This window comes from Eubalaena glacialis, chromosome 9 (assembly GCF_028564815.1).
Source record: "Eubalaena glacialis isolate mEubGla1 chromosome 9, mEubGla1.1.hap2.+ XY, whole genome shotgun sequence".
In the NCBI taxonomy this organism is placed as follows: Eukaryota; Metazoa; Chordata; class Mammalia; order Artiodactyla; family Balaenidae; genus Eubalaena; species Eubalaena glacialis.
This window is the reverse complement of record NC_083724.1, coordinates 37,478,391-37,601,018: the sequence shown is the minus strand read 5'-3', so window position 1 is coordinate 37,601,018 and position 122,628 is coordinate 37,478,391. Positions and strand designations below refer to the sequence as shown.

Below are 122,628 nucleotides of genomic sequence, written 5' to 3'. Positions count from 1 at the left end.
GCGGGCGCTCTAGAGCCCGTGCCGCAATGGAGAGTAGCCCCTGCTCACCGCAACTAGAGAAAGACCACGTGCAGCAACGAAGACCCAATGCAGCCAAAAATAAATAAGTAAATAAAGTTAATTGTTAAAAAAAAAAGAATAATTGAACAATACAAGGATCTTTTGAAAGTAATGATGTTAGAGTCTTCCTGCCAGATTTGAACTTATTACAAAGTAACAATTACTGAACGATACACCACTGGCTATTTTTGAAAGTTTTGTAAAATCAGTGGTTATCAGAGATACCAGAAAATTAATTCCAACTATAAGAATTTAATACATATATGTCAGGTCAAAATTAATAGCATGAAGAAGGAACCACTTTTTAATAAATAGTGGGACAGCAGCAACATTCAATTGAATGAAGGTTTGCCTTTGATCCATACATCACACGACACGCTACCATAAACTTAGGATGGATTAGAATTAAACATAAGACACCATCATGATTACACAAAACAAAAAGAGAACAGAATGACATATTTATTCCAGCTGGGGAAGAGGGCATGATTCACTATTCTGGAAGAGAAAGAGGGTTATCAGAATTAAAATAGACATATTCAAACATACATCGCACAAAACTCTTGAATAATATGGTCTGATCAAACAAGAATCAAACTTCTCCCAAATGGAGGTTTGTTGGGTTCTGCAAGTATTTGATTTGAGTTTCTTTTATATATATGTATATATATTCTAAATGACTTTTAATATGTAGTAAGACCATGGACACATGCAAACTTACGTTTTGATTTTTGGCACATAAGAGGCCACTACCACAATAGCATGTGTATTGTTGAGTTGACTCCTTTGCGTAGACCTCAGAATAAATCTTTTCCTGCCATCTCTTCATATTTATTTTATCTTCTTTAAATGTGTCCTTGATTAGAAAAAGTGTAATTCTGCACTGATCTTTTCCCTAATCCAAGCCTACGCTCAACTGCTCATTTATAATTGTACCAGGGAGTACAAATGTGCACTGTTCCCAATTAAGTGTCGGGCAAGGCTCAGAAGCATCTGCTTGGTACATGTTCTCATCATGGTGTCATAGCCAATTGCACAATAACAAGGGAACATGTAACTGGTCACACAGTCATAATGTCACATTATAAATAGTGTTGGGATTAACCATACATTTGGGGTGTTACTTCTCTGACTACATTTATGATAAGGAATTTGAGCAGTTATCCAAACTTATTAGTAAATCAATATTTTTTCTTATTTTTAACGTCTAACGGGCATTTAAAAAATCAATACAGTTTGTTTTTTAGAGCAGTTTTAGGTTCACAGCAAAACTGAGCAGGAAGTACAGAGAGTTCCCATATACCCAGTCCCCACACACACACAACCTCTCCGACTATCAACATCCAGCAGCAGAATGGTATCTTTGTTACAATCAGTGAATCTACATTGACACATCATCACCCAGAGTTCATAGTTTACAGTTCACTCTTAGTGTACATTCTGTGGATTTGGACAAATGTGTAATGACATGTATCCAGCATTATAGTTTTGTACAGAATGCTTTAACTGCTCTGAAAATCCTCTGTGCTCTGCCTCTTCATCCCTCCCTCCCCCTCTAACCCCCGGCAACCCCTAATCTTTTTACTGTCTCCATAATTTTGCCTTTTCCAGAATGTCACAGAGTTGGAATCATTTAGTATGTAGCCTTTTCAGATTGGCTTCTTTTACTTAGTAACATGCTTTTAAGCTTCCTCCATGTCTTTTTGTGGCTTGATAGCTCATTTCTTTTTATTGCTGAATAATCTTCCATTGTATGGATGTACCACAGTTTATTTAACCACTTACCTATTAAAGGACATCTTGGTTGCTTCCAAGTTTTGGCAGTTATGAACAAAGCTGCTATAAATATCCGTGTGCAGGTTTTGGTATGGACATGAGTGTTCATGAGTCAATATTGAAATTAAAATCTCTCAGTACTTCTTTTTCAAGGTACCATCTTAATTTGAACAAAGAGTAGTCTGAGATTGCAAGGTGGGCTAGTTCAAAAAACATGACCCTTTGCAAACTACTCATCTGTATCAATCAGGATTTTCTCTTACAGCAGGCAACCAAAACAAAATACAGAAATGGAAGCCAAAACTGATGTGACTGCAATTATCATACATAATTCCAGATTTCAAGTTTTTGTGTTCATCAAAGTCTCATTTATTATCTTTGAATTCTCATTTATTATCTTTGAACCAGTTAATTATTATTAATTATTATAAATTTAAACTTAGAAAATAAATGTAGCACTAAAACACAGCTCTTTTCTATTTTGTATGGCAGGACTCTGTCAGATTTTGTTGGAAAAAGGATTCCACTGCTAAAAAATAAAAATAGTATTTTTTAAGTTTGAAAATTACTGAAATAAGCAGGCAAGGAAAGTAGAGAATGGGGACAATTTCATACTCACAAGCTCATATCTTTAGAGGGCTCACTGGAGGCTGGCAGGATATTGTACCAGTATCACAGACTAAGGTCACAATGCTAAATTTTATAACGTGTTGGTGTTGGATGCCTTGGCATTAGGGCTTCTCTCCCTCCTGTGAGATCTCAATATAGGGGCCAACAGGGCTTTCAGATACACCGATTCTGCTCCAAGTCATGGGATCCTTTGTTTTCCAAGGCCATATTCACAGTTAGTAAATTAACAGAGAACATGATAGCACTTAGAAAATGTTTGCTCTGGCTGGTCAGTTGCTTCCAAGCGACAATTTCTAGAAGGGCTGCACAAATCTTTGATGGACAGCTACTTGTCTCTGCAAGTCCCCTTCCTGCTGAATGACTGAAACTTAATCTCAGTCAATTCAGTAGGATCTCAGCTTAGTCAAGGCCTCTCCCCAACCCCCTCCCGAGTTTTGAGAGGAAAACACAGAGTCAAACCCACCAGCTGGGACTGAGGAAGAAGGCAGGACATCTGGTCCTCAGTTGTCATCATCAATCCCTGTTGACACCTGCATTCTCACCAGGTGTCCAGTGTATAGACCATGCAAATGCCAGCTACAGCCTCCTCATTCTGATCTTGAGGCCTCTTCAGGCTCTCAGCTCTCTCAGCTCCTGCCTTGCCCCTCTCAAAGGGCATAGAAAACACTCAGCTCCTCTTCTGTGTCACTTTAGGTGGGGAGCGAGGAACAGTACATACCTGCAGCCATTTCTCCTCTACACTCCCATCATGCTCAGTGCAGGGGAACTTCATGAGGTGTGTCACTTCCCTGAGCTCCATGGGAAACGAGGCTCAGATCCCCTCTTATCTCATATTCTCAAGCCTTTCTGGGGTTCTGTGTCCCAGCCCACAGTAGCCTCTCTTCTCCAGTGGCTCTCCTCCTCCCCCATCACAGGGAGTCAAGTTGTTGGGGACTGATGGGGGTGGAGGGACTGTATTGACTGACCACGGTATTCTTACAAGTCCATTGTTCAGACAAATACTTTACGCCTTCAGCCTTTTGGGCTAGGTTCTGATATCTCAAAAGCTTTTACTCTTAAAACCACTGTCTCTGGGAATTTCAGATGTCTTGTTTTTAAAACCAAAAAGCTAGGAATTATCTTCTTTGTCTACTTTTCTACTCTAATAATCATCCCTGAGGAAATGAATGCCTTGCTCTCACGTCTAGTTTTAGTAAGGAAATTACTGGGAATATACTTAAAATATATTAATATTTCAAAAAATTGGCCCACCATATATATATATGTGTGTGTGTGTGTATACATATATATGTGTGTGTATACATATATATGTGTGTGTGTATATATATATATATATATATATATATATATATAAGACTTTATATATAAAGTCTGAAAGAATTCAAAATGGACCTATCCCTTATCAAGATAGGTCAATTTGTGATAAGAAAATGTGTTTAGGCTAAATAAACCCAGAAAAATTATTTCCATTAAAGATTAACTTCAGGAATTTACTATGCATAAATTCCAAAAACCAATGTATGGGGTCCTAGTTAATTAAAATCAGCAAAACTTGCCATGTTCTTAATAAAAATGTTTCTCTTCCTCTAGATACTAGAGAGAAATTTGGAGCTACATAAAGGAATGAAGAGCATTAGAAATGCTTAACATGTGGGTAAATATAAAACACATTGTCGGGACTTCCCTGGTGGTGCAGTGGTTAAGAATCCACCTGCCAATGCAGGGGACACGGGTTTGAGCCCCGGTCTGGGAAGATCCCACATGCCGCGGAGCAACTAAGCCCAAGAGCCATAACTTCTGAGCCCGCATGCTGCAACTACTGAAACCCGCGCACCTAGAGCCTGTGCTCCGCAACGAGAAGCCACTGCAATGAGAAGCCTATGCACCACAACGAAGAGTAGCCCCCGCTCGCCACAACTAGAGAGAGCTCGCGCACAGCAACAAAGACCCAACGCAGCCAATAAATAAATAAATTTAAAACACATTGTTTCTCATTTTATAATCTCTTATTTAAATAACTGACTATTTAAAGCAAAATAATAACAGTGTGTGGAAGCAAAATGTATGATAACATTAGCACAAAAGATGGGAGGGGAAAATGGAAGTATACTGGTGTCACGTTCTTACATTTGACATGAAGTGATTATTATTTGAAGGTGGAGTGTAATAAGTTAATCTGTATACTATAAACCCCAGCGCACCTACTGAAAAATAAAGCAAAGAAGTAGAGCTGATAAGCCAATAGAGGAGATAAAATGAAATTATAAAAACAACACTCCAAACACTTTATTATTCTAAAAGAAGGTAGGAAAAGTGGAAAAAAGGAAAAAAGAACAAATGGAGAAAATAGAAAACAAATTGCAAGATAGATTTAAACTCACCCATATCAATAGTTGTATTAAATCAAAAGGATCTAAACATTCCAATTAAAAGACAAATTGTCAGATTAAATTAAAAAGAAAAAAAGCAATCAACTATATGATTTCTACAGGAAACTTACTTTAAATATAAAGAAACAAAAGTAAAATGATGGGGAAATTATACTACACAAAGATGAATCAACAGATATGATGGGGTTTATTTATCTAAAATACAGAAAGATGTTTTTGAGCTCAGGACAAAATCATTGGTCAGAAACATTTTTTAAAGTACCATTTTAAAGATGACCTCTAAGCATTAACCTTTGTTTAGAATGAAAGATAATTACACCAGCACTGTACAATAGAACTATGTAAACGCCAGAGTGAACCACATGTGTAATTTTAAGTTTTCTAAAAGGCACATTATTTTTTCTATTCCTAGTTTTTTTGAGAATTTCTGATCATGAATGAGTGGAATTTTGTTGAATTTTTCTTCAGTTATGGAGATCATAATGATGTTCTCCTTTTTCTCTATTAATATGGTAAATTGTACTGATTTTTTGAATGTTGAACCAACCTTGCATTTTTGGAATAAATCCACTTGGTCCTGAAAAAATAAATAAAAGGCACATTAAAAAAGTAAAAAGAATAATGGTGGCTACATGTTGTTATACGTATGTCCAAACCCACAGAATGTGTTACCACCAAGAATGAACCCTAAGGTAAACTATGGACTTTGGGTGATAATGATGTGTCAATGCAGGTTGATCAGTTGCAACAAACGTACCACTGTGGTGTGGGATGTTGATAGTGGAGGAGTCTGTGCGTATGTTGTTATGTTGAGAAAGGGAGTATATGGGAAATCTCTGTACCTTCTGCTTACTTTTTCTGTGAACCTAAAACTGCTCTAAAAAATAAAGCCTATGTAAAACAAAAACAAGTTTTAAAAAGTGAAATTAATGTTAGTAACATTTTACATTCTTGTTTTCATACTAAGTCTTCCAAATCTGGTTCCAGCACATGTCAACTTGGACTTGCCACATCTCAAGTACTCAACAGCCACATATGGCTAGTGGCTACCATATTAGTGCAACTCTAGGATTTTTGACTCTTCTCTCCTGGGGAGGAGTGGGGAGTAAGGTGGGATGAAGTGGTAAAGGTGACTGGGTCTAAATGCTGAGAACCTCTGACACCACGTCGAATAACTGTACATCATTCTATCTTATAAGTAAAGAGGCAGCCTCTCAGAGAAGCAAGAGAATTGTTGCCACAGCAAATGTTTTAGAAAGATTATTGTAACTTATTATGTTTTCCTTTTGTAAACCTAAAAGAGAGGGAATAGAGAGAGACCTAAAAGACATACAAACCAACTTCAGTATATGGACATTGGTTGGAACTTGAAAAACTGTAAAAGGAAATTATGAGACAATAACGAAAATGTAAACTTACTGGATATTTAACATTAGGTATTTTAAAATGTAACTGTGGTTATGTTTTTTTAAAAAGGAAGGGGAACGGAAAAAGTTATTGACATAACTCACGAACGGAAAAGAGAGGGAGAGGAGGAGGGAGAGAGGGACGGGGGTGGAAAACGCTTTGATAGCAAGTGAATCCTCTCAAACATACCCCACAGGAGCTGTGGGGATAAGGGGTGGAGTGGGGACCCACCTCCAAATTGTCTCTTAAAAGTCTAAACCCAACCTGACATTCAAGGCTCTTCATATTTAGATACACAAGCATTCCTCTCCCCACATTTTCCTGATAGGAATAGGTACCTAGAACATCAAAGACACATTGAGGCTACAGGTGCCAAAGAGCTTTGGTGGCGAATTCGTGCCTCGGGCCCTTGTCAGGGGACCGTGTCCGCGGCAGATTCCCTCCAATTTCAGGAGTTGTCCCGGGTGGCACGCCTTCTTTGGGTGTGAGGCAGCGTCTGGCAGAAAGGATATTAAGACCATTGAAGGTACGTGAAAGGGACAAGTCCCTTTGGTTCAGCCTTGGCTTATGCCCCAGTTCTCAGGCGAACTTGCAGTGTGACCTGGAGCAGATGGTCTCTTCTCTGAGCCTCAGTGACCACATCTGCAAACCTCGGGAGGTCCAGGCGTTCCAAGGGCGGTTCCAGCTCTGACATCCTCCGACTCCACTCTTGGAGAACGCTGGCTGCGGTACTCCACGGCAGAAGCCGACACACAGCTGGGCCTTAACAAAGAGCCCGGGTCTGGGGCAGGTTCCCGCCCCCAGCAGGTTTTGGAAAGTCTGTGCGGCCGAGGGGCGGGGCTTCAGCGCGCCGCAGCCAATCACCAAGGGCCCAGGCCGCCGGGGCGGGGCCTCCGCGAGCTGCGGCGGCGGGCAGGCTGGGTCCGAGCATCCCGCGGCTCCGGACCCCCCGGCCCGGACATGGCGACCGTCCGGGCCTCCCCGCGAGGCGCGCTACTGCTTCTCTTGGCCGTGGCGGGGGTCGCGGAGGTGGCAGGGGGCCTGGACCCGGGCAGTGCGGGTGAGTAACTGCTGGAGCAGCGGTTCGGGGCGGTCCGGAGCGGCCGCCTCAGCGCTCCAAGATGGCGCGGGGCAGGGGGCGGGGGTGCCGGCGACCCCCAGACCCGGCCCAAGTCCGGTGACCCAGGGTCCGGAGGTCCCAGCAGGCTGCAGGAGGAGCTGAGGCGGGACGAGCAGGACCCCTCTCCACGCTCGCTCTCCCCGCCCCGATCTGCTGAACTGGGAGCGGTGACCCGGGTTCGAGGCCTTATTCTGTCACCCACCGAGCAGGGGCCCCCAGCTCAGCCCTTATCCCCTCACCCGGCTCGGGTCTCTCTCCGAAGAGGGTGAAATGCCTTTGCCCAGGATCGTCGCGAGGGTTGGATGGGATTTCTGAGGTGCCGCCGCCTTACCCCCGCCCCGGCCAGTTATTGTTGCTTGTTCCTTGACCCGCGGTTCAGAAAGGCCGACCTCGGGCAGCGAGCATTGATGGGCCCTGCAGCCTGCCTGACTTCTGAAGTCTCAGAAGAGAATAGAGCCAAGCCTCCTAAATCCGATTCTGCTGCCGTTTGCTGTGGGTATGCTGTGTGTCCAAGACAGCGCTGGGCTCTGGCAGGAGACAGATTAAAAATCAGTAAACTGTCTCTTTGGGGGCTGACTGGCTTGAGGAAAGTTTTGTTCTTGCTCTGGAGGAATTAGACCACGAGTGGATAGCAAGCTGTTCAGTGCTTATTGAGTGTCTCTCACGTGCTGGGCTTTTAGGAGTTGTTGCCATCTCCTGCTTTCCAGCAGCTCTGGCTAGGAGGTGGGGTGCAACAAGACATGAGCAGCTCGAATTCAAGGCAGAAGGGTCCAGAGGAGATGAAGGGCTGTGAGTGCACAGAGGGAGAGAGATGATGGATGATGTCCGCCTAGGGTAGGAAGAAAATTGAGTGATGCCCCAACTGCACTAGATATTAAAAGATGGCTGGGATTTATACATGCAAAAGTGGTGGAGAAGTGCATTGCTTACAGGGAGACACACCTAGAAAGAGCAAAATCAGTCTGAAGGTTATAAGGTAGCTTACAATGTTAAAGGATTTTTTGTTTTTTTTTTCAGTCAAGAGTATTTAAAGAAGGGAGAGGATTGTCAGGAACCTGGGGTTAGATAGTTAATTCTAATTGGATTCTAACAAGCTGTCAATTAGACAAATCAAAGGAGAGAGAGAGAATGCTGTGTATTCGTGGCTAAATCAGCTTACCTTTCTGGGTCCCATTTTTCTCATTAAGTTAAAGAAATTGAACTAAAGCACTTTCAAAGTTATGGTTCATTCGAAAATTAGTCCATTCTTATTCTACAACTAGTCAATTCTGTGGGAGATAGTAGTGTAGAATATAGTTAAGAATATTTGAACAAATTAGTTAGCTTTAGTCTCTTTGTGCTTTAATATCCACATTTATTGTATACAGAAATTCTCATAGATTTTATTGTGAGAATTGAGGTAATACATGTATAGCATTTAGAATAGCATATAGTAAGCACTGAAATGTTAGCTCTTAAGGTTGGGAAACACTGTACACTGTACCCCTCTCTTATAAATTCACAAACACGTTAGATTCATAATAATTCGCAAGGATTCCTGTAGTAAAGAAACTTGTTGCTGGGAGAATAGAGAAATGGGGAACTGACTGCTGATGGGTATGGGGTTTCTTTTAGGGTGACGAAAATGTTCAGAATTGGAAAGTGGTGAGCACAGTTCTGTAAATGTACTAAAAACAACTGAATTGTGCCTTCAAAAGGATGAATTTTGTGGTATATGATTGTTAAAAGATAAACTGAGGCATATTAAAATGTTAAGAGTTTATTTGAGCAAAAATTGATTTGAATTGGGCAGTGCCAAATGGGAAGTAACAGGAGCTAGGGGGAGGACTTTTATGGAAGAGGTGGAAACAAAGCAAGGAAATATTCGATTGGTTATAGCTTGAGCAGGTGCCTTATTTGGGAAAGTCCAGGTGGCTGTTTGTGATTGATTGTCCTTAGGGTTCTGATTTCTTAACCTTGGGGCACTATAGGCTTAGGTTTTGGTTTGCTTAGGTAGGCTACTGAGGCATTGAAGCCGCCTCAGTCTAATGGCCTCCTTGTTTTATTAATTTAACATGATTTATATCTCAATAAAATTATTATGCAAAGAAAGAAAGAAACTTGTTTGCTTAAAGAACTGTTTTTTTCTTCATAATACCTAAAGCACACTTTAGAAAATTATGGGCTAGATGATTTCTAAAGGCCCTACCAGTTCCAATAGTCCATGACAATATAGAGTTTGCATTGTTTGGTAAGAAGAAAAATTCCAAGTTTGATGTAAAAGTGAGATTTGTCCCTTGTACTAAATTCTTAGGCATATATTGCCTGGTTCCTTACATAAAATACATTGAGTAATACAATGGACAAAGGCTTCCACTGTGGATTTGTATAAACTGTGGAAAACGTTCTTCAATCCTAAACAAAAATTAAGAACACAATATTCAATTGTATTTCATTGAAGGCCTGACTTGTATTCCTGCTCAGACAGTCTTCTTTCCCATCTCCTTACCCCATCCAAAGTTGGGTACTCCTGTCTCCTCTGGTATAAAGCGTTTCACAAGTCTCATCCGTTCTGACTTGGAGATTTTTGTTCCTGTTGGGGGAGAGGGGGTGAGGGAAGGAATCATTTGACTTGCTCAATTATTATTATCTCCTGTGAAGTTTGGCCACACCCTCCTCATTGGAGTAATGCCACACTTCCTATCCTGTGTACTTTCTGGTCTCCTCAACACCCCCAGCTCTCCTCCCCAGCACCTCTAGTGTTCCTTTTGGAGGATGGGATGGAGCCCTATGCTGCAGTCTCAGGATCTGTGTGTCATGGCACCTGATATTAGCTCTGTTTCTATTTAAGATATTTTCTAATAGTACAAAAGAGAGAAAGATGTAACATTAAGGGCTAGATTTCAATAAGTTGACATTTAAGAAATTATGTAATAGTCAGCCTAGAATCCTGAAAAGAATGTAATGAATTTTAAGTTAGAAAAAGCAACCGCCTATCTGGAGGAATGTAATAAGAAGCAGATTCTCTTCCCTAAGAACTATCTTGGCCCACACTGTACAAAGAGCTAGAACTGGTGATAGACCAGATATGACAGTTTATTCTGGTGTGCTACTAAAAGTTCCTATCTTATATCCATAGATTTAAACAGTCTTTCATTAATCATACTTTTCACCATATGCCACTTCTGGAAGAAAGTAGGACAACATCAAGGAGGTGGTTTTTATATATTATAAATGTCTTTTTTTAAAAGAGCAAAACAGACACTACAGGGGTTTGTTTATTCAAAAAATATTTGCATGCTTACTATATGTCAGACACTGTTCTAGGTGTAGGGTTGCTGCTCTCAAGGGGCTTACATTCTAGCAGAGGGGAGACAGACAATAAACAGTTAAATAAAATGATTTCTGGTAGGGATAAATATGCTGTGAAGGAAACACATAGATGGCAGCGTAGAGCAACAGTCCCCAGCCTTTTCGGCACCAGGGACCGGTTTCGTGGAAGACAGTTTTTCCACGGGGTGGGGGGAGGGGGGAGGGGGATGGTTCGGGCGGTAATGCTAGCAGTGGGGAGCAGCAGTTGAAGCTTCACTCGCTCGCGCTCCACTCACCTCCTGCTGTGCAGCCCGGTTCCTAACAGGGCCGTTCCTAACAGGCCACGGGCCACCAGTCCATGGCCAGGGGTTGGGGACCCCTGGCGTAGAGGGGAGTGGTTCTTAACATAGTGATGACAAGAATGGCGTCTTTGAGAAGGTAAGGTTCTGAACTGAAATCTGAAGACCGAAGGTGCTGTCCTTAGAAAAGGCCGGGGTGGAGACCAGGAAGTACATAGGCCCTAAGGCAAGAAAGAACAGAAGGTCAGTATGGTTGCAACATAGTGGGCAGGAGAGTAAACCAGGGCTAGATGGCGCTGGGCCTTGCAAAAAGCCACGTAAGGACTGTGGATTTTATTCTATATACAAATAAAAACCAATCGACTTTTAAGTAAGAGATAAGTGCTTTGATTTCTATTTTAGATCACGCGGGCTGCTGAATGAAAAAAAGTGATCGTAATAAGGTAGGAGTAAAAGCAGAGCTACTAGAAGCCCATTTAGTAGTCGAAGCAGGAGATAATGTCTTACAGTAGAGTGGTAGTGGAGATAGAAGAGGAGAGATTCAAGATATATTGCTGTTGGATTGGATGTGGGAAGTGAGGGAAGGAGACAGTAAAGATTATTTATAGATTTTTACCTTGAGCAACTTAGTGAAATATAATGCTATTTACTGAGGTTGAGAAGATGGGGAGGAGCAAGTTGGAGGGTTGGCAGGTGAGTCAGGAAGAGAATCAAAATTTCCGTTTTTGTATGTGTTTAAGATGGCTATTAGGAATAACTCCCCTTGGTCCATTGCTTTCTAAACTTAATTTCATGCCTGTAAGTATTCCATTCAGCAAATATTTGTTAAGGGGTTAATAGTACCAGACACTGTGATAGGCACTAGGTATATAATGTGGTAAGCAAAAACAGACATGGTCTCTGCTTCCATGGGGTTTAAGGTTTAGTGAGAACATCAGGCATTAAATATCACCAAAAAGTGTATAATATCTACACTGCTAATATTTATGTGGTTATATTAGTACATATCCATTTATATTCTAAATCTGAATATATTTGAGGAAAAGCGTGATTTAGTCAAGTAATGGATGCTGTAGAGCACATAGATTACTTGAAGAAGACTTCAAGAAAAGTATAAGTATTAAGAGAAACATTTTGACCATGGACTATACCATTGGGAGCCAGACATTAATACTTTCAGATCCCTTGTTTTACACATGGGTGTCCTATGGCATAGAATGAGGAAGGGAATTATCTGAGAGTACTGGCTATTAGCATCTGCAGGGAGGATCTGAGGAGTCATTTGCTTTAGTTGTTTCATAATGATGAATGATAATGTGTTAAGCCTCTTTTGACCCCCAAAAGAACAGAAACCAAGGTTGCTCAAGGATTAGGGAGCTAGTTATATAGCATGTAACAGGGAACACATGGAAATCCAAGCATAGGAAATTGAGCACAGCACAACCTCAGGGACTGCTGTGGGAACTGGAAAGCTGCCAGCAACCAAGACTACTTTTAGAGACAGTCCCTCTCTACCTCTCTCTACCTCTCATCTCTTGCATTTCCCACTCTCCACCAACCAGCTTCCTCCTTTTACTCATGGTTTCTTCACACCATAAAACTTCCTCAGCCCCAGCTCATCTTGACCTTATAGTTGCAGAGCCCACCACCCACTGGCTGTATACCTCTGTGCCTGTGCATATGATTGGGTCCAGCTTATCTTTTGACCTGGGTCAAAAACTCATATGATGTTTGCTAAATCATGGCTTGGTCACCGTGTGAAATATGGTATGGCAGTGGTATAGTGGGAGAAATAAACTTTTTGTACTTTTCTTTCTGATTAAAAAGGCATTGTATAAATAGGAAATTATTACTTATTAACCAATGAATAAATTAAATTTTTCGAGCTGAGCACTGTGCTAAATGGGTACAAGAAGTTTCCGTTCAATCTGGAGATACCATTAGTACACACATGAAATTATTAGAGTTAAGTGTTAAAGCTTCCAGTTCTGACTGGAATAGTAGGACATTAAATAACCAAAAAACCAACATGGCCTGGAGTTTTTGGAGAAGAAAGGCTTACTAAGAGTTGAGATGGGATTTCAGCCTTGAAAGATGTTTAGGATTTATGTCAGCAGGAAAGAGGGCACTAAGCATTTCAGGCAGAAGGCTGTGTTCATGGTAAATGTAGGCTTTCCTTGTTAAAAAGTAATAGAAGATCAGGGAAGGGGAGGTAAGAAGACGACTTGGAAAATTTAGAACTGGAATAGCAGGAAGCCATTGTAGGCCCTTAGATTAGAAGAGTGACATCATGAAAGGTCTATTTAAAAAATTAATCTGGCACTCATTGATAATAGAAGAGAATGAGCATAATTGGCTGTTGTAGCAGTGCAGTATGAGGCGAGCAATGGAGAAGGATATCCATCTGTCTAGATAAATAAAGCGGTATGACAAGATGTTAGCAGTGTTGAATCCAGGTGGTGGGTATATAAATAATCATTTTATTGTTTGGCTCTTCCTTGGCTGATGATATATTTTATGTATATACACAAATATATATATATATCATTAAAGGGATAAATGTGACAATTGTAAGAATGCATTTATAAGTTAAAGTTGCAGTTGTCATTTAAATGTTTTTAAAGTGATTGTCAATTTCCAGGCTGTTTTAGAAATAAAAATTTGATTAAAAGTAAGATGAGATTTTTAAAATTAACGTATCTTTTTTATTTGAAATGACTGTTTTCCGCTATCAGCTTGGATTTAGTTTTTTCCCCTTCAGTAGTGCAGGATATATATATTCTGTTCTAGTAATTCTCTAGGAATACATTAATTAGAAGGAATCTTTATTTCCTTTAGGAAAGAAAACAAGACTGGCTTTTCATTAACCAAATTGAATTACAGCTTTTGGGAGGCTTCTGTGGCAAAATCTCTTTTAACTTCAAAAATCCTATAATTCTGTGAATATTTTAGCTTTAGATTAGGGTGTGTATTTGTTTTTTTTAAATGCTGGTTGGTCTTAGAAGTTGCATTTTTCCCTTGTGGCTGGAGCATGTGCTTCCTGCTTACTTGCCTATCTTTAGTAGACATGTGGTCCAAACCAGCAGACAAACCTTGATGTTTCTAATTATTGGATGATTCTACTCACATATTTCTAGGTTACATTAATACCTTCTTAAACCCAATATACATGGCCTTTAGTAATCAGTTTTTGGTTTTTATTAATTTTATAATTACAGACTTTTGGAATAAGAATGCAAAATATGATGCTCTTCCTTATGTCTCTAATAAGGATAACACCTGTGCTATTTATTTTCATCCTGTCAATATCAAGTGTTATTTTGAACTAATTTACCTTTATCTGTTCAGTTCCATTTTATGAAAATAACCAGAGTTTTAAACTATTCTTGAAGAACTAGAAATTAGGTTAGAATCAAATTATAAAAACAAAACATTTCTAGAATTCACTGTCTTCTCTTGTATAAAACATTAGGCTTTGGAGAGTTTTTTTGCACTCTAATAGTTCAATGACCCAATTAATCCATTTTAAAAGCTCTAAAAAAGACAAAGACCTTTAATTGCCACATTAATTGCGTTTGAATCCTTTGCCCTCATTCTTAATGAAGGCATATGACTAGATGTCTATTTGTAGATATTTATTTCCTAAAATATATGCAGCGTTTAAGATTCTAGTAAGTTTTTGTTGTTTCAAAGAAAGAAAAATGTGTACTAATATAACGATGACTAAGGTTAAAAATAAAGTGTGGAAAATGTGATGGAGTGTAGGTCCCCTAGCCTGTTCTAGGAGGGTGGCAGTCCTCTCAAGGGAGGAAATGTACTATTACAGAGGAATGCTTGGCTGGGAGGGGGAAGGGCATTATTACCAGAAGACTTCAGGCTGCTCTCTTTAATCCCATTTTGTCAGAAATTTCAGAAGGCTTTTGGAAAGACTAGAAGGGAATATGTCAAAATGTCAACACACGTTCTGGCAGGACAGTGGGAATATTAGGTCATTTTTCTTCTTATTTTCCAAATTTTGGGGTTTCTTAATGAAAAAATGAACTATTTTAAAATTTTAACTTTGGTGGTCACTCCACTATAAATTTGACCTTCACCATTAAATAGGAAAAAAACAGGCCTTTATATTTTTAATAAAACCCTTCATTGTTATTGGAGTTTTAATTATGACATGTTTTATGTTTCTGTTCTAAATAGACCTTTGCTCCAAGAAACTTTTTTCCAAAAATCCTTAGGCCCAAGTCAGACTCTTGTCTGCCTGACTGTTTACTTTTTGCTAAGCCTGTGCTTATTGGGACCATATGTTATCCTGAGCTATCTTTGCTCTTGATCAGCTGGATTTTCTGCCCTCGTGTGACCTTTGTGTTGGAGGATAGTAGAAAGTGGCAACAACTTGAGCACTTCAAAAGAGCATGTATCACACAGGAGACTCTCCCCCCTTTTTTTCCTGCCTGTCCTCTCCATTCTAATGAGGCTGGGGACATAACAGAATCTTAGACGAGGGGGTCGGCATGGTGTGGCATGGCAGGGGAGAACGGGTGTTGTGAGAAAGTCTCATGAGTGATTGGGCCCTCCCTCGAATTAGTAGCTTCTAAGAAAGTAACTACAGCCTATAAACAAGGAATTTTTTAAATTTCTGAAGCTTAATGGAATTTCTATATGTTTTTCAGAATTTTAAAGTCAAATGTTTAGAACTTTAAGACGGCTTTTCCCACATAGTATTAGAAAGCCAGCCCCACAGTAGTCTTTTATGAAACTAAACTATAGTGATATAATATCACTATAATATCACTATATATCACAGTAATATCATACATCCTGTCATTGTTTTACGGATTGACAGTGATCGGTTTTGAACTTAAAGGTTTGTTGGTAAGAGCTAAAGAGGACCTTTTTTATTCATTCATTTCTCCCCAATGCTAATCCTACCTTCAATCAAAAAAGCTCTGCTTTCACATATACTGAAATTATATAGATTTCATTTAAAGAGATTATGTTGCATATATATATATATATATATATATATATATATATATATATATAAAACCATTGTGTTTGATCTAGCTGCCTGAAATATAATATTTTTATGTCCTTGTCTCTTTTGACTTAGCAGTCTAAACAGGCACTGATCAATGTAGTTGTATCTTTTTTTTCCAGTCAACATCACTCTAGAATAGTAACATGCCCCTGCTGATTATCTCTATCACCAATTTATTAATTTCTCTGGGCCCATAATGCTGCTTGGCAAATTTTTCCTTTTCTCTGATATTTCTCAAATTGGCATTCTGAAATGTTAATACGTGGCATGAAAAAAAGTATTCTGTGCTCTGAGAAATCTGTCTACTTAGATCCCTTTTTAGGAGATTAATGATGCATATTAACATATTAAAACCTTCATAAAATCCTACAGAGAAGAATTCTCTTTAATTTTTTAATCCTTTGTTTCCCAATTTATTTGAACATGAAACATTTTCTCTTGAGGGATAGATACTAACAATTCATGAAACAGTGTTTCATAGAACAGAAGTTTGAGAAACATTTATAGTTGCCTCCTTTATTCTCTACAATGGCTGTTCCAGACCTCTACAACCTCACCTCAAACCCAACACCATCTCAATCCTTTTTGTTTTCAGACCTAATCTCTACTTCACTGAGATAATGGAGGCTTACATGTAACATGTCCAAAACAAAATTCACTATCTTTTTATCATTTAACCTTACATTATAGGTATAATAATAGAATATAGTCCATAGGGTAATTGTGAGGGTTGAATGAGATAATACATAAAGCAAGCAGTAAAATTCTGGCATGTAGAAAGTACACAGTACCTAGTAGTTATTATTATTAAATGACAGTCTCCCCTATTAGATTGTAAGCTTCTTGAAGGCAAAAACCATGTTCTCCAACACAGCACCGTCCTTGACTTGAAATAGGTACTCAGCAAAGGTTTGTTGAGTTAAAATGGATAGTAATAGTAATAATTGTTGAATAAATGGTTTGTGTAACCATCTGGCTTAGCTTAATCATCATGTTTATTTAACAATAGGCAACATCAGGTGTTTCTTTTTTCTCCCTAGGTGCACTGTGTTGTAATCATTCAAAGGATAACCAAATGTGCCGTGATGTATGTGAGCAGGTAAGCTTAGATAATAATTGTAGAAGATATTATTTAGTATAATTGTTTTGGAGAAATCTGCTGGGCAGCACTTAAAACAAGTGTTCAGAGTTCACATCACCAATAATGGAACAAATTAACGTGTGTCTGCTGACATGATGGAGCACAGTATCTTAAGTAGGATTCTTGCCCAAAATACATAACCTGAATCATGAGGAAACAATAGGGCAAACCCAGATTGAGGGATATTCCTCAAAACAACTGCCTGTACCCTTCAGAGGTATCAGTGTTATAAAAACAAAGGCTAAGAAGCTTCTAGATTAAAGGAAACTAAAGAGACATGACAACTAAATGCTAGTGCATAATCCTGGATTGGGTCCTGGAATAAAAAAAAAAGATTGCTATAGAGGACATGATTGAGATAAATTGGTGAAATTTAAATATGAACTGTAGGGACTTCCCTGGTGGCGCAGTGGTTAAGAATCCACCTGCCAATGCAGGGGACACGGGTTAAAGCCCTGGTCCGGGAAGATCCCACATGCCATGGAGCAGCTAAGCCCATGCGCCACAACTACTGAGCCTGCGCTCTAGAGCCCGTGAGCCACAACTGCTGAGCCTGTGCGCCACAACTACTGAAGCCTGCGCGCCTAGAGCTCGTGCTCCGCAACAAAGGGAAGCCACTGCAACAAGAAGCCCACGCACCGCAATGAAGAGTAGGCCCTGCTCGCCGCAACTAGAGAAAGCCCGCACGCAGCAATGAAGACCCAACACAGCCATAAATACATACATACATACATACATACATACATACGTACATACATAGATACTGTAATAATATTGTACCAGTGCTGTGATCTGAATTTGATGATTATATTGTGGTTAGCTAGGACGGTGTCCTTGTTCTTAAGAGATATGTGCTGGGATTTAGGAATGATCATGTGTGTAATGAATTCTAAATGTTTCATCAAAGTAATAGTAATAATGTGTATATGTAGAGAAAGTTAAAGCAAATGTTGCAAATGTTAGTAATGGGTGAATCTAGATTAAGACTATGTTGGTGTTCATTGTACTATTTTGGAAACTTTTCTGTGGTTTTGAATATTTCTGCTTGAGCCTTTTTAGGCAGGTTCCACTGAGACAGTAGCTGTTTGTGTCTTACCTTTCTTTCATCATCTTGATTGTGTAGTTCTAGCCTTACCACTTGAGAATTAACAACCTCAGTCATCTTTTGAGGAGTTTTCAAGTAATAACCTGGATTTTGTTATTTCTTAAAAATGAGAGCACTACCTAACTGGGATTAAAACTTCTCTCAAACAGTATTATGAATTTAGAAAGATTTTGCAAGATACTCTAAGTATAAAACAAGACAGCTCATCTAAATAGCTGCTAGAGAATTCATGTCAAAACACTATAACAGATTAGGTTTTCTACAAGTTTACTGCCAGAACAATAGCTTTTGAAAGCAAAAATGGCCTCTTGATGGTGTCACCGTAAGGGAGCTTTTAAAGTAGCTCTTCTACTTTTGGAAGCACTGCTTTCCTAACTTTTGCTTTGTTTCCTCTTGTTTTTTCCACTAAGGTTCCATAGGGTAAATGATTTTTATGAGGCACCTGCAACAGGCAAGGTCTAATTTCTTAAAATATGAAGTGCTAGAAATTCTATAATTTAGCCTATTAAGTGAGTACTGTAGTCATCCTAATAAAAAAAAAATTCTTCCCTGACCAAGTTCTTAACTAATTGAGAAATAAGGCAAAGGAGTAAGGCAGGTAAAACCCCAAATATTACTTTTATTACTAGTTACACAGATGCTGAATGTAGCATTTATCTCCAGGTACACACTAAATTACAGAATTAGACTTACTCCCAGAGGAGGAGAGGTAAGGGTTGGGTTATATATGTTCACTTTCCCCTGCCAAACTCAAAAGTCAGATGAGTCAGTCATCGCAATCACGGGAGAAGTGAGAGAGGCCAGGGTGCTAAAATTGGTAGAGCTCACTGAAAATGAAAGGAATTACCAGGGGTGAGGAATCATTGTTTCTTCAACCAGTAGGAAATGAAGAAAGGGTGGCGTTCTGCTGATATTTAGGTTTTGAGTTGGAGTGAATACTAGTGCCCTTGATGGCTGTGGAAAGTTAGGAAAAAGATGGTGGGGGGATGAGTTGCTGAATTATCAGTGAAAACCACTGTGTGAAGACAGTTGGAGATTTGGAGTTAAAACGTTTAGAATTTGAATTTAGATAAGAAGTCAGGACTGATGTTTTATAATAGTCAGCACAATAAGGTGTCAGATGCCATATAATTCAAGAAATTTGAGATCTGAGAAAAGTCCCTCAGTTTTAAAAAGAAGACTTTTAGAGGAGATATTCTAGAACAGGGACTTTTGTTTGCTTTGTTTGTGCTGAATTCCCCACTGCTTAGAATAGTGCCTAACTCAAAACTCTGCCTCTTCCAATTCCACTACAAATGTGATGTGCTTCCTCCTTCTCGCCTTCTCTCCCTCCCTCCCTCCCTTCTTTCCTTTCTTCCTGACTTTTTTTAATTCTTTCTTGCCTTTCGTTGTTGTCTTTTCCCCTTTCTTTTTCTTTTCCTTTTCCTTCTTCTTTTTAATCCTTTTATGATGGGAATTTTCAAATGTATACAAAAGTAAAGAGAAATACAATAAACTCCCATATTCAGCTTTCTCATTGTTAAGTCGAGGCCAGTTGTGTTTCATTTACACTCCCATCTACTCCTCCCCCCCACGCATTATATTGAGGCAAATTTATATTGAAGCAAATTTATATTGAAACAAATCCCAGTTGTCATATGATTTGCTCCATAAATTTTCAGTCTGTATCTATAAATTATAAGTATTCGTTTAAAAAATAACCATATTACCATTACCACTTCTTTAAAAATGTAATACTCAAATATCTAGTTATTTTTCAAATTTATTAACTGTTTAATAAGTTTCATTTTATAAGTTTGAATCAGGATCCAAGTGAGATATAGGCATTGCAATTGTTTTTTAAAGATCTTTTAATATGGGTTTCTCCTTGCAGTTTATTTAATGGGTAAATCTAGTCATTTATCCTGTGGAGTTTCCCACAGTCTGAATCATGCTGTTTGTAGCCCTATGGTATCATTTAATGTGTTCCTCTTTCCTCTGTATTTCTGTAATTGATAGGTAGATTTAAGAACAGAGCTGTCCAATAGAATTTTCTTCAGTGATCAAAGTATTTTATATCTGTATGATCCAATAGGGAAACTGCTAGCTCTGTGTGCACAGTAAACACTTGAAATATGCTTCAAGAGATTGAGGAACTGAATTTTAAATTTTATTTCATTTTCATTGATTTAAGTTTAAATTTAAATAGCCACGCATGGCTGGCAGCTACCTTATGGGGTAGATCCAGAGGCTTGATCAGATTCAGGTTAGGTTTTGTTTTTGTTTTGTTTGGCAAGTCTTACTCATAAATAGTATGGTGTCTGGCTGTCTCTTTGTAATGTTAGCAGTCATTGTTAATAATTGCCTCAATGCATTAATTCACTAGGAGTTGCAAAATGGTGATATAATAGCTCTCTTCATTTATTAATTATAGTTTGTGGTTTGGGAGAAAAATGGCTGTTAAAACTAACTGGAGATAAATCCTTTTTCATTGTCGTTAGCATTCATAGTCTTTACAATCTTGTCTATTTGCAGGTAATAATATATGTAATGATTTAAGTTTACAGAGACATTAAATTATAATTGCATTAATTAAAGTTGTATTTGGAAGTGAGCCAACTAGCCTGATGAGTGAACTTGTCAACCCCTCAGCAGCTTTTTTTAAAAGATGGCTTTGTCTCTATTTTATGGAATTCTGTGGAGAAGTTTTTGCTACAGTGCTATTCACAAAGTTGTTCTTCACCAATATAAAGGGTATGGCATAGTCTATTTTTCATTGTGGTCAGTTGACTGAAAGCAGTTTGTAGGACAGTTTAGAATAAATTTATTGTTTTTTCTTCCTTTTCTGTTTTTTTTTTTTCTCCCCTATACCCTAACAGGTTAACAGCCTGGTTTTCTCCATTTTTGATCATTAGACTTGCTGTATTTAGATTTTGTTGATTATTTGCCAAGCTAACCAACCTTTCAAGAAATATTACCTCAACTTAATTTAGATCTTTCCAAAGGTTTTCCATTTATAAAGGGAAATTGGAAAATATTCTGGACAATTCATAAATCTAGAGGATAATAAGTTTACCTCTTCTATTTTCTTGTTGAAAAAATGCCACAAAACTTTTTTTTTTTTTGTCAAATAGATATTCTCCTCAAAAAGTGAATCCCGACTAAAACATCTGTTGCAGCGAGCCCCAGATTATTGCCCTGAAACAATGGTAGGTCTTATTTAACTTAACTATGGAAGCTTTTGTCTAATGAAGCACTCTAATGAGTTACTTTAGATTTAGCAAATTTTTCAGTGTGATTGGGGTTTGTGGTCAAAGTAAAATATTAGATTTAACTAGGTACTTTAAAAAGGTCTTCACACAAATTGCTAGATAGAATATTGTTTTTCACCTTTCATTGTTTATTTTATACCTATGATGTAGGTATATGATATATTCCAGTCTTTAAATTTCATTATAATATTTTATCTAGAATTGGGAATTTTACTTATTATCATATTTTGACAATTTTATGAAAACCATAATAACTAAGTCTTACATATATTTTGATTTTTAAAAAGTTGGATTTGGGGTAAGGGAAAATGTGTGACTTCTCATTACTTCTGTCTTCCCATTTTCTGGTATATTATAGATACATTGCATGCCTGTCTGAATCATGTAACTTAAAATGCCTCTAATGCGTGGGCCATCCTCAGCGTTTGGGTTACTCATGAGCCAGGCTAAGAAAGTCTGAGCTGGCATGAGGGAGCCTCCTTAGATAAGGTAGCTTGGGTTAAATGGGGGGAAGGGTGATGATCAAACAGTTCTGACTGACATATTTTCCTTTAGTCACTCAACAGGCACTTTTATCTCTGTGCTTGGAAACAGTTATCCCAGTAAGCATCCTGAGTAACCATATTTGTCCTTAGTACTCTCAGATGGGAAGATGGGAAAACAGCAAGCAGTATTTTTACATCTCAGTTCTATTTTTTCTTCCCTGAATAGCTGGTTGATACTCATATAGTTCTAGATCATTGATTGTATAGACACGAACATAATCAAATTAGCTATACATAATTTCTGTAGAAATTTTCGTATTTAGGAACTGGTTATCTACATAAAAGTCTTTTGGTGATTACAATTTTAGGTTGAAATTTGGAGTTGTATGAATTCATCTTTGCCAGGTAAGCAATAGAAGTGCAACATTTAGCACTTTATTTTTTAAAACTTACTTTGTGATTGTAAAATCTGTGTCATAGTCCTGTAACCTAATGTTTACCCTTGAATTTCTATCCTCTCCTTCCTGTAGCCACCTAAATTTTCAAATGTATAATTAATTCTCATTCACTCAGTCCTTAATAGTACTCTTGTCTCCACTTCTACCATTCTATTGAAACTGGTCTTTGAAAGATCACCAGGATCTCTTGGTTCCTAGATCTTATGGCTTTTTCTCAGTATTTATTCTCTTTGACTTCCCTGTGACACTTGATATGATTGACCACTCCCTCCTGTGACTTCACCTTGGCCTTGTGACTTTGCCCTCTCTTATCCCCACCTCCCCCACACACCGTCCCCCTCATAACTATCACAGTTATTTCTGTGTGTGGTCCTCTTCCCTTCTCTCTCCACATTCACCCTGGTAACCACATTCCTTCCCAGAACTGTTATCTAATCAGCTCTGGGAAGATAACTTTCAAATCCAAGTCATTGTTCATGACTTCTAGATGTCTTTATGACATCTTGATGACTCTAGACCTCTAGATGACCTCTAGATGTCTTTACCTGGATCTGTGCATCCAGGTGGCATCTGAAGTGCCAATTCAAAACCAAACTCATCTTATAACTGCTTTCTCTTGTGAATGACACTCTAGACTGGAAGCCCTCAAGTCATTATCTCTGATTGCTTTTTCTTTTTAGCTCATTGACTCTCTTCTTGTAAAATCTTGTGTCTATCCTCACTATTCCTAGTTCAAGCCTTTATGATTACACCTTTGGGGTAGATTATTGCAATAACCTTGTAACTGGTGTTTCAATACACCATAGCTGTCCTCCCCACCCCCTTCAAAAAAAATCCCTCCGGGGATATCCACTTCCATCGGAGTAAAGGCCAAACTCCCTAGCCTGGCATTCATGGTCTCCTAGGATTAAAGCTCATTTTCCAGTCCTGGTTAAAGCCAGTGCCTTGAAAAAAAGGGAGTATATCTTATGTTTCTCTGAATTCTAAAGGCTCTCACACTGTTTGAAGTTTTCATTTCAAACAAATTGGACTATTTGCTTCCTAGAATTGCCCACGTCCTTGCTTGTTCTCCCAGTTATCCCTCTCCCTAGTGTCTGCAATTATATATATGTGTGTATTGTTCCTACCGAACTGTAATCTCTGTAAAGGGTTAAATCATATATTTTATCTATCTCATAGCCCACAAAATACCTGATAGAGTGCCTTGTACATAATAGGGGTTCAGTGAATGTAAATGCTTGTTGAATAATTTAATATTTTCTAAGAGGCACTGGATATGTGAAAACAGCAGTAAAATGCATTATAGTATAAAAGTTCACAGAGTTTATGACCTACATTGATTCCATTCAAAATTCTTTCTAGAATATGAGTGATTCTGAATAGCAAGCAGCAAAGATTGAGAGGAAACTATACTAGGCAATGGGACTAGATGGGAGTCTGTTGCCCTTTATACCATTAAAACATGTAGGGTTACAGAAGCTTATGATATGCAGGATTTTTAGCCAGTTTTAACAATTGGGATGGTTTATGATTATATTTTGAGAGCTTTGTCTGTCCATGGGCCATTTGTTTGCTTTTGTTTGGTTTGTTTTTCAGCAGAATACTTCTATTTGTTACATTAGGTCTTAGTTTCGTGTAGAGAACTATGTTACATATTGCCTTGAATCCCTGACATTTTTAAAAAATGGAAATAATAATCTAATTTAATGTACGTGTGGATTTGCAGATCTATGTATTATATGGAAGCAGCATAATGCATTTCTTAAAAGAGATAAGAAGGAATTTGCAGCATTCCTACAAATGAATCTTTTCTTTTTTCATAATTATTACTTATATCTCCTAATTTTATCCTAGGAGTTATTCATTGACATTTATGATTGCAAAAAGGGATCTGAAAATTGCATTAGAACACTTTGTAATTTTATCACCTTTTGGTATCACTGTATTTTGGTTGGAGAAATAGAGCTATGCATAAATTGAACCAGAATAGTCATTTTGCCCCACAATAAAGTGTACCCATCAAAGTCAGTCATGGCTCACAGGAGATGTTCCTGTCTGTTTGCTAAGTATCAGTTTTTAAACAGCATCATGTGTTTTATGCTATTCTAGGTATTTAATATTTTGAATGTTGGAATACAATAATACTCATGCCCTTTTTTGTTTGTTGGCTTATTAAGTTAAATTGGAATCCTTTCCTCTTCTGGTTCATAGTCCAAAGGTGAAGAAAGCCTCTCATTGCTTTCCTTAGCCTGTATGTCCTCTAGAGATTCTGTTTACCTAAGAGTGAGAATGAGCTAAAGAGAGTTTAGGGTGGGCAGGGAGAAGAGGGAAGAAAACAAAGGACCTGGTAATTATGCTGTGAGGGACCCTGAGAAGACTGATAGCATTGAGAGTAAGGGTGGGAGGAGGGGCTTCATACTTTTGAGACCCTGCTATCTAAGCTAGCTTTCTTATGGACACCTGCTTTGACTTGTAGTGGTATCCATGAACCAGTTTGGCACTCTATTTGTGTTTGTCACTACTTATGACCAAAACATTTGAACATTTTGTTTTTAAGGTGTGTTTAAGAAGTCTGATGGCTGGGTTGGCTTAGGCTGCTGTGAACTGGCTATTACCTTGGAGTGTCGACAGGCATGCAAGCAGGTAACACTTGGCAATCAGGCTCTTAAGCAGCGTGGAGTAGAGTTTCAGTTTTGGCTGTGTCTTGGACCTAGCCTACCTCATATCTTTGGAGAGGTGACCCATAAAAGCTGCAAATTTAGCATTTCTTACATGGACCATTTCCTTTTAGACATGCTGCTTTTTCAGTGATGGCTGCTGCATGTAAGACCCTCAGCCTTCTGTTATTCTTTCTTAACTTCTCTCTGCTACACAAAGAAAGAATATTATAGGAATCAAGGCCTTTTGTATTCTGCCTATGGTCATGCTTAGTCAATGCTGAATGACTCCAAATGGTCGTGTAAATTTCAGGCATGCTTGGATGAGAGCAGTTGACACAGTTGGCTTATTTTGCTTTCATCTTCCCTCTGTCTTTCATCATGGGTTTACTCTGAGTATGTTCTTTTATACCTTCTCTGCTCCTAAGGTGAGCATGACTCCTACAGTGAACTATGACTTCTCTTTGATTTGATATATCTCAGGTCAATTCAAGTTAGGCCCCTGAACTCTTCCTCACTGTGTATATTTTCATAGTGGTTCCTCAGAGTGCTGTGGAAGAACTGGTCTCCTGGCTCCTCATACTCCAAATGGTGGGAGTATGGAAAACTGGGAAATTTACGTGTCCCTAAAACTAAACTGGAAAGCCTTCTCTTATTTTCTCCTTCTAGTGACTGGTCTCTAGACAGGAGTATATGAGACATGGTGATGCCTTTGCTTTCATACAGACCACTGAGCCACACTCTTTGGGCAGCACATAGCCTAGCTATCTGCTCTTTTCCTCCAGGCATTGAGATGAAACTGAGTTGTAGAGGATTTGAGCTATAGTACATCTAGTGGGCCACAGAATAGTTGCCAGTCCATTCTGCTTCTTGCTTTCCCTGTCCTCATCAGCTGGTCTATTCAGAATTGCATGAGCCTAGGTAATAGAACAGGAGGAAATAGAACAAGGAACCAGAGTCCATGGCTCTGGAACTACATCTCTAAATGAGGATTATCATCATGTGGAAGAACAGCCACCCCTCAGCAGATTTGTTTTGGCTTGTTTTTTATAGAAAGTGTATACTTAAATGCAGTAAATAACTTTCTGTTGTTCTGTGTGTCAGTTTCCTCATCTGTAGAAGGAATAATATCTTCTACATAAACTTGTTAAGAAAATTACATAAAAATAACTTATTAATTGCCTGGCATTGCCTTTCCCTCTTTAGTTGTCTCCTCTGTTATATATAGATCTTGGCTCATATGGGAACTTAAAACATGAAGGGTTAAAGAAAAAGCAAACTATAAATGCCCTAGCAAAGCTTCATAAGAAAATTCACTGCAGCAGAGCTTCAGAGCTTCACAAGAAAATTTGCTACAGAATGGAATTCAGCTTAAAAAAAAAGTCCTCTGATTTACATTTCCTTCAAAGTTATCTAGTTTCTGAAATAACAAAAGGACTGTGTCATTATGTGAGATTAAAGCCATAAAAGTTAGAGTGAAATTCTAGCATATCTGGAGCTAATGTTTGTTTAATGTGGATTAAATAAATTAATGCAGAAATTTGTTATTTTTTAGGCATCTTCAAAAAATGATATTTCCAGAGTTTGCAGAAAAGAATATGAGGTATGCATTTTATTTAACAAATTTGGATAGATTAATTAGATGTTATCAGAATTGATAAAGTCACTCAAATTTTAAAAATGAGTTCATTGTTAAATAAATTGCCTTTTACTTTACAGAAAATATGGCCTTGAGAAAAATGTCATTTACCTTTTTTAGAAATGTTATAACTTTAATTAACTTGTTGAAATTAAACGTTAATTTGAAATAAATGCCTGAATCACATATACAGAGGATTTAACCTATAATGTTTTCATAATAAAGCAACTGGTTGTATCCAAGGTTGTAAAATAGTTTTTCTTAGGTTCCATATCCTCTTTTGCCCCTTTTCCTATACCTTGATCCATCCAGGTTTCCACCTTTATCAACTACCTCTAATTGGAAGAAACAAAATCACATTGCTAGTGTGAGTAGCTTCAGACTTTCCTAGCATCTTACATTTGTGGGGGAAAGGTACATAACCAAATTACAAAGGCTGTATTAAATCTGAAGGACTCTTGTCTCCCAATGGTGGTGTTTCAAGCACTGTGGTATCTAGATTGGGCATGGGGGGGACACAGGTTGAGGAGGGGCAGAGGTAGAGGAGGTATTTCACACCAGGCAAATATGTACAAAAGATTGTTCCTAATGTGATAAAGCTCCTCACTGGGACTACTTCGTTCAGTTCCTAGAACTTCATTGTTAAGTATGACAATATTATTATTTTTTATAGTGTAAGACCGTGTAATTAAGCATACTTAAGCACATATGCCTCATTCATCATTTGTATGTATAAACATTGGGATTCCTATTGCTTTTAATAGTCTGTATTCTCTTGGAGAAGAAAGATAGAACAACTCTCTTAACTGCTTCTAGATTATAGTTCTGATTTTTTTTTTCTTTTCTCAAAGCCGTAATTATATCTCTCGATTAATATTTTGGAATTGGAAAAATCTTATTTATCTTTTGTTCCTTTGTACTATTGCTAAGTTATATCTGTTTCTCTGAAGACAGATTTCCAAATTAACTGCAACTCTTCTCTGTTCTTATTGAAAAGAGCCTTTCTACAAAGAAGTGAAAGATCTTTCTTTTTTTTCTTATCTCTCTACCTTTGAAATAACTAGTTTTAGTTTCTCTTGAACAAAGTGGCTAACTGTGATAATTCCTTCTTTTCTCCCACATGATGTCTGACACTGTCCATCTCCTGTAGCCTGTCCTCCATTATTTTAGTGTGCTTCCTTCTCTTGTCTGGATTTCTGCATTGCCCTAGGAAGTCTGCCAGTATGTGTTGATGAAGGACGGGACAGGAAAGGTAAGAGAGATAAACACTGTCCTATGAGAGAAATACTAAGAGTAGTTTACCTTTTCCAGTCTATCCTCCCCTATTTGGCCTAGAATTAAGCAACTATCTTCCAAAAATATACATGCCAAGAAGGTTCTTTCGCATATATATAAATGTAAAATACATATATGTAATATATATATGTAAAGTATACATGTGTTTTATATATATATGTGTTTTATATATATATAAAACTGACTGTACAAATTATTCAAGATAATTCAAGATTCAATTTGATTTTTTATATGTTATTTAGAAGTAAAAAGAGAGGCAAGAGCACTTTAACACAGAAAGAAGTTTCTGCATTATAAGCCCCAAATAACAGTCACTCTCACTGAATTGTTAGTCTAGTCTAGACATAATGGCTATTTGTTATAAAGTGAATTGGGTAACATTGGTGTAGTGCAACCTATTTTAACTGGATTAGTTGCTTATCAACATTAGAATAATTTATAAAACTAGGCTTTTGGTACCTTTTCCTTAACACTGGAGTGGTCCCTGGAAGTGAACTTCCAGATGTGTAAGCTATTCCTTTAGGCTTACAACTTTAGGGGTTAACATTTACCCTGAAGGATGGTGTTGTGTAGTTTGACTAGAGATTCAGAGAATGAGCGGTTATATTTGAAGGAGCTAATGTTCATCTTTACTGATAAGCTGCTGCAGAATCCCCTTTGAGGGGATTTCCTGAGAAATTTACTTACATGAATAAAGTTTAAAATTTTTATGCCATTTAAGATTGTTTTGTTCCAACCAAGCTAAGATAAACTAGTAAAATGTAAAGCATTTTTATGTCTGATTTTATAGTATCTGGTTTCTTTTTTATGCAAATCAACAAATATTTATTGAATAGTGAGAGGCGGTTTTATTATATTAGAAAGAAAACAAACTTTCGAGAATTCCCTGGCGGTCCAGTGGTTAGGACTCCATGCTTCCACTGCAGGGGGCATGGGTTCGTTTCCTGGTTGGGGAGCTAAGATCCCTCATAGCTGTGCAGCGTGGCCAAAAATAAATAAATAAAATAAAATTATCTTAAAAAAAGAAAGAAAACAAACTTTGGAGTCAGACCTAGGTTAGAATTATGGTTAAGCTACATATAGCTCAACTTCAAATACTAAAGAATTATACCTGAGTCAAGATAGTTAAAATATGTACTGAACGTGCAAGAACTCAAGGAAATTGGAAAGCAGACTGAGCATGTTGGGAGTTAACAGGGAAAACTTTGCAAAAGAGAGGCCTGAAAGGATTGGTATAATTTGGGTTAGAAGACTGGATCAACAGCATGTTAGCAAAAATGCACATGACTGAGGTGGGGGGTAAAAAAGAAGATAGGCCTATTTTGGGCTGAGAATCTGCTTGGATAGGCAAAGTGGGACCAGATCCTGGAAAAACGATATTTTGGGACTCAGCCCATTATTAAGTAGAGGGAGATGATAAAGATTCTGTGATAGGAGACCAACATAACAAATAAAAGTCCAATATTTTAGAAAGCTTCAAGTCTTAGGTATGTGCAGGCTAAGTTTTAGATCCCCCAAATTCCTCTAACTTAGCTAAAAACAAATAAGGCCCACAACTAGGATGATAGCAATAGAATCGAGTATTTGGAAATAAATCAGAGATTTGAAGGTAGAGTCCATCATTCAGGATTTGTTATAAAGGATTGAATATAGGAGATGATGTTCAGGGAAATATAAAAAACAATTAGTGAATTGGGAGATAGGACTAAAGAAGTTATATGGAAAAGCAGCGCAGGATAGGCTGAAAGAGAGTTTAAGGGACATGGAGGATAGAGGAAGTATTCTAATTGGAATACTCAAAGAAGAAGAAAGAATATGGGACAGAGGCAGTGTTTAAAGAAGCCCAAGAAATCCCCAGCAGGATTTTTTTTTAAAGCCATACGTTACAGACATACCTCATAGCCACAGGTCTTAAAAGCAGTCAGGAAAAAAGACATTGTCTTCGAAGGAGGTCAACAGCTGATTTTTCAGTAGCAACAGAGGAAGCCAGGAACAGTGGAATGATACCTAAACTGTTCTGAGAGAAAATAACTATCATATCCAGCGAAAATATTTTTCAAGAAGGAAGGCAAAATTAAGGTATTTCCAGACGACAAAAACAGAGAATTGCCAGTACTGGACCCTTGCTAGAAATCCTTCTTTAAAGGAAGTTCTAAAATATCTATAATTATTTGAGATGCAAAGGAAAATGAGAACAATAAAAATACAAAGTGACTAAGTTAAAACACACATAGGTTGTATAAAACAGTAATAATTTATTATTGAGTTTAAAAAAAGAGAGAAAATACACAGCAAAGATAGCATATACATTGGGAAAGGATTTTAAAGAAACTGAAGTATATTGTTAGGTCTTTTTAAGTGTAAAAACCCATATCTCAGAGGTAGTTAGGAATACCAGACTAAAGATGAGGAGAGATCATGCCCAAAGTCAACCATGAAGTAACCCTTGAACGTTGAGCGTGAAAGAAAGCTCTATGAAAGAAAAAATATAGAAAAAAATAGAAAGCTGATTTTGAAAATCGTTTTTAGGGAACAGAAAGAGAAGGAGCCATATACTGATCTGACATTCAATGAGAATATTAGATTGATATATTCCAAGAAAAAGAGAAATTCTTGTTAGTGAAAGTGTTCAAAGCAAAGATTTACTGGATAAATAACATTGTGGAGGGGATTTCTGCAATGGACAGGAGATTTGGCTATTCTCCCATCTTTGCAGTTCTCTTATTCTGACTCACACCTATGAAAGAGTACTTCCTTCAGAAATTGAGAATACTTCTTTCAGAATCACACACATTTGGTTAGAGCTATCAAAATCAACCAGTGGCTTGATAACTCCATCACAGACGTGTTCAAGTGTCACGGGCATGCTTGGTTCTAGGTTAGCCATGCATTTTCACAGGCTTGGTCTTGGCCCATCTAGAAGTATTTATCAGGCCACATGTGCTCATGGATGTATGATACTAGACCAGGGATGATATTTAAAATATTAAACAACTGGAATGACAGGCACCAACAATCAGAACAAATGCTGGTTATAAACTAGAGCCATACTAGTTTAGCCATACTAGGGCAAATAGGCTGATTAAACTAAAGTAAAAACTTAATCATGTTTTCCATGAGGTGTGAGACATCTAGTGTAATACTTTTTGCATAGTCTTTGTCTACAGCTGGCTGAAAACATTTTCTTCTAGCCACCAAGATGGTGGTTAAAAACAAAAATTGGTTGTTGATAGTGATTTTCTTGAATGTCAGAATAAACATCAAGATGATATGCGGCTGGTGTATTTCCAGAGACCTGGCAGTGTCTGTAACATGATGAGACAAATTTTAGTTTCAGGTTCATAAACCCATTTCATACCTTTATGTCACACCTTACCTGCCATTCTCTAACATAATGGCCATAAATATATATACCTTTCCATTTGCTGCATGAGCCACTGAAATACAGTGTTGCAAATTTGTCATCAGACTTTTGTGCTTTTACTTTTTTGTTCCTTCTTTCACAGATCCTTCTCTACGCTTTTCTTTATATTGTTTTCAGAAATGTGATTTTCAATTCTCTCCTTTCTTCCTAGCTTTCTCAGTCCAGTTATTTGATGTTATTTCATTAAGGAAGTTGAGAAACTATGAAGGAAAGTCAGTAGGAGATATTTTTGTGAGAATTTGCTTTTTTTTTTTTTTTTAAGCTTAAGCCATTTAAGTTTTAAACTGAACTGTTGCTAAAGAAAACTAAAATAATGTTCTGTCCTGGGGCTCTGGTTCTCTGAGAATGCTGAGATAAAATTAAGACTCTGAGGATATTAAAAAGAGGCTCTAAGAGCCACAAAAACAAAGATGGTCAGCCTTGTGAGTGCCAGGCTCAGTTCTGTCAGCACTATCCTATCAACACACAGCTAAATGCATAAAAGAGTGCAGGTATGTGTTAAATTTTATTTTTTGAATATTCACATGTTCAAAATTCAAAACAGTATACAATAAAAAGTCTCTTTCCTACCTCTTATACCACAGCCACCCAGTTACTAAGGTCACCAGAGATATTTTATGCACATAAAAGTAAATATGTATATGTAGTCCTCTTCTACCCTTCTGTACACAAATGGTAGCTTACCACACACTTTGTGGTACCCGTGGATGCCAGTGTTTGGTGCATATTTATGTATGTCTATATGGGCTGTCCAGTGTATCCTCAGGAAATGTCACAATAAAATGTTCTGTTTTAAAGATTTCTATGTTTTAATTTTATTTTGTACCTTTTCTCTCAAATTAACCTTGATTCTAGATTTACTACCAGAAGCATAAAGGAAAAGGGATGAAAAAATAGCCCTAAAAATTTAGACCTAGGAGGGCAGGGATGTAGGACCAGCAGGATTCTCTGGAGAGCTAGAGGCCTTCTGTGCCTCGGTATGATTGGATCTGTGCCGCAGTAGTTCCAGGAATAGAGTAGACCTTCTTACATGGCAGATGACAGCCTAGGCTCTGGACAGTTGGCTTGGGGATTTTAGCAAAAAGAATCATGTGGTACTTTGCCTCAGCAGAGCCTTCAGCACCTAAATGTAAAGCTTCTTTTAGTTAGTACCAAGGAAACTCTGAGAATTGTCAGAATATGGTAAGTAGAAGACTGTGAATGGGAGGCTTTGTAAATGGTAAAATGCTATACAGGTATGCTGTATCAGACTAGATTTGAGCCGTTACCTGCAGCTGATGAGCTCCAAAAAGAGCGAAACCTATTAGGTCCTGCAGTACTGGCTTAAGATAGTATAAAACCTTGATTATGTTCCATTTGTATGTTGTTTTGTTTTGCCATATTTTGTACTGGGGAAGGGAATAGCTCCCATTTAGTCTCCTTGAGCTAGTGTATTTCCTCTGCAGTCCATTCTTCTTATAAATCACCTGAATTAGATCATCCCAAAAGGGAAATCTGATCAAGTCTGATTAGATTGTGACCTGGTCTAATCCAAATGGCCAGGTTTTTCTCCCTAGGCAATCTCATCTACTCCCATAGCTTTAATTGCCCCAATACGAAGACAACTCCAGAATCTTCTTTGCTAACCTCTTTTTCTCCTGAATCACTGCTGGATATGTGTTCTTTTGATGCTCAACTGACATTTCAAATCAGCCAAACTGACTGTTAACCTTCCCTACGTCTCCTTCCCTCCACCCTACTGCTACACAACACCACACGTACACACATCCCCAAACAAAAACTTATCATTTTTCTTGCATTTCTTGCTTGGTTGTTTAAGTACGGTCCTCCCAGACACATAAACTAAAAGCCTAAGAGGTATTGTCTACTCTTTCTTCTTTCTCACCACCTCCCACAAAACAAAACAAAACAAAAAATAAAACAAAAAAACTGGCTGTCAAGCTCTAAAGATTTGCCTCTGAAGTATGTCTTAAATTGGTCCCCTTTCCAGATCCTCAGTTACTGCCTACCTCAGGCCTTTATACCACTTTGGGGGACAACTACAATAGCTGCCCAACTAGCTTTCCTGTCTCTAATTTCTCCTCTTATTTACTATCTCCACTTCTCCTAGGGTGACCTCTTTAAAGACCAAATACGGTCGTATCACTCCCTTCCTTGAAACTCTTCAGTGGCTCACCTGTAAGATACAGTTCATGTTCCTCAGCCTGGTGTACTTAAGCTTTTCTCGATCTAGCCCCTGACTCTTCCCTCCTTGACGCTTCAGCAGCTTACTGCTTATAACTTCCCAGATTGACCATGTGTTGTATTTGTTAGTTGTAGTTGTACCACCTGTTGCCCTCCTGGAATTCCTGTTCCCTGAATCCGTCCTATCATCCCCATCCATTAGTAGGCTGGAGCCAGCTCCTACCAGCTAGGGAGAACTGGTTGTTAAATATTCAGGAATTTGGCAAGCCAGTTTTTAACTTGAAAAGCAGCTGTGATGGGGGTATTTATACCACACATATCAGCAAATACTACAAATCAGAACTCCCCTTCACCCCCACCCCACCCCAGCATGCCACAACCCCTACTGAAATTCTGGCTTAGATGGTTCCTCTTTAAAACCTTTCCTGCTCAACCCTCTACCCTCACACACACAAAATTAGTTGCTATTTATAAACACTTGACATGCTTTATTATAGCATTGGTCACCGTATAGTGTAACTCTTTGTTTTCAAGTCACTTTTTAATGCTAAAGTCTTGAGTTCCTAGGACAGAGTCCATGTCTCAATTGTCTTTGCATGTCATTCATTCATTCCTTCAACATTCATTGAGTTGATACACTTAATATGTATCAGGCACTGTTCTCAGAGTACAAAGATGGAAGGATTTAGCCACTGTCTGTAAGAAGTTCATAGCCTAGTCCATGGGAAGAGAGAAATTCAAATAGTCCATTACAATACAGTGAGACAAGTACGTTGCTAGAAGTCTGTGCAAGACACGTTGAAGCCTGGAGGAAAAAACCCTTTCCAGGGTAATGGGGAAGTCTTCACAGAGCAGGTAAGACTTAAAGGATGAACAAAAATTTGTTGCCTGTAAATAAGTGCTACAGTTAGTATTTTTATAGATAGAATTTTTTAATAGAAAATTTTCCCACTCTGGACAGTACACAAGGTTCTTTGTTTCAGAGTAAATAGCAGTTTTATGTGAAAACCCTGTGTAAATGTCTATGAATCAGGCATTCTTTGAATGAGCAGAGAAAGCACTGAATATTGTATCTATAATCACAATATTGTGTAGCAAACCATCCCAAAACTCCATAGCCTAGAATTATTATTATTTAATAATAATTTATTATTTCTCATGCATTTAGCAGGCCTAGCTGCTTCTGGCTGGGCTCACTTGTGCATCTGCAGTCAGCTGGCAAGTCAGCCAGGGTCTGGCTGGTTTAGGATGCCCTTGGCTAAGTCAGCTCAGCTCTCCTCCATGTGTCTCTCCCGGCCTTCTAGCAGGCTAGCTCAGGCAGGTTCCCATGGTGGTGGCAGGGACCCAAGAAAAGAAGTGGAAACATGCAAGTATATGTGCAGGTCTCTACTTACCTCATGCTTGCTACTGTCCACTTAACTAAAGCAAATCACATGACTAAGTCCAGAGTTAGTGTGAGAGAAATAGATACAGGGAAATGTAAAAAATTGGGGCCATTGCTGCAGTCAATCTGCCACAAACACATACTCTGTGTAAGCTGTGTTCTAGACCTTATGTTACTCTGCAGGTGTTACTTGCCAGTGAATTTGCTTCCAGCTGGTTGGATGCTCTGGGTGATAATGAGCAAACTTCTCTGAGCAGTCTGGACCTATTAATCTTATCTCAGTTTTGGGTTTCATTTTTATCCCACTATTGAAATGACATTTATTATTTGGGAGGCTGAAGAGTCATTTGTTTAGTGATATCCATGTCCTATTAAACTCCTTTACATATTCTAGTCACTTAGATTTTTTTTACTAAAAAGCCATGGTGTCCACAACAAGGAGAAAATATCTTGTGGAGGTTTAAAAAACATGTTTTTAAAGGTCAGTTATTGGGGAATTCCCTGGTGGTCCAGTGGTTAGGACTCGGTGCTTTCACTGCCATGACCTGGGTTCAATCCCTGGTCGGGGAACTAAGATCCTGCAAGCTGCACGGCGTGGCCAAAAAAAGAAAAAAAAAAAAGGTCAATTATTTAATCTCTCCAACTTAGCATTTAATAAGCTAGATTCTTCATGCAAAACTTCAAACTGGGAGAACTCTCAGTCCATCTGTGAAAAGCAAACAGATTTTATTTATTGAGACCTTAGGAACAAAGCAGCCCCTTTACTTTTAACTAGTAGCCTTGGGAATAGGAAACATTAATAACAGTTCATAGAATGTACTCTTTTGGGTCTTTGTCCAGAAGTGACTAAAATATCCAAGATTCAAACCTGGTTTTGTTTGTTTTTAATAAGATTCATGTGAAATGTTTGTTTCATTTTCATCATCCTCATCATTGGTGAGAAAGGGAAGCTGGAGGGACCAGTAGTAGTAGAAGGGCAGTGGACAGAGAAAGTATTGAGACAAGTGGACAAATGGAGAAATGCTAGAAGGGGTCACTGAAGTGGAAAAGTGAGTGGCCAGGTCAGAAAATAAATCTGCAGAGCCAACTTCTGAGCAAGAGGTTAGAGCCGCAGTCTACCTCACAGATGGACCCCAATGGCTCTTCTCCCCAGAAGGAAGGTCAATGTGGCATAAAGGATCACATAGGGTTCCCTTGACTTTGATTTCACTCTGTATCTGAGTTTTTCTGCTAGGTGTGCCCACAGGTGGGAGGGCTTATTGCCGTTCTCAAAAACCATTTTAGGCAGGGCAGGGAACTGGCTAATGAAAGCAGCTGCCTGAGGAAAGATTTCATGATCCAAATTTTTTAAGGGAAATAATAATACTTCAAGAAAATGATTTTTTTTCACAATTTAAGATGTTGATTTTAAAAATAGGTTACTCTATGGACATAAATTCAACCTTGCATTGGCTGCATTCAGAATAATAATCCAAAGTCTTCTCACAGGATAGTGTCATGGGAGAGCACTGGCAGAGCAATCTGGGTTCTAGCCCCGCCTTTGCCCTTTGCTTACTGTGTACATGTCTCTATCCAGCTGTATAGTGAAGGCTTTGGGACTTGAAGATCTCTTGCTGTCAACGCTCACATACTGACTTGTTCTTTGGGTCTCTGAGGTTTTCGTAGATCCTAACCTCAGTTACACTGTAATTTTGATCTCTTCTAGAGTAAGATGAGTGGGGTGAGGGAGCTGCTATATGGAGTCACATTGAGTATAATATTGGTGGCAGAAGGTCAAAAGAGGCTCGGTATAAACCCAACTGAGTATAAACCCTCAGTTACTGCCCACTTTTGCCACTAGATGGCGATTAGACATTTGAAAGACTTAAGAATTGACTAGCTAAGACCCTGATGGACCATCTTAAGAAATGAAGAAACTGTCGGCCAGGGCTGTAATTCATGTGTGTCTTAAGCCCTGTCAAACTAGTCAGCAGTAGTTTTAGCAGTGAAAAGGTAGAGTTACCTATAGTTTATACCTTAGGTAGAGTTACCTAAGGTTAAGAATCTTTTATCAAAGAGGGGGATATGATAAAGTCATGATGCATGTAAAGTAAGCAACAGAGAAATGATGAATTCATCAAATACCAGTATACTTGAGTGAAGGATCATTCTTTTTTAAATTTCATTTCATTTCATTTTTTACTGAAGTATAGTTGAATTACAATGTTGTGTTACTGCTGTACAGCAAAGTGACTCAGTTATACATATATATACATTCTTTTTCATATTCTTTTCCATTATGGTTTATCACAGGATATTGAATATAGTTCCCTGTGCTATACAGTAGAACCTTGTTGTTTATCAATTCTGTATATACCAGTTTTCATGGTATATATACCATGCAACCCCAAACTCCCAATCCAACCCTCTCCCACCTACCTCCCCTTTGGCAACTGCCAGTCTATTCTCTATAAGGACCATACTTTGAAACCTTAAAACTGGTAAAGATGAAGAAAGAGATGTAAAAATGGTATTAACACTAGAGGTGCTGCCATGTGGAAATATAAAAGTTTTTAGTTCAACAAGTTAGAGTAACTCTATGCATGAAAGGTCTATCAGTGAACATTAAGGGAAACGAGAAATCCTTAGGGAACATCTCTGAACTCTGGATGTGACATAAAGAGAGACAGCTGAGCCCTTCTATATCAGCGGTTAGCAAACTTCTTCTGTGAAAGGTCAGAAAGCAAATATTTTAGGCTTACCGGCCAGTTTAGGCTTACTGTCCACTCAACTCTACCATTATAGTGTGAGGTAACCATATACAATATGTAAATGAATGGGTGTGACTGTGTTCCAATAAAACTTTACTTACAAAAACAGGCAGCGGGCAAGATTTGGCCTGGGTGCCATAGTTTGCCAACCCATTTGTGGGTGAAAGCTAGGGTCCATAAGTAGTTCTCCTTTCTAGGCCTCAGACTCTGGCTTCTGTCAAATGAGTTGGATTAGCTGATCTCTGTCCGACATTTTTCAGATTTTGTGTCCTTTAGTACCTCTCTCTGAAGCTAAGTGATCCACAAGGCTGACTCAGAGTAATATTTCTTTTATTTTTAAGATCAAATTAAAAAAAAAAATCAAGCTTGGACAAATTTGTAAGTTTCTAGAGCAGAATTTCTCAACCTTGACACTATTGACATTTGGGGCCGGATAATCCTTTGTTGTAGGGGAGCTGTCTTATGCATTGTAGGATGTTTAACAGCATCTCTAGACTCCTCTACCTACTAGATGTCAGTTCAGTAGAACACCCCAGCCCCCCCGTGTTATGACAACCAAGAATGTCTCCAGACATTGCCAGATGCCCCCTGGGAAGCAAGATTACCTCCACTTGAAAACCACAGCTCTAGAAACTTTAAGAGTAACTGGAAGAATAACAAAAATGGAAATCAGGTCATGTAACCCAGGACGGCCACCAAGATAATAAACATACTTCTTTAGGAACAAGGCCAAAAAAGCCAAAACCAAGAGGAACCAAGAGGAACAAGAGGAACAACCAGCATATTAGAAAGAGAATGGCAGGGAATTCCCTGGCGGTCCAGTGGTTAAGACTCCGTGCTTTCACTGCTGAGGGCCCGGGTTCCACCAGGGAGCTAGGATCCCACAAGCCTCTCAGCTCAGCCAAAAAAAGCAAAGCAAACAAAAAAAAAGAAAAGAGAAGGGCAATGAGAATTTTATTCACCCAGTTAAGAGGGGCTGGAAAGTTGGTAGCAGATGACTTTTTTTTTTTTTTTTTTTGGCTGCACCAGGTCTTAGTTGCCACGTGTGGGATCTTTAGTTGCTTGCAGCATGAGGGCTCTTTTAGTTGCGTCATGTGGGATCTAGTTCCCTGACCAGTGATCGAACCTGGACCCCCTGCATTGGGAGCTTGGAGTCTTAATCATTGGACCACCAAGGAAGTCCTGGTAGCAGATGACTTTTTAATATTGATTTAGATCATTTTATTGAAAGTGTTCCTGAAACCATTGAACCAAAATAGAGGGCTACCTATAATGGGTAGCTGAAAAGTCAAACTGAAACAAAGAAACATGGATGAAGAGAAATATAAAAAAGACCACTATTAAAGAATACCAAGAATATTTACTTTTCACTATTTTATATTATTTAATGAGATCTCTAACAGAAAGAATTCATACTGGGTGAATTCATTAGCCCTTATCTATGGGTCCTGGGTATTTTGTTTTGCTTTGGATAAATCAAGTGTGGTTTATTCCTACAGTAGAATATTATTTAGTAGAGAAAATGCAGTACAGCTTCACACAACTACATAGATGGATCCTTGAAGCTAGGTTTTAAATGTCAGTAAAGCTGATCCTTTAATAAGTCTAGATCACGTAGCCAGCTTGGAAGTTAGTTGCAAATAAAAGCCAAAATCATCTCTATTCATTAATAAGGGTGTACTTGTTTTCCATCTACCTTTTATTTATGCCCATATTCTTTTAAGAATTTATTCTCTTCCAAGTGTGATATTAATCATAGTCTACAAGCCCTGATTATTCCAAATAGCTTTGTACAAGGAATGTTTTGTTTGTCTTGTTTTGTTTATTTTCCTTACAATGACTTTAACACAGTGTGATATTTTCCGAACAGTGATCTAAGAGATCTAAAAACATTAATTCTAGTCTCAGATTCTACTTTTAACTTGCTCTGTGACCTGGGGCAGTCTCTCCCCTGCTAAGGAAATGGTTTCTTTATCTGTAATATGGTAGAGAGATTCCCCAACTCTGGCCCCAGGATGGCTACATAAGAATCATCTTTGAGGCCTTGTTTAAAATTTAGATTTCTGTGCTTCATTCCCAAATTCCAATTCTGTAGTCTAGGGTAAGGCCTAGGAAGCCCAGGTGTTCTAGTGCATGGCCAGGTTTGAGAACAATTAGAGGTGATCTCTAAGGTCCTTTCAACTCTAAAATGCAGTGGTTATATGAAATATGTATTTCCCTAAATAACCTTTATTATATTATTTTCTGAAAGCTTTTTTATGTTCTACAAGAAATAATTGAGATTACTACATTGTACTTTCCCCACATATGCACACTGGTACAGCTTTACATAAGCTTGGTTTGCTATAATGTGGTCAGCTTATGGCTTGGGTGATAATCTCGATCCCCAAAATGTATTAGAAGATGGTTTTTCTTTTCACCAGAATGCTATATCATAGTTTCTTTGTTTTTAATCTTGGATTTAGAGAAGGATTAAATAGTTTGATATCCTGATTTCCGTATAACTATAAAAGTGGAATAAAATTAGAAATTCTATGTGGTTGTTAATTTCTGTTTGTTTTCCTTTAATTTACAGAATGCTCTTTTCAGTTGCATTAGCAGAAATGAAAGTAAGTATATTGTTGATGGTTATACAAGCAATCCAAAGAGCAAAACACAGTTTACAGAATATGATTTAGCTGTTATAAATATTGCCAAAACTCTGACATTATAACTTAGGCTGTTACTAAACTGTCTGAAGGAATGTGCACAGCAGGATTCTGATAGGCTCTTTCCTCTGGAGTGTTTGGGCCATTCATGAATTCTAACAATTTTCATGTCCTAATTACAGATTTACAAAGCAGATATCAGTGCTGGGTGTTTTAGAGGAAGATCGTGCCCCACTTGGATAAACAGGAAGTTGAGCACTCCCATGTGATATAAACAGAAGTTGAACACTCCCACGTAATATAATGTAATATAATTACAGCACTTGCTGAGGGCTGCCTCTCAGTTCATTCAGCAGATATTCACTGACTACTTGCTCTGTGCAGGGCAGATGCACACCTGTGGGGGACACAACCTGTACACAAAGAACTCTGGGACACGGTGGGTATGGGATAGAGTTACTGATAAAGTGCTGCGGGAGTTCAGAGGAAGGAGGGATCACATCTTGCAGGGGCGCTTAGAGGTGACTTCATGGAGTTGGTAGCTGAACTGGGCCTTGAAGGATGGACATGATGTGAGCAGTAGAGATTGGAGGAAGGGCATTCCAGCTGAAGGGAACAGCGAGAGCAGTTGGAGATGGGGAAACACGTGTAAGGAGTAAAGAGTTGTTAGGTGAGCTTGGCAGTGGGGTGTATTAAAGTATAAGAAACATTAGCTGTCTGTACTTTATCTTCTACTCTTTCTAACTGGGGTTTAGTTCAAGATTTTCGAGATAGTCTTTAGCACATAATCCTATATCCTCCCACACTGTGAGGAAGCCAGCCTAATTGGGGCATCAGAAGACAGGCATCTTTGTCCTATTCTCACTTGTCTCCTCTGTCCTCAGCATCCCTCACCCCTGCCCCCAGTTTTAGCTTTACTGAGGTTGACAATGATAAATGTAGCCATTAATGATTGTTCTTTGTGATTAAAATGAACAATTCAGCAATGAACAATGTAAGTTTGTTAGTAATTTCAAATCAAAAACTTAGCTGGCACAATAGGTATGAAACACTTTCCTTGTCCAGGAAAGAGGCTTGTCTTGCTATCAGTTTAGTCCTACTTTAGTTCATTTGTGTATGATTTTATCATTATCATTATTTCTGGAAGTCGCCTGAGTTCCCTGCTCATTCCTTGGTCTGTGGAATCCACCAGAAACCTGATTCTGGTTCCTCTATAACCATCCCTAATTATCATCAGAGGTTTCCTACCTGCCATTTTCTTAACCTTTTCCGGCCGTACCTCTACCCTTTTGGCTCCCTTCAGCCTCCCACAGACCCCTTAGCCTGTCCTATGAGGACCTCTTGCTCTTCATTATAAATCCCACATCTGCACCCCCAACCACTCATCCTGCTCTTCCCAGATACCTTATATAGTCCACCTTGATTTTTAAAAATACATACATCCAGAATCATTTATTCCAAATGTGGGTTTTACTTTTCAGTGTTGAAGCAAGTCCTATCAGTTATGAGGTGAGGACTTTCAATTTAGGCATAGTCTTGGAGATTTTCAAACAGTATAGAACTTTTGGGATTTTGTTTCAAGATAGACAGTTATATAATTTGCAAATTTATGAAGTGGTCCTGATATCTCTTAGTTTTTACTGGTCCTATTTTATAAATGTGAGGTATTTGGGGTTTTGTTTTATTTTGATTTGTTTTGCTTTGGTTTGCTTTGTTTATGAATCTCCACAGATCTAATGTGGAAAGAAGCTGTTCCAGTGGTTCTCAACATGGGTGCTATTAGCATTTTGGGAAACAGTTTCGATTGTATGAGACTTTCCTGTACATTGCACAGCATTTAACAGCCCTGACCCCCATGTGCTAAATGCCAGCAGTCATCCTTCAGTCATCATGAAAACCAGAAACACTTCCACATGCATCCAAATTCTCCCAGGGGCTGGTACTGCTCCTGCTGAGAACCACTGCACTGTAGACTATAAGTTGACAAATAATGACTTTCTCAGACCAGTGAGCACCTGAATGTCCCCATGGCCATGCTTACAGTAGTGCTGACTTTAAGTACGTGTCTTCTATGGCATGGTTTTATTTCTGAAATTCAAAAAGACACATATTGTTCCATCATTATTATGATGATTTAATGTTAGCAAATAGCTGATTTCATTTCAATGTAATCTCCTTTTTTTTCCCCTAGTGGGCTCAGTTTGTTGCAGTTATGCAGGCCATCACACAAACTGCCGAGAATACTGTCAAGCCATTTTTCGAACAGACTCTTCTCCTGGTCCTTCTCAGATCAAAGCAGTGGAAAATTATTGTGCCTCTATTAGTCCACAATTAATACACTGTGTAAACAATTATACCCAATCTTATCCAATGAGGAACCCAACAGATAGTAAGTAAAAGCCACATATTCCTCTCATTTCAATCTTTGGTAAAATAATTTGTAAAAAAAAAAGTAAATTCTTGAAGATATCTACAGTCTGGGTCATTTGGGAAATACCAGGCTTCCTTTGGTCTTTAGATTTGGCAGACTGGACATTATCATCACAGCTAAAAGATGCCGAGAAAGACAGTGCTGTCAAGGGTATGAAGAAACAGGCACTCTCTATTCTGAAGTGGGAAAATTCACTGGTATGGATATTTTAAGAGGGAAAATTGGGTTATGACCATGAGAATTTCAAATAATCATACCTTTTAATCTAGCAATTCCATTTCTCAGAAATTATCCTTCACAAAAACTCACAAATTTTCAAAAATACATCTACACATATAAAGGATGTTTACTACAACATTGCTGGTATAGAGAAAAATTTAAAATGACCTAAACATCCACCAATAGGATATTGATTAAAGTTGATTAAATAAATTATATATCTCTATAATAACGACATTATACAATCAACATACTGGAAGATGTATTATGTAAATCAATGAAGTTAGAACACTCCCTCACACAATACACAAAAATAAACTCAAAATGGCTTAAAGACTTAATTATAAGACATGATACCATAAAACTCCTAGAAGAGAACATAGGGTAAACATTCTCTGACATAAATTTTAGCAATATATTCTTAGGTCAGTCTTCCAAGGCAAAAGAAATAGAAGCAAAATAAACAAATGAGACCTACTCAAACTTATACGCTTTTGCAGAGCAAAGGAAACCATAAACAAATGAAAACACAACCTATGGCCTGGGAGAAAGTATTTATAAACAACGCGACCAACAAGGGCTTAATTTCCAAACTATACAAACAGCTTATACAACTCAATATCAAAAAAATAAACAATGCAATCAAAAAATGGACAGAAGACCTAAATAGACATTTCTCCAAAGAAGACATACAGATGACCAGCAGGCACATGAAAAGATGCTCGATATCGCTAATTGTTAGAGAAATGCAAATCAAAACTACAATGAGAGAGAGGGCAGACAGCAGAAGCAAGAATAACTACAATCCTGCAGCCTGTGGAACGAAAACCACATTCACAGAAATATAGGCAAGATGAAAAGACAGAGGGCTATGTACCAGATGAAGGAACAAGATAAAACCCCAGAAAAACAACTAAATGAAGTGGAGATAGGCAACCTTCCAGAAAAAGAATTCAGAATAATGATAGTGAAGATGATCCAGGACCTCGGAAAAAGAATGGAGGCAAAGGTCGAGAAGATGCAAGAAATGTTTAACAAAGATCTAGAAGAATTAAAGAACAAACAAACAGAGATGAACAACACAATAACTGAAATGAAAAATACACTAAAAGGAATCAATAGCAGAATAACTGAGGCAGAAGAACAGATAAGTGACTTGGAAGACAGAATAGTGGAATTCACTGCTGCAGAACAGAATAAAGAAAAAAGAATGAAAAGAAATGAAGACAGCCTAAGAGACCTCTGGGACAACATTAAACGCAACAACATTCGCATTATAGGGGTCCCAGAAGGAGAAGAGAGAGAGAAAGGACCCGATAAAATATTTGAAGAGATTATAGTCGAAAACTTCCCTAACATGGGAAAGGAAATAGCCACCCAAGTCCAGGAAACACAGAGAGTTCCAGGCAGGATAAACCCAAGGAGAAACACACCGAGACACATAGTAATCAAATTGACAAAAATTAAAGACAAAGAAAAATTATTGAAAGCAGCAAGGGAAAAACGACAAATAGCATACAAGGGAACTCCCATAAGGTTAACAGCTGATTTCTCAGCAGAAACTCTACAAGCCAGAAGGGAGTGGCATGATATACTTAAAGTGATGAAACGGAAGAACCTACAACCAAGATTACTCTACCTGGCACAGATCTCATTCAGATTCGATGGAAAAATCAAAAGCTTTACAGACAAGCAAAAGCTAAGAGAATTCAGCACCACCAAACCAGCTCTACAACAAATGCAAAAGGAACTTCTCTAAGTGAGAAACACAAGAGAAGAAAAGGACCAACAAAAACAAACCCATAACAGTTGAGAAAATGGTCATAGGAACATACATATCGATAATTACCTTAAACGTGAATGGATAAAATGCTCCAACCAAAAGACACAGGCTTGCTGAATGGATACCTAAACAAGACCCATATATATGCTGTCTACAAGAGACGCACTTCAGACCTAGGGACACATACAGACTGAAAGTGAGGGGATGGAAAAAGATACTCCATGCAAATGGAAATCAAAAGAAAGCTAGAGTAGCAATACTCATATCAGATAAAATAGACTTTAAAATAAAGAATGTTACAAGAGACAAGGAAGGACACTCCATAATGATCAAGGGATCAATCCAAGAAGAAGATATAACAATTATAAATATATATAATATTATAAATATATATGGTGCACCATAGGAGCACCTCAATACATAAGGCAACTGCTAACAGCTATAAAAGAGGAAATCGACAGTAACACAATAAAGGTGGGGGACTTTAACACCTCACTTACACCAATGGACAGACCATCCAAACAGAAAATTAATAAGGAAACAGAAGCTTTAAATGACACAATAGACCAGATAGACTTAATTGATATTTATAGGACATTCCATCCAAAAACAGTAGATTACACTTTCTTCTCAAGTGCACACGGAACATTCTCCAGGATAGATCACATCTTGGGTAACAAATCAAGCCTCAGTAAATTTAAGAAAATTGAAATCATATCAAGCATCTTTTCTGACCACAATGCTATGAGATTAGAAATGAATTACAGGGAAAAAAACGTAAAAAACACAAACACATGGAGGCTAAACAATACGTTACTAAATAACCAAGAGATCACTGAAGAAATCAAAGAGGAAATCAAAAAATACCTAGAGGGCTTCCCTGGTGGCACAGTGGTTAAGAATCCGCCTACCAATGCAGGGGACACGGGTTTGAGCCGTAGTCTGGGAAGATCCCACATGTCACGGAACAACTAAGTCCGTGTGCCACAACTACTGAGCCTGCGCTCTAGAGCCCACGCTTTGCAACAAGAGAAGCCACCGCAATGAGAAGCCAGTGCACCACAGCAAAGAGTAGCCCCCGCTCGCCTCAACTAGAGAAAAGCCCGGGTGCAGCAACAAAGACCCAGTGCAGCCAAAAATAAAATTAATTAATTTAAAAAAAAATTTAAAAAAATACCTAGAGACAAATGACAGTGAAAACACGACAATCCAAAACTTATGGGATGCAGCAAAAGCAGTTCTAAGAGGGAAATTTATAGCAATACAAGACTACCTCAAGAAACAAGAAAAATCTCAAATAAACAATCTAACCTTACACCTAAAGGAACTAGAGAAAGAAGAACAAATAAAACCCAAAGTTAGTAGAAGGAAAGAAATCATAAAGATCAGAGCAGAAATAAATGAAATAGAAACAAAGAAAACAGTAGCAAAGATCAATAAAACTAAAAGCTGGTTCTTTGAGAAGATAAACAAAATTGATAAACCATTAGCCAGACTCATCAAGAAAAAGAGGGAGAGGACTCAAATCAATAAAATCAGAAATGAAAAAGGAGAAGTTACAACAGACACCACAGAAATACAAAACATCCTAAGAGACTACTACAACCAACTCTATGCCAATAAAATGTACAACCAGGAAGAAATGGACAAATTCTTAGAAAAGTATAGCATTCCAAGACTGAACCAGGAAGAAATAGAAAATATGACAGACAAATCACAAGTAATGAAATTCAAACTGTGATTAAAAATCTTCCAACAAACAAAAGTCCAGGACCAGATGGCTTCGCAGGTGAATTCTATCAAACATTTAGAGAAGAGCTAACACCCATCCTTCTCAAACTCTTCCAAAAAATTGCAGAGGAAGGAACACTCCCAAACTCATTCTGTGAGGCCACCCTCACCCTGATACCAAAACCAGACAAAGATACCACAAAAAAAGAAAATTATAGACCAATATCACTGACGAATATAGATGCAAAAATCCTCAACAAAATACTAGCAAACAGAATCCAACAACACATTAAAAGGATCATACACCATGATCAAGTGGGATTTATCCCAGGCATGCAAGAGTTCTTCAATATATGCACATCAATCAATGTGATAACCATATTAACAAACTGAAGAATAAAAACCATATGATCATCCCAATAGATGCAGAAAAAAGCTTTTGACAAAATTCAACACCCGTTTATGATAAAAACTCTCTAGAAAATGGGCATAGAGGGAACCTACGTCAACATAATAAAGGCCATATACGACAAACCCACAGCAAACATCATTCTCAATGTTGAAAAACTGAAAACATTTCCTCTAAGATCAGGAACAAGACAAGGATGTCCACTCTCGCCACTATTATTAAACATAGTTTTGGAAGTTCTAGCCACAGCAATCAGAGAAGAAAAAGAAATAAAAGGAATACCAATTGGAAAAGAAGAAGTAAAACTGTCACTGTTTGCAGATGACATGATACTATACACAGAGAATCCTAAAGATGCCACCAGAAAACTACTAGAGCTAATCAATGAATTTGGTAAAGTTGCAGGATACAAAATTAATGCACATAACTAATAAGAACCTGATATATAAAAAAATAAAACTCAAAAATTCAGAAAAAAGAAAACAAAATTAATGCACAGAAATCTCTTGCATTCCTATACACTAATGATGAAAAATCTGAAAGAGAAATTATGGAAACACTCCCATTTACCATTGCAACAAAAAGAATAAAATACCTAGGAATAAACCTACCGAGGGAGACAGAAGACCTGTATGCAGAAAACTATAAGACACTGATGAAAGAAATTAAAGATGATACCAACAGATGGATAGATATACCATGTTCTTAGATTGGAAGAATCAATATTGTGAAAATGACTATACTACCCAAAGCAATCTACAGATTCAATGCAATCCCTATCAAATTACCAATGGCATTTTTTACAGAACTAGAACAAAAAATCTTAAAATTTGTATGGAGACACAAAAGACCCCAAATAGCCAAAGCAGTCTTGAGGGAAAAAAACGGATCTGGAGGAATCAGACTCCCTGACTTCAGACTATACTACATAGCTACAGTAATCAAGACAATATGGTACTGACACAAAAACAGAAATATAGATCAATGGAACAGGATAGAAAGCCCAGAGATAAACCCACACACCTGTGGTCAACTAACCTATGACAAAGGAGGCAAGGATATACAATGGAGAAAAGACAGTCTCTTCAATAAGTGGTGCTGGGAAAACTGGACAGCTACACATGAAAGAATGAAATTAGAACACTCCCTAACACCATACACAAAAATAAACTCAAAATGGATTAGAGACCTAAATGTAAGACCAGGCACTATAAAGCTCTTAGAGGAAAACATAGGAAGAACACTCTTTGACATAAATCACAGGAAGATCTTTTTTGATCCACCTCCTAGAGTAATGGAAATAAAAACAAAAATAAACAAATGGGACCTAATGAAACTTAAAAGCTTTTGCACAAAGGAAACTACAAACAAGATGAAAAGAGAACTCTCAGAATGGGAGAAAATATTTGCAAACAAATCAACGGACAAAGGATTAATCTCCAAAATATATAAACAGCTCATGCAGCTCAATATTAAAAAAACAACCCAATCCAAAAATGGGCAGAAGACCTAAATAGACATTTCTCCAAAGAAGACATAAAGATGGCAAGGAAGCACATGAAAAGCTACTCAACATCACTAATTATTAGAGAAATGCAAATCAAAACTATAATGAGGTATCACCTCACACCAGTTAGAATGGGCATCATCAGAAAATCTACAAACAACAAATGCTGGAGAGGGTGTGGAGAAAAGAGAACCCTCTTGCACTGTTGGTGGGAATATAAGTTGATACAGCCACTATGGAGAACAGTATGGAGGTTCCTTAAAAAACTAAAAATAGAATTACCATATGACCCAGCAATCCCACTACTGGTCATATACCCAGAGAAAACCATAATTCAAAAAGACACATGCACCCCAATGTTCATTGCAGCACTATTTACAATAACCAGGTCATGGAAGCAACCTAAATGCCCATCGACAGACGAATGGATAAAGAAGTTGTGGTGCATATATACAATGGAATATTACTCAGCCATAAAAAGGAATGAAATTGGGTCATTTGTAGAGACATGGATGGATCTAGAGACTGTCATACAGAGTGAAGTAAGTCAGAAAGAGAAAAACAAATATCGTATATTAACACATGTATGTGGAACCTAGCAAAATGGTACAGAAGAACTGGTTTGCAGGGCAGAAATAGAGACACAGATGTAGAGGACAAACGTATGGACACCTAGGGGGGAAAGCGGCGGGGGATGGGGGAGTAGTGTGATGAATTGGGAGATTAGGATTGACATACATACACTATTATGTATAAAATGGATAACTAGTAAGAACCTGCTGTATAAAGAAATAAAATTCAAAAATAAATTTTAAAAAAACCTACAATGAGAGAAGAAAAAGAACTACACCTCACACTAGTCAGAATGGCTGTCATCAAAAAGTAAATAAATAAATGCTGAAGAGGGTGTGGAGAAAAGGGAACCCACCGACACTGTTGGTGGGAATGTAAATTGGTACAGCCACTATGGAGAACAGTATGGAGGTTCCTTAAAAAACTACAAACAAAGTTACCATATGATCCAGCAATCCCACTCTTGGGTATATTTCTGGAAAAGAAGAAAACTCTAATTTAAAAAGATACATGCACCCCAATGTTCATAGCAGCACTGTTTACAATAACCAAGGCATGGGGCTTCCCTGGTGGCCCAGTGGTTAAGAATCCGCCTGACAATGCAGGGGACACAGGTTCGAGTCCTTGTCCGGGAAGATCCCACATGCCGCAGAGCAACTAAGCCCATGTGCCACAACTACTGAGCCTGCACTCTAGAGCCCGCGAGCCACAACTGCTGAAGCCCACGTGGCACAACTGCTGAAGACCCCGCACCTAGAGCCCGTGATCCACAACAACTGAGCCTGCACTCTAGAGCCCGCGAGCCACAACTGCTGAAGCCCGCGTGGCACAACTACTGAAGCCCCCGCACCTAGAGCCCGTGCTCCACAACAAGAGAAGCCACCACAATGAGAAGTCCATGTACCGCAACGAAGAGTAGCCCCTGCTCACCGCAACTAGAGAAAGCCCGCGTGCAGCAACGAAGACCCAATGCAGCCAAAAATAATTAAATAAGATTTATTTTAAAAAAAAAAATAGCCAAGGCATGGAAACAACCCAAGTGTTCATCAACAGATGAATGGATAAAGACGATGTCACACACACACACACACACACACACACACACACACACAATGGAATATATTACTCAGCCATAAAAAAGAATGAAATAATATCATTTGCAGTAACATGGATGGAGCTGGAGATTATCATACTAAGTGAAGTAAGTCAGACAAAGACAAATGCTATATGATATCACTTATATGTGGAATCCAAAAAATAATACAAATGAGCTTTTTACAAAACAGATAGACTCACAGACATAGAAAACAAACTTATGGTTACCAAAGGGGAAGGGGGGTGGGGTGAGGGATAAATTAGAAGTATGGATTAAGATGTACACTACCATATACAAAATAGGTAAACAACAAGGATTTACTGTATAGCACAGGGAGCTATATTGAATATCTTGTAATAACATATTATGGAAAAGAATTTAAAAACCCAACATATATATGTATAACCGAATTACTTTTCTGTGCACATGAAACTAACACAATATTGTAAATCAACTATACTTCAATACAGAAAAAAAAAAGATGTATGTTTACAGAAGTCCAAGATGTAATAAGCAAAAAAAAGCAAGTTTCAGAACTAAATGTGTATAGTAAGGTACATTTTTAGTTATATACCTATTTGTTCCACATTATATGGATGTGTAATGTTTGAATTTTACCAATGAAATTTATTACTTTCATAATAAAAACATCAATATAAATGAGATCCTGATACTTTTAAAAAATTAGGGCCTCCTAATGAACTTGCACCTTATGGGGTCTTCAAAATCTCAGCTTTGGAAAGCCTATAATCCACTTTCTTCATTTAGAGGTGATCAGACTTTAAGAACTGACTAATTAAGCAAAACTGGCAAGAGACTTGTAAGACTCAGAAGCCAGATGCCAATGTTTTGATTTACACTGGGATACTGAAAGACTTGTTTTTGTAAACTCAAAAGCAGTGCTATGGGCCTTGTTTGGCCAGAATCTAAAGCAGAACTCTAAGGCTTATGACATATGTGTGGTTGTGTGATGAAAATCAGAGGGTGAAGCATTTGCCATAATAACCTTCATTCATTTTAAAGGCAGATCTGTCTTCACTGACATTTAGGCTATAGAGAGGTGCTGCTGAAGCAACATTGATAGATAGCAGCTCAAAAAAAAAAAAAAAAGGCAGAAAAATGTTTTAAGGGTAGAACAACCATCTCAAATGTCTGTGCTAATACATAGGAAATCCGGAAAAGAAAGCTACAGACAGATAACAGATATGCCTGAATAAGCTTCTTAAGAAGTCAAACTCCTAAGAAAACTACTTCAAAGAAGCCCTCTGAATCCTATAGACTGGTTGAAAGTGTTCTCTTGCTTTCTGATTTTTTATAGAAAAGTAAAGGCAGAAGCAAACTGATATCTTGTCAGAGTTTGTAATTGTATTATTTAAATTACTACTTAGATTAATTAATTTGCACAGATTTGTAAAAGCTTTATATCCCAGAATGTAATGAAATACAGTATTTGTGGTTATTGCTATTAAAATTAGTCATCTTTCTCATTATGTCAAGAACATAATCCCTTTTAGGTAGCTGTTTCTAACATGAAATAATTCCAGTTTTATCTACAATACCCTTTCCAGGAACATAAAATGCCTTGCATGTAAGGACCTCTTAGGTGTAAGAGGACCTTTCATTTATCTAGGAATAGTGCTGGAGATCCCATGATTGGGCACAGTGGTGAATCTGGTAATAAATACCTAGTCTACCTTTAGCTTTTCACTTATTTGCTATATTGCAAAGTAATGGAGAGAGAATTTGGTAGGCTCAGTATCCTGGAGAAATTGACATGACTCAAAGTAATAACAGGTTCCAGTACACCACTGGGTCCTTCTGTCTGAGCAATGCATGACATAAAACCAGCTAATTAAGCCACTTATATTCTGAAAATGTAGGTTTATATTGCTGTGACAGAGCTGAAGATCATGCTTGCCAAAATGCCTGCAAGAGAATTCTGATGTCTAAGAAAACAGAAATGGAGATTGTTGATGGCCTCATCGAGGGTTGTAAGACCCAGCCTTTGCCTCAGGATCCACTTTGGCAGTGTTTTCTTGAAAGCTCACAATCTGTTCACCCTGGAGTCACTGTACACCCTCCTCCCTCTACAGGCCTTGATGGTGCTAAATTGCACTGTTGTTCTAAAGCAAACACTTCAACATGTAGGTCAGTACCTCATTTTCCTTTATTAAAAACAGTAGAAAATAGCATTTTAATTAATGAATTTAAGTCTAGCAAATGTGTGTTATATTCTTGCACTGTGTAGTCTTAAGAGTCTAGAAGATATAAAATCATTCTTTCATCCAGCAGATATTTATTGAGCATCATGTATGTATAGAACATTGTTTTTGTACATTGAACTAAAAGCATGGTGTTTTGGGGTGTGGAGGTTTAGCATTGGCAGGGCAATAAATATTTAAAGATGATGCAATATGAATTCTACCCTCGAGGTTATCGTCAAGTAAGCTTACAATTTAGGAGATGTTTTGACCAGACATCTAAGGGATATTCTTTCTGTTAAATTGTGAAACTTTGAACTTAATCAACTTTTTGCATATGTTGGTGAATAACCTGGGCTGGCACTTATATCCAAAGTTAGACAGCAGTGTATTGGCATTCATTTGGATGATACACTTAGGGATAAAAAATTGACAATACTATTTGTGTAGGATGGAGGAAACACAATCTAGAGATAAGAATAAATGGAGATAAGGTAATGGTTTAACACAGGTGAAACAGAAGTTTGCTTTATTAGAGATATTTTGGGTGAAAAGGTACCACATATTACTAGAATATCCTGAAATGAATATGACATACAAGGAGTAAAACGATCTTCCTGTGGTTTCTAAATTGGATGGACTTTAGCAAAAAATTGTGCCTAGAATAGCTCATCAGACTTTATCAAAGATATGAAAAAATCTGAAAAATATCCAAAGAAAATTAACAGAAGGGCTAAAAGAGAAGTTAAGTTGGCCCTATAATTCAGGAAATTGGGTTGCTGATAGGAATTAATAAATGTACATATGGGAGGGATGCTGAGTACTTCTCTGAATGTCTACAAAAGAGTTTATGCCCTGTAGTCACTGGAGATAGGACTGGCTGTGTCATCCCAGAAGAATTTCAGTAAGAAACATGGCATCTCTTACCTTGATATAAGGTTTTATGGTTTACTGAATGCTTTCACTTTCATCATGTTTCATCCTCATGAAACCTTACAAGATGACTGATATCATCTTATGACTGATGTCAATTTGTATAATTCTTGTATGTATATAGAAAACTAACTCTGAGATGTTAAACAATCTGTCCAAGGTCATACAGAAAGTTAGGACTAAAGAAAGGACTGATTTCCAGATCAAGGTACCTAATGGATCTTTTTTTTTTTTATGGCTGCGTTGGGTCTTCGTTGCTGCGTGCAGGCTTTCTCTAGTTGTGGCGAGCAGGGCTACTCTTTGTTGTGGTGCGCGGGCTCTCATTGCTGTGGCTTTTCTTGTTGCGGAGCACAGGCTCTAGGCACAGAGGCTCAGTAGTTGTGGCACGTGGGCTCAGTAGTTGTGGCTCATGGGCTCTAGAGCACAGGCTCAGTAGTTGTGGCGCACAGGCTTAGTTGCACTGCGGCATGTGGGATCTTCCTGGACCAGGGCTCAAACCTGTGTCCCCTGCATTGGCAGGCAGATTCTTAACCACTGCACCTCCAGCGAAGTCCCTACCTAATGGATCTTGATATCAGCTTTCTCATCCCCATGATGTGTAAGCTCAGTTAAGAGCAGGGACTTTGTCTCTTTTATTCACCACTGCATATCCAGTGCCTTCAACAGGGCCTCACACAAAACAGGCACTCAATAAATGCTGGTAGAGTGAATGAGCAAACTTATAAAAGTAAAGATACCCTCCTCATAGGGGTAATTATGAGAGTCAAAATGTGACAGGGGTGGAGAATTTTTACTTGTGACTTTGCATATTCTGGTAGTATTAAAATTTTATGTTATGTGTTACTTTTTTTTTACACTTTTATTACATTTATAAATGTTAAAAATTAAACTAATGAATATAATGTGTGAAAGCACTTTGGAAATGATACTGATGTTATTTTAGCTATACACATGCACTGAAGTTGCTTTATAATCATCGAGTACTGAAATAAAAATGCATACATACTACAATAGTGTATATATATATAGTATATATTGCTATATACAATAGTTTATAGCAGCTTTGGAATTCATAAAGCCTTTACATGTAGGCTATCTTGGTATATCTTAAGGAATATAAGTGGCTTGGGGATACTTTTTCAGGGAGAATCCAGTGAACCCTAAGTCTATAATGCTTCTTAAAAGGAGTCTGAGGATCATGTCACAGTTTTGCCTCCTGTGATTGAAGCATAAATATAGTGGACTATATCTTTGTGGAGGCAAAACCATATGCTTTATCTTACTTCAAGTAAAGGTAAAAGAGAGATCAGAAATATAAAGGGGAATAATTGTGCCAAGAATAAGGATGTACAAATACTATAATTAAACATTAAATTTAGCACTGAGCTTTCTAGAAACCATAGCAAAAAGGAAAGAGATGGATAATAAAAGAAAGCTAACTTTTTCATATAAAAGATTACTTTTTTAGGCTCTAAATTCTAGAAGATAGATCTTAGTCTTTTGGTTTTTGTACTTTTTTTTTCGTTTATGTTCCAAAGTACAGTTCATAGAGTTCAAGTTTTATGCAAATCAAATATTTATTCATTTGGCTCATCTGTACGTTTCTTCATTTGTTCTTTTGTTTCAGGGAACTGTGCACTAAACTTTATAGCATGAGCTGGGGCAATACACAGAGTTGGCAAGAGTTTGATCGCTTTTGTGAATATAATCCAGTGGAAGTGTCCATGTTGACCTGTTTAGCAGATGTTCGGGAACCTTGCCAGTTGGGCTGTAGAAATCTTACTTACTGTACTAATTTTAACAACAGGTAGGAGCAAGTTACTATACATGAATAGAAGTATTTTATCATTAATTGCCTTGTTTTTAAATAAGTGAAAAGATCATTTTACTCTGATTTTGTTCCTGCTAAGTTAAAAGGAAGTAGTGTACCTTTATCATTTTTGAATGCTATATTCTATCTTGTAAATCACCCCTGGGAAAGGAAGCACTGTAACAAAGTCCCTTCTAATCTCGAGATACTTCAAACTTCTAGAATTCAAAGAGTCTCCTCTTCAGTCTACCATTCTTCCCCTCTCCCTTCTGCTGCACCACCAGTGGAAATAATTCACTGCAGAATAAAACACTGTGAGCAATTTGCTCATCCGAATGCCCTTTTACGGACAATTTGTTTTGAAGGACCTTCAGATTGGTTGAAGTTCCCACTCAGTGAGTCCCCTATTTCATACAAAAATTTTCTTTACAGAAGCAATTTGAATAGGTGTTTCCTTGAGATATCAATTATAGTATGAAAAATAAGGGCCAAGAACTGAATTAATGGGTGAAGAAGCAATGAAGAAAACAGAAAAAGGGCATCCAGAAGCATAGAGAATGCCATATCAGAGAAGCCAGAGAGGGAGAGTCTAAAGAAAAGGGGACTGGCTGGTTTTATGAGCTGCAGCCCAGAGATCAAGAACACAAAAATGAAGAGAATCATTCAGTTGAGGCAGAAGGAAGTTCAGAGGATACTCACCTCAAGCTAACACACATCCGATCCTCTTAAAAGTATTCAGATTATTATTTTGAGTAAGAAAATTGAGATATCTTTACAACTAGTGTTAGCCAATAAGGACCTGGCTTAGAGGTTGAGCAAATTTGAAGTCTATGAAATGTTTCAAGTTAAATTTGCACATAGTTCTAGCTTCTGGTAATGGTGGAGCAGTTTGTATCAGACTACCACGCCTGTCAGTACCAATTATGATCTCTGCACAAAATATAAAAACACAATTGTTTTGAAGGCATTTGAGAGTGACCAAAAGCAGGAGGAGGTACATCTCATGAAAGATAGAAACCACACTGAGTGGGGGCCACATTTATCCAGTTTTTTCTTCATGGGTACTCTCAGTCCCCTGGCATGGCATATAGAATTCAAGCAAAAAGCAGCAGTCTTGGGCTGAGGAGTTAAGAGATCACAGTTTGGGGCTGCCAGAGTGGCTGGATATGAAATTGGAAAATCCCAGAAAGGAGGGAACCACAAAAGGAGACGCCCCAACAATCTGCATACAAGCTCCCCTTAAATCCTTGAATTTAACAAAGTCACAGGGTACAAGTTTAACATACAAAAGCCAATTGTATTTCTGTATATTAGCAACAAACAATTAGAAAATGAAATTTATAAAAAAAAATTTACACAATTGCATCAAAAATATGAAATACTTAGAGATAAATCTAACAAAAGATGTGCAAGAACTCTACACTAGGAACCAGAAAACTTTTCAGAGAGAAATTAAATGGAGAGAAGTACCATGTTCATGGATTAGAAGACTCAAAATTGTTAAGATGTTAATTCTCCTGAAACCAATCTCTAGATTCAGTGCAATCTCAATCAAAATCCCAACCAGCTTTTTAAAATAGAAAGTGCCAGACTAATTCTAAAATTCATATGAAAAGACAAATAACCTAGAATAGCTAAAACAATTTTTTTAAGGAATAAATTTGGAGAACTTACAGTACCTGATTTCAAGACTTATTATAAAGCAATAGAAATTAAGTCAATGTAGCAATTCCCTGGTGGTCCAGTGGTTAGGACTGTGTGCTTTCACTGCCGAGGGCCCAGGTTCAGTCCCTGGTCAGGGAACCTAAGATCCCGCAAGACATGTGGTGCAGCCAAAAAAGAATAATAATAAATTATATAATAATAAATAAATAAAAATTTTTAAATTTTAAAAAGAAATCAATGTAATATTGGCATAAGTTTAGACAAATAGATCAATGACAAAATAGAGAGGCAAGAATAGACCCACACATATAAATTGATTTTCAACAAAGGCAGCAAGGCAATTCAGTGCAAAAAGAAACATCTTTTCAACAAATGATGCTGGAACAACTGAATATCTGTATAAAAAAAAAACCCTTAACCTTCATCTCACACCATCCATAAAAATTAATTCAAGATGGGTCGTAGAACTAAACATAAAAGCTAAAAATAAAAGCTTCTAGAAAAAAAAATAGGAGGCTATGTTGATAGCCTTGATATAGCCAGAGATTTTGTAGGCAGGACACAAAATACACTAATTATAAAAGAAAAAAATTAGTGAACTAGAGTTCAACAGTAAACATTTTTGTTCACCAAAAGACACCATTTAAAATTTGAAAAGATAAGCCACGGTCTGAGAAAAAATATTCAATATATTACACATGTACACACACACAATCACACACATGTGCATTTGACAGAGGTCCTGTATCCAGAATACATAAATAACTCCCACAGCCTCATAATAAAAAGTCAAACAACCCAATTAAAAAATGGGCAAAAAATTTTCAAGCACACTTCATCAAAGAAGACATCAAAAGAGCCACTTAGTATATGAAAAAGTGTATTACCATTAGTCATGCAAAATGCAAATAAAAACCCCAATGAGATGCCTCCTCATACCGAATAGTTAAAATTAGAAGACTGACAAGCATGTAAACCAACTAGAAGTTTCATACATTGCTGGTGAGAGTGTAAAATGGTATGACCACTTTGGAAAACAGTTTGGCAGTTTCTTAATAAGTTATGACCCAAAAATGCCATTCATAGCCAGGGGAAAGAGACATGAAAACTAGAAACAACCTTAATGTCTATAAAACAGTGAATGAATAAACCAGCATTTCTCAGTGTGGTCTGTGGTCCCCAAAACCCCTTGAGATCAAAACTATTTTTATAATAATACTAAGATGTTATTTGCCTATTTCACTCACATTCTCAAAAGAGTGAAGAGTGAAGTTTTCCAGCTGCTTTAAGACATGATACAGCAACAGATTGAATGCAGGAGCAGATATGAAAATGCAGCTGTCTTCTATAAAGCCAGACATTAAATAGATTTTCAAAACTATAAAACAGATCTACCCTTCTCACTAATTTTTGCTTTAACATGTAATGGGTTTATTATCATTTTAAATGAATTAATAAGTACTTTAAAAATCTCTCAGTTTTGATTTACAATGTGATGGGTAGGGGTGGATATAACCCACATAAACAAAAACTTTTTGAGAACTTAATAATTTCAAGAATGTAAATGAGTCCTGAGATCAAAAAGTTTGGGAACCACTGAGATAAACAAATTGTGGTACATTTATTAATGGAATACTACTGAACAATAAAAAGAACAATTTATATGTACAACAACATAAGTAAATCTCAAGAAGATTATTTAGCTAAAGACACTAGACCCAAAAGAATACATATAGTATGATTCCATTTATATGAAGTTCTACAACAGGCAGAATTAATCTATGGTGATCTAAGCTCAAATGGTGGTGGCCTCTGGGGTGCAGTCAGCAGGGAGGGCATTGACTGGACAGGGACACAAAGGAACTTTCTGCCGTGATGGAAATGCTTCTTTATTGATTTGGATATGCCTGTGTGAATGTACATGTTTGTCAAATCACATCAAACTAACCATAAAATATGTAAATTTTATTTTTATAAATAATACCTCAATTTTTAAAACTTGGACTTTAATATTTATTTTGTGAAATGAAAGAAATGGTATAGTTGGAGATGATAGTCCTGTCCACAGTGTTTTAAAGTTTTTAACTGCCTCACAAAAATCCATATTATAAAGAAAAATTGCAATCAGAGTCTTAATGCTAGTGTCTATGTCTACATTGAATCTTCATATATTCAAAGCTGACAATCTTTGATGGGTTGTATGTACTTTCTTCTTTAAAAAAAAATCAGATTTTCCTGATGCATTAGCATGTCAAGATTTTACATATTGTTTCTCTGTAGAAAGTAATTGCCTCTTGATTCCGTCTGGCCTTTTTTCTCTTCAGACCAACAGAACTTTTCAGGAGTTGCAATGCTCAGTCAGATCAAGGAGCCATGAATGACATGAAGCTGTGGGAGAAAGGAAGCATAAAGATGCCATTTATCAACATACCTGTTCTTGACATTAAAAAGTGCCAGCCAGAAATGTGGAAAGCAATAGCTTGTTCACTGCAGATTAAACCTTGTCATAGTAAATCCCGGGGAAGTATTATTTGCAAGTAAGTTTCTTTCATCATAATGACTCTCTGGTTTTGGTTCAGACCCTTCATGATCTCTACGCACAGCCTATCTTTAGTTTTCTTTCCCACCACTTCCTTTTGCCCATCACCCCCACATGTCAAATGCTTTCCCACTTTTCCTCCTCTGCTGAAAATACTCTTCCATCTCAACTCGCCCACCGCCTGTCCTTAGCCCCTCTCAAATACCAGTCATTCCTATGGAATCTTCCCAGATTTCTCCAGCTGATAGTAATTTATCCCTACTACAAATTTCTGTAGACCTTTATTTGTACTTCTCTTATGGAACTTAGTTCAAGAAACATTGCGTATCTTCAATGCACAATTCTATTTGTATATTTTAATTTGTGTACTTGTTTTATATTCTGTTAGACTTTGCCCTCCTTGAGGAGTTTATTCTTCTTTGTACCTCTCTTTTCTTATCTCCTCTTTTTCTCCTCTTCAGGGATTAGCATAATCCTAATATGCAATAGGTATTCCAAAAATGTTTGATGAGTGAAAGACTTAGTAAATATAGTCATTAGGGCCTGTTCCTGAAACATTTTGTGAATGGTTTGCTTAAGATCTAGGATAAAGTACAAGGACCTACTGTATAGCACAAGGAACTATACTCAGTATTTTGTAATAACCTATAAGGGAGAAGAATCTGAAAAAGAATATATATATAAAGAAAAAGAATATATATATATATATATATATATATATATATATATATATTTATATAACTGAATCACTTTGCTATACCTGAAACTAACACAACATTATAAATAAAACTATACTCCAATAAAAAATAAAATTTAAAAAAAGTAAATAGGAAGACAAAAAAAAAGGATCTAAGATAAAGATGAAAGCTGCTATGGTGGGTGAAACCAAAAGCATTAACTACATAGTAATCTGTGTCAGCTGCTCTTCAAGCATCTTTTTTTCCAAAACCAAGGTAATATCCAGCCCCTAAGGTGTTGGTATGTGGCTCAGTGCTGCTGGGCACTTGATGGCTGACTGCAGATTATTTCAACCTTGAATAGGGTCCAGATCTGTTCTCTGACATGACTTGAGGGTGGCCTGAGTAGGGGAGAGATGAGGGGTAACTACTGGGTGACAAGCAAGAGGCAACAAGTGGGAAATTTATAGACTCTTAGCACAGAAATTTTATAGATGTCAAATCCCTATTGAAGACAGAAAATTTTAAAGTAGTGGATTTTCCAGTTGTTATAGGCCAAACACCTTAATGTTGATAACAAAGCAGATTTTTAAAAAGAGAATGGCAGGAAGGGAGTGATAGAAGAAGAAAGGAAGAAGCAAGCATGCATAAGGTCCTGAGACAATGTATGATTTTGCAAAGAGCAAATCAGATTAGCCTAGGTTCATTTCCTTTCAAAGACAGTGAAGGGCCACACTGATGGTAGTAACAGTAAGTATGAGTGTAAAATCTGAGCAAGGCCTTTGATCTCAGGTCGGAGAAAGTTAGGCATGCTTTGATATGGTAATACATTACTTACTCCTCAACCTAATAAGGTCTGCTATCACTCCTGTTCTCTTTTGTCATACTTACACCCATAAAGTGTGAAACATTGTTGAGTTATGAAAACTGAAACAGAATTGATATTGGCTAGACAACGTGAGGCAGTTCCTCAAACCCTAAATTTGTGTGTGTTTTTCTTTTCAAGATCAGATTGTGTGGAAATTCTGAAGAAATGTGGGGACCAGAACAAATTCCCTGAAGACCACACAGCTGAAAGTATTTGTGAGCTTCTATCACCTGCAGATGACCTGGAGAACTGTATACCTTTGGATACATATCTCAGTAAGTACTTTGTTTTTTTTAATTTCAAAGGCTTCTCCCTTCTGTCTCTGCCCTTGATGTTTGCTTTGGATGAGCATCATTCTGTTGAGAACATGTGGTTTAATGATACTACCTCAACTGCAGACTCTTATTTGCTTGGCCTCTTTGGCCCAGGAAAGAATTGTCATCTTTCTCTCTTTTCTTTTTTTAATTTTTATTGGAGTCTAGGTGATTTACAACCTTGTGTTAGCTTCAGATGTACAGCAAAGTGAATCAGTTATACATATACATATATACACTCTTTTTTAGATTCTTTTCCCATATAGGACATTACAGAGTATTGAGTAGAGTTCCCTGTGCTTTACAGTAGGTCCTTATTAGTTATCTATTTTATATATAGTAGTGTGTATATGTCAATCCCCCCCATCTTAAAATATGTACACAGAAGCAATTATTATATCAGTCTGAGGAGGTAGTGAACTGTTATCAATCAGGAATTCTAAGTGTTGAATCAGGGGCCAGCATACTCAGATAACCAGCTCTTTATCATTGCCGTCTCCTTGCCATGATTTGACCAAGAAGTGGAATTTCCCCTAGGGAGTCTTCAGCTTTCTGTCATCAGAATATCAGTGGACCTGAGCCAGGTGTTGGCTTGGACTTACCCACCAAATAGGGGGTAAGGAATGATGGTCTGGGTTAGTACATGAAAAATGGAATTTTTCTGTGCCAAATACTCCTGCCAAGAGCCAGAAGAATAAGTTGGTATCTCCTTGAAAGATTCTGGAGCTAAGCTTCCTGGCAGGAGGTGACTCTGTGTGGTGGAAACCAGGGAGTAACAAGTAGAACTCATACACACCATGTAGTTAGGGTAAGGGAAGTGTTTAGGCTGCCACCAGGGGGCATTAGTGCCATGAGCTAGCTGGAAAGGCAGTGAATTCAGCTCCTGCTAGCTTTGTTTTCCCGTGTTAGATAGGATTAAGTTCAACTGCAAATAACAGAACAGATAGAAGCAAAAGAAAGCCCAGAAGTAAATAGTCCAGGGCTGTTATAGTGGCTCCATCATCAGGAACCCAGGCTCCTTTTTCTTTCTCCACCATCCTTAGTGCTTGGCTTCCATCATCAAGGTTACTTCATGTATTTATCATCACAACATGACTACTGTAATTCTAGCCACCATATCCTAGTGTAAGGGAAAACCACCCGTAATTGTAAGGGAAACTGGGAGAGATGTTTTTATCTGTGGGTCCATTGCCATCCTGCTATATATAGCAGAAAATATAGCAGAAAATATCTGCTATATTTTCTCAAGACAAGCAAACTGTGTCCCTTAGCCTTAGTGACCAGTATAAAAAAAAAGAGAGCATTAGACTAGAATCATAGGCAGATCACTTCTTTGAGTCTCAGCTTCCCTATTTATAAAATGATTGGGCTGGATGAGATAAACTCCAAGAGACCTCTACCTCTTTTAGCCTTAGAGGGTGAGTCTGGCCTAAAATCAAGTAGGCAAAATGAATGTATTCACAATCCTGGATGCTATTAGAGCAGTCAAATATATGTGTAGAAGGAAACTATTTCAGTGGGAGGAAACTTAAAGAAATGCTTTTGTTTAAATTTCAATACTGTTTTTAAATATCACACATATAGTTAGTTGGCCCTGCATATCCACAGGTTCCGCATTTGCAGATTGAAAATATTCGGAAAAGAAAAATTCCAGAAGGTTCCAAAAGGCAAAACTTGAATTTGCTGTACACCTGGCAACCATTTACATAGCATTTACATTTTATTTACAACTATTTACATAGTATTTACATTGTATTAGGTATTATAAATAATCTAGAGATGGACTTCCCTGGTGGCTCAGTGGTTAAGAATCCGCCTGCCAATGCAGGCATCACAGGTTCAAGCCCTGGTCCGGGAAGATCCCACATGCCATGGAGCAACTAAGCCCGTGCACCACAACTACTGAGCCTGCACTCTAGAGCCCGCGAGCCACAACTACTGAAGCCCGTGTGCCTAGGGCCCGTGCTCCACAACAAGAGAAGCCACCGCAATGAGAAGCCCGTGCACCACAACGAACAGTAGCCCCCACTCGCCGCAACTAGAGAAAGCCCATGCGCAGCAACGAAGACCCAACACAGCCAAAAATAAATAATAAATAAATAAAATTAAATAAATAATCTAGAGATGATTTAAACTATACAGGAGAGAGTACTTAGGTTATATGCAAATACTATGTATGCCATTTTATATAAAGGACTTGAGCATCCTCAGATTTTGGTATTCATAGGGGTCCTGGAACCAACCCCCACAGATACTGAGGGATGACTGTATATTAAATGAGATTCTTCCTTGGTCATTGTTTAACAAGTTAAGAAATATAATCATGGTATAGGGTCCATCTTACCATAATAAATTATCATTTATGGTGAAATGTGCTAAGTTATCCCTCTTAGACATAAGCTATTTGACTACCTTATTCAAAATATACCTGTTACTTTCCATCCCCTTACACTGCTTATTATTTATTGTTATCTGACTTTTTATTTACATACATACACACAATACATACACACACACACACACACACACACACACAGTGTCTATTTATTGTCTATTTCCTGACCAGAATGTAAACTCTATGTCAGAGGTTTGTCTGTTTTGTTCACTACTGTATCTCCAGTACCTAGAACCTTGCCAGGTGTATTGTAGGCACCCAATAACATTTATTTATAACAAATGAATGCATGTATGTTTATGCTAAATACACAAATGATCAAGGAATCTGAGTATTTTAATAGCTTACTAGAATCAGTCCTCATGAGCTGTCCATTTGTTCCAGATGTCATTAACTCAGACAATTTACAGACCTCTGTTACTCTTTTGGGTTGGTTAAACTGATCTGTTTTTGTTTTTTCAGGACCAAGTACTTTAGGTAACATTGTAGAAGAGGTGACTCATCCCTGTAACCCAAATCCTTGCCCCGCTAATGAGCTCTGTGAGGTAAACCGGAAAGGGTGTCCGTCTGGTGATCCCTGCCTTCCATACTCTTGTGTTCAAGGTAAGAGGTAGATGGGTGGGGTGTGGGGTGGGTATGAGTACGTGCCTCTGCTGTTTCTTCATAGCAGTTATCTTTGGAATGAGATTATTTTCTAAATTATGTTTTTCTATAATGTTCAAGGTTTTTCCAACATGTATTATTTATGTAAGCAGAAAAAGACAAAGACAAATGTAATTTTCGATAGTCATTTTGATTGTAACCTAATTTCAATCCAAAACCAGACTCGCATAACGAGTCATAGTGTTCTTGACAACAAAAGAAGAAAGACCCTTGGGCCAGCTTTTTGTACTTTGTCTTCTATGCTGTAATGTTTGAGAAGATGTACTGCACATTGTTCGTGTTTTTTCTTTTCTTTCCTTTAAAACATGGAGAAATAGCATTCTCAATCGGATGTGTAATTATCTTCATAAATTTAATGTTGTGCCGAAATGCATATGATTTTAAGCCTGAAAAATTTTTATCCCATAGAATTCTTATGGTCTTTATCTCTCTGTGGGTCCCTTTAGAATATAGTTGCTTTCTTTTATGTATTTCCCAATTGAAAATGTTTCTTTATCATGTTAGAATAAACATTTTTAAACATGTGTGAAGTAAAAAGGAACAAAAGATTAAATAAGCATGATGTCTCAAAGGACCATGTATAATATTTGTGTAATGCTATAATATATCAGCTATAGCATCATAATTAATCTTGTTAAATTTGGAAACAAATGGGTTTTCCTTAAGTCCAATCAAGTATTCAACTTTTCTTTGAATTTAAGATGTACTTGTTTCCCATCACTAAAAGTTTTCTGACCAAGATTATTCTAAAACTAGTCAGTCGCCATACTCCATTTTAAAAATATCTGTGATTTTAACATACACTTTGATAAGCCTAAGGAAATAAAAAACTACATATCTTATAGCATTTTTGTACAGAACTATTGCTAACTTTGAGGTATATGTCCTTTAATCACCGCCATCTCACAGAACATGGAATTTTTGTTTGAGAGGATATGTTTTTGGCCAGTGAACCAAAGCAGTTCCTTAGTTTAGTGAAAGTTCTATTACATAATCTTTAGTGGCCACACAGTACCTATAAGACTTGTGTGAAGTGTATCTAATGTCATACAACAATATCAGAGAACAATACCAGCTCTCTCAGCTAATTTTGTCTATACAGGTTGCAAATTGGGAGAAGCATCTGATTTTATTGTCCGTCAAGGGACACTGATCCAAGTGCCATCATCTGCAGGGGAAGTTGGTTGTTATAAAATTTGCTCATGTGGGCAAAGTGGACTCTTAGAAAACTGTATAGAGATGCACTGTATAGACCTTCAGAAGTCTTGTATTGTTGGAGGAAAAAGAAAAAGTGAGTCTTGAACTGTTTTTGTTTTTTGTTTTTAACATGAGATTAGTTATATTAATTTTGTAGGGAGAACATTGGATGGGTTCTCACCAGAAAGTAAAGTCTACAAAGCAGATATTCCAGGGAAGTATTTTTCAACTATACAGAACATGAGGACTTCTAAGGAACCCTCTTAGAAGCCTCATCAAGAAGGGACTAATAGCTAATAATAACTAACACTTGAACTCTTAACTGTGTGCCAAGCACTATGCTAAGTCTTGGCCTGTGTTATCTCCTTAAATCCTCCCAGTTGCTCTTTGATACGGGTGCTATTGTAAGGAAGCTGATGGTAAGAGAGGTCACCCAACTAGTAAGTGACCAAAGCAGAATTCAGTCCCAGGCCTATTCGACTCCAAAGCCCTTGCCCTCCACAGGCAAGGACACAGGTCTACCCCTCCCCACCCCTTCCTCAACAGTCTCTCTCCCCTCTGCCCCTTTCCCAGAAGTAAAACTCAGAGTTTGACGTCATGCAAAGCAAACTGGGGGATGGAAACTACACTGTTGATTCGTGGTTGCGAGAGAGCACATTAAAAGGTGCCCCACTTTATCGCCTTCTCTAAAAGTCTGAGAGTCTTGCTTTCTCACTGTTTCCTTAACCATCTTTTGCTTATAGCCCTAATAACTGTTCATATCAATATATAACCTCAAAAATTGTGAGAAAATACCACTTTTGAGAATGTGCTCCCCACTACACGTGCTCATTCTGCTACCCTTACCTCTACGTCCATCCCCCTACCCATCAACCAGAGTAGTTCAGCTTTTATATGCCTCTTGTTTTACTCTTCTGTGTGAGATTTTATTTTAAGAAGAGTACTCTTGGCTAAAAAGGGCTTGCAAATTTCTGCTTAGACGAGCAAGTCAGGTATTCATTACTTAGTCCATATTCTAAAATGTAATGTATGTACCTTGAATCACAGAAAACATCTGAAGATAGACAAGTTCATTCCTTCCATAAGCTTTCACTGATTAAATGCCTATTCTATACAAAAGAACATACTAGTACCTTGTGGAGCTGAAACTGGGATGAGGGATTGAGGTCATGCTTTGCATGCTAAGATGGGAGAGAATTTGAGCCACAAAAAGAAGCAGACCAAATGTATGTACTTTAAGGAGCTAGTCATTTCTGCCAGGGCATCAGGAGAGTCTTCAACCCAAAGATGGCATCAGGGCTGGTCCTGGAAAGATGAGTAAAGTTCCAGAAGGAGGAAAGGAACGAGCACTTGAGGCAAAAGAGGTAGCCAGAAACATTCTCAGAGAATAAGGTGCAGTCTGGTGAGATGAGCACATTAGGGGTTTTGAGGGGTATGGTGGGAGGTAAATACAAAAATGTAAGTATTACAAATTTAACTCCCTGGTTTGTGTATTCAGAAGTCATCTTTCAAGAATTTCTATTTTAGAGCTCTTTAAACTATTAAATTTTTTAATTTATGATTTATTTATAAATGCATGACATAGATCAACATTTTATTTCTCTTTCTCTCAGGTCATGGAACTTCCTTTAATATTGACTGCAATATCTGTTCTTGTTTTGCTGGCAATTTGGTGTGTTCTACCCGCCTGTGTCTCAGTGAGCACAGCTCAGACGATGACCGTCGTACCTTCACAGGTAACCATGGTCACCCAGAAGCTGCCCTCATCCTTTTGTACTCATGTTCCCTTCAAGGCAGCTTCTCTGGTCTTGCCTTAACTGCAAATTTTCACAGTAAAATTAATACATAACCTGAGAGCAAGGTACTTTCCTCTCCGGATCTGTTGCCTCCTCTATAAATTGAAGGCATTAAACTAAGTGGTTTCTTAGGGTCCTTTTGGAGTTCCATGAGTCAAAAAGAACAGGGCCAGTGATTGGGATGGTTTTAGTTAAATGTAATTTTTCTACCTGCTAAAATACCCATTTATCCCTACCATTATGGTCTAAAGTGTCCATGTATTTTCTAAATTTGCTTCTGTTTTAATGTTTTTTTTACCACCTTCTTTCTTGTCCTACCTTGTCTTACTGAATTCGTATAGGTAGGGACCCCTATAAACAAAGCTATAGGTAGAAAAAGTAAAGAGTGTTTCTCCCAATCTAGTATATAAAATCTAGAAGTTAGATGTGTCAAGTCTTGCTTGGGAGATTTCTGGAATGTTGAAGGGTGATAACAAAAGCAAGACAAAGACAAAGGTTGTAAACACCTTACATAGATTCCTTCCATTCATATCTCATTAGGGATGGGGAAAAACAGGAAAGTAACTCAGGAAATTATTGTAATTTTGAAACTTAAGAATTTTTGTGAACAATCGGTCAAGAATACGACTTTCTTGACTTTCCTTTCCTTTATGCTGCTGGTATTATGCTCACACCAGCTGCAATAAGTGAAAAGCCTAGCTCGATGGGATGCTCTTTTCTTGAGAAGAAGCTACGGTTGTCAACAGCAACAGCACAGTGGCTGGTATCTGCTGGTATCTGCTTTTTCCCAAATCTGAAATACCTTTGGTTCTGGGTGAAGAGGAACCAGGTAGCTGCCCTTACTCCATTTCTTGCTGCTGCAGCAGCAGCCTGATTCTCCTTCCATGGAGTTGGTATTACACATGGAGTGGGGTAGGAAGAGAACAGAATAGGGTTTTACCAACCTTGTATCTCCAGCCCATTGGAAATAAAAAGGAGATCAGAAATAAGAAGTGAACGGCAGACTGATGAGGAAGTAGAGGCAGGACTAGCTCCACGCCATCCTCTATCCACCCTAATGAGTACCAGCCTTTGCTGCTTTATTGTTCTGTTGTTGTTGTCCTTTATTTTTATCCTTTGTCTGCTTGGTCTGATGAGGACAATTCATTCTGCTTAGAGAAACAGTTAAAATGATATGGGGATGAAAAATGAACTAAGGATTTACACGGAAGACTTCTATTTATTTACTTACATCTAAGTGTTTTTGGAAGTTGAACTTTACAACTAGCAGGACGCTTTTTCCCTGTAGTGTGTAGCCCCTCATGTCCTGGGATAAATTACATTAATGACTATTTAGCTAGCAGACTCTAAGGAGATTTTACTGGCCACAAAGTATACCACATTTTGGGGGACTCAGAGAGTGCCCCAGTCCACACAGGACTCAGAAGGAGATGTTCATAAAAATTCTTAAGTCGCAAGTTACAATAATTTCCCAAGTTACTACCTTCTTGTTCTTCCCCCTCCCTAAGGAGATGGAAGGAACGTATGTGAGGCATTTACAACCTTCATTATTTGTCTTGGTTTTGATATTATCCTTTAACATTCTAGAAATCCCCTAAGCCAGAATCAAACATCTAAATTTCAGATTTTATATACCAGATTGGGAGAAACATTCTTTACTTCTCCTACCCATAGCTCTGTTCGTCTCTACCCCTGGAATCAAGATCTGGAGGCCCTCAATTAGCTGGCAATAAATGGAACAAAGGAAAGTCGTTATGCAGACAAATGGCTTTTCAGAACCTTGCCACCTTTAAAAACACTGTCAGAGATTGGAAGGATTTTTTTTCTGACTTATTAAAATTCTATTTTAACCTGAGACCTCTGCGTGCTTGTTAGTGGTTTGCCTTAATTGGGAAACATGAGGGGAAGGGGACCGTACAAATGCACATTGTTGAGGCACTCTCCTCCCTTCAGGTCTGCCCTGTAACTGTGCAGATCAGTTTGTCCCTGTGTGTGGGCAGAATGGACGCACTTACCCCAGCGCCTGCATTGCTCGCTGTGTGGGCCTCCAAGACCATCAGTTTGAGTTTGGATCATGCATCTCAAAGGATCCATGTACTCCTAACCCCTGCCCAAAAAACCAAAGGTAAGTCAAATGCCTCTTTATCTTTTTCAACTGAAGGTCACCACTTACTCTATACCAGACAGTAAGATGAATTAAGGTGGTCTCTGCCCTGAAAAGTTGGAGTCTAGGGGGAAAGATCCAGGTAAAGCTGCTTGGTAACATGCTTTGATTGGGGGCCCAGAAGTTGAGCAGTTTACACAGCCTGGGGGAACCTGGGAAAGCCTGTAGAGCATGTGATAGTCGGCTGGAAAAACGAGGAGGAGACTGACGGCAAGGTTTACGGTGGAGGAAACGTGGTGCTGGTGAAGGCAGAGAGAGTAACAGGAGCAAAGGTCTTGGCTGCTGGAAACAAGGAGAGAGCATGGTGTATGCCGGGAGCTAGAGCAGTTCTGTAAGACTGGAACAAAGTGTGAGGCAAGGAGAGGTGGCAGCTGAGACAAGAGAAGCAGATGCATTCTTGTTACTAGCTACCTATGCCTGATGGCAATAGGAAACATTCTACTTAAAACCTACCTCCATTGTAGGGATGGGACATGAGAAAGCTCTGGAAGTGCAACTTCAGTATTTTATGAAGTTGTTTAGGGGCTCCTTTCTCTGCAGTTTCCTCAGGAGCTCAGAGTGCAGTTGACCTCGCCTTAATGACGGATTTCTGCCTGTGGTGGCTGCAGGGTGAGGGTCCTGATGACTCACTTAGGTTTCAAGCTTCTAGAACTGGAGTTTTCACTGACTACCTCAGAGAGCTGAGCAGGACATGTCCCAGTGCCACAGTCCTTGCCTTATAAAGGTTTTGTGGAGAATAAGCAATTGCTTCTCCATCCTGAAAATCCTGGTGCAGCATGAAGGGAGGGAAAGATTTTCTCGTGTGTTAAATTTATTTTAACAAATTTAAATTCTCTTTTAGCAAAGAGAGTTGGTCACCCATCTAGCAAAGTTTACATCATGAAAACTAAGCCCAAAGAGTTGCTATGGAAAGAAGACAGGGTGCTATACATAAGGAAACATGATAAAGAAATAAGTCAAAAGGATAATATAGTTGTGTTGGGAGGTAGAATTGAGGGTTGTTTTGGTATTTGTTTGTTTCCCTCTATTTGCTAACCTTTCTGAATAAGGTTGGCTTGCTTTTATAATAAAACAATAAAATCTCAAAGTGGAAAGGGCTGGCTGGGTATAATACAAAATCAATATAAAAGAAAAGTTTGAAAAATGCAGCTACATGAAAATGAAAATTTTCTGCATGGTAACAAACAAATGACAAACTGAGAAGAATCTCAGAGAAAGGGCTGATGTCCTTACAATATAAAGAACCCCTACAAATCAATATGAAAAAGATGAACACCCTAGTATAAAAATGGGCAAAGATCAATAACCAATAGAAAATGGACCAAGGATGTAAACATAGGAGAAGAAGTACAGATGGTTCTTAAACACTTGAAAAGATGCTTATATTAGCTGGGGGGGAGTAACTCTAGCTACTGTATACAAACTCCCAAATATCAGTGCTTTAACATAGTAGAAGTTCAAATACAGTCCATTTGGGTGTTCAGCAGGTGGCTTTCTACATGTGATTCAGAGACTTAGGATCCTTCCATCTAGCAACTCTGCTCCTACAGCCTCTAGTCCTCCTCTGTCCAGCAGACAAGAGAAGGGAGATGATGGAGGTTGCTCTTGCGAAGCTTTTATAGGCCAGGTTAAAAATTCATCTCTACTTCCAGCCACATTCCATTGTCTAGAACTTAGTCATTTGGCCAGAACTACTGCCAGGGAGGCTGGGAAATGTAATCTAGATGTATGCCCAGGAAGAAAATTAAATGAATTTGATGAATGATCATCTAGCCAATCTACCACAATGCTTAACCTTTCTCATATTAAGAGAAATGTAAATTAAAGTAAAACTACAATTGTGTACCATTTTCTGTCTACCAGATTGGTAAAGGTAAAAAATTTGATAACAAAATGTAGGGAGGTAGGCATTCCCATACAAGAGGGTTTTGGGGTGAAGATTGGTACATCCTCTTTGGAGGGCAATTTGTCCAAGGCTACCAAAATTTTAAATGCACATACTTTTTGAGTCAGCATATATAAATGCTTATTCTTATATAAAATACCTCTGGAAGAATAAATAAGAAATTGATAATAATGGTTGCCTCTGGGGAAGGGAATTAGGTGGCTGGGACACAAGGAGTATGAAGGAGATTTACTTTTCACTGTATATGATTTTGTGTCTTTTCACTTTCTACATGGGCTTGTATTATCTGTTCAAAAACTAATTGTTTAAAAAATAAAAAGTTGAGGGCTTCCCTGGTGGCGCAGTGGTTGAGAATCTGCCTGCTAATGCAGGGGACACGGGTTCGAGCCCTGGTCTGGGAAGATCCCACATGCCGCGGAGCAACTAGGCCCGTGAGCCACAATTACTGAGCCTGCGCGTCTGGAGCCTGTGCTCCGCAACAAGAGAGGCCGCGATAATGAGAGGCCCGCGCACCGCGATGAAGAGTGGCCCCCACTTGCCGCAACTAGAGAAAGCCCTCGCATAGAAACGAAGACCCAACACAGCCATAAATAAATAAATACATAAATAAATAACAAAAGTGATTGTTTAAAAAAATAAAAAATAAAAAAAAATTTAAAGTTGCGAATAAATAAATAAATAAAGTTGTAATCATTCATCAAGTATCTACGGATATACCAGTCATCTTTCTAAACACTAGGACACAATAGTAAGCAAGACAAAGTCCCTGCCCTGATCGTGTTTATTTTAATTTACCCCCCAGAGTCTCAGCCTTTCCTATGGATCCTCTTATTTCTGTACGTTCAAATTGGTAATGTTTTTCCTTCCAAAATTACCAAATTTCTCCTGATAATCTTTGTTCTCATTCCTTCAATGTTAATAGATAGTGAAGTTCTAAATATTCTTCTTTTTCATTATTTCTCTTCAAATGTCTTAAATTTCTGTAAAATTATTACTACATGCATTCTAATTTCTTTCTTCTAGTTTTATTGAGATAGAATTGACATAGAGTACTATATAAGTTTAAGGTGTATAGCACAATTATTTGACTTACATACATCATGAAATGATTACCACAATACGTTTAGTGAATATTCATCATCTTATATAGATACAAAATTAAAGAAATAGAAAAAAAAATTTTTTTCCTTGTGCTAAGAGCTCTCAGGATTTATTCTCTTAACTTTCATATATAGCATTCAGCAGTGTTAATTACATTTATCATGTTGTACATTACATCTCTATATTATAACTAGAAGTTTGTATCTTTTGACTACCTTCATCTAATTCTCCCTCCCCTCACCCTTTGCCTCTGGTAACCACAAATCTGATCTTTTTCTATGAGTTTGTTTGTTTGTTTTGAAGTATAATTGACCTACAACTCTGTGTTAGTTCCTGGTATACAACATAGTGACTCAGTATTTCTATACATTTTGAAATAATAGTTTAGTTACTGTCTTTCATCATACAAGGATATTATTGTACGTAGTTATCGACTATATTCCCCATACTGTACATTTAATACCTGTGATTCCTTTATTGTGCAACTGGAAGTTTGTACCTCTTAATCTCCCACACCAATATCTGTCCTCTCCCCACTCTCCTCCCCTCTGGCAACCACCCGTTTGTTCTCTGTATCTATGACTCTGTTTCTTTTGTTATGTTTGTTCATTTGTTTTGTTTTTTAGGTTCCACATATAAGTGAAATCATACAGTATTTGTCTTTCTCTGTCTGACTTATTTCACTTAGCATAATACCCTCTAGGTCCATCCGTGTTGTCGCAAGATTTCATTCTTGTTTATGGCTGAGTAATATTCCATTGTGTGTGTGTGTGTGTGCACTCGCACACACACGAAGTTTCCCTTTTCTCCACATCCTCACCAAGACTTATTTGTTGTCTTTTGGATAATAGCCATTCTGACAGGTGTGAGATGATATTTCATTGTGATTTGATTTACATTTCCCTGATAATTAGTGATGTTGAGCATCTTTTCATGTGCCTGTTGGCCATCTTTATGTCTTCTTGGGAAAATGTCTATTCAGATCCTCAGCCCATTTTTTGATTGGGTGTTTGTTTTTTTTGATGTTGAGTTGTATGAGTTCTTTGTATATTTAGGATATTAACCCCTTATCAGATATATCATTTGCAAATATCTTCTCCCATTCAGTAGGCGGCCTTTTGATTTTGTTGATGGTTTTCTATGCTGTGCAAAAGCTTTTTAGTTTGATGTAGTCACATTTGTTTATTTTTGCTTTTGTTTCCCTTGCCTGAGGAGACATATCTAAAAAATATTACTAAGACTAATATCAAAGAGCATACTGCCTATGTTTTCTTCTAGAAGTTTTATGGTTTCAGGTTTTACATTTAAGCCTTCAATCCATTTTGAATCTATTTTTGTGTATGGTGTGAGAAAGTAGTCCAATTTGATTCTTTTACATGTAGTTGTCCAGTTTTCCCAACACCGTTTATTAAAGAGGCTGTCTTTTCCCCATTGTGTATTCTTGCCTCCTTTGTCATAGATTAATTGCCCATATAAGAATGGGTTTCTTCCTGGACTTTCTATTCTGTTCCATTGATCTATGTGTCTGTTTTTGTGCTAGTACCATACTGTTTTGATGACTGTGTGTAATATAGTTTGAAATCAGGGAGAGTGATACCCCCAGCTATGTTCTTGTTTCTCAGGATTGTTTTGGCTATTCAGGGTCTTTTGTGTTTCCTTACAAATTTTAGAATTATTTGTTCTAGTTCCATGAAAAATGCTATTGGTATTGTTATAGGGATTGCATTGAATCTGTAGATTGCCTTGAGTAACATGGCCATTTTAACAATATTAGTTTTTCTAATCCATGAGCATGGCATATCTTTCCATCTTTATGTGTCGTCTTCAGTTTATTTCATCAGTGTCTTATAGTTTTCCAAGTACAGGTCTTTTACTTCCTTAGTTAAATTTTTTCCTAAATATTTTATTCTTTTTGATGTGATTGTAAATGGGATTGTTTTCTTAATTTCTCTTTACATGCATCCTAATTTTAAATCGCATCAGAAGAGGCAACCACATTAGTAGTAGTGATGGTGGTGGTGGTGATTTCAGTGCAGGAAGCTTATCTCTAAAAAGAATAGAAGTAATTTCCTTTGAAATTATATGATGCTAGCTAATATATTCTTCTCCTTTTACTTTATAGACTAATATTTGTGTATCCTATTATTTCAAATACCCAGTAAAAGCTAAACATTTTCGTAGGTCTTATCTTGTTATAGAAAATTATAAATACCCTTTATAGAAATGAGGGAGGCAAAAAGAGTCTAAAGAAGAAAAGAACCATCCTCCCTAACCCCTCTGAAGAAGTTCAGGGATTGAGAATGGAGCAAGGTTCAGGTATTACTAGGAAAACCCAGCTTCAGGGGGTGGCATTCTCTCAGTGATTCACTACCAGCCAGCATCAGGTCCTCAGCCTTGTAAGCACAGAAACCTGAAATTTTCAGCACATACTGTGAAGCCTTCTCTTAAGATAGACTCATATTAGCCAAGCTGATAATTAAGCCTCTGAAAATGCTTCATTTATTACTAACGAGAAGGCCTCCAGCATTGGGCCCCAGCCCATTTGATGGCTTCATATCATGCCTCTTCCACCCTGAGCATACTTTGCTCCTGCTCTCGGGGTCCCCTGCCCTCTCCCCCAGCACCACAGGGTCTCAGGCATCACACCTTTGCTCTGCTGCTCCCTCTGCCTGGCAGGCCTTCATCCTCCTGGTTCTACCTCCTCCCGGTGCTTTCTCCAGGCTCCCCAATCAGAATGACTCATTCCCACGATCATTTGGTGTGTGATTTTCTACCTGATAGCCTGTTTTACATGCACGCTCGACTCCCCACTCTCCATAATCTCTTGGGCACAGGGACTGTTTCTGATTGCTCTCTTACTTTCTCCTCAGCCTCCTGTGCCCTGTCAGTGCTTTGCCGGCCCCACCATGGTCCCTTACGACATTGGCTCATGGTGCTGCGTTTGTGTTTTTCAGATGCATACCCAAACCACAAGTCTGCCTGACAACTTTTGATAAATTTGGATGTAGCCAATATGAGTGTTTGCCAAGACAGCTCACCTGTGACCAGGTCCGAGATCCTGTTTGTGATACAAACCACATGGAGCACAGCAATCTCTGCACTTTGTACCAGAGAGGGAAAAGCCTCTTATACAAAGGCCCGTGCCAGGTACCACTGTTTACCTGACAAACCCAAGTACACTGAGCATGAAATCAGCTTATGATCTTTTACACATGAATCAGCAGTGAGACCCCTTCAGGGTCTGCTGTGAATCCCGTCAAATCTAGAGCACTCAGCCCTCCACCAAAAATGAGCCATCCCGAGGCTGGCTTTTCCTCCTAACACTGGAGGGCCCCCTTGCTCATGTGTGAACCTTTGCACATCTAGTGTACAGAGCAAGAAGAGAGAGGCTTCTTGCCGCCAACCATTAGGAAAAGAATTTAAAGTCTCACACCCCCTGGCATTAGTCAGCAGCATCTTCACTTCCCCTAGTTCTGCGGGCCCTCATTAGAAAACAGCCCAGGAAGAATGAGAGGTAAAACAACGAAGAAAAGAGCTCTTTCCCCACTCTTCCCACTGAAGTCCCACCTGAGGTATGAAAAGTGACTGAAAATTTCTCTGAAACTTAATGTTGTCTTACATCAGTTTATCTTTCAGTCTTTGAGGGTCGTGAAATCTGTATTCATGTTAAAAATAACCCCAAGGACAACCCCACTGAGGCCTCCCACAGTAGCACTGATCTATGTGCTGGGCCCTCTGCCTGGGGGAAGCCCAGCCTTGGGCCAGCATCCCCTGCCCACAGCTGGCTGACACCAGACATGCTGGCTGCTCATTTCCTGGTCTTCATTGTCGGAAAATCCCTTCAGCTCATCTCCCTGGGCTTGTTTCCCCTCAGAGATCATGTTCCAAGTGCACTGATACCTTTACTCTGAATTCCCAGTCTTCTCTTCCTGTTGTTCCCTGTTCCTGGCTTCAAGTTTTCTCTTCCATGTTCCTAACCTACCTCATGGATCCAGTCTGTCTGCTCTCCTGATCTCTCCACTCTTCCCCCTCCTTATCCCGAACCCAGCGTGAAATGATAAGGCCTCTGAATTTGCATGAAGATTGGTCTTGTTTCCTTCTAACAGGTTCTTCTGGAATAATGGAAGTCTGGAGGGAGGGAGGATTTTTATCTCATATCAGTTCACAGAGAACGAGTACCCAAGTCGAGTACCCAAGTCCCGGAGAGGCTGAGAAAGTAATCTCTTCAATTCATCTTGGGACAGCCCTATTGCCCCCAGCCCCACCCCATGTTTAGCAACCTCAGGAGCTTACTTCAGAGGGTCCAAGAATTTATACTGTCTTTTTTCCTTCCTGAAAATAGGGAGACCTACTCTGCACTCTTGGTTAGGAAAAGTGCACCACAGAGGTTTACAGGCTAAGTGTGCTTTCTTGCCCTCAGCCCTTCTGCAGAGCCCCAGAGCCCATCTGCGGGCACAACGGGGAGACCTACAGTAGCGTGTGTGCTGCCTACTCGGACCGGGTGGCGGTCGATTACTATGGGCCCTGCCAGGCCGTCGGGGTCCTCTCCGAGTACAGTTCTGTCACTGAGTGTGCTGCTGTGAAGTGTCCTTCGCTCTCAGCGACCGAATGCAAGCCCATCATCCCACCCGGTAGGCTGGCAGTACTGGGGGTGGGGCAGGGGTGGAATTGGGAGGATTTGCATATCTGTCTCCAGAGAGTGAGTCACTGAGAAGAGAGATGACTAGTGTGTTTAAACTTTTCAGAAAGTCTTGACTCCAGCTGATGCTGATTAGATGCATTACTCTGGGCCAACCTTAAAAAGCTGTGGATCTGCCTTAGACATCATCTGGTCTGGTGATTTTAAAACAATGTGGAAAACTTTTTTCAATCCTGCCTTAAACACCAATAGATAAACAGCAATATATAATTGCTAGAATTATGGTTATTAGTTCAAATGCGTAGTGTTTGCATATTATAAAGTTAATGAATAAGGAATTGGTCACTAATGAATGAATAATTGAAGTAGTTTTGATGAACACAAACATTTGAAATTGAGAAAAACAGAAGATAGTTGTTGTCTTAGATTGGCCTTAGCATCTAATTTAATTGTTTTGGTTGCATATAATCAGGAAAGTCTTGTTTCGTACAGGCTATTATAAGCGGTGACAGTTTTCAAACAGCTTACCTTACAGTCTCATACTCTTTGGTTAAACAGAGGTGTCAGAAGAGACTTTATCCCAAGTCTGCACAGAACAGATTAATCTGGAGTCTAACAAGTTCATTCCTCTGTCCATGAACTCAGCAAATGTTTCTTGAGCTTCCACTATGTCCTAAACACCTTCTAGGCACTGGGGACACAGCAGTGAGCAGAACAAAGCCTCTTTCCTCCTGGAGACCATGGTCTGACATTTTATTATGGTTTAATGGTTTAAAATAATTTTTAAAATTAAATTTGAATCAAACACTCATGGAACCCCTGAAACACTTGCTCCTGTGTTTCGCAGACAGGAGACACTTGCCCGGGATCACACAGTGAGTTCTGAGCAGGGCAGGGTCTAGGCCCTGCCTGTCTTGAAAGGCCAGCTCTCCCTGTGCTGTATTAAACCACAGCTGCCCCGCCTGAGAAGTAGCACAGGAGGAAAGCAGGGATGGAGGAAGGATTTCGGTAAATGTATAGATTATAAGACTCCAGGTTGGTCAGGGAACATATCTAAAAGTGCAGTCATCAGGAAGGACTGCTGTGACTTTCCCAGCACAAAATGAAGGGCTGGTCATTTCACCAACTATTATGAATTCTCTTTGTTTCTAATTCTGAACACACATAAAATGGTTTCTGTTATACAGGTGCTTGTTGCCCGTTATGTGCTGGGATGTTAAGAGTTTTATTTGAGAAAGAAAAACTGGATACTATTGCTAAGGTACGTTGCTTTATGTGCCATGTACTGTTGAAACCTTATCGATAAACCTGTCAGTAATCGTACAGACAGAATGGGTCATGACATTTATAGATGAAGAAACTAATTTGCACAGGAGCAACTTGCCCAAGGCCATATAGTAGCTCATAACCAGGAGAACTGGGGTTTGAACTCAAGGTGTCTGGCTCCGTCCTGTGCTCCTTCCCTCTACAGCCTGGCTGTGTGGTGACCTTGCTCTGCAATCTGTCAGCCCGGGCCTTTCTCAGAAAAGGTCCCCTGCCGGCATAGTGGAGGCAGACCAGGCAGCCAGGGACTGGTCACGCCCAGATGGTCGTAAGGTTGCCAGCCCTCACATGGTCCCCATGACGCCGGGGGCTGCGTCCAGAACCGGCCACATTCCTCTGATGGTTTTGCCCCTTTCCCTTTGCTGTATCATCACTTTTTCTGCTCGCTGTTATAGTGACTCGTCTCTAGAAATGTAGCAGCCAACACCTGCCACTACCTAGAAAATTATGCCCATTTCTATGAAAACACCTGTATTTTTACAGGAAAGCTTTAATTCTTTTCCTGTGGCGTCCAACTCAGAACTGTCCCTTAAAAAAGTGCTCCTGGTGAGAGTGTTTATCTCAGCCAGAAAACTCAGCAGTCAGAAAAAAAAAACAAACCCATTGGAATGGGCTCTGTGGATATTTTAGAATTCAGCCAACAAGGCCCTGTTGGGGCCCCGCACTTAGGGGTTCCTTGGTTAAAAGAGCCTCTGTGGCTTAGGCAAGGTGGCAAGGCAGCTTAGGCAGTACTAAGGAATTCTTCTTTTTTTCAGGTAATGAATTTTTTTCTCTCTCTAGGTGGCAAACAAAAAGCCAATAACAGTTCTGGAAATACTTGAGAAGATCCGCATGCATGTGTCTGTCCCGCAGTGTGACGTATTTGGATACTTCAGCATCGAATCAGAAATTGTGATTCTGATCATTCCTGTGGATCATCATCCAAAAGCTTTGCAGGTGGGGTTCAGCACATGTTGTGCAGCCATCCTGTTACTTTCAAGTTTGGAGGACTTGGGAGGGGGTGAGGGCAGGAGGAAGGAAAGCATGGCAGTCTCTGAGGGACAGAGCTGCACCAGGTTAGCAGCAGCCAACAGAACGCCAAGGAGTGGGAGAGGGGAGAGGTTGAGATGCTGTGACTCAGAGCGTGCAGAGATGGAAGGCATCTGCTCATCGTCCAGACGAGGAGGCGGCTGCGGCCCAGGGAAGGCAGGGACTGACACAGGTCACGCAGTAACAAAGCCGGAACCGACTCCTGTCTCCCGAGGGCTGTGCTCCCACTGGGGAGGAGGAGCCCCCCAGCGCTGGTCTTATGGGCCAGCTCACAGTCTAGAGGTGAACTTCACTCAGGAGGCCCAAGTTTCAGCATCAACATAGTGAGGGCTCCAGTGAAGGGGGTGAATACAGCCGTTTATAAACTGCCACAATTAGGAAGCTCATTAAGTCTAATTGCTTTCCTCCTGATGTGTGAGTGGGCATTGAAAGGCCACTCCCTGTGACTATGTTTAAGCATGAAAAGATAACTTCTAAGCGAGGAGAAGGGGTGAACAGGATTGTGGGAAAAGAAAGGGCAGTGGCAGTGTGGGTCATGGCTTTTTTCATTTGATTTCCATTGATGCAGTTATTTTTTGTGTAATAAATTAAGACTATTAAAATGTTACTTTGGCTAAGAAAAGGACAAAGAGAAAGCGTATTCCTGGTGTTGGGATATTTGTGGAATTTGTCTGACTTGACCTTTTCATGGATTCTGTGATTTTATATTAAAAGAATCTGATTATCCTCTCCCAGATTGAGGCTTGCAATAAGGAAGCAGAGAAGATCGAATCCCTTATCAACTCCGACAGCCCTACTCTGGCGGCCCACGTCCCTCTGTCCGCCCTCATCATTTCTCAGGTGCAGGTCTCCAGCAGCGTGCTTTCTGCTGCTGCCAGGGCCCAGCCTCCCTGCCACTCCCACCTCTTTCTCCTCAGCCTGGGTCTCGCCTTGCACAGGGTCTGGACACACAACTGACTGCCCGTGAAAAGTGCAAATTATTCCTCGATCTAATCTTTCTACTTTGGAAAAGACGTACAGGACTGCTGGTTTATAGTTGAATAGTGGCCAAGTCAAAGCACTTGTCACCTCTAACCTCTATGCACCACACAGTATTTTTCTTAATCACCAGTGTTAGTAAGGGTTTTGTTTTGTTTCTACAAATGTTACAATACATTCTTCCAAATACTAATGAAAAGAGGATGTCTCCTTCTGGCGGATCACTGCCTTACAATTTACATTTTGCTCATTAGATGGGTCCCCCACTCTAAAACAAATTCTATATCATTGGTAAATGAGATGATCACATTTTAGAAAGATAACTCACTTTACTCTGGGCTTCATATCACAAAAACTTCATTTCCAAGTTCTTTTTAGTATTAAGGTGCCCCTAGAGTGTGTGTGTTTGTTTACAGATATTCCCTACTCTGTCTAGAAGTGAGGGGTCACAGCAAAGAGCCACTGCTATTAGCGTATGAAATAAAGATAAGGCATCTTTGGAATTATCATATAAATCATCAGGCAAATTTAATTTACAGAAATCTAATTCAGGAATCCATTTAATGTGGTAAGCAAAAGCAAGCTAAGTAAATGGCACTCATATAATATATTGTAAGTGACAGTCTCAGTGGTTCCTAATGTGTGTCTGTGACTTTTGTGAAAGGGAGAAGTTATATCCCATCAAAGCGACTTGTATAATGCATTTTTATGTTAACCAGATGTATATTCTTTGGTATCATCCAAGTTAAATTTAGAGTTTTTAAAAATCGACCTTTAAACCAATTGCTGCTACTTACGTAATTGCCAAAAAGTGAAATAATTAGTAGTTCATGTAAATAATACATGATTTTTCTATTTTATTATGAAGAAGGTGAATAGCCATATTTGTAAAATGACAATCATGTGTGTTAACCCAGTACTTTCCGTTCATGAAGACACATTTGCTTTTTGTGATATGCACAGTGTAGATAAGTGTTCTGTTTGACTTTCTTTTTTGATATAGAATTATAAAGAATTGTGGTTTATATATTTAAAAGTGTCAATCTAAGTTTGAAAATGTTTGCATGTTGTCTAAGAAATTGAATACTTTGAATGTGTTTCACAGTTTGAAATAAGCTATTCAGTGTAATACTTCTTGTTTATATGCACCTAAACTTAGATTTTTACATGAAGTGTTTTTTTCAGTGTTATATGTACCTTCTGAAAAATATAGGGATATGCATATTATACCAAAATGTTGTTTAAAAGTGGGCACTTAAAGCTTTCAAAATTTCTCAGTGGTGATGTAGCATGTTTGTTGCAATTGCTTTTTCTATATAAATGTCTTCAATGCAATATACTGGAAAGCTTTTCTATTTTAATAAAATAATTTTATATGATTATGTGTATTTCCAAGCAATGTGCACATTTTAAATGAAACCACTGATCATTCTTGGGCAAGCTATGTCCTTTGCTTTGGAATAAGAAGTTACGGGAGTGTTATTACTCCAAACCTGGGAAAGCGGAGCAGATGGGACAGAGCTGGTCAGAGCAGACCCAGGCGTGACCAGAGGCCAGGCTGTGGCAGAAAGTCAAGTACAAAGACCCCAGCTTTAGGTCTTCAGGACCGAGAGAGCTTCAGGCCCTCCAAGACCAGGAACAGACTAGGGAGTTCTACTCCCCACTGCCTCGGCCCAATATTCCAGCCCCAGGATATGTTCTGGGAAAAAGAGAACTGATCAGCAGGCCCGAAAGGTTCTGTCAGTCAGCGGAGGCTAAAGCCCCAAACCTCCATCTTGCTCCCATCACGTGTCTGCTGTGGGTCAGTTGCGCTTCTTCTCTATACTGTCTTCACTTCTGGACCCACCCAGTGTCCTCACAAAGAGAAGAAGGAGACGAAGAAAACCACAACTGGCCCTTAGGTCTCTGCTCAGAAGCGACACTGTCGTTTCTGCCTACGTCGTACCAGCCCAAGCAAGTCACTCCCGAGTTCAAAAGGTAGGGATGCATCGTCTTCTGGTGTGTGTGTGTGTGTGTGTGTGTGTGTGTTGGCAGGAGGCAGTAGGGAAGGAGCTGGGGGCGGGACCATGAGTATTGTGAACAATGATACAGTATACTGCAGAGGCCCTTTCTCATCAGGATAGGACAATAGCCAGGACTGACTAAATTTCTTATTAAAAAAGCAGTAGAATAGAGCGGTGCTTGGGTTTGGGGGAGGGGGAATATCAAGGGAGGAAAAGATCTAAAGGCTGGTCCTGCCCTGAGGACACAATCACACAATCATGAGAACTCTGATGATAGATAGTCACTGGCCAAACAAGCCCAGTGCTGGTCAGTTCAGGAGACGGTGCTCCCCACTGGCCAGTGGCTGTGGTGATCACAGCCAGGCTGCCTCATGGACAGGGTGTCAGTGGCTTCCTGGCCTTGAAGCAGGACAGAGCCCCTGCTGGTTGGCTCTGCCCAAGTGTGTCAGGCAGGCTAGTAGAGGCCCTGTGGGAGACAGTGGGGCTGTGGGAGAGAGAGAAATGAGGCCCATGCGCCCCTGTAATTCTGCCAGGGCCTAGTAGCGGGGGGGCCTGGAAGTCCAGGAGAAAACGGTTCTGCAGGATGGGGACAATTTAGCAGGTGAGGTAACTGCATGAAAAGGGGACTCCAGAGAAAGATTCAGAGGCTCCTATGGCCATGGGTGATGAGGCCAAGGCACTAGGAAACAGATGAGATGGCCCCCTATCCAGCCTACAGGAAGTAATTGGACAGGAATGGACCCTAGGAGAGTCATAGGCCTGGCCTGGGTCACATGCTCACCTCTGTGGCAGAGAAGGAAAAGCAGGAGAGCTTCAGCCCCACCTAAACCAGATGGAATGGATTTCTCACAGGAAACAGCTCAGTTCCTAGAAGAAACCTTCTGCTAGATGTGTCCTCTGGGGTGTGTGCATCTCTCACAGGCCGTTAGCCCCCAAACCAATTCAGCCTGGGAGCACACAGCCATGCCTCGCCCTCAGGCCGGGTGCACACCTGGAGCTGTCAAACCGTCAGCCACCAGAGCCCAGGAACAACCAACAGGGTCCCTGTGAGACCGACCTATTGAAAAATGGAATTATCCAAAGTGATTGATAATAAAGTAATTGTTATCCACAGAGCAAAAGTGCCAACCAAAAGGAGAGACTGTGATGAGTGCAGAAATTTTAAATCAGTGCATAAAGAAGCAAGCCAACTTGGGGAAGATTTTGTTTGCCTCCTGGATGCCTCGCTCCAGAGCAAGCTCTATCAGGGAGCTTCCCAAGGGCTCCAGGACAGAGGACCCAGGCTTAAGACTTGATTGTCACTGGATGACACTAAATTGTTAGTCTCTCCTAAGTCATTTTTCTGTAAACCAGGGACAGCAAATGCATGTCATTCATGCCACCAAATCGTCATTTGATGTCCATGGTAAAGCGATCAGGGCTCCGTCATGGTCTCCTGGTGGTTGTCTCCGCTCCAAGCCGAGCTTCAAGCACAGCGTTCTGAGCGAGAAAAAAAGGGGACGAGAGTCGTGGTGCCTTCTTTTCCTGCCAGCGCCTCTTATGAGTAAGAAAAAACATCTCTCAGAAATCCCTCAACAGTTGTCCCTTGTATTTCCTTCAGGATCAGGTAATATTCGCAACCCTAGTCAGTTGGCCAAGGGGAGCAGGATAGCCGTAGCTGGCTAGTCAGGGGCTGCACACTGCTGCCCCAACCAAGTCGAGGTGCAGGAGGACAAGAGTGAGATGGTCAGGGCCGCCAACAGCATTCGCCTTAACATAAAGCCAGTTTTTTGCAGTCTCAACTTGTTAGAGTATAAATATGAAAAGTTTTGTTTTTCCAGTAATTGCCTCCAGCTGTTCTAGGTGGACCCCTATTTCTAACTAGGTAGCGGAACCCCATAAGAACAACTGTCTGATTTCATAACTTTAGTGCTTTCCTCCAGTTACTTAAACAGCCTCACTTCATTTCTCAGGCCTCTGTCCTGGTTATTTTAAATCTTCAATCCCATATCCAATGCGAAGTCCTCTTCCACCTCCTCTGGCCTAGATGCTTGCTTAGAGTAGGGGGCGTGGCAGGGATGGTCTTTTTGCAGCCAACAGAGGCAAGGCTTACTTCTCAGTACACCGGTGAGCTTGTCATGGTGTCCCTAGTGGCGTCAGTCACAGACATTAGGATGTCTTCAGTACAAACTGTGGGACATTAGTTTCTAGTAAGAAAACTTGTCAACCAAGAGCTGAGTGGTCTTGCCCTCAGCTATGGTTTGCCTGTACAAGACAGGAGTAGGTAACCTTATTGTACAATGTGTCATGGGAAGTGTGAGGAGGGGGAGAGAAAATCTAATAAGGAGCAGACAGAAGGCTTCCCAGGGTGCTTGATTTGAGCTGGGCCTGGTAGAAATAGGGATGCTTTGCCAGATTGCTTTGAGGTGCGGCATTCTAAGTAGAAGGTACGGCTTAAGCAAAGATACAGAAGCAGGAGAGTCTGGGTCCATCCCAGTGGTAGCGCAGTGGAGCTGACAACTTGGGGAGGGGTGGTGAGGGGAGGTATAAGTCAGGTCATGTGTGCAGCCTTGAATGCCAGACCAGAATGGCACCCAAAGCCTCTGGCCTTGCCTCCCCAGCTATACTGGCTGACTGGATAGCTCCGGTGTACGTAGGACTGTGGCCGTCCAACTTCAGTGTCCAGAGAGACCTTCAAGATCACCCACTGATCTTGTTATGGGGCTGTGCTCCCTCCCCCTCTGTCCTGTGAACATCCTGGACTCTACTGAGGAAACATTAACTGAGCCTGGCTGGGTGCCAGGCTTCCCCTCGGCCTGGTACCCTCCCTCAGGGTTCAGCCTGCGTCTGTTTCAGCTCCACCTTGGGAAGAAAGTTAAACCCGCCAACAACACTGATAGTCTTGACACAAAATCCATAGAAGACATTTTATTTTCCTTCATTTGATCGAATGGTTTTCCTCTAGCCCTGGCTGATGGGAGTCGAACCCATACATTCCCACAGAGGGAACTGTATTTCTCAAAGGGACCAGAGGCCCTGCTCCTCTCGCCCTTCCTCCCAGCTGCGTGTGAGCTTTGCCAGGCGAGGGAAAGGGAACGCTGAGGGATAATTCCTTTCCCCAGTCCAGCAATCTTGGAGCTGGGGAGCGGACATCCATTTTGTACACAGAGGGCAGTAGACTCAGAAAGCAATATTAGCCCAGGGTCACACTGCGAGTCAGGGCAGAGCCAAGCCTGAGGCCAGGTGTGGGCTTTCCCTGGCACAAGGCAGCCGGGCAGGATTTGTGTTCTCAGGGATGGAGCCAGCCACGCAGGAGAGCTCCGTGAAGGTGGACACCAGGAGTGGCCCAAGTGAACTAGGTTCAGCAGCAGGTCAGGCTGATAAGGCAGGCACCTGAGTGGGATCTGACAGGTCCAAGGAGCAACAGGGATCATAAAAGTAACAGACACAGCTCTCCTGCCCTTTCTGTGACAGAAAACGGTACACAGAGAGGGCACGTGCTGAGTCTAAGGTCTGGTTAGGTTCTCAGGAAGTTAGGCTGGCAGGGGTAAGGGTGAGGCAGGAAGCCTTCACATGGGGAAGCGTGTTAACACCCCTGCCCCCAGCTCCACCCACTCTTTCATTTTTCCTAAATGAAATTCTATTGTTTTCTTAATGTAAAAAATAACCTGTGTGCATTCCCCCAAATACCTGGAAATATAAACAAAGGAAAAAGTCACCCTCAATGCACCTTCCTTCCCCTGCCTCTACCAATGAGTGCAGAATCCTTCTAGAGCTGTCTCTGTACCTAGTTGGGGCAGGGTCCTTCCTCTGTGTGCGTGGGAGCACAGGTGGTTACCTCAGGACCATGGTTTCATATCTGGGACGTTGCCTGCTGGTTGGCACTTCCCTGCCTGATGGTTCACAGGTGGAAGCTGCATCTCGGCCAGAACCTCGCCAGGTCATCAGCTGTCCTATTCCTGAAGCCTGCCTCACTGTTTCCCTGGACAATCTCCCTCTGACCTCTGCTGGAGATGTGAACCGCAGTTTTACTAAGGAGTCATGGAGGCATTTATGTTGGTCAAGACCCAGCAGGAAAACAGGTGGCCCACCCAAATCAGGATAATTTGCGGAAGGCTTAATAAAGGGACTATTTACAAAGGTGTGAGCAGGATGTAAGAAACCACAGGAAGAGTGCAAGGCATGAGCTATAACATGGGGCTGTTAGCACCCCTTGGCCCAAATCAGTGAGGTGGTTACCAGAACCCAAGGGGAGTGCTGCATGGAGGAGGCGTCCTGCCCCTCCCTCAGGTCTCCTCCCATTGCTGAACCCTGTCAGAAGCCAGAGGACAAGGGAGCCTGCTGCAACTATACAGGTCAGCCTTCCCAGCAGAGAGCAGGGCGCAGAGTCAATTTAGGGAAGGAAGTGGAGCAAAAGAAGACACCAGCACAACAGACCAGGGCAATGCCAAGTAAGAGGACGGGAGATGTGACAGTATCTGCCCCCTCATTCCAGTGCACCCCCCTCTTGATTTAAACTTTTGGAGGGGTCCCGCTGAGCACGCCTATCTTCCTGACCTCACTCAGCCTCCGCAGTTCCTCTCTATCCTCCTCTCATAGCCCTTCTTCATGCCCACATTTCCCAGACTCTCTCCCCAGCTCCCCGAGAATCCCCACCCCTCCACGACCTAGAAAGGATCCAGGCCCTCTACCCCTTCCTGAGTCACACAAACGCATTCCCAGCCTGTAGCGCTTCAGGCAGGAGCAGAGTTACAGGCTGCGCTTGTTCAGGCTATGGCAGAACACTTCCCCTCCCAAGCAGAGGACCAGGCTTCAGGATCCAGCTCACCTTCCCCATCAGCAAGGAGCTGCCCAAGAGCAAGTACCCCCCTCAACATGAGTATTCATTTTCTTCCTAAAGCAGCCCAGGCTGTCGCATGTAAAGGGACAAAATCCTCATAATAAAATGAATTTGATCATGTGTCTAGTGAAATAAGTCTATACTTGGGTGTTTTTAAAATGGGTTGCTGGCTTTCTGGGGTCTCTATTATAACAGCACTAATCCCATTCATGAGGACTCTACCTTCATGATCTAATCACCTCCCAAAGGCCCCATCTCCAAATTCCAGCATATTGGGGGATTAGGTTTCAACATATGAATATCAGCAGGACACAAACATTGTCTACAGCAATACAGTTATCAGTAAGAAGGGATTTTCCTTGAAGTCCCTTTATTTTCAAATCAAAGAAGTATCAAGTGATAAGTCACGGGGACTTCCCTGGTGGTCCAGTGGTTAAGAATCCACCTTCCAATTCAGAGGACACGGGTTTGATCCCTGGTTGGGGAACTAAGATCCCACATGCCACGGGGCAACTAAGCCACAACTAAAGAAGCCCGTGTGCCCCAGCTAGAGAAGCCTGCGTACTGCAATGAAGAGCCTGTGTACCGCAATGAAGAAAAGACCAAGTGCAGACCAAAAAAAAAAAAAAAAAAGGAATAAGTCACTGTCTATAGACACTTTTCTCAGCCCTTTGATGGTGAAGCTTCTCTCTTTACTGGTTTCCAAGCTCTGGGCAGAAAGTTGGGTGTGTCCCCTCTCTTAAGAAGGGGATACAGTAAGAGAATCATCTAGAGTTTGGCTCCATTGATATGCTGTGGTGACTGCTTCTCTCCCTTCTACCTTCTTACCTTCCTTTGCTTATCCAAGTTTGACAGCAATGTCATCTAACTACAGCTTTTCTTTCCATCTGGAACACTGAGAGATAAACTTGGTCTGTATGTTAACAGGAATACTATACTACAAATCAGCAAAATGTAAAATTAGCAAACACTCCATGCTTGGTTATATCTTACATCTATTATCTCATGGAACTAGTATAGCTTAAGCCTTGTGTATCATGCTCTTCTACTGACGGTTCCCACTGGAAGAATTATCATGTGAAAAATGACCAAGAAGGTTCCTAGACCATTTTCTCAAGATTGTCCAAGGATTCCTTTCACACAAGCATAGTGGTCAAGTGTGTTAAATGAATTACCTCATGCAATTCTCACAACCTCTCTCTGAGATAAATAGTATTATTAATATCATTTACAGTTGATGCAATTAAGGCTTGAGGAGATTAAATAATTTCTCCAAGGTCACATGGCTGGTAAGTAGCAGAGTAAGGATATTTTGAACTTAGGTCTAATTCAAAGCTATACTCATATTTATTATACTGTGTATTTTCCTCTAAGTACAGCTTTGGCTGCATCCCATATATTTTCTAACAACAATAACAAAGAAAGCCTAACCCAATAACATAAGGAGATTTTCTGCCAAGGTTTTTCTTTCCCCCACTTTTCTAGTTGCCATGGCCTTCTACCCATTGAACTATTACAATGAATTTTTTATTCCAAATAACTCTGCAGATCAAGACCCAAAGGCTGAAGGGCTTAAAGCATTATACATATCTTAAACCATAGTTTAGGGAAGAATTCATAAGAATATAAGACTTTAGACACTGAGAAGGGCTGAATCATGGAGTGCAGCACACTCTGGGGAAGCATTTAGGACAGAAATAAAATTTCCCCTTCTGAAAAGGGAGATATGGTAGACATCTTCTGGGTTTTGGCTGCTCAGCATGTGGAGAAGTCTCTGTATGAGTGTAAAAGATCTTGTATCTAACTATGGCAGCTGAAGGGGGGCAGACATTCCTCTGTTCTCTTTCTGAAAGCTTGTGTGAAGGCATGTGACTCAGGCTCAGCCAAACAGGTGCTCCTGCCCAAGAATCTGAGTCTGGAAGAGTTGACCCAGAGGTGTAGAGAGGGGCCAGAAAAGGTTCTGGATTGCTTGAATATTTATCCCCAAGAGACTAAAATAGATGTGACTGAGTTTCTGTCAATATGCAAGTTTAAGTTTTCTACCATCAGCAGAATTTGGACTAGATCTATACAGAGAAAAAGTTACGTTATTACATATCTAAATTGGGACTGTGAAATATTACACACACAAAAATAAGTGATTTTTAAAGAGTGCTTTTAAGTAGCATCTCATTTAATTAAAAAATATCCTCTAAGATAGGTATTACTGTCTTCATTTCAAGCACCTGGATCACATCAGTCAGTGGGCAGCAGAGCCAGAACATGGATTTGGGCCACATGACTTCAAGTCCTGCCCCAGGCTCTTAACTGAGTATTCTAATTGCCATTCATCTCTGAACACCTGTTTTGACTTCACCTTTCAGTGCTCTAGGAGGGATTTTTAAAATTTTCTAAATAGTTCAAAATTTTTCAGTTAATCTTTTGTTAAATTTTAGTGTTATTATATTGTGTTCAGAAAATTTAACTGAACAGTTTTTACTTTCGGGAATTTATCATGGTTTACTTTAAGGCCTAATATTTGGTCAACCTTGTATTTGTTCCATAGAAATTTGAAAATAATGTTATCAAATAGAAATGGTCTTAACACAAATTAAAAGACAGATATTGTCAGACTGGATAAAAAGAAAGACCCAACTACATCTTGTCAACTACAAGCTAGCCATTTTTAAGGTAAAGAAACAGCTGTGTTAAAAGTTAAAGAATGGAGTGGTGGTAAACATTTCTACAGTGCTTAATATTGTCAAGAACTGTTCTAAGTACTTCACATGTATTAGATTTAGTGTGAACAATGTTGCAATAAAGCAAAAAGTATACAGTTTTTGCCTATGTGTGCAAATTTTGTCTTTTGTATACCAGTCAATATATACAACCTTCCAAATAAGTCAATATCAAGTTTTATGCCAATAAGGCTATAATTCTATAAAACACAAAAGCAAAATGGTGTTTTGCTATGTAAAACAGTAGTCTTCTGGGTTGCTGAAAGAAGGAAGAAAAAGTTAAAGGATGCAAATTAAATGAACCTACTAACACTAATTAAAAGAAAGCTAGAACGATTATATTGATATCAGACAAAGTAGAGATTTCACAGGAAGGAGTATTGCCAGAGATAGCATCCTTGCATAATGACAAAGGAGTCAGTTTATCAAAATGATACATGAATTGTCAATATTTATGCTCCTTATTTGGAGGTTTTATTTTTTTTATTTATTTAAAGGTTCAAAGTACATGAAGCAAAACTGATTAGAATATAGAGGAGAAACAGACAAATTTACAATTATAGCTGAAACTTTCAACATCTCTCAATATTTGATAGAACAAGTAGACAAAAAATCAGTAAGGATATAAAAGACTTGAACAACACTATAATCAACTTTATCTAATTAGCATTTGTGGAATATTCTACCCAATAACAATAGAACACACAATCTTTTCAAGGGTACACAGAATATTTACCAAGATAAGTCACATTCTGGGCCATAAAACAACTCTCAGTAAGTGTAATAAAAGATTGAAATCATTAAACAATATTGTTTCCCAAATATTTAGAAACTAAATAGCATTTTTTTTTTTTTTGGCCGTGTTGGGTCTTCGTTGCCGTGCACGGGCTTTCTCTAGTTGTGGCGAGCGGGGGCTACTCTTCATTGTGGTGCATGGGCTTCTCTTGTTGTAGAGCATGGGCTCTAGGCGTGCGGGCAGCGCGCAGGCTCAGTAGTTGTGGGACATGGGCTTAGCTGCTCCACAGCATGGTCTGGGATCTTCCCGGACCAGGGATCGAACCCGTGTCCCCTGCATTGACAGGCGGATTATTAACCACTGCACCACCAGGGAAGTCCCTAAATAACATTTTTAAATAACCCATAAGTCACAGGGAATAAGTCACGAGGGAAGTCAGAAATTATTTTGAACTGAATGAAAATGAAAACACAACATATCAAATTTGGTGACATGCAGCTAAAGACAGTCTTAGAGGGAAATTTATAGCACTAAATGCTTATGTTAGAAAAGAAGAAAGGTTTACTCAGACTTCCCTGGTGGTGTGGTGGTTAAGAATCCACCTGCCAATGCAGGGGACACGGGTTCAAACCTTGGTCCAGGAAGATCCCACATGCCGTGGAGCAACTAAGCCTGTGCTCTAGAGCCCGCAAGCCACAACTACTGAGCCTGTGTGCCACAAGTGCTGAAGCCTGCACGCCTAGAGCCTGTGCTCCACAACAAAGACAAGCCACCGCAATGAGAAGCCCACGTACCTCAATGAAGAGTAGCCCCCGCTTGCCACAACTAGAGAAAGCCTGCGGGCAGAAACGAAGACCCAAGGCAGACAAAAATTAATTAATTAACTATTTTAGAAAAAGAAGAAAGGCTTAAAATTAGTGACCTCAGCTTGCACCTTAAGAAACTGGAAAAAGAAGAACAAATTAAACCCAAAGTAAGCGTATATATATATATACATACATATTTATAAAGAGAAATCAATGAAATTGTAAATGGGAAAACAATAGTGAAAATCAATTAACCCAAAAGCTGTTTTTCTGAGATCAATAGTACAGTTGATTCTCATTATTTGCAGTAATTATGCTTTATAAAGTTGCCGGGAACACTGAATTAGAGAATACTGAACCATTGCTCCTAGAGACAGTACAGGGTTAGGTTCCTGTGAGCTTCTAGTCACATTTTTTTTGTCCGACTATCAATAATAACCCTGATTTATGTGTGTCTCTGTTTAAAGACATTCTATTTAATATATATTGTTGATTCATCAACATTGGACTCATGGCCAACAGCACTATACCTCATGCCTGAAAGAAACTTATCTAATGTACATTTTCTTCTTAAGGCACACCACAGCTTTCTTGCACTTAGGAACACTAAACAGCACTTCAGCACTTCACTTGGGGGTCATTTTAAGGAGGAAAATCACCACCACCACCACCACCACCAAGAAAAAGTTACCAAAGCTCACTCAAGAAGAAATAGATCATCTGAAAGGTTCTATATCCATTAATGAAGCTGAATTTATCATTTAAACCTCCCCCCCAAAAAAGGACCTCCATGTTTAGATGGCTTCATTGATGATTTGCAGCAAATATTTAAGAAATAATACTAATTCTATACAAACTTCCTGAAAACAGGAGAACCCTTTCCAACTTACTTTATAAGGCCAGCATTACCCTGATACCCAAGTCTGAAAAAGACATTACAAGAATAGAAAACTAACTATAGACCAACATTCTACAAAACATATCTGAGAGGGATTAAAGAAAATATAAATAAACGGAAAGATATACCATGCTGGTAGATCAGCAAACTCAATATTGTTAAGAGGTAACAGTTCTTCCCAAGTTTATCTATAAATTCAAGGCAATCCCAATCAAAATCTCAGCAGGCTATTTTTAGTTGTTTTGTTTTAAAGTAATTGACAAGCTGATTTTTTAATTTACATGGAAATAAAAAGGGCTTAAAAGGAACAAAACAACCTTGAAAAGAAAAAACAGGTAGATTTACACTATCTGATTTCAAGACATTATAAAGCTGTAGTAATCTAGACAGTGGGGTATTAGTAAAAATAGGTATATAGATCAATGGAATAGAATAGAGAGCCCATATATATATATATGGCCAGTTGGGAAACAATAACCTTTTCAAGAAATTGTATTGGAGCAATTTGATACTTATATGCCAAATAAGAAAAAAAAGAAAGAGTCAGAGAGAGAGAGAACTACAACCCTGCCTTCACACCATACACCATAATCAAAATGAATGTAAGAGCTAAAACTGTAAAACTTCTAGAAGAAATATAGAAACTTTTCATGATCTTGGAGTAGGTAAGGAGTTCTTAAGTAGGACATAAAACAAACAAAAAATAACTTGGGTCAAACACTCTTTCCATCTGACTTTTGTTGCCATATCTCTTTTCTCTGGGGCCAGCTAGGCAGTGACTCCCCCTCCAACCAGCCCAGGGCCCTTGGTAGGGGTCAACTTTGGCACTGACATAACTCCATTCAGCACACTGTCCCTTCCCCGTGCCTGCTGCTAAAGCCAGCTCTAAAGCCCACAGCATCCCACCCTACACAGACTCCAAAGATGCCACTACTTAGGATTCTGTCCCCCACCCATTCTCAGGCTCTCACCTCTAGCCCTCAACTCTATACAAGGAGATGTGAGTGAAACTTGGTCCCCACATGGGCTTCCGGCTGCGTGCAGTGAGTGGCTCCACTGTGCGCAGCTATCTCAGCCCATGCACCGCCTTGAAGTTTTGTTTACAATGGAAACCGCCTTCTAGAGATTCTAGAGGTGACATGGAATTCTTCCTACTGGCTTCATTTAGTCATTTCAATGGGGATCTGTTGGCAAAATGGGAGAGGAATTGAACAGAGGGATTTAGACCTCCACCTAGCACCAGAAGTCTCTTTGGATTTAGAGTGGGCAGCAACTTGGTCCCCTCTGATGCTGTTTGAAAGTATGAAACTACAGTAAATATATTTGCCTGACGTAGGGGAGGGAGTAAAGAGGGCAGTGCCCAGCCTTGCTGTTGCCCTACTGGACATCTGAAGCCCTTGGTGTTAAAAAGTCTACCCTTATAGGGACTTCCCTGGTGTTGCAGTGGTTAAGAATCCGCCTGCCAATGTAGGGGACATGGGTTCGAGCCCTGGTCTGGGAAGATCCCACATGCTGCGGAGCAACTAAGTCCGTGCACCACAACTACGGAGGCTGCACGCCACAACTACTGAAGCCTGTGTGCCTAGAGCCCGTGCTCTGCAATAAGAAGCCCGCGCACTGCAACGAAGAGTAGCCCCCCGCTCGTCACAACTAGAGAAAGACTGCGCGCAGCAACGAAGACCCAACGCAGCCCCCAAAAAAAGAAAAAAAAAAGTCTACCCTTATAATAAGCAAGTCAGTTCACTTCAGTGCCCACTTATTGAAAGGTCTTAAAATTAGCTTCCTTTAATTAGGGTTTACTGAGCCCCTTCCCCAATAGGGAGTTACTCTGGGGAATCTCACACAGGTGCCCCAGGCTATGTCTTTATTCCCCACTCTTCTCACACGGGGTGGGGCTGTGACTGAGACCAAGTCTCCCCAGTGCCAGGTGTGTACTGACCACTGCCCCAAGGCCAGAAAAGGTCAGGACCTCTGGAAGTTGAAGGGACCCATACGCCCTGAGGGAAGGGTAGTACTTGAACCGGCAGAGATGGGCCAGCAGCCCAGGCTGACGGAACAGCCTGAGGAAGGCAAGGAGGCGAGGAATGTCAGAACATGTTTGGGGAATATCAGAAAGTCTACTTTGGGGAATTCCCTGGCGGTCCAGTGGTTAGGACTCAGCGCTTTCGCTGCCAGGCCGGGTTGGATCCCTGGTCTGGGAACTAAGATCCCGCAAGCCGCTTGCCGAGCCCTCCCAACCCCGCAAAAAAGCCTAGTTTGACTTCAGGGGTGGGGGATTTGGCTTGGTGTGACAGGCAACGAGGGACAAGAGGACAGGTCAGAGCGGGGCTGCAGGAGCCTCCCTGGGACGGCCACGCAGGAGGGTTGGGGAGCGCGCATCGCCCACCTGGACTCGCACCACAGGGTGTGTGCTGGGGAGAGGACGGAGACGCCCTTCGGAGCCCGGGGTCCCTGCGGAGGGGAAGGCGGCATGCTCGCGGCCTTAGGGGTTTGTGGGGGTCAGGCCGCGGCGGGAAGAGCACCGACCCCTGGTGACGGGGGTCGGAACCGACCCTCACACCTCGACTGTGAGTCCCGCGGTCCCCGCAGCGCAACAGTTGCTGAACATCTACCAGGAACAGGGCGAGAGGCCTGGGCTTCCCTCTGCATCCCCATTCAGTGTCCCGAGAGGCACAGGTATCCAGGAGGCCCTGAGCTCCCCGTCCGCACTTGGAGAGCCCTGAGCGGTCGCTGGGGTCCCCACGCGGGGCAAGTTCTCGGGAGCAGGGCGAGAAGGCGCGCGGAGCCTCCTCCAGGAAGCCGGCGGGGTGGCCCCGGGAGCCTCCTCCTGCAGCTGCAGCTGCCGCTGCCTTATAAGGCGGGGGCCGGGCCGCGCCGGGGGAGGGGCTGCGGCCGCCCGGCCTCCTCCTCGGCTCTCGGAGCTGCGCGGGGCGGGCAGGGAGCGCAGCGCAGCGCAGCGGGAGCCGAGGAGCGCGCGGAGCCTGCCATGGGCAAATCAGGTGAGCCCGCCGGGCCAGCCGGGCCGGGGTGCGGGGATGGCTCGGAGCCCCAGGCTCCGGGGTTTCACTGTCACTCTTCCCGCGGTGGGCTGGATTCCCGGGGAGCGGGTCGACAGCCTCCGCCCGGGCGACACGGATCCGGCCGCGCTCCGGGACCACTGGGTGCGGGATGGAGGGGCTCGCGACGCGGGCAATTTCCGGGGCAGCCAGGAAGCCGGGGTGGCCGTCGGGCCCTCGGGAGAGAGGGAGGAAGGCGAGACCCAGGGAGGGTCCTCCTGTCTGCGAGCCAGAGATTGCGTCAGGGAGGGCTTCCAGGCGCTGATGGGATTAGCGCTCAGCGTCCGGCCAAGGCGTGGCTTTTGCTTTGTTTCAGGACAGAGTTAGAGTTGGAAAAAGCCACAGAACTGTGACAGCATCTCTTCCTGCAAAACAGCTTGCCCCGACCAACCCTCCGAAAGACAGCTCTGAGCATCCTTTTTTTCTGTCGTTGTCCCTTCTCCTTTAAGCGCCCCTCCACCCCTACCCCGTGCCAGACTCAGTCAGGCTACACACGGCTGCCAACAACGGCTTCCCCTTTCTCTCTGACCTGTCGCGGCCCATCCTCACCACGGTGGCTGTCCCGGTGAAGTCCCGTCATTCCCTAACACCTTCCATCCCATTGTCTGCAGGTGAAAGAGTACACATTCTTCAGCCCCACGGTGGGGTCCTCTGGGAGTTGATCATCGCCCGTTTCCTCCCCCTGCACTCAGCTATGCTCTGGGCATAGTTCTTCCCCTGGGTTCCCTTTCCCAGAGCTCACCACCACCACCAGCACTCCACCTCTCCCACTTCTGTGAAGTTGAAAATCCTCCCCATCTTTCTCGGCTCAACTCCTGTGCTGGGAGCCCACCCCGATTTCCCCACCTGGTGTCTTCTTTGTTGCAGCCCTACGAGCAGTCAGGTTGGGACACTACCCAGCCAAAGACCTGTTTCCCACAGACTCTTCACTTTGGGCAGCCAGGAACCATGTCTATCTCAGCATAGTTCCTGCCTCACAGGAGGCTTTTTAATGAACAGCTTTTGAACAGAGTTCAAAAGTCCTGCTTCATGGGAAGTTGAGATTGTCAGCCTCAGATGGGTAAGGCTGGGTCTCTTCTTGAATCTGTCCTCAAGATCTGGACTTATGAGGTACCAGTGTTGGGAGTAAGTAGCTTTCTCTGGCATTGGTCCTAACCTGCCCTTATCTGTAGTTACAGGTCTGGCTTTCAGCCCCGACTCTGCTAATCACTTGCTGTGTGATCTCGATCAAAGCCCTTTCCTTCTCTGTGCCTCAGTTTCCTCATCTATACAAGGAGGATGGCCTATATCATCCCCAGGGTCTTTTACAGTATGGAAAGGTGACATGCAGTTAAAGAAGAATGTGATAGGTGGCGGGTGTGGGGAGAGGAGGGCTGGGACATGAGCATGGCAGATGTGAGAGGGCACTTTGAGATCCCTACTTGGGAAATCAGTTCCTTTCTCTATAGGTTAGGAGAAAATCCACAAATTCTCTAAAGCTACATTTTAATCAGTTGTTTCTGGCTTCTTCCCTAAGAAACAGTTTTCCAGAACTGCTGGGTGCCTATCTTCTATTTGTTCATTCATCCCTCTCCCCCTCTCTCCCTCCCCCCATCCTTCCTTCCCTCCCTCTCATCCTTCCATTCCACCATCTATCAGCTCTGTACCAAGCTGTGGACCCAGTGCTGCGGAGGGCATGGCCCCTGCCCTCAGGAGTGTTCACGTGGATTATGAAATGCACCATAAAGCGGATTGGGGGGATAGACAGGCACCACATGGCTCCAGTAAGAGGTGGAAAGTGATCTAAGCCACAGACAGGTACAGGTGAAGAGCAGTGGGAGCTCAGGGGAGGGGAAATCTCTGCCCAAGCATCCAATGAAGGCTCCTGGAAGAGGTGGTCAGACCCCAGAGTGTCTTGGAACTTTGGACTTTTTCCGATGGGACCTGGGGGGACCATTGAAAAGCATCGATCTAAAAGCCGAAGGACTAGAGCTGTTCCAGGGTGGAGGGTGGATCAGATGGGAAGAGGGTGGAGGTGGGAGAGGCTGCTGCAGTTACTCAGGCAAGAGATGACAGAGACATCTAAGGGACTGGAGAGGAAGCAGGGATGGATTTTCAAGATGGTAGCCTCGAGCAGACTTGGTGACTAACTTGTTGTGAATAAGAAGGAAAGGTTAGCGGTATGAATCTGGGTGCAGGAAGGTGATGACGCCTTCTAGGACTGGAGTTGCCGAGTTGAGCAGGATGGTGGTGGAAGACAGGTTAGAGGTGGTTCAGGCAGTTTCCACCCCCCTTCCCATGCCCACCCTCCACATATACCCAGGGACCTTCCAGAATGCTGGCCCTTAGCCACATGTATTTTATTTGTCTCCCTGCCCCCCCCAAAGACTCTGAGCCCCCTGGATAGTATCTGGCTCCCCTAAGGGTCCCCAAGAGAAAATGACTTTTCTGGGTGACACGGGCCCAACCTTGATGTTCCAGGCCACCAGCCTGAGGCTGTCTGTGCCCAAAAGACAGGCGGCATCACAGACGTGTATCCACACAGGGGCTTTTTGTGGTTCCACAAAGACCTTCATAAGGAGCCTGCCTCTTCTGGGCCTCAGTTTCCTCATCACTGCATAGGAGCCCATCTCTTTTTAATCTTCAACCTCAGATATACCCCAGAGTTGTTGGGGTAGCGGGCATTGCTGGAAAAGTGTCACATAACCAAAACAGCTTAAATTCCAGAAGTCACTTGCCCCAGTGTTCAGAGACTTCGAGGTCCAGCCACTGGCCCTGGTCTCCCTGCTGGGCTTCAGTTTGCAGCCGAGCAGAGAAAGGCAATGGCCTGGGGCTCAGTGGAAGCCTCTAATATAGTCCCTAATAATAGCGATCACCAATTATTCCGCTCCTGCTGTGTGCCAGGCTTGGAGCTGGGTATTTCATATGTGTTACTAATTTTCGTAACAGCACTGTGAGGCAGTTGTTATCAGCTGAATAGATTTAAAGAGGTTGAGTACTTCGCCCAAGCTCACACCGTGACCAATAAGTGGACAAACTGGGATTTGTACCCAGCTCTCTGACTTCCCAGCTGGGCGCTGTCCCCTCTACCACAATGACCACTTGTCATCCTGCTTCTCAGCCTGGACTCTGGCCCTTAGGGACATCCACACACCCTCCTGACCCACATCTCCCAGCCCCAGAGGTTATCAGAGCAGAAAGACCTTCAGGGACCAACTAATCCAGGAATTTTCTACTGAGCAGGGCCCTCACACCTCTGCAGGGGGAGGCCATGTGGCCAGGTCAGTCCCAGCAGTACCGTTTTCATCTGTTGATTCCAAAGAAATGTTCAAAGAAAGGGTTTCCCTGCTTTGAAGCTATTTTGAAAACCACAGATGTCATCCTTCCTTCTCACACAGGTGGGGAAGCAGGGCCCCGGCACTGGGCAGGGACTTGCCCAGTGCTGGCGGGCAGGCCTGAGTGGCGGCAGGCAGGGCTGGAGAGGGGACCGCCTGTCTGCTGGTGGGAGCAAGCGCTCTCCCTGCCCTGGCTCCTTCAGCCCTTCAGTGACTATTGCCCATCACAAAGGGGCAGCCCATACACTGGGACATCCTTGTCATTCTTGCTTAGGGAAAGGAAGATGTATGTAAGGTGGAAAGTGTGTGAGATCCGGGGCAAGGGAGGGACATTCTTAGATCTGGCTCTAATGTGTACTCACTGTGTGACCTCGGGCAATTCACATGTCCTCCTAAAGACCAAAGTTTCCTCCTCTGTAATGAGAAGAATCCTGTCCTCAGGCTTACCCAGTGATGGTGTGAGAATCTCATTCATTTTTTCTTGTGCTCACTTAGTAAATATCTGAGCTCAGAGGTACTGAAAGAGGTCATCAAAGGCCAAGTTAAATACCAGCAGCCCTGCTCCTGTTAAAATCAGGGAAGGGATCTGATGGGGGGAGTTTCCCCCAAGGCCAGGAGGCTAAAGGCTCCTCTGCCCAACAGTAATGATAATAATTATAGCTGACATTTAGTTGAACTATAGTTGTTCACTTTGCTCCAGATCTGTTCTAAAGCATTTACGAAGATTAATTTATTTAATTCTCACAACAACCCTGTGAGGTGAATACTGTTATCCCCATTTTTTATATGGAGTCAATGAGGCACAGAGTGATTAAGCAACTTGTCCAAGGTCACACAGCTAGTAAAAGGCAGAGCTGGGATTTGCCTCTTGAATTTCCTGGAACCCAAGCTGAAAAGAGCTACTCATCTGGAACTCATTGCTTTTTTGTTTGTTTGTTTGTTTTTTGAATTTTATTTTATTTATTTTTTATACAGAGGTTCTTATTAGTTATCTATTTTATACATATTAGTGTATATATGTTTGTTTTTTTAATCAACTTTTTATTCTTTCTTCCTGATAAACTAGCAAAACCAGCTTTGCCCCAAAGGCTTTCTAGCCTCTTGCCAGGGGACCAAACAAAACCAGCTTTGCCCCAAAGGCTTTCTAGCCTCTTGCCAGGGGACCAAAGGGGCCTGTCCATAATTCCTGCCTTGGCCCCTGACGGTCCTGGGCCTCTCTGGTGGGGAGTCTGGAGAGGGCTGAGAAATGAGTCAGCTGGGCTCTGGGAGGCCTCGGAAGAGAATGGATGCTGAGGGAGGAGCCCATCCCAGCCACCAGCTGCGAGGGAGGAGGGGCACGGACCTCCTTAGAGTCTTTATTCAACAGTTAGAAGCTCTGCCCTAAAGAACCTTCAAGAGCCCCCAGTCCAGCCCCACCCAAGACGCCTGCACCCTCCACGCAGCAGAGACCGCCCTGGCCTGCCGCCTTCCCTCAGCCACAGGAGCCAGGCCCAGGCAGCCCCTTCCACCTTTCAACAGCTCTGGCCTTAAGCCCCAGGTCTGCCCCCTGGAACTTCTACTCCACAGCCCCTGATTTTCCTCTAGGGCCCCTCATGCCAGTCTGTCTATAAAGGCCTTGGCACAGAGGAGGCTCTTGAGAAATCTTAGTTCTTTTCTCCTCTTCCTTCTTCCTCTTCTTTCCCCTCAGAAATTTGAAGGCGGCTGCCAACCCCACTGGGCTGATCCTCCTCCTGGGTCTGGTGGCCCTCTCTTTCTCTTCTCAACGATTTCCTCTGTCTCGTGACCCTTGGGGTGGGGTGGGGTTAAGGGCAGGGTTTCTCTCCTCATGGGCCTACCTCTGGACCAGTTGTGGGAATGTGGACAGGTTACTTCCTTCTTGAGCCTCAGTTTCCTCATCCAAAAAATGGGTACAGTAGTGGAAGCTCCCACAATGGTGGTGAGAAGTAAATCAGATCTTGCACAGGCCTGGCACCTAGAATGGTTGGCCATCGAGCAGAAGAAAGGTCCTCCTTCTTTCCAGGCTGGTACCCTGAGGCTGTGTGACCTCTGAGCCTCAGTTTACCCTCCCACAAAATGAGGGCATAATCTCTCCCTTCCCCTCCCCCCCAACCATGGGGCGGCTCTGAGGGCTCTCCCTGCCTGATGCAGGGATTGGTGGGTTTTCTTTGACTCCTTTTTTCCTTATGTTTATCTGCTCTCAGGTTTTTCTACAAAAGTGAGGCGTGCCTCTTTCTGGGTGTGGTCATCAGTGGTATCTTGCCTCCCTGAGGCTGAGGTTCTGCTCACAGGGGCCGCCTGGACTGGGACTGGCTGCCGTGTTGGGAGGGGACCCGTGAGTCAGCCAGGGGTGTGGTCATGGGGCCCCCAGGCCTCCCAGCCAGGCGCAGGGAGAGAGGGCACCCCTCCTGACCCCTTTCTAGGAACCCTGGCCCAGGGCACTGGCTCTGCTGGGGACAATGACTGGCTTCAGCTTCTGGGCCACGAGCTTAGGTTGGGCACAGGAACTTTCACTTTTATTTCACTACTTCCCACATTCTGGGAGTGCAGTGACCTAGTTTTTAGCAGCCTTATGTCCCCTCTGCCAAGGAGACTGCAGGGCCTGAGCACTCCAGAGTCCAGTGTATCCTCACCCCAGCACTCAGAGCTGTCTTTAAACGGGCTTCACCTTAGCGACCCACCCATTCCCCTTATCTCCACCTCCTCCTCACAGCCCCGGGATACACCAGATCCCTTCCACACTGGCCCTTTCTGTGCTTTTGCCTCCTCATCACCTCCTCCAGGGAGCCTTCCCTGATACATCTGTGGTCACCATTGCTCATGCCACTCAGTCCCATGCATCTCCCGTAGTGTCCCACCGTGTCCTGCCTGGGACATAGGAGCTGGAAGGGACATTAGTATGGGCCTGGCCAGGTCTGTCACTCAGATAGAGACCTTCTGCCACTTTGTGTGTATCCACATCTGCCCTTGCATGGACACATACACTTACCTTGATCACTCCTTAGACAAGCTATGAACTCCTGGAAGTTTGGGGTCAGTCGGTCATCTTGCCTCCTCTCACCCCTACCCTGATGGGACCTTATGGGATCTCAGGGTTGAAGGGACTTAAAGGTCATCTGACTGGGTCTCCAGTGCCTGAATCCCTCTGAGAGGCATCACCTGCTTGTTTGCCCCCAGTGCTGGAGAGCTCACTACCTTGCAAGGTAGCCTTTTCAGTCTTCAGAAAGCTTTCATGGAGAGAAAGATCTTTCTTAGGCTGAGCTGAAATCTGTCATCCTGGCTTTTCCACCCACTGGCCCCAGCTCTGCCCTGTGGTGCCCCAGAATTCAGCAGGGCCCTCTACGGTGTCTTCCAAAGTCTGATCTTCTCCTGTACTTGCAACCATCCCTTATAAGACCACATATCCAGCCCCTCCTTCACCTCATCACCATCTCTGAACACACTTCAGATTCTCACTGCCTCTAATGCAAGGTGGGGGCTGGGCTGGGTGAAGCATTCCAGCTGGACACTGGCTTGTGCAACTCGTAGCCCCGGAGCCCGTGGGTTTCTGGCCGCCATGCCACCCAGCTGACTCCTTAAGTGTTGTCAGCGAGGCCTCAGTGTGGTTCCCATGAGTTGCTGTGGCTCCCGCCACTTGCACCTGAGATATTCTTTAAAAGCCTCTGTGACTCCATTATCCACAGGAACATGCTAAACCCAAAATCTTTTTTTTTAATTGTAGTAAAAAACACATGACATAGAATTTACCATCTTAACCATTTTTTAGTGTAAAGTATATTCACATTGTTGTAAAACAGATCTCCAGAACTTTTCCATCTTATAGATCTGAAACTCTATACCCATTAGACAGCACCTTCCCTTTTCCCCCCTCCCTCCAATAAACCCGAAATCCTTGTCTTTTGTACCAACAAGGGCTTGGTCGGCCTCTTGGCCACAGAGGCCTGAGACTTCAGGTGGTAGCTCCACCCTCTGCCTTGTGCCCAGTTACCATCACCAGGGTTTTCACCCACATGCCTTTGTCACAGCATCTCCCCATCTCTGCCTGTCAACCCAGATCTCCCAGATCCTGGCATTCAGCACCCCTCTCCCACCCCTGTCCCTGTCCCACTCCACATTACTGTGACTGGACCCCACTGGACTGCCCTGCCGGGCCCTGGAATGTTTGAGGTCAGGACCACTCGCTGTCCAATATCTCGGAAACCCCTTGGAAAGGTCAACCACCACTGGCATAGCCTGCAGTTTCCTTCCCTCTCCTGGGTCGGCGTCTAGCCCAAAGCTCCGGAGGGCAAGCCCTCGGTCTTCTTCCCTCACATCCCCTCAGAGGCCCAGTGGGATTCTATCTGAAGGCCCAGGAGACCTGGGGGATCTGGCTGAGGGAGGGGAAGAGGACCCCTGCTGGTTCATCTTCACGGCCTCTGGGGGAAAAGACAGCAGAGGAGGAGAAAGGTGGCTGGTGAAGGTGACCTGGGCCAGTGGACGGAGGGGTGCTTCTTTCATCCTCCGGTTTACACCCTCCCTGCCCATGGCCAGGCCTCAGGGGCAGGCTTCCGCCAGAGGGGACTAGCTCAGTGTTATGGACCCTCTGTGGCCATTGCTCATAACTCACCCAGCTCACCCCCCGTTTCCATGGTGGGGGAGTGGGGGGAGCGGGAGGGGGGACTCCCAGATTCCTAAGGCTGCGCTCTGCGCCTTCACAATCTTAGCCTGGCCAGCTCCTGTCCAGACATCTGTGGGTCCTCAAATCAGGGTTCACCTTCCTGATCCCCCAGACCACGTTAGGCTGCTTTTCTCTGAGTTCCTCTTGACCTGTGCTCACCTGCACCTTGGCCCTACCACACTGTTGGCTAGTGTCTGTTTACAAGGCTGTCTCCCTTCGGTGTGTGAGCCCTTTGAGGGCAGGACATGGCTGATTTGTCTCTGGACCCCCAGCATACAATATGGGACCTCACACAGAGGAGGCACTCAGAGAGCAGATGAACAGAGGGATGGGTTGGGATTGGATGGATGATGGATGGGTGGTTGGACGCTGATGCTTAGATCATGAATCAATAGGTGGATGGATGAGTGGTGGAGAGATGGATGGAGGATGTGGGATGGATGGGGTTCCATTTCAGATCCGAATTGAAGTGACCTCTGTCCACTACTGACCTGGCCTACCCTTGGCTTCACCACTTCTTGGCCTTGCTCTTTCTGAGGTTGTGACCCAGTTGGACACAGGCTCCACCTCTTCCCTCACCTGCAAGCCTGAGCCCAGCTGATCCCACCCCACCACCGCGTTCTTTCCCACACTCTCCCCTCTCTCCGCTTCCCAGTGCTGTCCTACCCTGGTTGGTCCTCTTCTCTTCATCTGTCCCTCTCTCTCGGGACAGTGCAGGCACCCCTCCACCCCAGCCAGGCCTGTTCTCTCTGGGATCCCACCTCCAGCCCTTCCCAGTCCCCCCCACGATGCACTGTAGGTCTGCTCTGAGATACCGTCTCTTTCAAACATTTTCTTGCAGAAGTCCTGCTGCTTCCTTTCCAGCCTCCCACCATCTGCTCTGCACCTCCAGCCCATCCCCCACTCAGCAGCCAGCAGGGTCTTCCAGAAACACAGCTCTCCTCAGCTCACTCCCCCGCCCCCATTCAGTCGCTTCCCATTGCCTTGGATAAAGATCCAAACGCCTAACATGCCCCATGGGGCCCTGCGTAGTCCAGGGGGCATCAATGTGCAGAGACTGGGGCGGCAGCCTGGGCACGTGGCCTGAGGTTTGAGCTGGGCTTCGCTCTGAAGCCCGCTGGCGTACTTTCCGTGGCTCTTTTCTCCACGCTGACACAGTCTCCATCTTGAAATCATTGCAGCTTCCAAGCAGTTTAATGACGAGGTCCTGAAGGCCCACAATGAGTACCGGAAGCAGCATGGCGTCGCCCCGCTGAAGCTCTGCAAGAAGCTCAACCGGGAGGCTCAGCAGTGAGTCCCCCCAGGGCCCCGGGCAACTCGGGCCCTTCCCGGTGCTGCCACTGCTGCAGTCCCAGATGGGCTCTGGAAGGCAGGAGGGACGTGGGTTGGGGGGCAAATACAGCTAGACTTGAATAACCACTCTGCCACTTACCCAGGCAGGTCCCCTTTTTCCTCTGAGCCTCGGTTTGCTGCTCTGTAAAATGGGACTGGAGTGGGGGCTTAGACAAGATGCAGGTGTGATGCTCCTGATTGCCTCGGTGAGCCCAGGGCAGGGAAGGAAGCTCAGCCACACCAGGTTAGGGCTCCTACTCTGGGGGCTTCCCTAGGCTGTATCGCTCTAAGGAAGCACCGTGGACTCTGGCAGGTATTCAGAGGCCCTGGCCAGCACGAGGATCCTCAAGCACAGCCCGGAGTCCAGTCGTGGCCAGTGCGGGGAGAACCTGGCGTGGGCATCCTATGATCAGACAGGTGAGTCGTTTCTCGGCTCCCCTCCTCCTGCCTGAGCCGGGCCTAGGACATCCAGCGTGCAGGCCCCTTCTGGCCCCAGCGCCCTCCGTGGTGTCATCGCCGGGATGCAGCCACAGGCCCAGAAAGGGAAGAGAACCCCAGAGCTGTCTGTCTGCTCCCAGGAGCTGACTGCAGCTCACCACAAGGTCTCCGATGGCCAGCTCAGGGCCAGGCCTGCGCTGGCTGCCAGGGACACAGAGATGACTCAGACTGCCCGGCCCCACCCCCTTTCCAGAAGAGCTCCCAGCAGAGGAGTGAGGGCGGGGAGACAGACCGTTTCTGTGCTGAGTCTCAGCCTGACCCTGAGGGCCCTGAAGCATCCCCAGCCTCAGAAAGATTTTACGTTCCTCACGTTCTTCTGAAAATATTTACAGTGCTTGTGTATTAACTTTCTTCACGAGAAAAATGCAATAGAGCTTTTTTCCCTGCTGGAAAAAGTAATCATAATGGGAAAGACAATTCCTCATCCAAGGTCACAGCCTGGAATGGTGATCCCACCGCACTGACCAAACATTCTTGAGCTTCCTGGCTCTGACAAGGCTGTCCTGGCTTTTTAGGAAAAATGCTGGAGAGAGCTACCTCGTGCTCTGAAGCTTTCTCCAAACTCCCGCGGGAGAATGACTGCTCCTTCCCCGGCCTCACATTCCTGGGAGTTCCCTGGGGAGGCCCTGGGAGTCCTCTTGGTTTCCCTGGGGCAGAGTCCCTCCAGGAGAAGTGTGCGCTTGCTGCCCGGGAAAGCAGGAGCCTGAGGCCTGCCGCCCCTCCCCAGGCTCAGGCTGTGGGCCTTGGCGGGGAGAAGGGAGAGGGGTGGGAAAGAGCCGGCAGGAGACATGGCTCCTCCTCGCGCTGGCTCCCTGTGGAGCTTTGAGCAAATCTGCTACCTTCCCTGGCCCCAGTTTCCCCATCTCTACAGAGAGGGGTTGGGTAGGACATCTCTAGGGCAGGGGTTCCCCACCCTGGCTACACACTGGGATCTTTTGTGGAGCTTTCAAAAAATACTAGTGCCTGGATCTCTCGTCCCGAGACACTGATACAGTCAGTCTGTGGCAGGCCCCAGGCATCAGTAATTTTGAATAGTTCCCCAGCTGCGGCCACTATGCAGCCACTGTTCTCGAAGGACTTGCTCCTCAAAGTGTGGCCCACGGAGGAGCAGTAGCACCTGGGAACTTGTTAGCAATGCGGACTCAAGGCTCCGCCCTAGATCTTCCAGAGTCAGAATCTGCATTTTAACAAGAGCCCCAGGTGATTCGTGCACTCATTCAAGTTCAAGACTTACTGCTCTGAGGTCCAAGGCTCCCAGCTCTCTGGCCCTGAGATCAGCCGCTCCCAGGGAGATGCTGTGGCCAGTGGATGCTCCAGGGGAGTACCCTTCTGCCTGCAGTGGAGACCTTGGCCCACCGGCCCAATTACATTTCCTCCTGTGGGTGTTTCAGGAGCCAGACTTGGGGTGGGATGAGGGTGTGGTCTCCTGGAAACTCGGAGGATCATTAGAAGCCCTTGGAGTACGTTGCATTCAACCCGATTGTACAGAACGGGGCAGGCCTTGCCCAGGATTACACAGTGAATTAGTGTCAGGGCAGGGACACAGATGCTGGTCCCCTGACCTCAGGCCAGGGCTCTTCCCAACCCCTAACAAGGCCCTCCCTTCAGCCTGGATGTGCTCATGGGCAGGAGTCCCCATGTCAGCTCGTTGGTGCTTTACGAGACGTCTAACTGTGGGATGGGTGCTTTGGGGTTAATGGGAGAAGATGGAAGGAATAGGGAGTCGGTTGATTTTGCTGCTGAGTTTTAAACTGTCTTTTCCATACAGGAAAGGAGGTGGCTGATAGATGGTACAGTGAAATCAAGAACTACAACTTTCAGCAGCCTGGCTTCACCTCCGGGACAGGTGAGTGACATGGTCACACCAGTGACCTGGCCCTGGGCTGGGTTGCAGTTTGGGTCTGACTTCAGAGAGGAACTAACCCTCTGAAAATCAATCATTTCTCTCCTGTTTCACCTCTTCCATATTTCTCTGGTTGGACTTTGCCCAGAGGGCAAAACCCTCTTTCCCCAACACCTCTCCCAACACACACACACACACACACACACAGAGACACACACACACACACACACACACACATCCCTCCAAGAGCACCCAAGCTACCGATTCCTGCCCCACCAGCTCAAAGCTCTTCACCTGACTGGAGTGTGATATAAGGAGGCTGTGGATGTCAAAGGCCGTTGAGTGTTTCTTTCCAGGAGTGACGCCTCAGCGCTTTGAACCCGTCACCCCACTTCTGCTCCTGTTCCCCTCCAATCCAGCCTGCTCCCCAGCAGCCAGAATGTTCTAAGACCCTTTCTGCCCACGCTGCTCTCCTGATTAAACTGCCAGGGGCTTCCTGGGGCCATCAAGAAGAGGGCCAAGCTGCTGGCTCTCCTCCTGGTCTTAACTCCCCCCTCCCCCCACATCCTTCCTCTCTGCCCCTCACTCCGCACAACCTCCCAGGCATTCTCCCTTCACCTTTATACTCGAGTTTGTCGTTCAGGCGAGCTTGGAATGCAGAAAGCTTGAATCTAGTCTCAGCTCTGACACTATTAGTTGTGTGAACTTGGGTCGACTCCCTGTTCTTCCCTGTCCCCAAGGGAGAGGGACAAGGTAGAGGCCTCTATGGGACGTTCTGAGAGCCGGTATTTAGATGCAGGGAACCGGCCACGGCACCATCAGCCTTTGCCATAGGCCTCCCCGGTGAGCAGTAAATGGTTAGCTTACTAAAGCCCCGGGCAGCCGCTCCAAGCTCTGGGCTCCCCCCTGCCCCTCAGCAGGAATCACCAGGCTCCTGTCCTTCCTCAGAGCCAACTCGCATCCACCCAGGGCCCAGGATGGGTTGGAAGGGGCTGTGGATTTCTCTGACCAGAAGGCACCAGGGAAACTGAAAAGGGGGTTCTCTGTCCACCCCCCATTCCTCTACCCCACCCCATCCCACCCATGGGTGGAGCCACTTATGGCTTCTTACCCTCTGGAGGATTCTTCAGAAGCAGGAAGTGACATGTTCTCAGAGCCAGTCACCGTTTCCTGTGGTCTGTGCTCACCCCTTTGGGCAGGGGTTCTTGCAGCCGTGTGGGGAGAGGTAGAAGCGTCTGCCCTGCGGGGCAGGACAAGGAGGCCACTGTCAGGCCCTGAGTGAGAACTGCTGGTTCTGTGGCAATTAGATTTGAGAGGTGAGGGAGGGAACGGTGACAACCTGCCACCAGTGATTAAGGACGTGTAGGCAGAACCTGGTCTTCTTTTCATAAAGATCAGTGTCCAGAAGACGTTTTATTTCACAGCGTCTGGATCTCCTTTTCCGTTGAGCAAGGTTCTTGAGCAATCAGACATGTGTCAGAGCAAGTGATTGGCGTTGCTCGCGTGTGCACGCCACTTGACAGTAAAAAGCACCTCCGCCTCCATGGCCACGTAACCCTGCTACACCGTTTGAAGGTGGGGCTTTATTCCACCCATTTGCAGAAGAGAAACTGAGGCCCAGAAAGGGGAAGAGCCTTCTGTTTACCTTCTATCCTCAATCTGATGCTTTTTCCATGGCCCCTGCTCCAAGGTGGGAATCTCTCAAGTGTCAGAGCTGGAGATGGGACTCAACTTTCCGTGATCACTGACCCCCTGTGATCCTGTCTGTTGCCCCACATCTCCCAGCCCTAAAGAGGAAAACCCCAGAGCCTCCAGACCCTATGCCATCCCAGGTGCCAGTGGACAATGCCTGGGGTCACACACAGCCTGATCCTCAGACGGGAGCACAGCTTTGGGTGGTGATATAAGTGGGGCTTGCAAGACCCTTAAAGATGCTCAGGCCCATCCCCCATGAGTCAGCCTCCCCCAGAGCTGCTTCTCGCTGCACCATGGTTCAGGGGTTCCCTGACCTGAGTCCCACCCCACCTGGGTCAAAGTCTCGTGATGAAGGACACTGTTCTGTGCTTTGTGCTGAGCGGAGAAAAATAGCTTCTTGCAGTCCCTTTATGTTTTCTTCTAATGAGTAGGCTTTGTTTATTCTGAATAAATAATACTTTTATATGACATGAAATTTGCAAGCTGTATAAGGTGGAAAGTCTTCCTTCTGTCCCTGGCCTCCAGCGCTTTCCCTCCCAACCAGTAATACCAGTTTCTTGTGTATCATTCTAGAGATGTTGTGAACCAGCAGTTGTATAAATGCTCTCTTTTCCCTTTTTTATACCCTGGTGTCAGATAGATGATCTGTTTTGCACTTGCTTTGTTCACACAGCAGGTTGGCAGAGATTGTTCCATATCAATACAGAAAGAGATTTCTCTTTCTTATGCATTATTCTCTTGCAAGGAGGTACTGTAACTTATTCAACTTGTTTTTCAAATGCATATTCTAGCAAGTTTGGGTCCATGGCAGGAAAGAGGATGTGATCCCTTTAGGAAAAAAAAAGAAAAAGGAAGCTGTTAGTAGTTTAGGGTTAGAAACCAGTGTGTATCTGATGGTTGCTAAGGAAGTTGTGTCCTTTAATTCATCTCTAAATACCCAGGCTTAATTATCTCTGTGCAGACAGAAACCTCTCCAGTCAGAAGAAAGATTACTTAGTCTCATCTGTTTGGAATAGGCTTCCATGGGCATTCACACTGCTGGTGCGCATGTGGTGTCTGTAATTATTTTCTTGGCAACCAGTGGATAAATGGCAGCTCTTCCTTGTCTGGGTGACAGAGAGAGTGGGTGGGTCAGTGGCCAAAGCATGTGGTCTCTTGGAGAAAGGGCTTGTATGAAAAAGGGCATGAGCCTTAATGAAAAGACAGTCTAAGGGACTTCTCTGGCAGTCCAGTGGTTAAGACTCCATGCTTCCAATGCAGGGGGCTTGGGTTCAGTCCCTGGTTGGGGAAGTAAGATCCCACGTGTCTCATGGTGTGGCCAAATTAAAAAAAAAAGAAAAGAAGAAGAAGAAAAGACAAGACAGTCTATAGAAGCAGTGACACCTGGCAAAGCTGCTGACAGCGTGGAGATGGGAAAGAGATGTGACTCAAAAGTGTAAGGACCAAGGGTGAATTGGAAAGTAGTGTTTCTTCTTTTCTGAGGTGAGAATCAAAGTGTATTGAGCAGCAGTTAACATGAGCTTAAGGGTAAGTGGTCAGGATGCATACTTGTACTTAGTGTTTGTTTTCTTTTAATTCTTGCTTTGATTGTATCACATCAACCCTACTGATTAGTGTTTATGTTTGCTTATTTTCATAAAGAATTTAGTAACCTCAAATCTTTTAGGGATGTAGACAAAGAAATAAACTATACCTAAATTTCAAAATTATAAAAATGGAGTTCATTTATAGGGGGAAAAAACCACAATTTAATTAATGAAAGTTTATTTAGTCCTTACCAAATACAAGACACAATGGGAAATATCAACTCTGTCTCTTCCCTGAATGGAAGAGTGTGGGTACCAGCCTGTCTCTTTCCTTCCTTCCTTTCTTCCTTTCTTTCTCTTTCTTTCCCTTTCTCTTTCTTTCTTTCTTTCTTTATTTTGTGGTGAAATACACTTAACATAAATTTACCATTTTAACCATTTTTAAGCATACAGTTCAGTGGGATTAAGTACATTCATGTCGTTGTGCACTCATCACCACCATCCATCTGCTGAACTTTTTCATCATCCCAAATTGAAACTCTAAACCCATTAAACAATAACTCTTATCCTTTCCTACCACCCCCAGCCCAAGCCTTGGTAACTACTATTCTACTTTCTGTCTCCATGAATTTGACTATTCTACCTATATAGGTAAGAATCCTACAATATTTATCCGTTTGTGTCTGGCTTATTTCACTTAGCATAATACCCTCAAGGTTCATACATGTTGTAGCATATGTCAGAATTTTATTTCTTTTTTAAAGCTGAATAATATTCCATTGTGTATACATACAACATTTTGTTTATCCATTCATCGATCGACAGGCAGTTGTTTTCTTTCCCCCTTTTGGCTGTTGTGAATAATATTGCCATGAACACTGGTGTACAAATATTTGAGTTCTGCTTTCAGTTCTTTTGGGTGTATGCCTAGAAGTGGAATTACCGGATTATACGGTAATTCTGTATTTAATTATTTTAGGAACTGCCATACTGTCTCCCACAGTGGCTGCGCCATCTTACATTCCCATCAGCAAAGCAAAAGGGTTCCAATTTCTCCCCATCCTCACCAACATTTGTTATTTGGTTTTGTTTTTTAAATAATTTCCATCTTAATAGGTGTAAAGCGGTTGCCCTCTTTCTTTCCTAACCAGCCACTGGAAGCTTAGCTACTCTGATCACAATTTTCCTCCTTCCCTCTGTCTCTTCCTTTCTTCATCAGATATTAATTGGGCATCTACTATGTGCCAAGCCCAGTGGTCAATAAGACAGACATGGTGCCTGCCCTCAAAGAGGAAACAATCTCTTCGGGGTTGTTTTCGAAAATGAATGCCATTCTGTGACATGGCAGTAAATATCCCATTGACCTGTCAAAGGATCTCTATGAGAAAGGTGCGAAGGATGAACTCCCAATCTCTACTCCCAGGAGACGAGAATTTATGGTCATTGAGCAAAGAGTATGTTACAGCATCAGCTCTTTGACCCCAAAGCAGGAGGGGAGTTAGAAGCTAAGCTATGTTAGCAGTTTGAAAATACCAGTGAGTGAGGGGCAGGCAGCCTGAACAGTGGGAGAATGATGCTGGGAAGCCTTGGCAAGCCACAGAAGCACCTGGAGGGGCAGGCAGTAGCTTGAGAAGGAACTGGGCTATTTGGCTCAGAGCAGAGGGAACTGAAGGAGGCTCTAACTTGTCAAGGTCTCAAAGAGCTCTCAAAACGTAGAAAGCCTGCACTTCCAGTGGTGGCAGAACTCAGTCCAAGATGGTTCTTCCATATGCCTTTCATTCATTCACTCATTCATTCCATTCATTCATTCAACCAAGGTTTATTTTACATTTTCCATGTGTCAGGCTGTGCCAGGGCACTGCGTGTACTTTGATGAATAAACCAATTTGGTTCCTGCCCATGTGGGGCTCATGGCCTAGTGAAGGGGCCAAACAATTAGCAAAATATCAAATATATCATTGCAAATGGTAAGAATGCTACGAGGGGGAAAATGGTGCAATAAGACTCTCTGGGGAGGGAGGTATTCAGGAAATAAGAGTGATTGTGAAAGGCCTCTCTGAAAAAGTGACATTTGGGCTGAGACCTAAGGGACAAGAAAATGCTGGTCATCAGAAGAGCGTTGCATACAGTGGCCAGTGTGTGCAAGGGCTTTATAGTCGGAAATAACCGGATGTGTTCAGGGAATGGAAAGGAGGCCACTGGGGCCAAGCATTCACTCTCGTTTTAGGTACGACTAGAAACAATGGAAGGATTTTTAAGCAGAGAAGTAAACAGATATGACTTATGTCTCAAAATGATCACTCTGGCTATGTCAGTGGAAAGTGAATTGCGGAGGCAAGGGTGGATGCTGGAGAGCCGGACGAAGGCTGTTGCAGTGGTCCCAGTGAGAAAAGTTTGCGCTTGAGACCACAGCTTGGGGAGTGGACGGACTAGAGATGTATTTTGGAGTTAGATTCTTCAGGATTGAATGGTGGGTTGTTGTGGGGAAATGAGCGGGAGGGAGGAATACAGAGCCACCCTGAGGATTTTGTGCACAGAGGTACCAGTCATGGAAATGGGAGGGACCAAAATCAAGAGTGAGGTTTGGGCAGGTTAAATTTGAGATGCCTGTGAGTCATCCCAGTGGAAATGTCAAGTAAGTAGTTGTGTTTGGAACACAGAGGAGAGATTTGGGCTGGAGAAAGAAATTTGGGAGCCAAGGAAAGATGAAATTGCCTGAAGAGTGCAAAAAGAAAAGATAAGAGAGCCCAGGATTGAGCCTTGGGAAATGCGGGTCCTCCAATATTCACAAGTGAGATGGAAGAGGAGGAGGAAGAGGCAGTGACATGGGAGGAATGCCAAGAGAGGAAACCAAAAGAGGAGAGTCCTTTGAAAAGCGGAAGAGTCGACTCCATTAATGTTCCTGAGATATCAAGTAAGATGAAGACAAAAGGTGACCATTGGGAAGGAACATGGAGATCATTGGTGACCTTGAAGAGTACAGTTTGGGGGGAGGGGTGAAAGCAGGTGCCAGGTAGGGTGGCATCCTAATTGTTGGGGTCTCTGGGCTTTGCCATGATCTCTGGGAGGCCATGAAACCTTTGGGCATCAGAGAGTGAGATGAGTAGGGTCTTTGTGGCTGACTGAGAGGACCTGATGCATTAGAAAATCGGTCAGTGTTTTGTGTCTCCTTCCTCTGATTGGTGGCTGAAGATCAAGCCTCTAACAGCATGGCAAGATGGCACAGGGGTTCAAGAGTCCCTTGAAACATCATTCTCCAGGCTTTGCTAACTAATCTGTTTCCCTGTCCCCATGACTGTTCCCCTACAGGACATTTCACTGCCATGGTATGGAAGAATACAAAGAAGATGGGAGTGGGGAAGGCATCTGCAAGTGATGGGTCCTCCTTCGTGGTGGCTAGATACTTCCCAGCAGGGAATGTCGTCAACCAGGGCTTCTTTGAAGAAAATGTCCTGCCTCCAAAGAAGTAATTTGTCCAATGTAACGGGAAGGTGGCAGACTTAAGAACTTGGATTTGAAGTGCCTAGAACAACAAAAACTCAGCTGTGTGTCTGTCCCTGTGGGTGTATGTGCTTGCTTGTGTGATGCTATGAGTCCCTTGAGCACACACTCGGTTTTACAGTTCTGCATGAATTCATTCTTACCAAAGAAATGAGCATATGAAGCCTTTACCTTGATGGTTCCCTAGACTGCAATTATTTGGACTTGGGCGGGGGGGGAAAATCAATTTTTAAACTTTAAAAAAATTTTTTAAGCAAACTCCTTTTGTACCTTTCTTACTTATAATATCCATCCCTGGACTTTCTGTATTCCAAATGTTTGTGATGCTGAGAAAATGAAGTTCATTTTATGTGACCTTCATGCATTGTAATCTACTTTTGGTAGATATTTAAGAATATTAAACCCTCATTAAATGTGACACAAGATACAGCTTTAAACACATAAATATAAAGCAGCTTCCATCGGAAACACGGGGTAGGCAGGGGCTCCATTTCACAGAATTACTGAGCTTTCTCAGTTGTAAGCCATGATGTCATCTGCACGCCTCCTGGAATTCTCTAGTGGGATTGCCAAAGAACAAATGGAGAAAAAAGCTTTACTTCCTTGCATTTTTCTACCTTCCACTGCCCCTTGCCCACCCACCACCCTCCCTTTTTTCTTAAAATCCTCTGGCATTTCAGAGTTCAATATGCCCCCCAGCACCACCTTGGTTTCTAGGGAGCTGGGCTAGGCCTGCGACTCACCCATCCCCCACTCGGCCTGGTGGCCCAGGGCCTGTTCTGGGAGAAAGCCCCTCACACCGCCTGGGCTCTTGGCCAAGCAGCTTTGGAGGATGAAGTCAGTGAGCGTGGGGGTGAGGGTGAGCTCACTCAGGGCCCCCAGAGGAAGCCCTCCAGGCTCTGCCCTCCCCCCAACACACAGGGTGGGAGCCCGGGGCGTGTTCCTGGCAGCTGTGCCTGCAGCTGTGCTGCTACTCCCTCCAGGAATGTGTGACAGGCCCAAGTGTTCCAGGGAGATATCTCCCATGCGGGGGCTTAGAGTCGCTAATTTAGTTCCTTTAGTTCCGTGTTTTGCCTCAAACTACACAAAGTCCTCTTGAATAACGACTTCACATGGTCCACGTGGGAGGGACCAACCCAGGCGCCAAGCTGTGTGTCCCTGAAACCGTGGCATCTCCAGGTGATGAGATAGGCAGGGCTGGGGGTCTGTGCAGGCCAGTCTTTGAAGGTCTCTGTTGCACTGTGAACACAGGCTCATGCTGTGCCCTTCATTTCACCCAGGGATATTGACTAAGACAACAATAAAATCTTTTTTGTTTGTGTAATATCTTACTCCCATGTGATTCATGCCCGATTCTTTATCAGTGACTAAGGTAATCCATAACTCTGAGCTCCCATCTTAGGTAACTCAAGATTCTGAATACCTCCAACCTCTCCCCTGTAGACTGTGCTCCTTAGGTGGCTATGTTTTGAATCATGTGACCTACCATCACACAGCTGACTGGACTAGAGTGGACATGTGATCCAAGGGCAGCCAATCCCTAGGCTGGCCATGCACTGGGAATTGGAGCCAAGAAATATGGAGAGAATTTACCAGTGGAACTGAAAAAATAAGGATGCCACGAGTTTGAATTAAGGCCATGGCAAGCCAAAGCTATATGCAAGCCCTGTTATGAGTTGGAAATATATAGAAGTGAGAAAGCCAGTTGTTAGAGGTATAAAGCAGGTGGAAATACGGAAGGACTCTTCTTGACCTTTCTAGTTCCAGGCCAAATCTGTATCTTTAAAACATACCCTTCATTTTCTTCAGGGCTTCCCAACAAGCTGATATATCAACTGATGGTCCCCAGAAGATTAGAATATTAGAGTCACCTCCCTTAGGGAGTTTCCATGAACAGAAAATGCTGAGCTGGGCAGGAAGCTGAGGATGGATGGAGTAGAGAGACCCAGCTGAGGGCCTTGAGCTGAGGTCCTATTCTGGCCACACCTGGGCAGCTACCACGAACAACACAAACTCAATGACCAGTCACTGAACTTCCTGGGGCTCCTAGGGACACACTCTACCCAATACACACATACATAACCAGGTGGTGGACACTGGCAGGCTGCCAGCCGCTTTAGGCTGGAGTCTGTTTCCTCAGTTGGCTGGAGTAAGGGACAAGCTGACCAGGGGAGATTTCCAGGCTGAAGACAAGCCAGACCACAAAGCTGGCTGAGCGGGTGGGCACAAATCTAACTTCTTTAATGGATTTCTTAAAGATGGCAACTCCCACAAGTTCAACAGGAGCAGAAGACAAGCCAGATCGCCGGCTCTCCTTTGCAGCCAGAGGGCAGAGGAAGGAGTTGGGAACCCTGGCTCCCAGCCCTAGCTCTGTGAACTGAGTTGGACGAGCCCCTTCCCGCCTCTGGGCCCCAATCTGTCCAGCTATACAAGGTCTGGCACATGGAGTTAAGTCTAGTGGATGCTCTCAGGTCTCCATGACAGCCCATAAGCCCAACTTTCTTAACTGGAAGGAAGCATCTGATGAAAGACCTCCCCTCCATGGTGTTCTGGGACCTGAAACAAAAACAGAGGGGCATGGCCACCTCCTCCACCAAAGTGGGTGTGCAGGCAAAGGAGTGGTGAAGCACCAGGGCCTGACCCTGGGTGGGCAGGCCTGGAAGCCAATGGGAGTGACAAGTCTCTGACAGCAGCACCAAGAGACCTCATCCTCCTCCGCCTGAGTCATCGCTGCCTCTCGCCTCCCCTCTCCAGAGATCAGAGCTGGAGAAGCAATTAGAGCTCAATTATCCTCACAGGGAGAGAACGGACCAGGTGGAACTCACCTCAGCCACACAGCTAGTCTGCGGAGGGGCTGAAAGCCAAGCTTTGTTCCTTTGGGGAAAACAGAAAGTCTTAGTCCTGTGCAGACTGAGTGCCTCTAACCCTGAAGACATCAAGGTGAACAAATTCAGCATTAAAAGGTAGGTACTTTAAAATAATTTTCAAATTAAGAAAAAGCCAGGTCTGGAATGAAAGGATGAGGGAGAGACAGTGAATAATAGTGAGAACTTGACTACACCAGGGAGGGAAAGACCTGGCAGGCTCACATTCCCCAGGCTGCAATGACAGTTTTCCTAGTAGGGACGCTAAGGACGGCCTGAGGGTCAGGAGTGGGGCTCAGGGCCCAGGTTGGAGATCAAGGACGCGGCCCGAGGCCAGGTCCTCTCTGCACGACCTCGCCAAGGCCGCCAGGGTCTGCGTGTTGAGCCGCTTCCGGGGAGCCCCCAAAGGCTGGTCCGGGTGGGGCCCGCGGGAGCCTGCCCGCCTCCGTGGCAGGCTCCGGCTGGTCCTTATCCCCTCCTGGGTACAGCCGCGCCTCGGGAACTCCGAGGGACCCACGCCCGCTCGGAGGCGGGGAGTGCAGTGGACGTGCGAGCCGGCCGAGCCCGCGAGCACCCCACCCCGCGGGGCGCCGAGGGGGACGCCCGGGGTCTGGATGGCTCCTCTCTGCCCGCCGGGCCCTGCGCCCTCAGTCTGGGGCTCAATACCCCCTTCTGGAAAATGGGCACAGTTATGTTTTGTGTTGATCGTAGGAGGCCCGGCTACAGGGAGGAGGGGGTGAGGGGCGGTGCGCCGCTCCCAGGCGGGAGATGACCCTCTAGCGCCACCGCGTGGCCGAGGGAGCGCATGGAGCCCGGCCGGAGGGGATGGAGATTGCAGACTTCCCAACCACCGCGAACTGAGAACCACCACAAGGGTTTCCGAAGGGAGCAGCCAGCCAGGAACCCCGGAGCTTGGCGAACTGGTGTAATATTAAAGTAATGGCGGCTAGCAACTATTGAAGGTTTGTTACGAGGCAAACACTGTGCTTAACACTTTCTAGTCCTTTTCTCTTGTAAACTCGTATTAATCTTTTTTTTTTTAATTAATTAATTAATTTATTTTTGGCTGCGTTGGGTCTTCGTTGCCGTGCGCGGGCTTTCTGTGGTGGTGAGCGGGGGGGGGGGGGGGGGGGCTACTTTTCGTTACAGTGCGCGGGCTTCTTATTGCGGTGGCTTCTCTTGCTGCGCAGCACGGGCTCTAGGGTGCGCAGGCTCAGTAGTTGTGGCGCATGGGCTTCGTTGCTCCGCGGCATGTGGGATCCTCCCGGACCAGGGCTCGAACCTGTGTCCCCTGCACTGGCAGACGGACCCTCAACCACTGCGCCACCAGGGAAGCCCACTTATTAATCTTTGAACTATTGTACTATTATTATTCCCATCTCACAGAGGAGGAAACTGAGGTTTAGAGAGAAGTCCACACTTGATGAAGAGAGCAGACCCATCACAGCCCCCAACATTTTACAAGCTAGAGACTTGGAAATGTGGAGAGAATGTCCCAGTTTTCGGTGGAACTGAAATAATCAGGGCTTTGAAGGCCCTCCCATCCCCCAGTACGCAGCTTACTCCTGTGTCCCTGCTCCTGGGAGTGGCCTCCACCTCTCCCTCTATTTTATAAAGAATGGTATCTGTAACCACAAAGGTCAGAAGCCAAAGGACAGAGCTTTTCTTCTCTGATATCCAGGAGCCTTGGCAGAGAAATGTACTTTGGGGCTTGAGAATCAGAGACAGAGGAAAGCTGAGTAGTTACGAGCATCCTGGAAGGGTGGGAAAAATCCTACATTACAGAAGGCCTGGGTTCCAGGCCCTGCTCTGCTTCCAACTGGCTATGTGATCTTGGGCAAGTCCCTTCTCTTCTCTGGGCCTCAGTTTCCCTCCTGTACAATTCTTCTAGATGATCTAATAATCCCTTTCCTTCCCCCCACCCCCGGCCTTCCTAACCCTCTTCACACCACCCCTGCCCAAACTGGCTCTGACATTCCAGAAGCAGCCCTGAACTGAGGTTGAAGGCCTCAGGTGGGAGTTGCGACCCATCTCTGAGTTTCCTCCTGAGTTCTGGGCCCTGGCACTAGGCCCTGGCAGGGCATCTGGCCTTGGCAGCTCAGGGCCATCAGAGGGGAGAAAAGCCCTGTGCCTCTGAGACGGGCCTCTGGGGGGCCTGCATTGTGATGACCTCATCCACTCTGTGACATCATCCTCTCTCCCACCCCCACTCCTCCCTGATCAACTGCTCTGCAAACAACCATCAGTCTGAATCCCAAAGGCCTGAGAAAGTCTGTTCTCCAGTACCTGCTGCTGATCTTCTGCCTCAGCCAGCAAGAAGCACCATGAAATTGGAATTCACCGAGAAAAACTACAACAGCTTCGTGCTGCAGAACCTGAACAAACAGAGAAAACGCAAAGAGTACTGGGACATGGCCCTGACTGTGGACCACCATGTCTACTTTGCACATCGCAATGTGCTGGCTGCGGTCTCTCCACTGGTGAAGAGTCTCATCTCCAACCACGACATGAAGACCAGTGATGAGCTCTTTATCACCATTGACCCCAACTACCTGAGTCCGACCACGGTGGACCAGCTCCTGGACTACTTCTACAGCGGAAGGGTGGTAATCTCCGAGCAGAATGTGGAGGAGCTGCTTCGTGGGGCCCAGTATTTCAACACACCACGCCTTCGAATTCACTGCAATGACTTCCTGATTAAGTCCATCCGCCGTGCCAACTGCTTGCGCTACCTCTTCTTGGCTGAGTTGTTTGAGCTCAAAGAGGTATCAGACTTGGCCTACTCTGGCATTCGCGACAACTTCCACTACTGGGCCAGTCCTGAGGCCTCCATGCACTTCATGCGCTGTCCACCTGTCATCTTCGGCCGCCTGCTCCGAGATGAAAACTTGCATGTGCTCAACGAGGACCAGGCTCTCAATGCCCTCATCAATTGGGTATACTTCCAGAAGGATGAGCGGGAGAAGTATTTCAAGAAGTTCTTCAATTACATCAATCTTAATGCTGTCTCCAACAAGACACTGATGTATGCCAGCAACAAACTGATGGGCGTGGAGAACAGCTCAGCCCACTCAACCCTGATTGAGAGTGTCCTTGTGGACCGCAAGCAGGAGAGGCCAACCAGCCTGCTGAGCTACCAGCGGAAAGGGGCCCTGCTTGATTCGGTGGTCATCCTAGGTGGCCAAAAGGCCCACGGCAAGTTCAACGATGCAGTGTTTGCTTATATCATTCAGGAGAACCTGTGGTTGAAGCTCTCAGAGATGCCCTATCGGGCAGCAGCACTTAGTGCCACCTCTGCTGGTCGCTACATCTACATCTCTGGTGGTACCACTGAGCAGATTTCAGGGCTGAAGACGGCTTGGCGGTATGACATGGATGACAACTCCTGGACCAAGCTGCCCGACCTGCCAATTGGGCTTGTCTTCCACACCATGGTGACCTGCGGGGGGACAGTGTACTCAGTGGGTGGGAGCATTGCCCCAAGGAGGTATGTCTCTAACATCTATCGCTATGATGAGCGCAAGGAGGCCTGGTGCCTGGCAGGGAAGATGAGCATCCCTATGGACGGCACAGCCGTGATCACCAAGGGTGACCGGAACCTGTACATTGTCACTGGGCGGTGCTTGGTTAAGGGCTACATCTCCCGGGTTGGGGTGGTGGACTGCTTTGACACCAACACTGGGGACGTGGTCCAGTGTATCACCTTCCCCATTGAGTTCAACCACCGGCCCCTGCTCTCTTTTCATCAGGACAACATCCTCTGCGTGTACAGCCACCGGCAGAGCGTGGAAATCAACCTGCAGAAGATAAAGGCCAACAAGACGACTACCTCAGTGCCTCTCTTGCCCAACAACTGCCCCTTGGATGTGTCCCATGCTATATGCTCCATTGGAGACAACAAGGTGTTTGTATGTGGAGGTGTTGCCACAGCCAGTGATGTCCAGACAAAGGACTACACCATCAATCCAAACGCCTACATGCTGGACCAAAACGCAGGCGAGTGGAAGACCCTGGCCCCCCCACCAGAGGCACTGGACTGCCCTGCCTGCTGTCTAGCCAAGCTGCCTTGCAAGATTCTTCAAAGGATTTAAACGGCTTTTTAAGTGGGAGAATAAGTAAATGCATTATTATTCACAATTTAATGAGAGATAGAAAGAGAAGAAGATGGCCTGTTGGTTCCTTCTTAGTCTTTGTTTGGCCCTAAAGATGGAGATGCTGGGCTACAGCTACCCCCAGTGGGGGGAAATTCACGGCCACTCTGTCACTGGAGGGATCCAAGCTGAGGCTGGAAGAGTCCCTGATGTGTGGGATCAAGGCATCTCCTGGGTAGTGGCTCCCAGTGGGTGGAAATTCAGGGCTACTACGTCACTGGAGAGATCCAAGCAGAGACTGGAAGGGAATCCCTGGTGGGTGAGATTGAGGCATCTCCCAGGCACTGGCCAAGGTGATGTCTGGAAGGCCCCCTATTCTATACCCCTGTAGTCACCTTGCGGGCAACTGCTAGACTGACAGTTAAAGCATTTACTTAGAGTTGTGAAGCCTCAGACTCCTCCAACACTCATTTCCCTTGAGTCTGCCTAGGAAGGCAGGGGAGGGCCAATCTCAGGTCTGGGAGAGGAGCCTCCTGGGCTGGGGAGGGGGAAGACAGTGTGAGCCAGGCTCAGGGATGCGGGCGAAGGGAGTGGGGTTGGGATGGGAGGGGAGGCAGGGTTACTTGGCTGTTGTGCTTGGCCATGCAGCTATGGTGTGTTTGTGTCTCATTTGTGGGAAAGTTGGGGGTTTACTTACAATTGTTTCCAGTAAGCAAGGTTCATTGGGAACTTTCTCCAGGAATACAAGTTCTGAGGAGCTGGGGGTGGAAGAGAGGTGAGTAATGGGAGAGAAAAAGGAACCTGCATCTCTGTTTGAGAGAAGATTGGCGATAAGGCGAGATGACGGGATGAGAGACAGGATAGTGTTGCAGTTAGGGGTCTGGACACTGGGGACAGATGGCCTGCTTCAAATACCAGTTCCATCACTTACTGGGTAATCCTGGGAAAGCTGTTGACATCTCTGTGCCTTAGTTCCCTTATCTGTAAAAGGGGGACAATAAGAGCGCCTACCTCACAGGGTGATGTGATGTGCAAAATGCCTAGGACAGTCCCTGGCATATATTAAAGTGCTGTGGGAGTACTTTTTGAAAAGAAAAAAAAGAGGAGTGAGGCAAGGGTCTAGGTTCTTGGGTCCTTATATTAAGTTAGGTTCCATAAAATGTTCTTTGAGACTCCCTACCTCAAAGTCTTAGCGAGCGCTCCTCAATTCTAACTCCCTCTTCCTTTTCATTCGTGTACTTGCATATAATCCTTTACAGTTTAGAAGAAACTGACTCACATCCTCGAACACTATATATAATCCTCATTCACCCATTCACTCGTTCATTCATGAATTTACTTGTCCACTCATCAATTCACACACACACACACACACACACACACACACCAGTCACTGAGGCCTCTCTGCAGGTCCCTGTGCCAGTGTGTATTACACTTACAGCATGGCTCATTTTGGACTAACTACATACATAAAGCCCCACAAAGCTAGTGGCTACTGTATTATACAGTGCAGGATACTTTACATATCCTCATGGTTCAAATCTGCTCCATCCCCTGCCTTTTCCCACTCAATCCTGCTTCACCTGCTTAGCAGCATCTTCCTGACTTCCCTGACAGGTGGCCTCCCTCTTCAAAGCCTACCCCTCTGCCCAAGTCTTACTTTCCTCCTTGCAGGCCAGGACCTTGGATGTCACAGCTGACGTGCTCTCCCCTGGAACTTCTCCCACGTTTCTCACTTCTCCGATCCTGGGCAGCCCCTGCCTCTGCTCACCTCATTGCGTCCCCCAGCTGGAAGAACAGGGTCTTACAGACCCACGCAGCTAAGCCCAGCTGCCCCGTCAGCACCCCACCAGGCTTGGCTGACCCCAGAGTCACCTCTTATGACATCGGATGCCATT

The 122,628-nt window shown here is 42.3% G+C and overlaps 3 protein-coding genes across 4 annotated transcripts; all 3 read left to right on the top strand.

Annotated features, from left to right (window-relative positions):
- Positions 1–7,168: 7,168 nt before the first annotated feature.
- On the top strand, positions 7,169–81,312 carry RECK (reversion inducing cysteine rich protein with kazal motifs). Its single transcript, XM_061201142.1, has 21 exons — positions 7,169–7,323; positions 17,049–17,107; positions 21,368–21,442; positions 22,359–22,395; positions 25,006–25,091; positions 26,661–26,708; positions 40,358–40,391; positions 42,622–42,819; positions 52,060–52,327; positions 54,941–55,120; positions 59,113–59,325; positions 61,011–61,147; positions 64,044–64,184; positions 65,347–65,535; positions 67,055–67,177; positions 69,191–69,362; positions 75,363–75,555; positions 76,829–77,039; positions 78,235–78,308; positions 79,151–79,306; positions 80,135–81,312. The coding sequence occupies exons 1-21, from the start codon at positions 7,224–7,226 to the stop codon at positions 80,354–80,356; spliced, it is 2,916 nt and encodes a 971-aa protein (XP_061057125.1). The 5' UTR covers positions 7,169–7,223; the 3' UTR covers positions 80,357–81,312.
- A 13,948-nt stretch (positions 81,313–95,260) lies between these two features.
- GLIPR2 (GLI pathogenesis related 2) lies at positions 95,261–115,092 on the top strand. Of its 2 annotated transcripts, XM_061201140.1 has the most exons (5): positions 95,261–95,355; positions 104,562–104,670; positions 105,026–105,129; positions 106,979–107,056; positions 113,584–115,092. In XM_061201140.1, the coding sequence occupies exons 1-5, from the start codon at positions 95,343–95,345 to the stop codon at positions 113,742–113,744; spliced, it is 465 nt and encodes a 154-aa protein (XP_061057123.1). In that variant the 5' UTR covers positions 95,261–95,342; the 3' UTR covers positions 113,745–115,092. The 2 variants fall into 2 exon arrangements, with proteins under 2 accessions (XP_061057123.1, XP_061057124.1); XM_061201141.1 differs by lacking the exons at positions 105,026–105,129; positions 106,979–107,056 and having other exon boundaries at positions 113,584–113,650.
- A 3,871-nt stretch (positions 115,093–118,963) lies between these two features.
- Positions 118,964–120,730, top strand: CCIN (calicin). The gene has a single exon (XM_061201139.1). The coding sequence runs from the start codon at positions 118,964–118,966 to the stop codon at positions 120,728–120,730; it is 1,767 nt and encodes a 588-aa protein (XP_061057122.1).
- The last annotated feature ends 1,898 nt before the right edge of the window (positions 120,731–122,628 follow it).

Excerpts from the sequence above, each read along its gene's own strand:
- GLIPR2 (XM_061201140.1), top strand. Across the intron at positions 105,130-106,978 it reads GGCATCCTATGATCAGACAG|GAAAGGAGGTGGCTGATAGA; the intron begins GTGAGTCGTTTC and ends TTTTCCATACAG. Across the intron at positions 107,057-113,583 it reads TGGCTTCACCTCCGGGACAG|GACATTTCACTGCCATGGTA; the intron begins GTGAGTGACATG and ends GTTCCCCTACAG.
- CCIN (XM_061201139.1), top strand. The coding sequence starts at position 118,964 with ATGAAATTGGAATTCACCGAGAAAAACTACAACAGCTTCGTGCTGCAG.
- RECK (XM_061201142.1), top strand. The coding sequence starts at position 7,224 with ATGGCGACCGTCCGGGCCTCCCCGCGAGGCGCGCTACTGCTTCTCTTG. Across the intron at positions 65,536-67,054 it reads TGTTGGAGGAAAAAGAAAAA|GTCATGGAACTTCCTTTAAT; the intron begins GTGAGTCTTGAA and ends TCTTTCTCTCAG. Across the intron at positions 69,363-75,362 it reads CCCTGCCCAAAAAACCAAAG|ATGCATACCCAAACCACAAG; the intron begins GTAAGTCAAATG and ends TGTGTTTTTCAG.